General features: G+C 35.2%; 9 protein-coding genes and 1 long non-coding RNA gene across 12 annotated transcripts; 7 read left to right on the top strand and 3 right to left on the bottom strand.

Moving 5' to 3' along the window:
• Positions 1 to 7,333: 7,333 nt before the first annotated feature.
• LOC121254778 lies at positions 7,334 to 14,871 on the top strand. Of its 2 annotated transcripts, XM_041154926.1 has the most exons (10): positions 7,334 to 7,489; positions 7,608 to 7,823; positions 9,803 to 9,883; positions 10,023 to 10,505; positions 10,914 to 11,049; positions 11,293 to 11,455; positions 12,555 to 12,683; positions 13,046 to 13,240; positions 13,776 to 13,898; positions 14,034 to 14,871. In XM_041154926.1, exons 2-10 carry the CDS (start codon positions 7,634 to 7,636, stop codon positions 14,130 to 14,132), a joined length of 1,599 nt encoding a protein of 532 aa, XP_041010860.1. In that variant the 5' UTR covers positions 7,334 to 7,489; positions 7,608 to 7,633; the 3' UTR covers positions 14,133 to 14,871. The 2 variants fall into 2 exon arrangements, with proteins under 2 accessions (XP_041010860.1, XP_041010859.1); XM_041154925.1 differs by having other exon boundaries at positions 7,397 to 7,823.
• Positions 14,872 to 24,379: 9,508 nt separating this feature from the next.
• LOC121254777 (glycerol-3-phosphate acyltransferase RAM2-like) lies at positions 24,380 to 26,751 on the bottom strand. Its single transcript, XM_041154924.1, has 2 exons — positions 26,140 to 26,751; positions 24,380 to 25,279 (listed from the first exon to the last, which is right to left on the bottom strand). Exons 1-2 carry the CDS (start codon positions 26,749 to 26,751, stop codon positions 24,380 to 24,382), a joined length of 1,512 nt encoding a protein of 503 aa, XP_041010858.1.
• A 1,509-nt stretch (positions 26,752 to 28,260) lies between these two features.
• On the top strand, positions 28,261 to 28,662 carry LOC121255050. Its single transcript, XM_041155345.1, has one exon. The coding sequence runs from the start codon at positions 28,261 to 28,263 to the stop codon at positions 28,660 to 28,662; it is 402 nt and encodes a 133-aa protein (XP_041011279.1).
• Positions 28,663 to 51,134: 22,472 nt separating this feature from the next.
• Positions 51,135 to 55,001, top strand: LOC121254776 (hydroxyproline O-galactosyltransferase GALT4-like). Its single transcript, XM_041154922.1, has 7 exons — positions 51,135 to 52,217; positions 52,363 to 52,595; positions 52,679 to 52,969; positions 53,053 to 53,181; positions 53,273 to 53,446; positions 54,265 to 54,372; positions 54,482 to 55,001. The coding sequence occupies exons 1-7, from the start codon at positions 51,386 to 51,388 to the stop codon at positions 54,689 to 54,691; spliced, it is 1,977 nt and encodes a 658-aa protein (XP_041010856.1). The 5' UTR covers positions 51,135 to 51,385; the 3' UTR covers positions 54,692 to 55,001.
• A 345-nt stretch (positions 55,002 to 55,346) lies between these two features.
• Positions 55,347 to 55,791, top strand: LOC121254775. Its single transcript, XR_005938713.1, has 2 exons — positions 55,347 to 55,489; positions 55,607 to 55,791. It is a non-coding gene; the product is annotated as an uncharacterized LOC121254775 (long non-coding RNA).
• A 10,094-nt stretch (positions 55,792 to 65,885) lies between these two features.
• LOC121254774 lies at positions 65,886 to 67,322 on the bottom strand. The gene is made up of 2 exons (XM_041154921.1): positions 66,282 to 67,322; positions 65,886 to 66,163 (listed from the first exon to the last, which is right to left on the bottom strand). Exons 1-2 carry the CDS (start codon positions 67,165 to 67,167, stop codon positions 66,111 to 66,113), a joined length of 939 nt encoding a protein of 312 aa, XP_041010855.1. The 5' UTR covers positions 67,168 to 67,322; the 3' UTR covers positions 65,886 to 66,110.
• A 20,678-nt stretch (positions 67,323 to 88,000) lies between these two features.
• Positions 88,001 to 92,732, top strand: LOC121254770 (pentatricopeptide repeat-containing protein At1g05670, mitochondrial). 2 transcript variants are annotated; one of them, XM_041154918.1, is made up of 2 exons: positions 88,001 to 90,907; positions 92,079 to 92,732. In XM_041154918.1, exon 1 carries the CDS (start codon positions 88,525 to 88,527, stop codon positions 90,778 to 90,780), a length of 2,256 nt encoding a protein of 751 aa, XP_041010852.1. In that variant the 5' UTR covers positions 88,001 to 88,524; the 3' UTR covers positions 90,781 to 90,907; positions 92,079 to 92,732. The 2 variants fall into 2 exon arrangements, with proteins under 2 accessions (XP_041010852.1, XP_041010851.1); XM_041154917.1 differs by having other exon boundaries at positions 92,073 to 92,732.
• Positions 92,733 to 92,977: 245 nt separating this feature from the next.
• Positions 92,978 to 96,497, bottom strand: LOC121254771 (HIPL1 protein-like). The gene is made up of 7 exons (XM_041154919.1): positions 96,324 to 96,497; positions 96,062 to 96,219; positions 94,626 to 95,408; positions 94,300 to 94,516; positions 93,979 to 94,157; positions 93,637 to 93,863; positions 92,978 to 93,471 (listed from the first exon to the last, which is right to left on the bottom strand). The coding sequence occupies exons 1-7, from the start codon at positions 96,418 to 96,420 to the stop codon at positions 93,063 to 93,065; spliced, it is 2,070 nt and encodes a 689-aa protein (XP_041010853.1). The 5' UTR covers positions 96,421 to 96,497; the 3' UTR covers positions 92,978 to 93,062.
• A 23,249-nt stretch (positions 96,498 to 119,746) lies between these two features.
• On the top strand, positions 119,747 to 121,240 carry LOC121254772 (glutathione S-transferase U17-like). Its single transcript, XM_041154920.1, has 2 exons — positions 119,747 to 120,261; positions 120,690 to 121,240. The coding sequence occupies exons 1-2, from the start codon at positions 119,944 to 119,946 to the stop codon at positions 121,050 to 121,052; spliced, it is 681 nt and encodes a 226-aa protein (XP_041010854.1). The 5' UTR covers positions 119,747 to 119,943; the 3' UTR covers positions 121,053 to 121,240.
• Positions 121,241 to 138,248: 17,008 nt separating this feature from the next.
• LOC121254769 (tetratricopeptide repeat protein 38) lies at positions 138,249 to 143,875 on the top strand. The gene is made up of 15 exons (XM_041154916.1): positions 138,249 to 138,490; positions 138,581 to 138,742; positions 138,852 to 139,004; positions 139,086 to 139,184; positions 140,011 to 140,112; positions 140,317 to 140,460; positions 140,830 to 140,924; positions 141,015 to 141,144; positions 141,240 to 141,344; positions 142,269 to 142,375; positions 142,462 to 142,513; positions 143,019 to 143,108; positions 143,195 to 143,279; positions 143,353 to 143,417; positions 143,522 to 143,875. The coding sequence occupies exons 2-15, from the start codon at positions 138,653 to 138,655 to the stop codon at positions 143,609 to 143,611; spliced, it is 1,407 nt and encodes a 468-aa protein (XP_041010850.1). The 5' UTR covers positions 138,249 to 138,490; positions 138,581 to 138,652; the 3' UTR covers positions 143,612 to 143,875.
• The last annotated feature ends 304 nt before the right edge of the window (positions 143,876 to 144,179 follow it).

The raw sequence follows: 144,179 nt of genomic DNA, 5'->3' as shown, positions 1-144,179 counted from the left end.
ATACAAAACTCCTCCTGATTTTTTAGATACAAAATTACTAACCAAGCTGTCCTCGTATTCAAGTTTTTCTAGCATATACCATTTTAAATAGGCAATATGACATTCATTATATACATTCTTGTGACAAGTGATCATAAATATAAGAGTAATGCTACATACAGTTATGAAGTATATAAATACTGCGCATTCATTTTGAATAAGAGTGGAGTCTACTATTAAAAAATTAATTTTTTTTATATGAGTCTGATATTTATTCACTTTTTCAAAAAAGTTGTACGATACTTAGGCTTTCCACAATTACAAATATCATTTTCCTAAATATAATTTATAATTTTAGTTTATAAAAACTTATTTATGTAGAAGCAACCGTGATGGTTAATGCTTATGAGCAAATTCTAAAATAAATAAAAAAAAAAATCTTATTTTTAATATATTTCTTTTTAGGTTTTCATAGCGTGATTCATATTCACTACCATACTTTTTTAACATAAACAAGTATAATAAAAGAAAAGTAGATTGAAATATAAATTTCTGAACAAAAGAATTTGGAAATATGATTAGAAGAAATCAGAAACTTGTAGTAGCAATAAACTAAAATTAGCTTGGTTGATGACAATTATTACACCTAATTCAAAGAAAATAGGAGAGAAGAATATGAAAATAACAGAGGATAATATATTGTGATGGATGTAAGGTGTCAGAAAAAGCAATAAAGTGGGTATATAAAGATTACAAGTCATGCTAATTTAATTCTTTTTTACATTTCTTCTTATAATGTTTTTCTTTTTTTTCATATTTTGGGTAACATTAATTTTTGCCCCCCTTTTTTTTATCTTATTTTATATTTTTTAAAAAAATACTTTACATTTACAATATATTTCATTTTGGTAAATTGTTTGCCCTCTTTTTATCTTAATGTAAAATTCTTTTTACATCAACATGTAAAATTTCTTATATAAAATGTATATATAGACGAGCAATGTTACATATAGTCGTGAGTGCGTAAGTGTCGTGCAGTTGTTTTGAAAAAAAGTGGGATTTACTATTAAAAAATTAATTTTTTTTATATAGATCCCGTATTTATTCATTTTTTTCAATGGATTGTAAAGTGCTTGTACACTAATAACTACAACTATCATTTCTCTATTATTATTATTATTATTATTATTATTTATTTTCTTGATCAGATCTTTCTGGAGATTCAAGTGCCAGATCCCTGCACTACGATATGTTAATTGAGGCCATTTTACTTAGTTTTGGGGCTGTCCAAGCATACTTGGTTTGTAATTTAAGCACTCGTTCTTTGCGGTGACGGGTTCATCCCATTCGTCTTCAGCCCAGACCTGAGTTGGGCTGATGAGCTCAACTTGAAACTTTCTAATTTCATCTCTCACATAATTACATTACATTTTCCTTCAACGACGACTTGTATGCTTTTAGAAGAGATTTTGCTCAGAAAGTCAAACAGATGATGCCAAAATCTGCCTAATACCAGCAAAGAGAATCAAAACTTTTTCAAACTTTGATTACAAATATCTCAGCGTCCCAAGAAAAATGCCCAAATTCTCTTTTGTGGACCTGGTGTTTGGTCCGCTGTAGAAATCGAATCCTTTATTTATTTATTTATTTATTAACCAAATAGTATTATTTTTAATCATATATTATAGATATGATATTTTTTAATTAGTTTCATATGTCGGCATTTTTTAGGGGTTATGTCAATATCTACAAAAGGTGGCATCGTCACAAATTTAAAACCGCATTGGTAATTACAGGCCGGCCAAATTTCTTTAGAATATTATTAGGTATCTGGCAAATGCAAAGATGGGTTTTGGGCATAGAACTAGCATACTTTCGAACAGTTGTTATTATATAAAGATTAAAAATTTTATTCATAAGCCGGTATGTATGGAGTACATATAGTGTATGTTGTTATTGTAACATGATTAATTTATAAGAAAATTTTATAAATTTAAACGATGTAAATTAAATTATGTCGCATCAATGATGTGGACGATGTGTTTTCCACACTGATTTTAAATAGAATGACTATAAAAATCTACACATTCAATTATGTGGGATCAAGATTGGATGCATGCACATTGGCCCTGTATTTAATTGTATCATAAATGGGAAATTTTGTGTGAAAAATTCCAAGATAAGGTTAAAATAAAGAAAGAAAGAGGGGGGAAGAGGGAGAGTAGCCTTTGGCATCATGGGGAGCTGCAGCTGCATTGCATTAATATTGTGTTCAGATTAGAATTTAGAAGATAAATGCGGAAGAGATGACAGATTTTGGTTTTGCACGTTCCGTCTAGGGCCCGGCAGCCGGCTCACGTGTAAACAGAAAAGGCATGTTTTAGTTGGGTAGTTGTGCCGCTTTACCTGGACGCCACGTTTATATTGGACAACTTCCCAACCGACAATTTATTGGTCCACATCTACAATTAACCTGAAGAAAATTGGAAACGTAATTACTTTTTAATATTTTGCTAATAATATGGAAGAAAGTTCTTAAAGAATTAGTTTTTTATTATTAAAAAATTAATTTTCTTTTAACGTAAATCTAAAATTTTTTTTAATAATTACATAATAATTAGACACTCATAACTACAACTATCATTTCATTTCATTTTATTTATTTGTTTGAGTAGTTTCTTCTTCATGGATTAAAAGTAGTCCTAACTGTAACTAGACTATTAAAAATTTGAAAATGCATCTCGACTTTTTACTGTAGCTGAATTTCAGTCCTTCCAGAATCGAAACCTGGGCCTGGGCTCAGTTGCGACGAATACAAGGTACCGCCGTAACAGTATCGACCTATATCTCTCCCCTATCCTTTCAAATTCAGGCTCTTTGACAGATGGCAGAGTTTGTCCAGGGTGGGTACGACAGCGTTGAAGATACGATTCAGCAGAAAGCCATAGACCATTAATGGAGTAATTTAATTGTCTCGTGAAATGTATTTTTCTCCCTATACAATTGGCAATTTGGCAGATTGCAGTTTTTTTTTTCCTTTAAAAATAAAAAAAGTAAAAGAATAATTGATGAGTGCAGGTTTTTTTTTTTTTCTCTCTCTTTTTAAATAAGCACCTTTTCATTAATTAAAAGATATATGAGAACGAGGTGACATACCAAAATCATTTGATTGAGATAAATAAATTAATTTATTTTCAAGTCGTATAAAATATATCATTTATATTATTTAAATAATAAATTTTAATTTATAAAATAATAACTTTTATATTATTACCAACTTATAAATATATAATTTTTAAAATAAACAAGAAGCATGAAAAAATAGTAATTACTTTTTGTCATCATTATTTTTTGGTGGGTTGGCGTCGTGATGTGCGAGGAGTCTCACGAGGTGGGTGCAGAACCGTGCAGGTGCAGTTCACTCTAATGTTTGATATTTATTTTACATTTTCAGCAAATTAATAACCTGGCCTTGAATGTTTGAGCTGGTCGTGGACAAGGACAACTCAACTGACGTATGCCACTAATTGATTGGATTTTTTTATCTTTTTATTTTAACTTCGGATGTTATATGAAATAATATGAATTGAGATAATTTTAAATTAAAATTAAAAATTAAATAAATATTATTAAAATATTAATTTTTAATATTATTATTATTTTAAAATTTAAAAAAATTAAATTATTTATTATATTTTAGATAAAAATTTTAAAAAATTATAATAATAAGATGAAATACTTTCATATCCTGCTCTAACTTCGACCAAGTTCCAACTCCGACCTGTCGTCTATGACCACAATTGAGTCATACCACCTCAATCACTTGGCCTGCAATACTCATTATTTTCTTCTTAACTTTTAAATGAATTAATTTATTGCTTGAAAAACTCCAATATCATTAATTATTAGTGTAATCCCATAGGATTTAGTTTAATTATAGGTTGGGCATTAAAAACAAAATCCAACAAAACATGTATTTGGGTAGTTGATACTGAATAAGATGGTATTAATTAAACAATGATCTTATGATATTTTTAATGTCAGCCAAAATATGAATATCTTTTTCCCCAGAAAGAAAAGATGAGAATTATTATGCTATCATTATAATCTCGAAAATATTACCTAATTGAGAAGTGATGTGAGAACGGCCATGCCCTTATTATAGAGCTTGCTTTAAAATATGCTCATCGGAGGTGGGATATTGGCGCCATTTATTTCAGAGGGATGCACTACATACGTAGGGTGGTCCCCATTTCAGTGGCCTTCCCTAAAATTTTCTTAGCTGTTACATCAATTCACAGACACACTTGTCCACTTTTTTTTTTTTATTTTAATGTACATGTGTTTGGCTCCTCGTTGATGTCATATAGTTTTTTTAAATATTTTATTTTTCAAAAAATTGATTGTTGGTCTTGTGAGAAATACGGAGTTCATCAAAATAAATTTAAAAATTAACTTAATATATTACTTTCCAACATTTATTTTAGAAAAATTTTTTAATTATAAAAAAATTGTATAAAAATAAACTTATAAAATAACATGACTTAATATGATACTTTAGATTGTAAAATTATTTTTATAATAAAATAGATCTAACAAATTATATGAAATTATATAAAATATACTTGACGATTCTCGTGTCAAATTATATCCATTTGTATTTTCGTAAAATTTTCTTTTTAGATTCAGAAATAAAATAAAATGAGTCGAGATCATCTCAACTCACCTCCCAATCCAAACTAGCTTTAGCTCTTCTCACTTATTCATGCCTACTAATTGATTTGAAGGATTAAGTTGTAGATTTGAAATAAGTGTTAGATTCAAATCATCAAAACTAGATTGTGCATAAATTTTATATATTCAAGATTCATTTATTAGAGTTCTAAGAACTAACTATGTCAGGTCTTACAATGTTTTATAAAGAAAAAAGAAATAATATATACAACTGTTTTTTATTTTATGAAATACTGATTTAAAAATGGTAAAATACTTATGCCTATATATTTTTGATAAAAAAGAAAATGACCAATCTAATCGTGAAAGAATAAGAGGATGGAAATGGGTATAATAAAGTGGTGGTAATGTCTATATATGTCTATACATTTAGCAAATATAAATGTGAAATTTATAAAGTCAAGCATTATTCAAAACTTTGCAATATATATATATTATGCCATTTAAAATTTTTTATATCTATGTGATATAATTTAATTTTAAATGAAATTGAATCATTTAAATGAGATTATTAAAATGCCGCTCGTTGTCACCGCATGTTCAGTTTCACAGCTATCATTGTCATCATTTCAGACATGGCCTAATTAAATTTATGCCTAGAAATTATATATACCAACAGTACTCAATATATAATACAAAATCTGGTTGACAAGAGTATAAGGATTCAGCTACAATTAAAAATATTAAATTATAAAAAATGAATTTTGTGAGTTGTATTAATAACTATATATAGAGGTTCATACTTAACTCATCATTTAAAACATGATTATATAAAACATTGTGAAAATAATAGTGTATCATTTTTCAAATTGAAAAGTAACGATTCAAATGTCAAATAAATTTATTATTTTCTGATTTTTTTGTAATTTAATTTCGAATTATCCAATCTTATATAAGTTAGAAATCTAGCCTACGTACAAGATACCTCCTCCTTTCCCTATTTTATTTAACATTTAAACACTTTTCAAACTTTGAAAAGAAACCTTTATAAGATTACGATGATAATGATTGAAAATTATGGTGATAATCGGTGAGAGGGATAAAGATAGAGATGGGACGTGACGGCGGTAGATGATGCACCACTTTAAAATTACTTATTTTGTATGTTAACTTATTATTTTATATTAAATATTTATTTAAATAGTGAAATGAGATGGGATGATTTTAAATAAAAATTAAATAAAATATTATTATTAAAATTAAATTACTTATTATATTTTATATAAAAATTTAAAAATACTGTAATAATAAGATGAGATAAGATGAAATTATTTCTGTATTCATACAGAACTAACAATGACTTCTTTTTCCACTCCAACCCACTTCAGAATCCTGATTTAGATCGATTAGTACTTGCATACTCATTTTTGGCATATTTGAAACACAAGGATTGCATTTATATACTAATCTCGCAATGCTATTTCTCAACACTTGCTTTTCGGCCTTTTTTGTGCATTTTTCCATTCATACGTACGTACGTACAAGTTTTGCTTTCATACGCATGAACAAATACTTGACTAATTTGTTTATTCCACACCATTTTTTTAGTGGGAATTCAATACCTAAGAAAATGTCATATATATATATATATTATGAAAGAATAAACATTAAGAGTTTAACCACTGCTTACATGGCATGAAAAAAATCATTTTTATGATGTATAAGTGATTAACCACAGGAAAATGCTTAAGCCACCGACTAATTGTCCTGAGAGTTTCTACATATTGATTTTTTTGTCACTTATGGTTAAGGAAATATTTTTTAATGAATTTGTGATTTTTTTTAAATGTTTAATGCGATTTAAAAAAATATTTAAAAAAAATACACAAAATAAAAAAAATAAAAAAATGCATTTGTCGGTTAGAATTCTTGAATCCACCACTCGGCAGCCCTAGCAGTCTTTCATTTTTTGACAGAAATAGACATATTATCATATAATATGATAAATATGTGAATTTCAATAGAAATTAGTTGTTTGATCTTATAAGTAATTTTCGTTCAAAATTATTATTAAAAAATACGATCAATACCTATAGTCCGCACTATTTACCCATGAACGATATTATCAAAATTATACATAATAATTATAATCCCCGTTCAATAGATAGCACTTAACATAAAAATAATATATATATATTTAATTTATATTTCTTAGAGTTTGTCAGTTTAGAGTGGAATTAAAGACAATAAAATTTATCTAGCATTAAACAAATTGAACACAAACTCCGAGGCATCTTGAATCCTTGATTCTTATTTTCTATTGGATTACTGATATTTTGCGACCCTCCTCGTAATCACAGATATGGCCGACCATATTGTGGTTGACGAGATTGTTTGTTGCACAGCCTTTTGATCTGACAGACACATTCGGGCTGGTTATAGAATGTAAGTCGAAACAAAGATGGATGATGCAGGGATAACAGTTGTGGGTGAAAGTAAGAAGATAACGACGACGACGACGACAGCAACGTCGTCAGATACGATCGTAGACGGTCAAAGCTTCCCAACAAAGCACATCCACGAACTGGGTGACAGACTCCCACACGTTCGCTGACCTAGAGATTTTAGCCACCCACACGTCGGTCCCACCCACAACCTCCCCCCTCCCACTATTGCCAATATTTGATGCCTTACGCTGCCAACAACAGCGACTACCCTTTCCCTGTTCCTGCCATTTAACCCACTTTAATGAATAAAAAACATTAATAGAAAGCTTTGCTTTTTGTGCGAACCCGAATTTAAAGAGCGAAAAAAAGAAGGATTTATTTTTCGAACGGTAGCTTAAGCTTTAACTCTGTCTCTCTCTCTCTCTCTCACACAAACTAGAATTCACCGTCTATTCCTCTCTCTAAATTTGTTTATTCTGTTAAAGGAGGTAATGGTGGTGGCTGCAGGGGGTGATTGATCAGAGAGGGGAGATATGGGGGCGTGCATGTCCACGCCTGAGGGTTGCGTGGGAGGGAGATTGAGGTCCTCCAAGAACAAGACCCGTAAAAGGAGGAGAGCAGTATTCAAACAAAGAGTTCCTTCTCGGTTGTCTGAGGGATCACAAGACAAGGTTGATAGGCCTCCTACCTCTGATCGATCCTACAACAACCCCACTTTCCAAGGTCCGTCTCTCTCTCTCTCTCTCTCTCTCTCTCTCTCTCATGATCTTTCATGGAAGTTGTAAAATGAAGAGCATTTTTTTGGGGTTTAATTATTACTTTTATTCTTGTTAAGTTTAAATCTGGGTTCGTTATTTTAGTGGATTTGTTTGATGAGTTCCGCTGTGGATTGTTTTTGTTGGATGGATGCGTCTATGATTTGGATTAGAAGGCAGGTTTTGTATTGTATAGCTTTTGGAAATGGTGTTGAGGCAGTTAATCTGTTTAGCATGAAATGTACGATTGTGTAAAAGGGGGAGAGTTTCGTGAAGAAGTGTCATTTCCTTCTAAAAGCGAGGCAATTTTTGCGTTGCGTGATGATAGTGTCCTGGGGTAAAGAATACGTAAATTAGTAGTTATTGCCTTCTGCTTTGAGCTTTGTGCAAAGCAAGATATTCTTTTCGTAGGGGTTGTGAGCTAGATCTTTCCCATAAGATCGGAGTTATCTACAGTGTTCTTTACTTGCAAATTGTCTGTAGTTTGCGGATAAATTCGAGTTCTTTCTGGTCAATTTGATAACTAAAGAGAATATAGTTTACTAGGAGGAGGTTAGACTTTAATTCAACATTGACCCAGTGGCAGTTTTTATGAATTTGACTGTTCTTGAGAGCTGGAGGAGATAGATCACCTTCTTGGCTTACATTCTTCTTAACTGGGAGATTAGAATATCCAAGTGAAAGTCTGATGTTTAGCAATTATAGCTTGATAACTAGTGGGCTTCAGTAGGGGCTTTTGAGAGTCTATCTCCAGGCTAATTGCCTTGTTAAGCACAAAAAATGGTCCACACCACCCCCCCGCGGTGAGGTTATAATGATGAAGTACCAACTCGATATTATTTCCAAGAGAAATTTCTTTGGGTTTATCTTCTGGATTTTTGGTTCTGAAGTTCTCTTGTTGAATTTGGAAGCAACGTGTTTGGGAGCCCATCTCAGCATTGGATGATGTGCCAGGAACCATAAATAGTCTTTTGCAGGGGTTACTTGCAGAAGACACCTTACAGTTTGATATTGAAAGAAACTCGCGTTGGTTCTGAAGTTTAAGTGCTTGGATCTAGAAGAAACATGGTTAGCCTGTCTAAGGGACCTTGGTGTTGAAGTTTTGAAATGCTGCAATAGTTTTGGGCAAGTAGCAGTCATTGTAAGTAAATACCTACAAGATAGTGTTGTTGAACTTTGAATGCGTTATTAATATTGCGTTATTAATATTAACCATATAACTACTGTTGTTGCTGATTATGCAAAGAAAGTTGATAATGTTGGTGGCTTGCTAAGTAAACAGCTGAGAATGTAAATATTTTGCGGTGTGCATGTAACATTAGGTATATAATTTAGAAAGGTGGAACTTCTTTAGGATGTGACATTGCGTTGCTTGCAGTGACAACATTTCCAAAGATAAAGACTAAATGGATCAGGAATGTTAGGGGAATCAGAAAATATTTACAATGACATGAGTTGTTCCAATTGAAGAAGTTCAAAGCTAAGTTGCATTGAGATCAGTTCAGGATCTACACCTCAAATTTACTCTTTATTGGGACACTTGTTTTAGGCAGGTTATAGTCCTTAGAGATCTGTCTCATGATCATTATTTATTCATAGTCCTTTCAATTGTTTAAATGCTGCTGAAATACTAATATGTACTCTATGATGCTTATTGACTGCTCCAACAAAACTACTCATCAGTCACTTGGAAGATATTGGAGCATGATCCTTTACTTCTATTCCCCGGAAAGGAAAAATATTTGGTTTGTTTTATCCAAAGCATCATATAAATTGAATTTTTATTGCAGGTCGTTTGCTTTATTATTCCTCACTATTTTTCTTCTGAACGGGTTTTTCTCAACATAAATTTTAGGTCCATAATTTTTTTGTAAGCATCTCATTGTCAAATTCTGCAATTTTTCTTATATCATTTCCCCGTTTCTGTTCAATTTAATTCATAAGCAGGAAGCACTGAAGAGGCATGGTTTGATTCAGTAGCAATTTTTGAGTCTGATTGTGATGAAGATTACCAAAGTGTTCCAGATGGTATGATCCTTTCCATATTCATAATCGATTTTATGTATGAGATTTCTTTTCCTCGTCCTAATAGATGATATATGTTTATAGTTGACTTTTCTAAGGTTGACTTCTGCACACCACTGATATCTGCAGATGTCTTCTGCAGATCTGAGTAGCTTTGAAGGTGTAGCCAGATCAAGTGTTTCATCTCTGAGAGATGCCAATCATGGAGACTATGGTGTCAATAACCATCAAACTTCTTCCACCAGTCATATGCATAAACCAGGGGTTTTGTCGAGAAATTCGGTGTATAACTCTGTTGGTGAGGTTTCTAAAACATCGAATGTTCAAGTCTTGAATTTGGATGATGTTGATTCACAATCAAAACGTGATGGAAGTTCAAATGAAGCAAACCGACCTGTATTCCTCAATGAAATCTCCTCATCCATGGAGGGAAGTCCTGGCAAGGAGGAAGGAATGTTAGACAATTGTGGGATTCTTCCAAGCAACTGTTTACCTTGTCTTCCATCCACTGTTCCCTCTGTTGAAAAGAGAAGATCATTGAGCTCTAGTCCACCAAGTTTAAGAAAAAAGGGAACCTTGAAACTTTCCTTCAAATGGAAAGAAGGAAATGCGGATGGCACTCTACGTGAGTATCGAAATTCTCAACTTTTTGATAAATTATATCATTTGGATGAAAACGTGGATACAATAGGAAAATACATATTTTTATTGGTAGGATATAGTTTAGATCATATGAAAGTGCAGTTTGTTATACTCTGTCAGAGTGCAGTATATCATAGTTCATTACTAATTTGATTTTATTAATCAGTTTATTCTCCACTCCAAATCCTTCCTTCCCTGCTTAAATCATACTGATATTGATAATGCTTAGTTACACAGACATATGCACATACATATATACATGCACACTCTTATGGGTACTTTTATTTTCATGATTAGCAGTGCTACATTTTAAGCAATTTGCGGCCTTTAGAAAGAAGTATAACGTGTGAATTTAATCACTTTAACTTATTATCTCTTTGTATGATTTCAGTTTCCTCAAAAATGCTTCTACAAAGACCAATAGCAGGTTCCCAAGTACCTTTTTGCCCAATAGAAAAGAAAATGTTTGATTCTTGGTCATCTATTGATCCCAATACTTTCAAAGTTCGGGGTTTGAATTATCTTAGGTAAGACTCTGATTAGTTGCTTTATCTTCACAAGCATGTGCAAAATTACAGGCATGTGCATGCACACACATAACTGCATATACAATGTTTACATATTAACCTAGTTCTTGTATTGAAGCAAGCATGAACTTATATACAAAGTTTGTAAAAGTCCAAGAAAGTGACTTTTCTACTTGGATACCTTATTAGTTGAGTTTTTTGCTGTTAACAATTTCACTTGGAAATTGGTCTTTTATGTGACAGGGACAAGAAGAAGGATTTTGCTCCCAATTATGCTGCATATTATCCCTTTGGTGTTGACGTATTTTTATCTCAGCGAAAAATAGAGCATATTGCTCGTTTTGTTGAACTACCTGTTATTAATTCTTCTGGAAACCTCCCACCTATCCTCGTTGTAAATGTTCAGGTATAACTTCTTTCTTCTTTTGATTGCACTCTATGTTGTGAGCATGCCATTATGTGCATGTTTGTCTCCTTTTATTGATTTTAAGGGCTAGAGGGTGAAGATGGTGTTAAAGCTCCTCATAAGCTTGACCCTTTTGTAGATACGGCCTTTGCAAATCTTTGCACTTTGCAGTCAGTCCAGCTTGTGTCTTCAAAAGTTAGACAAACTATTTTTTTCAATTGCAGTTCAAAAAATATTTTGAAGAACTGATAGTTTTTAGTCTGTGAAAACAACATCGCCATTGGAGAGTAATATTTGTGTCTTTCACTGTTCTGGCCAAGCAGGAACCCATCCCTGTACCCCACTATGGAAAATACATCTTGCTTGTTATCACCCTTCTCTGGGTATCTTAAGTTTTATTTCAGGTTCAAAAGTTGCAAGTGTAGTAAATTTTTTTTTTTGGGTAAAATTGTTCGTTGTTATTGCATTTATAATCGAGATGGGGTGGGTAGTTAATCTAGATACCTTCAGTTCATTGATGAAATTAACAAGGCTTGCATTCTACCAGTTTCTTAATTTAAAAGCTAACTCAATAAAGCCCTAAATAAACTAGAATATAAAACCCATTCTAGTCTCCTAAAGGAGTGGAAGCAACCCCCCAACCCCAAATTTTCTGTTTACTTTCCTTGTTTTTGTGGCATTATTATTCCCTGCTCTAGTTCTTATTGGTAATCATAGTTTTTGTTGCACATGAACAAACCATATTTGACAGCCTCATTTTTCTTTCTGGTGGAGGAAGGAAAGGGATCACACTTTTCACTCTAAAAGTTTCCTGCTTGTTTTCATTTTTTTCAAAACACTGTAGCTCTCTATGTATGTCATGTTCCTTAGCCAAGCATCTCAAACCATGAAAGTACTTTTTCTTTTAGTGACTGGGTCCTGAAATATGTCTATAACATAGAACTAGGGAAAGTTTCCTTGTGCCTCTAACAGGCATGGGCTTTTGAACTGTTTAAACTTTTAATACCAGTCGAAGTTTCTTACTGCATACTTTCATGAGATAAAATTCTTTCAATTATTTCTTCATATATTCTGATACTGGTATTCATGGACTTTACAGATACCCTTGTACCCTCCCGCACTTTTTCAGGGTGAAACTGATGGAGAAGGAATGAATTTCGTTTTATACTTCAAGCTCTCTGATAATTACTCAAAGGAGCTTCCATCCAATTTTCAAGAATATATCAGAGTAAGATGGAGCATGTGTTACCACCAAAATGAAAAGAAAAGAAAAGAAAAGAAAAGAAAAGAAAAAAGATGGAGCATTAATGAACTTTGCATTCTAGTCATGTTGATTCTTATAATAAGAAGATAAGCCTTATAATTTCACACTACTGCATTCTTCTTATAGAGTAGCATTCTTAAATTTGAAAATGCTATCTGTTAACTTGAGGCACATTGCAATTTCCCTGTGGTGCTTTCTGTCTGACAGTATCTTTTCCCCGTTTGTGTTCAATAAGACTTTAAGAACTTATAATAAGAGGGAAGTAATTTTCAAATCTCTCTCATGATGTATGATTCATTGTTTCACATCCTTGTTTTCTAAAACAGAGGTTCATGGACGATGAAGTTGAAAAGGTCAAAGGTTTTCCTATGGATACAAATGTACCCTTTCGGGAAAGGCTGAAGATATTGGGCCGTGTTGTAAATGTGGAAGATCTTCATTTGAGTGCGCCAGAGCGGAAGATTATGCATGCTTACAATGAAAAGCCTGTTCTTTCACGTCCTCAACATGAGTTCTACTCGGTAAGTTTGCATCCATCTGGCTAGTTCATTGTTACTATAATTCCGTATTAAATTCATGGATTTCTTCCCTTTTAGTGAAGCTAAAGATTATCTAAATCAGGTGTGGAAATCAATGAATGTCTTTTGCAGTTTTGACTTGCATTTACTAAGATCTATTTTTAAATATTGAAAGGAAATTAGAGCATTTTTTTAAATGGGGTCCCGAGCCATGTGCATCCCCTGATTTTGTATATTAATTATAAGGTTTGCATCACTAGATATATCAAGCAAGCAAGCACATTCAGTTGTAGATTGTGGAAAGTATATTCCAGGAGTTTTTGGATATAATTCATCGAGTTCTACATAATGACAAAAGTTACTCAAATGTGTGAGCGAGTATGCCAGTCTTTGTACAATTCAGTATGTCAAACTATTTAATCCGGTCTCTGTTCTGAGTGTTTTCTTTAAAAATCTATTTGACAACATCCAAATCATATCAGATAACAAAAGAATAATATTACTGACATATCTCTTCCTTATGCTTCTTTGGTTACAGGGAGAAAATTACTTCGAGATTGATATAGATATGCACAGATTCAGTTATATCTCTAGGAAAGGGTTTGAGGTATTCCTAGACAGACTAAAGCACTGTATCTTGGATGTTGGCCTCACAATTCAGGCAAGTCTTTTTTTTCCTCTGCCATGGATTTTCCACCCAAGAAAAAGACTTCCCTTTTATAATGTTAATTTGGTTTTGATGCTGGCTATCTAAAAGCTCTATTCACCCGTATGTTATCTATGAATTCTAAAACAGGCGAACAAAGCAGAAGAGTTGCCAGAGCAGGTCTTATGTTGTATACGACTAAATGGAATTGACTACACAAATTACCAGCAACTTGGGCTTAGTCAATAGCCCCCTTAAGATTACTACCAAGTCCTTTAACAGTGTAAGACAACGTTAATAATTAACGAAGGCTAATTTCTGAGAATTTCTGTTGCATTTTGTGCTTGCTTGTATACTTTCTGGATTCAGATCCCTTAGGAGAGCCTAACATGGGAGAGAGATAGACATATGTTGTGAGGCTCACTTCATGTGTTTATCTTTCTTCTATTCTAAGCTTTAGAGTTGTTGTAGAAACTCTGAATCCTAAGTGATCTAAATCCATATTTTCCCGTCATCTGCAACATATGAAGGCAGCAACTGTGCATGAATCACAAGCATAAGGACGTACTCCATGCAATTTTCACAAATGGTAAAAGCATTCCCTCTCCGATGATCTCCATATTCACTGGCATGCAAATTAGTGCATGACCGTTGCTCAAAAACATCTCTGGTCCAGAGAGAGCGAAAGAGTAGATGGGTCTATGTAGTGATCATAGCTATACTGCCAGATGTTGTGATAGAAACGGATGAAATCTTATCCAAACAATATAGTGACTAGTCTGAGAAGCACAAAAGACAGGTTTTTCATTTGCCTAATTTGTAACTCTTGTAAAAGTCACAAATTAAGTACGCATATTCGATCCTTCGTTGTGTATTATTTATAACTTAGGCAGTCATGATTCCTAAGTTGAATAAATGTTCTTTCTGGTCTTTGACACATTGAAACGTGGTGGGGAATATAGTATTTGAAGTGAACAAGCATTTATAATTTTCTGGATACAATGCTATATATCAACAGCACTAACGTAATTTTTTTTTTTAAAAAAAATTTTTTAGAAGAGGACAGTATTTCAATTTTATTAATAACTATCGTTTATGGTGGAGGAAAACTGTGGTAATAAACAGGACACTTGAGATTTACAGATATTCAAAAAGACAATCCCATGCATCAAAACTAATATAATCCAAATCCTATACAATAAGCTAAACAAATAAAAAAACCACCTATACATTAAACTAAACAAATCACCGTGCAAAACAGACCAGCACTAACGTAATCTACCTTCCAAAAAGTTGTGATAGTATGAGGAAACTGATAGCCACGTTGTGTTCTTGTACCGATGGACCTGCTCAAATACACCCGAGAAGCTGTTTATCAGAAAGATCAACACACACACACACACACACTGATCCATTAGGAAACCTCTGACCTATAACGAAAACTTGGTTTATGTTGCTCGGTAGCTTTATTTGTGTGGAGATCAATCACACCCAAATCATGCAAGTGTGTAACCGATCGAGCCAGGGATATTTGACACTACTGAGTTCCTAGATAGATTTAATGAGGTTTCCAAGCCAAACTGGAATGTTTCTAGAGAGATGCATGCTCAACTGATGAAGTCCAGTTGTAGTTTGCAAGAAATCTGGGATTTTGCATTGGATTCTCATTCCACAAGGCAATTCTGCCGACTGCCAGCCACTGGAGGATGGGGGAGAGATTTAAAAGGTTGAACTAAAGATATTCAAGTGTTGGAGATTTTGGAGGGATGACATCTCATAAGGCAGTGGCCCTTACTTGAATCAAATTACGCCAAACTTAACTTACTGATTTTGGAATTTGCCAGATATAGCTATTAAGTTCTCCAAAGATAGAGGAAATTGTGTCAAATCACAGTCATACCAAAAAGTTTAAAACCATATCATGTTAAATCATCACAGTCGACCAAGGTGGTTATTTGCCAGAGAAACTCTTCGCAGGGAGACCAGATATGGATATCCAAAGCTGGGGGCCTGGGGGTATCCTTCCTTCTGGTTAAGACTTATTTTGCAACCTTAGAAAGCCAAGACATTGCATTTGACCGGAACATGGGTTTGCTCCCAAGAAAGTTGTTGTCTGAGCACATAACTGAAATGGCTGCTATATTAGTCGATCAATGATAGGGGATTTTCCCCTACTCAAGAATTGCTTTTGAAAGATCAAGCTTTTGCAAACCCGCGACCAACCCAAATCGGTTAGGAGTAATGCTATATAGGACATTACCATTTCACTTTCATATAAGAGATAGCGTTTTCAGATCTTTTAGCTTTCGAGGCGTGGAGGGGGAGGGACTTCAATAATATATTTTCATGCAGGGCAAGTGGAGCAAGCTTTGACAGCTTGCCGATGCTCTTTGGTGTTAACATAGAGCCCATGACTTCAGCACAAGGACATAAATTGATAGGTCCCAAACTCAGAGAGTATAAATGCAAAAATAATTTTTCTTCTCTTCGGGTGAGAAATGTACCACAATTTGAATGCAAATACTTGACTTCCATTAACGAAAGCATTGGCTGCTTAAATAAGCAAACCCACGTACATATTGCCGAAATAAAAGAGTCCTATTAGCTAGTAACAGAAAGCATAAACACACGTACTAAAAACAGAGCATAAAATGCAATGTAAAACTCTCTACGATCCATTCCACTTCTGCATGTTAAGCCACGACCCAGTCCACTCCTGCGTTCATTCTTCGCGTGCTTAATGACCCAGTCCACTAGTCTTTCACATCCACTCTCCCAACGTAGTGGCCTATCAATACTCTCCCCATCAAGTGGATCCTTGTCCTCAAGGTCCACAGTTGGGAATATTTTCAGTAACTTTTTCGTCTAGACATTTTCTAGTGGACCCGAACCTTTGAAGGTCATTTGCTGTTGGTATAGGTGCAGCTTCAAAAGTACCATATTGCTGATTTCAAACGAAACATCCCTCCTCGGTTGGTTTCTCTTCGGTGACATCTTTATAGATAATGTTGTCGCTGCCATCGTATCCTTCCAGCATGAGTAGCTGTGACCCTTGACACCGATGACCTGCAGTAAAATGCTCATTACAATTAAAACATAGACCTTTAGCTTGCCTCTGCTACATTTCATCCTAAGTCAATCACCGAACATGAGCTACAGGTGCAGCTAGTGATGCCCGAGTTGCTGGCGAAAGAGCTAACGGGGCTCTCACTGGTGGTGGAGGATGTCCTAACGTCCTTTGTCTCGATAGTTGGTCATCTTTCATTCGTGCTAAGTCGATGGCTTCCTTTAAGGTCTGAGGCTTAAACATTCGGATACCATCCAAGATGTCCATTTTTAAGCCACCCATAAATGTTCCCTCAAGAGCTCTTTGCGTCCAGCTTCGTATCCAATTACCCAAGCGCTTGAATTCCTGCTGGTAATCATGCAGAGAACCAACCTGCCTTATCCTCAAAGGAGTTTCGTCAAAATCTTCACACTATGAAGGCCCAAAGCGAGCCCAAAGTTCATCTTCAATATTTGCCCATGAGAGAATGCGCCCTTCTTCTCGGAATGTCCTGTGAATCCATTGCCACCACTGATTGGCCTCTCCTTCCAAATGGTAGGCGGCCAGTGAAACCTTTTGAGCTTTAGGAGTACCCTGGAACTCAAAGAATTGGTTTATTCGATTGAACCACTTCGTCAAATCGTCGCCTGTGAACTGAGGAAACTCCAGTTTTGCCGTTTTGGAGGAGACAACTTGTCGTACCCCGTCGTTGCCTTCTCAGTTATGGTTGCCATGGTTGGGGTTCTCCTAGTTTGTGAGCAAAACATCAGAGAGGCGATTGAGGGTTTCTTCCAAATAACAAAGCCTATCGGCCATGTCGAGCTCCATCCTGTGTAACCCATCCTGCATTCCACCAAGCCCAGCCTCTAGATGCTCAATCCGTTCTTTGTTGGTTCTCATAATAACCTGACTCTGCGGCCAATAATAGGTCCCAAACTCAGAGAGTATAAATGCTAAGATAATTTATCTTCTCTTCGGGTGAGAAATGTACCACAATTTGAATGCAAATACTTGACTTTCATTAACGAAAGCATTGACTACTTAAATAAGTAAACCCATGTACATATTGTCGAAATAAAAGAGTCCTATTAGCTAGTAACAGAAAGCATAAACACACGTACTAAAAACAGAGCATAAAATGCAATGTAAAACTCTCAACGATCCATTCCACTTTTGCATGTTAAGCCACGACCCAGTCCACTCCTGCGTTCATTCTTTGCGTGCTTAATGACCCAGTACACTAGTCTTTCACATCCACTCTCCCAACGTAGTGGCCTATCAATACTTTCCCCATCAAGTGGATCCTTGTCCTCAAGGTCCACAGTTGGGAATATTTCCAGTAACTTTTTCATCTAGACATTTTCTAGTGGACCCGAACCTTTGAAGGTCGTTTGCTGTTGGTACAGGTGCAGCTTCAAAAGTACCATATTGTTGATTTCAAACGAAACATCCCTCCTCAGTTAGTTTCTTTTCAGTGACATCTTTATAGATAATGTTGTCGTTGCCATCGTATCCCTCCAGCATGAGTAGCTGTGACCCTTGACACCGATGACCTGCAGTAAAATGCTCATTACAATTAAAACACAGACCTTTAGCTTGCCTCTGCTACATTTCATCCTAAGTCAGTCGTCGAACAGGAGCTACAAGTGCGGCTAGTGATGCTCGAGTTGCTGGCGAAAGAGCTAACGGGGCTCTCACTGGTGGTGGAGGATGTCCTAACGTCCTTTGTCTCGATAGTTGGTTATTTTTCATTCATGCTAAGTCGATGGCTTCCTTTCAGGTCTGAGGCTTAAACATTCGGATACCATCCAAGATGTCCATTTTTAAGCTACCCATAAATGTTCCCTCAAGAGCTCTTTGCGTCCAGCTTCGTATCCGATTACCCAAGCGCTCGAATTCCCACTGGTAATCATGCAGAGAACCATCCTGCCTTATCCTCAAAGGAGTTTCGTCAAAATCTTCACACTATGAAGACCCAAAGCGAGCCCAAAGTTCATCTTCAAAATTTTCCCATGAGAGAATGCGCCCTTCTTCTCGGAATGTCCTGCGAATCCATTGCCACTACTGATTGGCCTCTCCTTCCAAATGGTAGGCGGTCAGTGAAACCTTTTGAGCTTTAGGAGTACCCTGGAACTCAAAGAATTGGTTTATTCGATTGAACCACTCCATCAGATCGTCGCCTGTGAACTGAGGAAACTCCAGTTTTGCCATTTTGGAGGAGACGACTTGTCGTACCCCGTCGTTGCCTTCTCAGTTATGGATGCCATGGTTGGGGTTCTCCTAGTTTGTGAGCAAAATATCAGAGAGGCGATTGAGGGTTTCTTCCAAATGACAAAGCCTATCGACCATGTCGAGCTCCATCTTGTGTAACCCATCTTGCACTCTACCAAGCCCAGACTCTAGATGCTCAATCCGTTCTTTGTTGGTTCCCATAATAACCTGGCTCTAAGGCCAATGATAGGTCCCAAACTCAGAGAGTATAAATGCTAAGATAATTTATCTTCTCTTCAGGTGAGACCACAATTTGAATGCAAATAATTGACTTTCATTAACGAAAGTATTGACTACTTAAATAAGTAAACCCACGTACATATTGTCGAAATAAAAGAGTCCTATCAGCTAGTAATAGAAAGCATAAACACACGTACTAAAAACAAAGCATAAAATGCAACGAAAACTCTCAGCGATCCATTCCACTTCTACACGTTAAGCCACGACCTTGTCCACTCCTGCGTACATTCTTCACGTGCTTAATGACCCAATCCACTGGTCTTTCATGTCCACTCTCCCAACGTCGTGGCCTATCATAAATATCCTAGAACTTCAGCAAGATCCCTAACTATAGCCATATCAAATCATAATCCTATAGATTCCATACAGGCTGTCGATACATGCATAAATGGACAATCGACTTTTTAAAATTAATATTCTCACAAATCATGAGATTCATTTTGCTAGCATACCCTGTATATAATACTCATACATCCTTTAAACAATTAATTGAGAAATACAACATTATTCTCTGCAATCTCTATTTTAAATTTCTTAATGGTCCTCAACTTTTGTATACCAATAAGCAAAAACTCAGTGATTTTAAAAATAATAAATTTTTTCAGTGGTCCTCAAATGACAACTCCTCCCGACAATCCTCTAAAGGAAAACCTACTTTTGCACCCTCCACAAATTGTGCTTCTTGACCTTCCTCCAATTCTCGTAGTTACTCATCTAACACCAATCAAGCACCTTGCCAAATTTGTAGCAAAAATGGACAACAAGCCTTGGATTGCTTTCATAGAATGGACTACTCCTACCAAGGTCGGCATCCCCATCCCAACTTGCTACCATAGATGCTCAGTCCAATTCCAAACAAGGAGATCAAACCTAGTTGGCTGATAATGGAGCCAACACTCACATAACTGCAGACATGGAAAACTTGTTACTTCATGACCTTCGCATATCCATCAACTCGCCTCCTACCATTTGGAATGATAACTCTAGAGCTCTCTCTTGCTTCTTAATCCGTGTTCCATGCTTGTATGAGACACATTGAAGTGAATTACCACTTCATTCGTGAGAAGATGCTCCGTAAAGATGTTATCATCAAGCACATCTCCACTCATGCTCAACTGGCTAACATTTTCACCAAGACTCTCTCCTCAGCTCGATTTCTTCCTTTGCATGACAAGCTCCTGATTCGTGCCCTCCCTATGAGCTTGAAAGGGGGGGGGGTGTTTACATAGATCCCATGACTCCAGCATAAGAACATAAATATCCCAAAACTTCAGCTAGATCCCTAACTTTAGCCATATTAGATAATCCTGCAAATTCCATACAGCCTATTGAGACATGCATAAATGGGAAGTCAACTTTGTAAAATTAATATTGTCAAAAATCATGGGATTCATTTTGCTAGCATACTTTATATATTATACTCACACATCTTGTAAACATTAATTCACTGAGAAATACAACCTTATTCTCTGCAATTTTTATTTTAAATCTTTTAAATCTACTATATCATCGGTCAGCGCATTAGAATTGGTTTAGGCAAAATTTTAGCTAAAATTTGGCTAATATGTCACTTTTTAGCCTTTGATTATCCACTCAAAAGTTGAATTCCACATTGAATTAATTATCTCCCTCTTTATAATAATAAATTATTATTATTATTATTATTATTATTATTATTATTATTTTATCTACTTTCTTAATACATATTTATTTTATATATTTTTATTTTCATTTTTAATGCACAATTTCTTGATCAATTTTTGAAGCCAATTCAGATGGGGAATTAAATTCAACAATATATACACAAATTTACTTATGGGTAGATTTAACAATATATGGGTATGCATGGACGCTGAGACGATGAAAATGGGGTCCCGTGCAACGATTTGAATGAAAAAATCTATTTATCATCTCAACTCTCATCATCCTCTCATCATCCTATTATGTAGTATTAGATGAAATGTTTACAAGTGAAATGTAATAAATAATTTTCAATTACCTAATATCACATCATAAGATGATAAAAGGATTATGGAAGTTAGGATGATGAGTAGTATTACTCGATATGAATTCATATGAAGAGAGAAAATAATAGTTTTAAATTTTGAAAATGATAGACAGTGTCTATTAGACATACAATTTTTTTTTTATTTATAATTTTTCTTATAATTATATTTTAAATAATGGACATTTTTATAAAATAACTTATAAAAATAACATCATTTTACATAAATATCTTTATTTTAAAATATAATTGTATAAAAGATCATAACAAAAATGGTACACGTACTATTATTCTTTTAACTTATTGCTAAAGATATAGGTCCAAAAAACTATGTCAAATCACTATCGCTAAAAGTCATTTCAATTTAATTTTGCCTCTATCAGGCGTGTAATCGGTCTAATCCAGTTCGAGGAGTTACATATTGAAAATTTTGATCCATCATTTTTACTAGACCAGACTGCTATCGGCCCAGTCGGTCCATTCCATCAGATTCTATCCATGAATATTTTTTTTCCTCTTTTTCCTTTTCTTGATAGAAAAATTAATACAAAAACTTAATTAATTAGTAAAATTAAAATTAAGTGATCTCTTTAATATTTTATATATGGTTAATAAATATTAAATAATTTCATTATATATATGTTTAATGGTGATCTCTTAGATGAAAATTAATATAACTACTATATAAAATAATATATTATATATATAAATATTTAAAATATATATATACATTCGATTGGTCTCGATTCAGTCCGGTTCGAAAAAACCACAACCCGAAATCGACCAATAATACTATGGGTCCGGTCGATTTTCCTGATCCAAATCGACCGGACTAATAGTCTTACATCCCTAGCCTCTATGCAGGTAATTAAATTATGATAATATCAGGCCAAAATTGAGTAAAAAGACCAAATGTCTAGGATCCTTGAGGAATGAGTAGAGATGAAAATTTTGTGAATAGTAATAAGATGGTTTGTGAATAGTAGTGAGATAGTTTGAGTTAAGTATTTATTAGATTTTGAAAAATGAGAGAGGAAAAATCAAATAAAAAATATTCTAAAATTAAAATATCGTTATAGTATATTATTTTAATATTATTTTTTATTTTGAAATTTGTAAAAGTTAAATGGTTTTTATTAAGAAATTTGGAAAAGTAATAATGATTAGTTTGAAAATATTTATATTTGAATCTTGTTTGGAAAAAAAATGAGATGAGATGAAACATGTTTCCAAACATCAGCTAAGCCAAGGATGCTCTCACTCAACTAGATTGTTACTGTAGAGTTTTTGGAGTTTTGAGGGCATTGAGTCTAGGGGTGGCAATATGTGATACGACCCCGTGAATCCAACACGAACACGACACGAAATTAACAGGTTTGATGTTAACAAATTTGGGTCAAAACGGATTGACTTGTTAAGACACGATTTATTAACGAGTCAACTCGCTTAACACGAAATCAACTCGTTTTGATCCGTTTAAATTTTACTTCAAAATTTAAATTTTATTATCGTTAGGTTGTAATATTAGTATTTCTCAGCATACTTTTGTTTTTATTGTTTTTATTGTTGGGATTGTAATTTTAGACTTATCCTCATATTTGTTATTGTATGGTTTGTAATATTAGTTTTAATATATGTTAAAATTTGAAAAATATTAATATATGTTTTTTAAAAGATTATTGCTGCTAATAAATATAGGTTTTAACTTTTATATGAAATGATGTTAATCAGGTCCAATAAGTTATGCGTGTTACTTCAACTTATTTACATAAATTGGGTTTAAATGAATGTGTTAATTTATTTCTAATTAATTATTAAACAAGTCAAAATAGGTGACACGACATGACCTATTATCTAAATAGATTGAGTTAGAGTTTAAAAATTTGACACGTTTAACTTAATGGATCGGGTTCGAGTTAATCTATATAATCGAATATTTATAATTTGATACGATACGAACATGACAACCTAAAAACACGATTTGTCACTCCTAATTAATTCATGAGTTCAAAATGAAAAGTCGAAAAACCAGAAATTTTAATGTTTTTTGTTTTACTTTATTAATCTGGCCATTTTTTTTGTTTTACTTTATTAAAATTTGTCCCTCCAAACAATTTAATTCAATTTGACCCCATTATATTCGATCATATCTTTTTTCCCTGTTCTCATCATCTGACGATGCCCAGGCTTGCAGGTGATCCCGGGCCTGTGCTCAGCATTATCCTCGTGATCGAGCTGGTACAAATTGGTCTGTTTAGACAGTGAGATGAGATAAGATAAAATGAAATAAATTAAAATAATTTATAAATAATAATAAAATTATTAATTAAAATTAGAAGATATGAGATGAGACGAGAATCTCACCTCTACATTAATTAAACGCCTGTGCTCAGCATTATCCTCGTGATCGAGCTGGTACAAATTGATTTGTTTAGACAGTGAGATAAGATAAGATAAAATGAAATAAATTAAAATAATTTATAAATAATAATAAAATTATTAATTAAAATTAGAAGATATGAGATGAGACGAGAATCTCACCTCTACATTAATTAAACACTAACATATATAACACCAATTTTTTTTTCTTGAAAATTTCTTTTATTTTCTCGTACTTTTCCAGAAATATATATTGCTATCATGCATGTTATAAAGCTTGATACAAGAAATTATGATAATATTACACACCAGGCAATAATTTGTGAAAATCAACCATTTCTTAATTTCCCCGAACAAAATAGACGCTACATTTTGATGCAGTGTATATTATTTATATATCTTCTGTCCACATGTTCACACCTCGATCGTCCATTTCTATATTCTTAAACTCCTAATTTTGGAAATTAATTAAAATTAACAATGCAACCAAGAGGTTTGGACAGGAGACACAGAAGGTAAAGCTTGTAAAACACTCGGGTTTTCTCCAATCTTATTTTAGCATCCCATTACTTTGTTGGCCTTAAGTGCTGGCTTCTCAACCACAGTCCCGTCGTTACCAGCAAGCGCTCGGTACTTATCTTTCCTGGTGAAGCTGGTACATTCATAGGAAAGAGTTGCGGCGATCACCCTCTGTATGTAATTTGCTACCTCGTGGCTGGACTTCCCAGAACTGCAGGTTAGCTCCAATGGCAGCTTGTTTAAAAACGTTACCTCGTATGCCGGGCTAGGATTCATGAAGAAGTAAAATGGGTCCATCCCTTTCCACCCTCGAGCTGTGGTTCCGTGAAACAAACTCATCCGGTTCACCATCGCTACCGGTACAAGATGGTCCGTCAGTTCGGCAAACAAAGCTGAGAACCTCAGCAGGAATGGTTCCCGGCAAGTTGTTCCCTCGGGGCATATTGCCAGGTCGCCTTCTTCCAAAAGTTTCTTTATCATGGCTGCGTCTGCGACTCGGTCACGACTGAGCCGGACTGTCTTGATGGGTGAGATTATCTCGGAGAGTCGGGAGACGGAGTAGGTGACTGCAGGGATGGGGCGGCCGAGGGCGGTGGAGAGGAAAATGGGGTCGAGGAGGGTTCGGTGGGAACAAATGAAGAGGACGCCGGACTGACCCGTGGATTTCTTGACTGGAGGAGGAGGGGTGCCTTTAATGGTGACGCGGACGCCGAGTGCCCAGAAAGCGTAGTAGACAAGGGGCATGGGCAGGAGGGCTCCGGCGGCGATTCGTAAACAGGCAAGGACGAAGCCTATGGGGATCCAGAGAATGGTGAGCAGTGCAATGAGTGGAGTCGGCTTTTGGACGAGGCGGCCGTCGTGGAAGACTATGGGCTTGGGGAGCTTGTCACTGGTCACAGCCTTTACGTCTGGCTTGGGCGGCACTATGTAAGCCTCCTGCGTACGTATTGAATTCAATAGTAGGTAAAGTATTTATCAATTAGATACACAGCAGTAAGTACCACAATCATTTGTAAAGAGAGTTGAGATTTATAATTAAAAAATTAATTTTTTTTTATGTCTATTTCATATTTATTCATATTTTTTAAAAATAATTGTTGATACATAAGCACTCTACGATTGTAAATATCATTTCTATTATATATATATATAGTAGAATCTCAAAATTAATTAAGAGAACTTACGCAAAATATCAACTAGAGATTAGAAGTAATATGTTTTTCTTACTGTCGCAGCTTAATTAATTCCCACACAAAATCATGCATGTATTTTTGTCAATCAGCATGCATGTCTTATTTCTTATTTTATTATAAAAAAACCAGTCTCTGATCCCATTATATAATTATCCAGGAAAATACATATAATCGAGTAACTATATATCGATTATGACAATTACACGCACACCTGAACTATAAAAAATTTGCATTAATATAGTCATACTAAATAAAAATATCAACCCCACCAAAAAAAAGGTAATTATTTTGAATTTTTTAATTCTTAATGAATGGTATTTTTGTAAACTTTTTAATATAGGGTAGATTTAAATATTTTGATAAGTTCAAGGCCGGTGATCGTCAAAATCGATACTTTGAAGGATCATTAATTGCAAATCAAATTAGATGGCATCAGTTTGAGGGACCATGCATATTATTCTCTTATTTATAAATTAATCTGATTATTACGTACCCACATGCAAGAGGAAAGAAAATAAAATGAAACGTGAAAATTTGATTTTTGAAGTTATAATTAATGCATAAAATAGTGTGTTGTATTAGGAGTCATGTATAGCGGCAAACCTTGCACAACGACATAAAGGGAGCATCGGTATGCCTATCCCCGAGGCCTATATCAGGCTGAGTTTCTCCAAAAGTTTTATTAAGAGCATCTGCCTTGTTCTTCCCTACAAGAATCCCTGGTTCACGAACAAACCCGGTCGCTCTACCCCTGTAAGTTGCTACCTCTGTCCCCAAAACCGAATCAGCTCCCAAGAAATCTTTCAGAAACGCTTCCACCATGATTCTTGGATTCGCAGTGAGGACGTACCGTTGTCCGCATGCAGAAAAGACGCGCCATGTTACTGGGTGGAGATCGCTCGAGTAAAATTTTGGCAGCACAGCACGCGCCACCGACTCGATTTCCGATATTCTCACGCCGGCAAATGTTGCAAAGATGAGAACTTTAATCCCGGCAGACTCTGAGACAAAGTAATAGAGAAGTCCGGCGAGTGGAGAAGCTAAGAGCAAGAACAGGAGCCTCAGAACTCCACCAACCTCGAAGGCCAGAATAGCAAAGTAAGGGAAAGAGCTACGGCCTCTAAGCAAGGTTCCATCCATGTCAGCCAACACCGTGTGCTGTTCTCGGCCGATTGACGCGCATTTTTCCACGGTTGGGAAGGTAGCATCAGCCATGTTGGCTTAAAAGCTGAAGGAGAGAGACCCTAAGTTCTGATGGAGCCCTTGCAGTTGCAGAGGTTGATTTCACGTCTATGCTTTTCAGTACATATATAGAATTAGAATATGTGAGAGAGAGAGAGAGAGAGAGAGAGAGAGAGAGAGAGAGAGAGAGAGAGAGAGAGAGAGAGCAGTGGATACAAAGACAAAACTGTTTATGAAAACAATGGTTCTGGAAACAGTGTATTTTAAAAACAAGCTAGCTAGGCAGCTTCTTGTACATCCAAGTGACGTTGGACATCCTTGTTTTCGAAGGAGAATTAGCAAAATGATGTGGTGTGCGTGATTGACTAATTATGTCATGGTTTAGTCCGCCATTTCTTGTTTTTTACTTTGAGCTTTGCAATGTCTCTCCCATGGGACCCGACACCACCTCGCCCGCGCGTGGAAAATTTTACCACAACGTACATTGACGTTTAAGGTATTTTATTTCTCCACATTAAGTGCTTAATTAATTAGATTACAAAATCTGTTTTCCTTATTGAATAAGTTTTAGCTAACTTGTTATTATCGGCTAATGTTTGTCGTGGGTTTCTTATAATTACATAAGGGTTTGTAATTTTTATCATAATTCGGAAACCCAACTTGAATAATCTGTCATCTGACACGAAATAACAAATTAATTAGCTTAAGGATTTCAAAGTGCTTGTTTTATGGAATAAATTAGAGTTTATTTGTTTACGATTTGAAGTGGTTTTGATACGAGCCAAACATGTCCTTTGATATTTAGAAGTGACAACTTTTGTCATAAACCAGAGACATAATATATACTAACCGTATCCATTAATACATGAAAATAACGTATTAGATCAGTTGAAGCTGGATCTAACTCATTGATGAATTAAATGATTAGTGTTAAGGTTGATTCATATGAATTAAATGAATTAAATGATTGCGTTTGAGTATTTTAAGGTATGTTTAATTAATTTCCCCGCATTTGGATGCTAGAATATTAGAAAACCTTTAATCTTTCGGTCTGGAATAAAATTTACTTCATATACTATATTAATCAATGAATGCTTGCCTGTTTTTAATTAATATATTTGTGTAATTAGATTTGTGTAAGAAACCCATAACAAACATTAATCGATAATGAGGCTCGACGTACAGCAGAAGCTTAAATATTATTTTGCATGAACTAATTAAGCACTTTATTGTAAATGATAAATTTCATTTTTAGTCTAAGTTGTAAATTCCTGTTTAGTCCTCCTATATAGTTTAGTTACTTTCTGTTATAGTTTAGTTACTTTCTGTTTTAGTCTTTTTTACTATGAGTTAGTTAACTCATTGTATATAAATAGATGGTAACCTGGTGTACAGGAACACATTGAATAAAATTAGAAGTATTCTGCTTCTTTCTTCTTCGATCTTTACCCTTTCTTGATTGAAGTTGCATCATGGTACTAGAGCAATAATCTTAGGGTTTTGCTTCGGATTCACTACAAGATCCGTTTTTCAGCTGCAAGAATGGCTAGCTCTTCTAGCTCTTCTAGTTCTTCCTCTGTTTTAGAGGATTCTTCCAGTCCATTTCATCTCCAAAATGGAGATTCTCCTGGCTCGATTTTGGTCTCGAATCTCCTTACGGGAGACAACTACAATAGTTGGTGTAGATCAATGGAAATGGCTTTAAAGGCCAAGAACAAGATAGGCTTCATCAATGGTGCGATTCCCCAACCAGTTGAAGCAGATTCTTCATATCCTAAATGGGATCGGTGTAACAGCATGGTTTTATCATGGATTCTCAATTCAGTGTCAAGAGATATTCGAGAAACCGTTGTCTATGCAAAAACTGCTAAGGATATGTGGGATGAGTTGAAGCATCAGTTCTCTCAAGGCAATGGACCACGGATTTTCCAGTTGCAAAAATAGTTGTCTTCTTTAACTCAAGATCAAATCTCGGTGAGTGCCTATTATCGAAAATTTAAGTGTTTGTGGGATGAGCTTATGAATTATAATCAAATACCTAGCTGTACATGTGGGGCATATAAAAATTGTAGTTGTGGTGCTGCTCGTATATTTCTTGAATATCATCAACGCCAACATGTAATCATGTTTCTGATGGGGTTGAATGAGGAATTTGCTCATGTTAGGGGTCAGATTTTGTTGATAGAACCCTTACCATCAATTACCAAAGTTTTTTCTTTGGTAATCCAAGAAGAGAAACAAAGGGAGGTTGGTTCTATGGGAAGAGTAGGTTTTCAACCTAATGTAGCTTTCATGAACAAAAGAGTTGAAGCTCCAAAGAATAACACTGGAAAACAACAGTACAGAAGAGAAAAAGTATTGTGTACTCACTGTGGAATGACCAATCACACAGTAGACAAGTGTTACAAATTACATGGATACCCTCCAAGTTTCAAACAAAAGGGAAAAGTTTCATCAGCAAACCAAGTTATGACTCAACCCTCGAGTACACCCTTTGATCAGCATTGTATGCCTTTCTCTCAAGAAGAGTATCAGCAACTATTGGCATTAATTCGACCACAATCAACTGAACCATCCAAAACCAGTCATCAGGCAGCTAATGTCCTATCCACATCAAATCATTTGTCTTCCTTTTCAGGTAATACAGTTTCTCATTCAACTTTCTCATCTATAAAAAATGAGAATTTAACATCTGCTTCTAGCACTTGGATCATAGATACAGGTTCTACAGACCACATTATCCATTCTATTAATCTTTTTACCACAATCACACAAGTTCTTAATACTTTTGTTAAATTGCCAAATGGAGAAAATGTTACAGTAACACATCTTGGTACTGTCCATTTATCAGAAGGCTTAGTATTGAAAGATGTTTTATGTGTTCCTAGTTTTGTATATAATCTTCTTTCAGTAACTAAGCTTACATCTGATCAGAATTGTTGCTTTATTTTTATGCCTAAGATTTGCTATATACAGGGCCTTACCCCATGGAAGATGATTGAGAAGGGTAGAAAAGCAACTGGTCTCTACTTCTTACAACAATCATCAGACAATACAACTGTTAATTCCATACTTTCATCTAGTGTAAATTCCATTTCAGATTCTACTTACCATCTGTGGCATAGTAGACTAGGTCATCCATCATCTTCGAGATTGTTAGTTCTTTCAAGGTCAATTCCAAATTTTCCTTCAAATAAACTTGTACATGAGCATCATTGTACAATCTGCTCTTTGGCAAAACAGAAACGATTGTCATTTCCAGTTCATTCTTACAAACCTAGTTCATCCTTTCGTTTAATTCACTGTGATATATGGGGTCCTTTCTCAATACCTACTCATGATGGTTTTAAGTATTTCCTAACAATTGTTGATGATCATTCTAGATCAACTTGGGTGTACTTAATGAAATCTAAATGTGAGGTTAAACACATTCTTCCAATTTTTTACAATCTGGTTTATACACAGTTTCAGCTGAAAATAAAGTGTATAAGAACAGATAATGGCTTAGAATTTTTTATAAGATATTTTTTCAATTCAAAAGGGATTATACATCAAACTTCTTGTGTTGAGACTCCTCAACAAAATTCAATTGTTGAGAGAAAACATCAACATCTTTTGAATGTTGCAAGAGCTTTAAAATTTCAATCAGATGTTCCATTAAATTTTTGGGGAGAATGCGTTTTAACAACAACTCACATCATTAATCACATTCCATCTCATATTCTCAACAACAAATCACCACAACAGATTCTTTATGGTGATATTCCTTCTTATAATCATTTTAAAGTTTTTGGTTGTCTATGTTATGCTTCTACTTTAAGCAATAACAGATCCAAATTTTCTCCTAGAGCTAGAAAATGTATATTTGTTGGCTATCATTTTGGAACAAAAGGATACAAATTATATGATCTAGACTCTCACAGTTTTTTTGTTTCTCGAGATGTTGTTTTCCATGAGCATATATTTCCATTTCAGACCAGAGTTTATTCACAACAGACTTGCTTACCATCTGAGTTAGTATTGCCTCATCCAGTTACAGATCATATATCACATTCTTCCAACATTCCAAATAATAATTGCTTGTCAAATGATTCCAATATTAATTCAGATTCTGTTTCTATATCAGAATCCTTAAGTGATTCAAGTCAAAATCCACACATTCTTTCACTACAAGATATGATCCAATTCCCTCCTCTTAGAAAATCCACCAGACAGCACAAAACTCCTGCTTATTTACAAAATTATCACTGCAATTTAGCATCTTCAGTAGCTTCTACCTCTACCACATCATCTCCTGGCTCAATTGATATAACTTCAGGTAACAAATACAGCATTTCTGAATTTTTATCATATAAGCATTTATCTCCTTCTCATAGAGCTTTTAGCATCTCTATCTCATCTCAAAAAGAACCTGATTTTTATCATCAAGCTGTTAAGCATCCTCATTGGAGAGATGCCATGTCCATTGGGTTAGCTGCCTTAGAATCAAATAATACCTGGACTATCACTGACCTTCCACCAGATAAAAATTCCATTGGTTGTAAGTGGGTCTATAAAACTAAGTTTAATGCTGATGGCTCGATTGAGAGGTATAAGGCAAGATTAGTTGCCAAAGGTTATACTCAAAGGGAATGGCTTGATTACTTAGAAACTTTTTCCCCAGTTGCAAAAATGGTGACAATGAGGTGTTTTCTATCTTTGGCAGCAATTCATAACTGGCATCTAGTGCATTTGGATGTAAACAATGCATTTCTCTATGGTGATTTAGATGAAACAGTCTATATGAAACTACCACCTGGGTATCTTAAAAATGGGGATACTCGAGTTTGCAAGCTGCAGAAATCCTTGTATGGATTGAAACAAGCGTCTAGGCAGTGGAACTCAAAGTTCACTGCAGCCTTGGTTGATTTGGGATTTGTACAATCCAAATCAGATTATTCGTTGTTTACTAAGCAAACAGATGATTGTTTTGTGGCTCTTTTGGTGTATGTAGATGACATACTATTGGCCAGTAGTAACATTTCTGTTGTTCAGACTATCAAAGAGTCATTAAGTGCACATTTTAAACTAAAGGATTTAGGTCCTGTCAAATATTTTCTAGGGATGGAAATAGCTCGATCCCAAAAGGGCATTTCCATTTGTCAAAGAAAATATGCACTGGAATTGATATTTGATGCTGGTTTATTGGCTTCTAAGCCAGTAAATTTTCCTATGGATTCTCACTACAAACTTTCCAAGTCTGATGGAAAATTACTTGAAGACACAACTGCCTACAGAAGACTTATAGGCAGGTTGTTATATCTCACTCACACTAGGCCAGACATCACTTACTCAGTTCATTACTTGAGTCAATTTTTAGAATCTCCTAGAGTTCCTCACATACAAGCTGCTCTCAGAATACTCAGATATATAAAGATGGCACCAGGCCAAGGTATTTTTTTTCCAGCATCATCTAAAGTTCACTTGAAAGCCTTTGCTGATTCGGATTGGGGAAGTTGTCCTGATACAAGAAAGTCTATTTCTGGCTACTGTGTATTTCTTGGTGAATCACTGATTTCTTGGAAATCCAAGAAGCAAAGTACTGTATCAAGATCCTCTGCAGAAGCAAAATATCGATCCATGGCTTATGCAGTTTGTGAATTAACATGGTTAAAGTCTTTGCTTAATGATTTTCACCAGTCTCATTCTCAGCCATCTCTGTTATTTTGTGACAACCAAGCTGCACTCCATATTGCAGCCAATCCCGTTTTTCATGAGAGAACAAAGCATATTGAAATGGATTGTCACCTTATTAGAGAAAAAATTCAAGCTGGACTGCTCAGAACATTGCATGTTTCATCTTATCATCAGCTTGCAGATTTGTTAACTAAACCTCTTGGTTCCAATGTTTTTCATTCTTTGCTGTCCAAGATGAATGTTCATAATATATATCATTCATCTTGAGGGGGACTATTGTAAATGATAAATTTCATTTTTAGTCTAAGTTGTAAATTCCTGTTTAGTCCTCCTATATAGTTTAGTTACTTTCTGTTATAGTTTAGTTACTTTCTGTTTTAGTCTTTTTTACTATGAGTTAGTTAACTCATTGTATATAAATAGATGGTAACCTGATGTACAGGAACACATTGAATAAAATTAGAAGTATTCTGCTTCTTTCTTCTTCGATCTTTACCCTTTCTTGATTGAAGTTGCATCACACTTAATTAATATTCATGTGGAGAAATAACAAAATAAGCCTTAAAAGACATCATTTAAGTATGGCTACGTGAAGACTACGTGGAGAAAGAAAATAAACGAGCTTAAATGGTACTTCTCGTGAAGATCACTATGTTGATCAAATTAGTTCTTTAACGTAGGGAATTAAAGAAAAATACGGCAGTGATCGGGTTGACGGGAAAAGTCAGTAAGAAAAGAGTAATGTTATCGTTGAGTGTGCAAGTATTGCATAATTATTTTTAAAAAAATAAGATTTATTATTAAAAAATTATTATTATTATTTTATATAGATCTCACATTTATTCATTTTTTTAAAGAGATTATGTAGTATTTACGCACTTCATAATTGTAAATATCTTTTCTCATAAAAAAATATGGGATAATAATGATGCATTTTAAGTCAAGTTATTTATCTTGAGAAGACCTACAGCTATATAGAGATGTTATAAAAATACATTTATAAACTAACATATGACTTCATATGATATGCATGTTAAGATCTATTTTACAATAAAATTAAATAGTTTTATAATTTAACATATCATATCAAATTATATCAATTTATATATTTACTTTTATTAAATCTCTTCGTCACAAAAACATTTCACTTCCCTAATTACGTCACTGGTCATTCTGCCTCTTAATTCGGCACTCACATTTTCATGATCATTTGTAGGGAAAAAGAAAAGGATAGGGTGAGTGGAAAAAGTGAGTAATAAATATTGAAATAATGATGCATTTGAGGTTCATTTTATTTATCCATATTTAAATAAGTGCTTCAGTTGTGAAACCTTCAGGCTTAATAAAATTTAATTCATTTATTATTATGTTTCAATAGTGTACATGGCAATTTTCCATAAATTAGACGATAAAATGATATGTATATATAAAACTATTTTCATACTTTTTTGTATAATCTTATTTTAAGCGAGGATTTATAAAATAATTTATAAAAATTACATCATTTTATAAAACTAAACTCAATTTAAAACAAAACTATAAAAAAATTATACACGCATATATATATATATATATATATATAGACAGGCAAACTTTGCGAGCAGATAAACATATTGTACGTTATTATGATTATTATTATGTTTTTTTCTTTTAATGTTGAAATGATTAGGGCTATGGGTGAAAATCGACCATATCAGTGCGATTTTTGACAAAAACCATCACCGACCGATGAAGGTCATTTTCATGGAAGAACCGATCGGACCGGCTGATAGGGAGAAAAAATATCAGTCATACCAATTCCGATAGTTCTCTTGCAATTCTCAATCGATTTTCGGTGGCGTATATGTTCGTCTGAGAGAGAGAGAGAGAGAGAGAGAGAGTTGCAATCTAGGGGAGGAGAGAGAATGAGAGAAATAGAAGAAGAAGAAGGGAGGAGGAAGGCAACAGACTAAAATCAAACGACGCCGTTTGATTTAATACCAAATGACATCGTTTGACTTATATATATATATTTTTTTAATACGTTACATGTAAAACGATAGTCGTTTCACTTATATCTTTTTTGCATCCATTATGTGTAAAATGAATCATTTCACTTAAGTGAAACGCCGTCGTTTTACTTAAAAATAAATATAAAAATATATATCTGGTCAGCAGGTTTGACAGTTTTAAACAGGTTCAAACCCGAACTGAACCGGCTGACATCGATTTTGGGATATTTCATATGATGTCCGACCGATTCCTTGCCAGTTTTGGCTGGTTTCATACTCTAGCGGCTTGCATCACTCGATTACGGTCGGTTTTGCCCCTTTTTGTACACCCCTAATTAGGGCTTTGAATACAGTTTTGTCCATGCATTAGGGCTTGAATAATCATTAGAAACTAGTTTCTAACAATTAAGCCACATTTTCGTCTTATTGTTTTGACCGTTGTAAGAGCATTGGCAATGTCGAAAATTTGGCTTAAAGTTGAGATTTTGGCTAAAGGCAAAGCCATTGAAGATATTAATCTGCATTGGACTATCCATCCCAAAATAAAAAACATAATATAATATTATGTATTTTAATAATAATTTATTTTAATAATTTATTTTTTATATTTTACAAATACACTCTATATATTAATTAATAATTTAATTTTTATTGAAAATTATTGTTTCTCAACTATTTTTTATATCAAACTAATTATCCAATATAATATAGCCTTGTTTACAAAAAAATATTTCCTAAAAAATTTGGACATAATATAGTCTTGTTTACTAATGAAAGTTTTAAGAAGAATTTAATAAACTCTTTTTTATTATTTGTGAATAAAATATGGGTTTGATGGGTAAATAATGACTCTCCAATTTTAGAAATTCCTTTAGAGTTATTGTAGGTCAAAGTCCAAGTTAAAAGTTTTTAACTAGTTCAATGCAGGTCATTTATACAAAATGTAGCTATATTTTGGATTTCACTGACATTTGGTTGGTCCAATGCTAGTGCTCTAATCAGATTATTATAATAGTACTAGTAGTGAACTCAATGAAGTTAATATTTTGCCAAAGTTTAACTAGATTGCATAAAAAGAGGATATAGTGGACTCAAGAAAACTACAAGATTTTTAGCTTTCATCAATTTCTCTGGTCAAATCTATTGAGCTCCAACTGCTGACCAAAATATTATTTTGGCATAAAAAAATTCATCTTTTGCGTGCTTTTGTTTCGTGCATTCCACTTGAAGCATGAATTCACAGGCTTCCAATTTCTCATAGATGATTTTATGCTTGGGCTTGAAGTTGTTCTTTTTCGATGTTGCTGCTGTGTCAGATATTTACCAAGTTGTTGTATATATGATTAAAAATTAATACAACAATAAACATTAATATAACCATAAATATTAATGGGACTATAAAATAATGAATAAATACTCAAATTACAATTAGAATTAAAATAAATAAAAATATCGAAATCAATATGTTAATAGAATATTGATAGATTTGTTGAGTCTGTTATTTGATATTGTTGAAAAGTGATTAGCTAAATTTATAAAAATGAATTCTCTAGTTAAATTTAGCCAAACTTTGTTTATTTCACTACTAGTGCTCTAATATTATAAAATAATAGCATTTTCATTTTTTGTTAATACTAATTTTCAATATTTCAAAATTAAGCTTTTATTCTGAAGTTGTGTAATTGATGATCACGTCCACTTTTGAAAAGAATTACTTGGAAAAATACTAGAAATTATACCTCATGCATTTCACTTAATTTTCGCTAATATAATATTTTCCATCAGTTTTTAAATTATTATTTTTATATAAAAATGATAAATAATATCATATCAATATATTGGGTTAATTACATTTTACCTCATCGAACTTTCACGCTGCTGGTAGACGAAAGGGAGGATTGTGAAATTTTGAGAGTTTGATGGTCAACTTTAATGCAATTAGCATTTTCGGAGGCACATTGTGAATTGAGTGAAAGTTCGAGAGGACAAGGTGTAATTAGCCCCAATATATTTAAATGGAAGGATTATGCTACTATGCCGCCTATATTTGATCATTGGGTCCGCCCTTAGTGCAAATTGTACCTTTTTTAAAATTTCTTTTTCAAACATTTTTAGAAAAAGAATATATACTAATAGTCACTTTTTTAACCATTAAGTAAAATAAAAATAAAAAAAATACATGAACAGTCAAATTGAGGGGACAAACTCAGACCGTATGGTATCATTTTTATAAATAAAAATATAATAAAAGAATAGCTTATAAAATGGTATATATCATATAAAAAAATTTTATGAGAAATGTGTGCTCACAGTTATGGATGGCGATATATGACACGATCTATGAACTTAACATAAACACAACATAACATTAGCAGATTTGAGTTTGATATAAATGGTTTTGGGTTAAAACAGGTTGACTCGTTAGACATTTTGACCTTTGACCTTTTGCACTATACACCAATCACCACAGATGTTGCGCTTTTTTAGGTAAAACACCGGTGAAGCTTGGCATACCAAAACAAAAGGGTCGTCCTTAGAAGCCATCTGAGACATATTCACACTAGTAAAATGTTGTTCCACATGTATCCCTCGTTTGGAATCAGAGATGTCGAACCATTCACATTTGAATAAGTAAACACGACACCAACCCATGTAGCGGACTTCCAAAATGTATGTTAGTCTACCAAAAAACTCGAGCTTTTCAGATCCTGGTTGTTCACTAATGACCATGACACCTAAGTTTTGGGTGCGATGATGTTTTTCACGATTTTTTATGTAAAATCTTATACCGTTGGTTTGAAACCAGAATAGGATGCAACTCAAGGGTCAGGATCACATATTAGGGCAAATAGATCATTCAAAACTTCTCCAGGATTATCAGCATGTAGACTTTGAATTTATTACAGGTTGAAACAAGGAACCAAATAAAGTAAGAACAAACATATTCAAAACTCAATAGGGATGAACTTCTAAATTAATTTCCCTACGTGTGACTTGAACCTGTTTAGGAATTTTACAGCATGCATACTATCAACGTTATTGGGATACTCTTCACTCACTTACATGTAGTGCTCACTAGACAAAAGAACTCGAGCAGTTAATATGTGTAGGGGATGCATTGTAAATCAATATCTTTAGAACGGAAAATTACTAAGTTGGTAAGTAGTTTGGTTACTTACTTAAGGTATTTTTCAATCTTTTGGTCCAATTAAACTCCTCTATAGTATGCCTTTTTTTATTTTATTTTATTTTATTTTATTTTTTTTATGCCTTTGCCAAAATTTGCATCAAGAATATTTTGAAGTTGGATCAGTATATCTTCTCCTAAATACACTGTAGCTGGGTCGCGATGCTTTGTATAGCCACTAAAAATAGTCTTTTTCTTTCTCCAGATGTGGCCTAGAGGCAATGTTGTGTAATATTGTGCAAAACACACACACCAACGATGACAAATAAAGTAAAAGTAATCACAATCAAGCACACGACGTGCAATATACGTGGTTCAGTAAATTGTCTATGTCCACAAAGCTGCAGAAATCTCATTAACAAGAGGAGATTACAATCACTCAATCTCAATTCACAATCTCTAGGGCTTTTTGCTCTCTCACATAATATGCACTCACTTGACAATTGTTTACTCTCAAAATATGCTAAAAATCGTCCAACATAAGTAAAATATGACAAATATATAGCAAACAGAATTAGAAATCCTAATTGGCAAAATCTACATTCTTCGCTCGAGTGGTTTGTCGAGTGTGCGTCAAGCGAACAGCCAAATCAACATTGGCTCATGTGGGGCTCGAGCGAAAATTAGGGTTTATGTTTCGCTCGAGCTCACTATCGAGTGGGCTCGAGCCCATTGTCGAGCGCAGGTCGAGCAAACTCACGAGTTAAGTTTTGCTCAAGCACATGTCGAGTGCACCTCCAGCAAACACTCTGTTTCTCTATTTTTAGCTCCAAAAGCAGTCTTCACATACACCCCAACAATCTTCAACTTGGAGACTGAGTCTCCACATGCTAGCCACTGTTTCTAGCCAAGCCCTATCATCTCTGTAGCTCACAGCTCCCGTTTCAAACTAGAAGACGTACCGAAGTCAAGCCCAACTTCAATCTTCCACGAACATCGCCCTTAGTCAGCATATCCACAGGGCAACTCACAACTCCCACTGCACCAGGAGTATCCGGTCTTGAATCGACATTGGCAACCTTAGCCAACTTTCTCAGGCTTTCATGAGGAATGACAAAGTTGACTCCCTTTGGCTTCCTCACATGTCTCGCACGATCAAACCTGCCTTTTTGCACACTTGTATTTCTCTGCACAAATACAACGAGTTAGATCTTTCACCATGCGCTAGAAGCAGCGCACCCTTGGTAATCTTCCAAGCTCCTCTAGAGAATGCTACTGCAAAACCACTGTCATCAAGCTATCCCACAGAGATCTAGTTTTTCTTTAGATCTGGAACATGTCTGACTTGCTGTAAAGTCCACATGCTCCTGTTTAGAAGTGTGATGTGCACATCACCCATTCCCACTACATCCAGTGCCTCTCCATAAGCAGCATATATCTTCCCAAAATCACCAACAACATAATTATGCATGATTTGTCAATGTGAAGAGCTATGAAACGAAGCCCTTGAATCCAACACCCAATCTTCAATAGGACTGTGCACTGCAAGAAGTAAGGCATCATGAATTTCTTCTGCCACTACGTTCACAGCATCATTCCTCAACACTTTCTTAATTCCTGCAGTTTTTCTTGATGTGGTCCAGCTTGGCACAACTCTAGCACATGATCTGCTACCCAAATCTCATCTTGTTATCCCCCTGCTTTTGGAGCTTGACCTGTCATGTCCTCTGGCATGATTATTAACATTCAGGGCCGATCCTGAACCTGAGAACTCACCAGAGTCTTTCCTACGTACCTCTTCAGTAAGGACCATGTCACATATGTCGTCATAGTTCAGTTTTGTCTTGCCGGCAAACTACTCACATCCATCCTTATAGCCTCACAACTATTTGGTAATGATACCAACAGAATCAACGCTTTGATCTCATCATCAAACTCAATCTCTACAAAATATAGTTGATTTGTGATAGTATTGAATTCATTCAAGTGTTGGGCTACAAACATACCTTCTGACATCTTTAGATTGAACAATTTCTTCCTCAAGTGCACTTTATTGTTCACAAACAACTCTTTATACATACCTGACAAAGTCGCTATGAGATCCACCGTGGTTCTTTACTTACTGACTTTGTGTGCCACTATTCTAAACAAGATCAGTCGAATAAACCCTAGAACCTATCGATCTAATAGGGTCCACTCTACATCATCCATGCTCTTCGACTTCATTCCCAATAGTGGAAGGTGGAACATCTTCCCATAGAGATAATCCTTGATCTACATCTTCCAGTACCCAAAATCATTGCTGTCGACCTTCTCGATCCCAGGTGCGATCACTTTATCTCCAGCCATAATTCTCCTTCAGATATGACCTTGGTTCTTGATACTAGTTGTTGTGAAATTTTATACAAAACACACACCAACGATGACAAATAAAGTAAAAACAATCACAATCAAGCACACAACGCACAATATACATGGTTCAGCAAATTGTCTACATCCACAGAGTTGCAGAAATCTTATTAACCAGTGGAGATTACAATAACTCAATCTCAACTGACAATCTCTAAGGCTTCTTGCTCTCTCACACAATATACACTCACTTGACAATTGTTTTGTCTCAAAATATGCTGAAAGTCGTCCAACACAAGTCAAATATGACAAATATATAGCAAACGGCGTTGGAAACCCTAACTGGCAAAATATGTGTTCTTCACTCGAGTGGTGTGTCGAGCGGGCCTCGAGCGAACAGCCAAATCAACATTGGCTCAAGCGGGGTGTCAAGCAGGGCTCGAACAAACACTAGTGTTTGTGTTTCGACCTTAGTGTTCACTCGAGCTCACTGTCAAACGGGACTCAAACAAACTCACGGGTTGAGATTCACTGGAGCCCACTGTGGAGCGCACGTTAAACGAACTCACGGGTTGAGCTTCACTTGAATGCACATCCAGCAAATACTCTGTTTCTCAATTTTCAACTCCAAAACCAGTCTCCACATACACCCCAACAGGCAAGAATCAACGATGACCCATGTAACAATGCTTTGGACTATATGTCAACCACATGGATTCTGTTTCTTCCTTACAAGATAGACGCGCCATCTTCCCCTTAGTGCTCCGCCTAGAGAGGTTTTCATAAGCAGGGAAGTCGTTGATTGTCCACAGTAATGCTGCATGCATTCGAATAGTCTCTCTGGCCTTTGCATTGTGTGTATCAACACCATTATCTCAGATAAATCAATTCATCTATAAGAGGTTGAAGATAAACATCAATTTCATTTCCTGGTGATCTTGGTCCAGGAATCAAGAGTGAAGTGATAAAAATTAGATCTTTCATGCATAAGAGCACTGGCATCAGTCTCTTCAAAACGAATGGATCTTCAAAATTTGAAGAGGTTTGGGGTTAAAATGCTAGCATTGGATTTGCTAAACCGTAAAGCTTTAACTTTTAGCTACAGTATATTTACTTTCATCTTTATATTTGAAAACCTACTGTTCACCGTCAATCCTATCATTTTATTACAAAATCATTCCTCCAACCACCTTCTCCCTTTTCGCCTGTGATTCCGTTTCTTTTCCTAGACCCTTTCTCTTATTCTCCCTTTCCTCCCACCCAACAGCCCATGAATCCGTTTTAACATTGTTCTTTTCTCTTTTAATCTCACTCCTTTCGTTCCCCATTTCTATCTCCCATCTCTTCTCGACTTGGAGTGTTGAGCAAGTAGGCGAAACCCTATCTCCAGTCCAGTTCAAGGTCCATTTCGTCGAACATGACCCAAGACATAGAGATGAAAGAGTTCCTAGCTCCCTCTAATTCAGCTTCTTCCTCTCCTCCGTCAACTCTCCACCGTAAGATCATCTTTTACATTGCAGTAAAAGTATATTATATGTATTTTAGGTTTAAATCTCTGTTCTTCTTGTTAAATTTTTAAATTGGTTAGTTGGGGTTTGATTGTGTTTTTCATACTCGAAATTTGGTGTTGAAGTTTGAATGTCTGATTTGGATTGGGTGAAATCTGTATTTTATGGGTAATGCTTCAGCTCATCAGGAATTAACCGAACTTGTGAATTAGAGTGCAGACATAGATGAGAAAGTTATTTGGAGGGAAAAACTAGCAGATTTGGTAATGGCTCTAGCTGAAGCGAAGGCATATTTAATTGTTAGCTCTCTCTAGCTGTTGAACCTCTAGGAATTGGAGCTCAATGTTAATTGTATGCATCTGTGTGTAATTACCCAGTGGTTGTATAATTTGAACTCTTTTGCTTGTAATTTCGTTTACATATATTAAAGTTTTTAGCCCCCATAAATTATCATGGGAACGTCATTTGTTCCCCATCTTTCTATGATTTTGGGTACATTATTTGTGTTATATACTTGTATGATGATAACTTTCATTAAACTTTCTTATTCTGGGATAATTTTCATTAAATAATTTCAGATATTAGCCTTATGGTACTTCTTAGGCCTTGGTGGATGTTTCTTTTGTCAAACCCATAGTATATTTTTCTTTATCAATATGGAAATGGTTTTCCTCTTGGTAATCCAGTTCATCCAAATTTCACTCTTCAATATTTTTCTATACCATAGAACAATATATATACTCTTTTCAATCGTTACATGAATTGCAATGCTTGTCAGGGCTGGCTTCTTTGGTTTATTTGCTTGCATTGCTGCAACGTAGAGTGAGTACAATTGTGTCTATCCATAATGTGAGTATTTAATCCTGTCTTCTACTTGCTGAGGATATCTTGGCTGTGTTTGGAAGTTGAAATTTTTTATCCAGGAATACCTTCCAGTCTAGTTTTACATGTTGTGCCTAAAGAAAAAGGTGTTACTTGTAAGCAAAATCTATTTGGTAAGATGTAGGAAAGTAATTTTTTTAGTACTGGTTTCACACCATGATTTCATGATATACATATTATTGTTTTGCATAAGGAACTTTAGCATGCGAGTAAAAGTAGATACATATTTTTAAGTCCAAAATAATCTTGTATTCCCTTGATAAATTTAGTCTCCTAGCACCTTTTATGACGACATGAAACAGTCAGTCACCTTTTATCTCATGCTTTTGCACGATCAGGATGCAATAGATCCCAACGGAAGCATCTAAAGTCAGTCAGGCCACCATTAATCCCAACAGAAGATGAATCAGAGAAGCAAGAAGAAGGCTTCTTTGGATCTATTGGAAAACTTCTTATCAACACAAGGGTGTTAGTAGTGGAGATTCTATCGACATGGCTATCGATGCTAAACATATAAGCAATTCATAGTTCTAATCCCATTTCATCTGAATATCAATTATTTCTTCTGAAAAAAAAAATGGAGTGTCTGTTGGGAGCTTTGCAAATGTAAAAATCTCATACGCTCAACAATATTGTAAGGCCACTATTTGAAGTTTCATCAGCACTGTCGTCTGGCCCTCCTTTTGTTATTCAAGGATGAGTTTTTAGCTAATGCTTGGATTTGCTTCTATAGAAAATTCTTATGTATTTTCTTAATTTCTTCCTTGACATCATATTTGTGAAATGATTGCTCAAGAGAATATGCTTATTATTTATTTTGTGTGTTGGCAGCAACTTGAGTTAGTCAGATTTAAGGAGATATGCAACAACAGACTACTAGTTTGGGTTTTAAAATTAGTTTGCAAAATGTGTTTGTTGAGTAGTTAGGTTGAAGAAAAAAATTAATTGAGAAACAATAATTTAAGTATCAAATTAAATTATTAATGTGCATATGGTTAGTATAATTATAAAATATGAAAAAAAAAATATTATTAAAAAAATAATATTATATTATTATTTTGATGAATCTAATGGCTAATCCAATGTAGGGTTATGAATAGAGAAGTTTTGGATTTATGAAAAACATGTACTTTTCATTAAATTTTGAAGATGGATTTGATGAAGCCAATGCCAATGCTCTAGCATTGGCTTCATGAAAGTTATCTCTAAAATTTGATGAAAAGTATATAATTTTTATAAATCCAAAACTTTCCTAGCCATAATTCCACATTGAATTAGTTATTGAATTCATCAAAATAATAATATAATATTATTTTTTAATAAAAATATATTTATTTATTTTTTCATATTTTACAATTACATTAATCATATGTTAATTAATAATTTAATTTGATTCTTACATTATTATTACAAGCTGGTTGGAGATTAAATGTGAATAAAAAAGACTTTTAGAGATTAAAAGTGAATAAAAAATAGATTTGATGAGTGAATAGTAGCCCTTTAAATTTGAAGAAACCTATCCATTTACTGTAGCTCAAAGTTTCACACTTATATCTTTGACTAATCCAATGCAGCCTTATTTTGATGAAATTCATCAAATTTTGTATTTGGCTAGGCTTTTGATGAAGCCAATGCCAGTGCTCTTAACCATGGGGGCAAGTTGTAAGGGACAAGAATTATTGGCCATACACTGTAAGGCTTAGCCAAATTATTAAATGGGTTGAAACTGTCGCTAGCTAAACCATGCCTAACATTTATTGGATCTTCTGTGAACCAAGCATGCTCTTGATCAAATGTTGTCCAACCTCAGAGTCAGCTAGATGACTTAAAATACCCTGCTGAATGACGCACTGATCCCTGTGCCAACGCATATCAGCTACTGTTTTTTGTGATATAAACAATCTATGCAACCTTGGTTTCAACGGAAAAAATCGTAGAACCTTTTGAGGAATTCATCTTTGCTTACTTTCACTGAATTTTTACCTTGGGAGTTTACATTTTGGACACTCATCTTTATCTACATTTTCCCTCTAATAAAGTATGCAGTCATTTGGATAAATATGTTGCTTGGTGTAAGTAAAGCCCAAGTTACGTGACTCTTGACATGAGTTTGGCAAAAGGGCATTGGCAAAAACTGACTTTAGCAATTGACAAAGCATGTCGAAAGACTTTACACTTCAACCACCAAGTGTTTTGATGTGCATCAACTTGACAGTGAATGATAGTTTAGAATACTTTATACAACCTTCATAAAGAGGACGCTAGGAATTAGCCAACAACAGGTTGAAAGTTGGCAATGATTTAGTATCGACCGATGACGAACCCTCAGCATGGAATGACTCAGTTATGAAAACATCAGGAAATCTCCATGCCTAAATATCTCGTAACATAACATCAACGTCATCAATGTAATCATCATCTTCTTTAGGATCATGTAGATCATCATCATCATTATCACTTATGATTAAATCTTCCTCGCCATGGAAAATCCACGTCGTGTAAATTCTTCTCAATACCTTTAATGAACAAGTGTCTCTCTACCTATCTTATAAGTAGGAAATAATTATTTGAACACAAGACACATGGGCAACAAACTTCCTCACTGGTAGCCTGAGATCGGGCCAAGGTAATGAACTCCTTAACGTCTTTAGCATATTCCCTAGATCCAAATCTATCAGTGATTTGTATCCAACTCTTGTCCATCTAGAAAGAAGTAGAGATAGACAAATTGTTTAGTAAGGGAAAAAATCAGCACAATGCCATGTAGAATTCGGTAAAGTAAGGGAAAAGTTGTTTAGTGAGAGGGTTGTGGCTACCATGTCCGGGTGCAAACAGGTATATGTACTTAAACTTATGAGCATATATATTATTAGGAGTGTGCAATAATAGGCAAAATGTTTGGTACTTTTAGGTATGACGATAAGTGGTAAGAAAGGGTGTCAAGAGGGTACTTTTATTTTGTTAATTAGAACCTGATTAAGGTAATTCCAACTCCAACTCCAACTCTGCTCTTGATGTTAGATCATTCCTCTTCATCCTCCTATTAAGGTAATTCACTTCAATCCTCACTACTTATGATTAAGGTAATTTTCATGGGCAAGTTATACCTATCCTAGATATATCCCTACAATTATGGTAGATGTCATTGCTCAAAGAAGAGGTTAGACTTTGTTTCTTCACCATCTCTGCCATTTAATTATGGTCTTAGACTTAAACAATATCAAATTTTCCTCCTCCCATCTTTTGCGGAATGATTTGACTTTTAGTTAACGGATTTTTCTTATTGTTGCCAAAGTAGCATATATAACAGTGTTTTAAATTTCGTACCGTACCGGTCGATACGGTCGAAATTTTTCGTTTCGGCCGTCTGGCCAGTACAGGTACTATACCTATTCCGTACCGGTCAAAATACCGGTCGTACCGGCCGATACCGGCCTGAATTTCGGCCTGTACCGGGCGATATTTCGGACTGTGTTTTTTTTTTTTTTTTTTTCATTTTTTCAAACCACAAGCTTATTTTTTAACCCCAAATTTAGACTAGACTATTTATAATTTATATATATATATATGTATTTATATATAATTTATTCATATATCGACTATCCCGAAATGCTATCCCGAAACGGTACCGGTACCGAAATATTTCGTTCCAGTGCCTTGACCGGTACGACGTCCGGTACGGTATTCAAAACATTGATATATAATAATTTGGAATCTACTGATCAACAATTACACCATATAGAAACTAAATGGCAAAAATCTACTAAAAAAAAAAAAAGAAAACAAAAGAGCTAGATAATAATATGCTTGAGCAAACAATCTATCATTGACAATATTTTGAGGCTGCCCAAATAATAGACAGAATTAATGGCCCAATATGAATCATACGTTCGGAATATGAATCTCATCACAAATATTTGTGATATTGTTATATATAGATATAGCAACCATCCATGCATGGCGCCCTTTAATTTTTATTTCTGGGTTCTAGGGTATTACCACAAGAAACAACCATGCTTGGAACATTATCATATAGAACATCGAGCGAATCGAGATCCCTGTGAAAGGATAGTGAAACCAAGCAATTGACAAAGATGGCTTACAATTAAGCTTTGTGTTAGTAATTTTGTGATATTTTGATTTCTTCGCTTTCCATGCACACTTGTCTCGTCTTGTTTAAGTAAATTTTAAAAATCAGCAGGACGAATAAGTTGAGATATTTACAGGAGGTTTAGATTTTAACTTTTCATGTGTGTGATCTAGCTATAATGATCTAGGAAAAGTGTTAACCATGTATATGTTTGTGCTATATCCTAAAAAGACTAGACTTCACACTGTAATTTTGTGGGGGCATATGGGCTATTAAGTGCTAAAATAGAAAAAAAAAAATATGGTCTAAACCTTCAGCCTTGTTTTTTTCAATTGACATAATGACCATGAAGGTGATAATTGACATGGTGATAGTTATGTGGATTCCAATTGCTTTTATTACATATACGTGCATAATCTTGCTAATTCTGTGCTGGATTATTGAAAGGAATTGCACTGTCTTTCAGTTTTTTTACATCACTTTGTAAGGACGAAGTAATTTATGGCTTCCTAAACCTATAGGACATTCTTATTGTTGGGTTTTCTAGTCCAAAGACATGAGAAGCAGTCCCAAAATACCAACAAACTATCTAGTCTTAGGTCTCTTCCGAATGTGATTATGATCTCATATAAACAAAATTATATGATCACTACAGACATTATCGAACAAATTATAAAGAAAACTACATATATTAGGTTGAAATTAGGCAAGAAATTAGGGACACATAGGGACTCAATTTTGACATCATTGTATATGGAAAACATTTCTCATAATCTAATTCAACCAAATCATAGTAATAAAGACAATTCATGTAGGTTCTATGAAAACGATTCCCCCTTCTAACCGAGCGGCAGTTAGAGAGAGAGATCGGTAGAGCCTAAAATAGTGAAAGAGAAACTCACCGGCGTTGGCGAGAAAATGGCAAGAGGCAATCAAAAACCGTTGTGCGAAGCCGAGAGAGAGAGAGAGAGAGAAAGAATCACGGGGGGAGAGGGGGGAGTTGAAAGAATAGGGAAATTAGGCGAGGAGTAAATTTAGGTTTTTTTATTTTTTTTTATTTTTACTGTGTATGACTTATTACAGCGAATTAGATGTTGCCGTAATAAGCAAAATACGGAAAGAAATTCATCTTCTGCGAATAACTCAATTGCGGCGACATAAATCCTCTGTAACAAAGATTTGTAGCGGCGACAATTTTATAATGATGAGGACTTAATTGCGTTGTACCTATTATTTGCGACAAAAATATTACCGGCGATATTATACCGTCAAAAATTGTAATTTATTCCGGCGATTTTTCTGATCGACTCAAAGAAATAACTCACAGTAAATTAGCTTTTTAGCAGCAATATCTACGTTGCTACAAATAAAAGTAGCCGCAAATTCTACATTTTCTTGTAGTATAATAAACGGGTCAATAACATGTTAACCTACTTAATCCAAAATCAACCCGCAATAACTTATTTAAATTTTATTATTATTGGATTGTAATATTGATATTTTTCAATATGCTTATACTTTTATTGTTAGGATTATAATTCTTGACCTATACTCATATTTGTTATTGTTGGGTTTGTAATATTGGTTTTATTATAGGTTAAAATCTAAAAAAATGTTTGATATTTTTGTTAATGGGTAGTCTTATTTTTATTTTATTCTTTTACATATTGTGGCAACTAATAAATATAAATTTTAACTTTTATGTAAAATTATGTTAATTAGTTTAAATGAGTTATGCGGGTTAGTTTAACCTATTTACATCAAACGGATTGAAATAAGTTGTATCATATTGACTCATTTCTAATTAATTATTAAACGGGTCAAAACATGTGAGATAACACAACTCACTTTTTAAATGAGTCGTGTTAAGATTTAAAAGTCTGACCCGTTTAGCTTAACGGGCCGTGTTTAGATTGACCCATACAATCAAATGTCTATGACTTAACACAATAGAAACACGTCCCATAAACATGAATTGCCACCCCTACTCATAGTTGTAGGTGTTGTTCACCTTTTCACATTTGCCAAATGCTTGCCAGAGGTTGTGGAGAGATTGCAGACCTGATGTTTATAAAAAGGATAGTGATAGGGTTACTATTCTCTTACTACCCATTTACTACTTATAGTGTATTTGGAGTTTTTTTTTTATTTTTTTATCATTTTATTTTTAAGTATTTTTTAAACATCCTTAACCATTAAGAAAAAATTAAAAAAATATAATTTTACTAATAGTTACATCCTTAACCATTAAGTAAAATAAAAAATAAAAATAAAAAGTAAATACAAAAAGAATAGTAAATGAATAGTAAGAGAGTAGTAACCTTATCATTATTCTTATAAAAAATAGTGATGACTAACTTGTTTATTATCTCAATTGATTTCGTTCGTAATATTCTTAATAGGATATATTCACTACTTTTTTAAAATGTAAGTCGAACTCAAACTTATATTTATCTTTAACATTCCAAGAAAAATCACTAGAGATTTGATTTATTTGTAAATATTATTTTATTAAATAAATATTATATTTTCAGTATAGTATTGAGATGAGTTGTTTTCTATCATCATGCATGTTATTTTCTAAGCCGTCGATATATTTTTGTCAATAATGTTATGTGTTATATTTTAAATAATTTTTATTAAGTCGTTCATTTATGAAACTATTTAAAATATTTCACATTAATATATATGAATGTAATAAATAAGAAAATCTAAAATTAAGATTAGTCTGGCCCTAGCCATTTTTCTTTACTATCGGTCTCCATAACACTATATTACTTTACATGCCTCTTCTTTCTCCTCTTTGAACTAACGCGCTTTCTCATTCTGTTTCATTTTTTTTGTAAATCGACTATAGGTCAAAGCTAAAGAGATGATGTATTTTTCATTTATATCGATCTTATTTGATATTTTTCATTTACATATTAAAAAAGTAGAAACAAAAAAACTATTTTCTCTTGCCTCATTTTTCAATTACAGCCTCTAAAAGTGCAATTAACTCTGTGGGCGTGGGATGCGCCGTTTGCCGGAGGGATGTGGACGTTGTGGAGGCTAGGCCGCTATCGCTGCGATGCCGATGCCGTTGCCTCTGCCTGTGGAGAGTGGAGACTGGAGGAGGGCTGCGGATGCTGGAGAGTAGAGATTGGAGTGGAAGCTGGGCTGCTATCGTTGATGCCACTACCGCTGGAGAGTGGAGATTGAGAGGAGGGTTGCGCTGCTGCGGACGCTGGAGGGGATGGGAGGAGTGCTGAGGGAGTAAGGGGACGCTCGAAATTAGAAGAGACTAAGAGGAGAGTTGTTTAAACCCTAGGCACAAACGGTGCCATTTTGTGCCGTTCTCTCTCTCTCTCTCTCTTTTATTTTTTATTTTATTTTATTTCCTTGTTTTAAACTGTATAACAAAACGACGCCATTTCATCTATTTAAGTGAAACAACGTTGTTTTAGAATGTATTATATATATATATATATAAAAGGTTTAAGACGTTGGCCGGTTCAGCGGTTTTCTTCTGGTTCGAATCGATACCAAACCAGCCGATACCGGTTTTGATAAAATTCCACCACCCGCCGACCGGTTCTCAACCGGTTTCGGCTGGTTCCGAGCTCGTCCGACAGGTCTGAGTCGGTCCCGGTCAATTCTTCAGTTTCTTATATAGCCCTATCCTTCTTTTCTCGTGTTCTATAATGCAGACAGTCTTCACATGACCAATTTGAAGAGCGCCCACTAACAAATGAATAACTAAACATTCAAGATATCGATGTAGTTGGAATCTCAAATAATACATCATCTTAATAATAAAAGGAGAAATAAGTTATCCCAACAAATTTTCATATATTGAATGGAAAATTCTGAACTTAAAAATGTAGAAATAGATGACGATGATGACGACGACGACGACGTGTCTGTCAAATGCTTTTATTATGACTAGGTTTTTTGAGATCACTTGGAAAGTTTTGATGTGCCAACAGAAAACAAGGTTTATACTTTTGACACTTTCTTGTTGTGATCCTAGTTATAATGGTTAGATTACGGCAAGTAATATCAAATATTTAAATTAGGAAAAAAACACCAACCACCCAATCAGTCGAACAATTCGCCAAATTTAAATTTTCTTGAAATTTTTGTTCATTCTTTTTAAGGCTTAAAATATGAAAGATAATATATCAAATAAATTCTATAATATTTATAATTGTTGAAGTGAATTATTTGAAACACATATACACAATTAATGTTATTAAATCAATTTGAGGTATCAATTTATTAAAGATAAGTGTTTTAAGTACAAAAAGATTTTATAAAAATAAATCTACAAACTGATATAATTTTATAGGATACGTTATATTTACTTTATAATAAAAATAATCTTACAATATAATGTATCATATTTAATTTATAAATTTATTTTTAAAAATCTCTTTATTATTAAAATATTTATTCATTTCAAATGAATCCAAATTCATGGTGTATTTGCCACCTCTTTGGAATCAAAATGGGCCATCTTCAAACGGTCTCAACCCTTCCAATTTACTCACGCTCTTTCTACCAAAGTTCCAACCAATTCGTAAGGCAAAGCATTCATTCCTGCAATACCTTTTTTTGTTTATAAAATATTTTATTTTCTCCAATAAAATACTCTAGCCTCCGACCGTTACGACAGGCGTCGTGGGAGGAAATTCAGCAGGACGGTGTCGTTTCTTTACGACGGTCCATGTGCATGTCCGAAATAATCTTTTATTTCCTTTTTTGGAAGAGGATTTTTGAAATTTCCCAAAACACAGGGCCCTTTTTCTAGTTTCCACTCTTAAATATTCTTTCGTAACTTCTTCATTGTGAATCTGAGCTCTCTCAATCAATCTGATCCATCTTTTCTACTTCCTTCAAATCTAGGGTTACCATTAAGAAGAAGAAGAAGAAGAAGAAGAAGAAGAAGAAGCTTTTACCTGAAAACCATCCCAATTGATTCTCCGATTCCTTTGTTTTTTTTTGGGGGCCCAAAGAATTCCTCTTTCTCCTGGAAAAGAACAGGAAACCTTTTTGAGGGACAATGAAGCGGGCAAAGCTTGAAACTTTGACGTCGCCGACTCGGCTCAGATTGCTTGAAGTTTTTATTGGCGTTCTGTTTCTTTACTTGCTCTTCGTCAGCTTCGAAATCCCCCGGGTATTCCGGACCGGGGACCCGTCGGATTTGGACGAAGAGGAATTCGGGCTTCTCGGCGACGCCTTGCCCGGGCAAGTGCCACTCGAGAGTGGAGAAGAATTTTCCGAAGATGACGCCCTGCGGAACCGGACACCGAAACGGCGAATGCGCGTATTCAGTAAAGTCTCTGGCTTGGTTTGGAACGAAAATCGTTTCAATGGTAATACCGGTAAGGACGATATCTTGGAGCTTCACAAGGCGGCAAAGCGCGCCTGGGTAGTTGGAAAGAAGCTCTGGGACGATCTAGAGTCCGGGAAGATCGAGCTTAATGCGAAAACCCAGCTCCAGAACCGGTCCGAGTCGTGCCCGCATTCCATTTCGTTATCCGGGATCGAATTTCGAGACCGGAACCGGGTCCTGGTTCTCCCGTGCGGGCTTACGCTGTGGTCCCACATTACCGTGGTGGGGACGCCGCGATGGGCTCACCCGGAGTACGATCCGAAGATAGCGTTACTGAAGGAAGGGGACGACTCTGTGATGGTGTCGCAGTTTATGATGGAGTTGCAGGGGCTAAAGACGGTGGACGGGGAGGACCCACCTAGAATTCTGCATTTCAACCCTAGGTTGAAGGGGGACTGGAGTGGGAAGCCGGTGATCGAGCAGAACACCTGTTACAGGATGCAGTGGGCCTCGCCGCTGAGGTGCGAGGGGTGGAAGTCTAGGGCGGATGAAGAAACCGGTGGGTGGTTATTTCATTTTCGGTTTGTTTTTGCTGATTTCTTAACTTCAGAGAATGCATAAGCTTTATGTTTGTCAAGAATAATTAAATCTGTCTGAAAAAACTGGCATTGTTTACATTGTTGATCCTTTTAAACTCTATGAAGTTGATGAGCAAGTGAAATGTGAAAAGTGGATTCGCGATGATAACAATCACTCAGAAGAGTCGAAGGTGACATGGTGGTTGAAAAGGCTGATAGGGCGGACGAAGAAGGTGTCTTTAGACTGGCCATACCCTTTTGCAGAGGGCAAGTTGTTCGTTTTAACCCTCAGTGCTGGCTTGGAAGGTTACCATATCAATGTAGATGGGAGGCATGTCACTTCTTTCCCTTATCGCATCGTGAGTACCCTTGTTATATCTCTTCAAATTTTAATGATTGCAGGACATCTTTAAAGAAAAAGAAACTTATATAATGTTCGTAGGGATTTGTGCTTGAAGATGCCACTGGACTCTTTCTCAATGGGGATGTCGACGTGCATTCTGTGTTTGCAGCTTCCTTACCCACATCACATCCGAGTTTCCGACCACAAATGCATCTTGAGATGTTTACTGAATGGAAAGCCCCACCTCTTCCCAATGGGCATGTGGAGCTTTTCATTGGCATCCTTTCTGCTGGAAACCATTTTGCTGAGCGAATGGCTGTGAGAAAGTCATGGATGCAGAATAAATTAATTAAATCTTCACATGTTGTGGCTCGTTTTTTTGTTGCAATGGTAAGGATGGGGCATGTATTCTTTAATGAGGAACAATTAATGCATAAGCTTTATATTGGATTTTTACATCTATATTTTGACAGCATGGGAGAATGGAAGTAAATCTGGAGCTAAGGAAAGAAGCAGAGTATTTTGGGGATATAGTTATAGTTCCTTATATGGATAACTATGATCTTGTGGTGTTGAAGACTATAGCGACCTGCGAATATGGGGTGAGTTTTGGGAAAACCCCTAAAGTTGATTATGCATTTTGTTCTTTGTAGCTATAAATTTTATATTGTTAATGCATGTGGCTCTTCACAGGTTCGCACAGTGGGTGCCAAGTATATTATGAAGTGTGATGATGACACATTTGTTAGGGTGGGTGCTATGATCAAGGAAGCGAGGAAAGTTGGTGAAGATACAAGCCTTTATATTGGAAATATGAACTACCACCACAAGCCCCTTCGTCATGGCAAATGGGCTGTGACATATGAGGTATGAATTCCTTCCTCCCCCCCAGGGGCGGACCTACACTTGGTCTGTAAAAAAAATGAAGTTTTAACGGGTTTTTTATAAGAATAATCCTATAAAAATTCTTTTATTTTACCTGTAAAAAGAACAATCCTATAAAAATCCACTCCCCCCCCCCCCCCCCCAAAAAAAAAAAAAAAAAGATTTTGTAGTTTTGCCCCCTCAAAATGAAATTCTTGGTTTCACCCCCTGCCCCCCCTTGCTTCTCTAATCCTTTGATGGATCATTCACTCTTTTCCTTTGGTTGTTTAACGTACCACTACCACTATAATAGTTTTTGTTTTGACTCAAAATAAGCAATGCTTCTTGGTTTTTACTTCTAATTTTCCTTTTTAAAACATCGTAGTTAGCATTGGTGTTCATGTTTAGGTAATGTGATGAAGGTGGTGTTATGCCGTGCCTAATTATGTCTGATTTGAAATCTCAGTTGCTTTTCAGCATAGTAAGTCGTCAATGTTCTATATTGGGATAATAATGTGCGATTGTCTCACCTAGAGGTGGCGTTTAAACGATTTATGTCACCCAAAGGCATTGCATCTGCTGTGAACAGAGGAAGCCATAGCATTAATAAATCCTTTCTCAAGTTTGATGTTTGGGTCGGAAAATGACCATGACCAACTCCATAGTCATATTCTTTTTTGCTGAACTGAAATTCCAGAAAGTTTGGACTTCTTTACCAACTTAATTCTTAATGCTGTTTTGACTATGTGGATTAACTATTTTGGGGGCCTGATATGATGTTCACTTCTCACAAAATAGTGCCCTTTTCTTGTGTGTTCCAGGAATGGCCAGAGGAGGATTATCCTCCATATGCAAATGGTCCGGGTTACATTTTATCATTCGACATTTCACAGTTCATTATATCAGAGTTTGAAAAGCAAAAATTAAGAGTATGTTGCTTGTTCTTCTGCTCTCTCTCAGTAATGGCTTTTGATGATTAATTAGATGGATGACTCTGATCAAAGAAGATTGATTAGATGGATGTCCACATGTTTGCAGTTGTTCAAGATGGAAGATGTGAGCGTGGGAATGTGGGTGGAGCAGTTCAATAATTCAAGACCAGTGCAGTATGTGCACAGCTTGAAGTTCTGCCAGTTTGGGTGTATTGAAGATTATTACACAGCACATTACCAATCTCCAAGACAAATGACATGCTTGTGGGACAAATTGCAATCTCAACGAAAACCCAAGTGCTGCAATATGAGATAACAATGACGGATAGCCATACAAATTTTGCAGCCATATAGTATATACCTCTGTAAATACGCAAGCCCGGGTTATATATTAAGGGGGAACTCCTTACAAATTCATTTATTATTTCACCTTTTCTCCATCTTTTTCTTCTCCCATTTTCATTTTTCTTAAAGGCTTGACGATGCTAATAGAAATAACGTTGCTACCTGTGAACTATACTGGAAACGTATAAAAGCATTTGGTAGTTTTGTAACTAGAGCGTAAATCATGGAAGGGGAATGAAGCGAAAACTCATGCTTCTTACCCAACTTCATTCATTATCTCACCTTTTTCTGGATCCTTTTGTCTCACCATTTTCATCCTTCTGAAGGCTGGACGGTACTAGAGAAAAAGAAGTTGCTTCCTCTAATATGTATAATGATCAAATTAGTCCCAGATTTTCATCAGTGAACCGTACTTATAAATGTAATATCAACATGTCATTTGACAAGTTATGCTGTGTGTCACGTTAGGCCTGCAATCTAACCAAATCGTGCTTGATTTGGGCCCGATCCGATCTGACCCGATGTCCATGCCAATATAGGAAAAGCTGATCCGACTCTAGTCGGGTCAACCCATCTGATACAACCAATTTCCAAAAATGTCTTTTGAAACCCCTCCGAACCCACAGCCTATACATGGGTTTCTTCTTCAATTGCTATAAATTCTCTCAAAGCCTCTAAATCGTTCTCTGCGCAGCCTACTCCGAACTACTAGGATTTCGAAAGCGAGGGTGAGAATGAACCTAGACATGAAATCACTATGAGGGCCAAGGTCTTATTGCCATACGATATTTGTGGGACCCCACTATTTGCTCGATCTAAAAACTTAAAAATTGACGTTTTTTAATTTTCCTAATCTCGTACTGGGGTTTGCCATTTGGTTTCATAGTGGAAGAAGAAATGCATGAGGAGGTTGAAGAGGAAGCGCCGAAAGATGAGGCAGAGATCCAAGTAGTTCTCTTGCCAATAAATCGACGTTGTTTTGTGTCTAATCGGTTTTTGATTAGAGAGTCATTGTGTTTTCCATTTTTATGTTTGGATTTAATATCTGAAAGGTTGGATTTTTGTGCTGTTGAATGAGTTTTTCCCTTTCACTCTCCATCGGGTCTATCCGAGTCTACAGAGCATCGAAGAAAATAGGGCCCAACGTTGCAACAAAATTATGCCTCCGACCTCGCTAGCTTGACTTACTGTCAACCCTATCGCGTAATCGCAGCGCAGGCAGGGACAAACTTCGCCAACGACAATGACTTAGGTGATAATAGAGAGAAATGGGGAGTGATGGTAGCTATGGTTTGAGATTTGGGGATGAATGGCATAAGGTCTGTGATTGTCAGATCGAAACTGACAGTTAACGGGTTTGACCCACAAGTTCGTTCAACCCTCTTTTATCGGTCGGGTCGGGTTGGGTCTGTTCGTACGGACGGATGGATCGGGTCAGCATCTTTTCTGCACAACCCTATGTCACGCATTGATGTGCAACGGCTCCATTTTTTCACTGACCAATTTATATTTGACTGAAAAATCTTACTTACCATTTTTTTTTGATAAATTTTACTTACCATTCTTATACTATATATTATACGTATTTTTTTTTCTTTATCAAATGTGTTAATGTTGTGTTTTGCATGTCTTTGGGCCGGGTTTCAGAAACTTTGATCCTCAGACTTTCACCTACACACTCAACCAAACATGGAGAATATAAGGAATTCAGAGAGAGCCATTCATACCTGGGGATCGGCTTTTATACTAGAATTTTTATGGGGATCACCCGTCTCTGACTCCAAGGAACTTATGTCCTTTCAACTATTCATTTGTCAAAACCCTTTAATATGGTGTGACTTTTGGGGTGGCGTTATTAAATGCGGTGTAGAGTCCGGGGGATGGCACCATTAATGCGACGTGACTCTTTGATTCAATTCATCCAACAAGTGTTTTCGTTGAGCCCCTCTATGCTTGCTGTCAGGAGATCAAGGGTTCTTTGTATGTCCACCTGCCTGACTACGTAGATTACCGAGGGTAGGGTGTCAATGGAGTGGTGTCAAAACGATGAGTCACATCTCTCCCTGCTGTTTGCTTTCCCATGTATGGGTTGCTTTGGGGTAGGTTTTGCTCGCAAGCTGAGTATTCTGTAGATGTTCATTGACTCTTCTTAGTTGGGAGGGGGAGGGGGGGGGGGGGGGCTGGGCTTGGCCGAGCTCTCTGACTTGCCTCTCCCGTGATCTCTCGTGGGCTCGATGTATGAGCTGATAGGGGAAAAATACCCTTACAAAATGTGTGGTGTATGGATAAATGAGTAGAATAATTCATTTAGTTTAGTAAGAATAAAACAAAATAAAAACAAATAAAAAATCATATATAGGTGTGGTATAGGGATGCAATGTAGGACTCAAATTTATATGAGTAAACAACAATCACTCTTTGACGCTAAAATCTTGGCCGTCAAAGCATGACTCTTAAGCATGGTGGTGGCCCATCGTAGAGATGCCACCCAAGGGACCTCGAGATAGCTGTTCACCTCGTGGTGGCCCAGACCCTCATAGAGAGTCACAAGAGGCAAGAGCCCTTCTTAAGAGTCATGCTTTGACAGCCCAGATTTAGGTGTCAAATTAGGACTGAGGAGTGATTTTTGTTTAGTTATATAAACTTTAGAATATAATTCATTTTTGTTATTTAATTGTTTTGTAGATTTTTAATTTATTTTTACACGCCAGAGTTAGCACGGCTGATGTTGTATTAATGAATTACGACTCGAGTTAAAAATGCAATTGAAAAACAAAGACCTATTTATTTTATATTAATATCACGTCAAATTATTCCTTATTTTAAATAGTTAAATTTATGAAAAGTGATAAATTTATAGATTATTTAAGAAAATTTCTACGTAGAATTCTTACACCACACGCCTCCACATAATCAATTAATATGTGATTTATCATTTTATCTTTCTATCTTAATGCCTAAATATTATATATATATATACACACGTGTGTTTAAATAGAATGACAAAAATAATAAATTATATATTAATTAAATAGAATTGTGTAGTGTAAGACTTATTTTTCATAATCTTAATTACAGTTTTATGCCTTACATTATCTTTTTAGTACAGTTTTATGTTTCGTGTCCAATACATGAGACCTACTACTTTTCTTTATCTCTGCATGACCGCAGCTGATCATGATATATTCTGTATTATAAAACCAGCTCATTCTATAAATCTATCTATTTGGTAATAGATCCAATTTTTGAGGAAAATCTTTTATACATATATATATATATATGTTTATTACAATTAATTTTATATATTTATACATGCATATGGTCGGTTTAACCGCCTGTTTGTTTTGTGCTTGTATAATTTAATTATTGTGCAATTTATTCTTCCATTCCCTTTCTTCTCTTCTTCTTCAGTCAGCTTCGACTTTCCTTCTTTTCGCTGTTTTGGTATCAGAGCCACTTCTAGTATCTAATTGTTGTGAATTATTTCTTCTTTGTTGAACTTATTTTGTTTTCTGACAACCCCCACCCGGAGTTTCTACTTTGGTTGGTTCAGGATCATCTTTCGATAAGTAGGTCAGGAACCCGGAGGTGTAAATTCCGTTTTAAAGCCAGGGAGGCGAGTATAGGGCAGCTACAGGTTCAAACCTGAGAGCCGAGAGTGGTAAGTTCACGACCCTTGAGATGCGACGGTCGGTGTTGTCCTAGGACAAAATGAGTTGGATGAATAGATCCAATTCAACAATTAGTTCCAGGTCGACTATGTCGCCTGACATTGTTAATGAGGAAGACTGTGCTTTTGAAGCACCAGAGTCGTCTGTACTGGGATCATGGAAGATTCCAAAACTTGATGTTAGCACGATCTATCGAACCAATTGGTTTGAGAGATCTATACACACAGTTTTGCGTGCATACTGTTGAACAAACTTATGCTATTTCCAAAACTCAAGAAAAATGTTATCTTTTTCAAGAAAAACAGATAACCAAATTCTTGGAGTAAGGTTTTAGATATATTCATATTGAATCTGTTCAAATTGCTGCTAAACCTTTAACAAGGAGAGGCATCAATGCATCCGTACTATTTTGTTTAAGGGATGCCAGATTCAATAATTTTGAAACAAATATTCTCGGAATAATCCAATCCTCTCTAACGGATGGACCAGTCCATTTTAATTGTTATCCTGATTTAACACTTGCTCTTGATGATAAACATATTTTAAAATGTTTGACCTTAAACATTTTAACTTCTGGTTATGATATGCTTAAGGGTAGCAAACTCCTTACTTTGATTTACAGAATTTATTATCGTCTTTTAAAAATGAGTTTAAATCCAAAAGCCATTGCAAAACCCATCCAGGGAAAAACTCTTTTGATCCAGAGTTCAACCCCAGATGCGAATGTTTCAACTCCAAAAATAATTTTTTGGAAAGATATAATTCTTCCCAAAGAATGGATTTTGGAAGATGAGGCTCCTCCTATTCCTCGAAACCCTGTTGACAGTTACCCAAGTAACATTCAACAGTATTTGGATGGAACCATTAAAATTAGCTTTGATCAAACTAAATCTCCAGGGCTAAGAAGAAATTCTTTTGCTAGATCTAGTTCTTCTTTTGAAAGGTCAGAAATTCCAGTAAGAAGATACCAAAATCTCAAACAATTTCTGAAAAATTCTGTTAAAACTGCCCAACCCGTTAATCCTGTTTTAAAACTGAAAGGACTCTCTACGTCCTCTCAAGTTACTTCTGCTTTTTACTCTGCACAGGATGCTGGATCCTCTAAAGACCAGTCTATTCATAATGAAGCCGATACAGAAGATGACTCATCTTTATCACCTACAGCTTCAGATATAGTAGCTCCTGTTGCACCACAAGTTCATTACAGTTTAACTATGTTGAATAAACCATTTACGTTTGATCTTGTTTATCTTTTTGAAGAATACAAACTTTCAAAAAACAGTGCTAGGCAAAAAGCCTACCATGCAAAGTATTCTGAAAAAGAAAAACAACGTGTTAAACGGAAATGGAAAGAAGAAATGAATAAGCAGCAAAAGCATATTCTTTTCTTTGATTTTGTTGAAAATATTTATACTTCCAACAATACTTTGAATGTTGTTAAAGCTGATTTTGCCAAGGAAGAAGGCAAAATGGTAGTCTAGTCCAGCCATCCGCCTTTGGAGACTGTTCTCATCACCCACAAAGGGGTTGAGATATCTGCTTCGCCTTTCAAAATCTCAGAAACTGTTTCCAGAGATCCTGAGAAGGACAAGATTCTCAAAGAAACAAAAAATGTTATTTCTCAAAATAACTTTGTGAATCTTACTCTTCATACGATCGGACAACAGTTAGATCGGATTGAAGAAAAGGTTGAAAAACCTGATTCTATTCTTTTGGTTTTGACTACAGATCAACCAAAGAAAATAATTGAAAAACCTTTGATTATCTTACCTGAAAGTCGAGCCAAAATTGATTTTAAAAATTCACAGGCAAAGACTTTAGATAAGATTAATCAAATGCTTAATGATCTGAAAAAAGAACAGCCTTCTACTAGTGCTTTGTCTAACAAAGAAATAGAAGAAGAAGTTCTTGTTGAAACTACAAATGAGTCTTCTAACGATCACTCTTCTGAAGAAAATGATCTTGATTTACTTGAAAAGAATTTTTAAGATATTGTTTTAAAACCTGAAATTGCCAGATTCTCTTCAAAAGGACCCAAACCAATGAGTCTGACGAAGAACTGGTATTCCAGGCCTACTCCTCCTGATTTACAATTTGGAGAAAAAGTTTTTCAAAGCCAATCTTCTTACTCTGCTGACAAGGTTTACGAATGGAATATTGATAGTTTCTCTGAACAAGAGATCATGAATACCATGAGTAAAATATCCCTTGTAGCAAATGCTTATGTAACAACAATATCAGACAACCTGATATTGTTAAGATTTTAACACAAGATTTTTCTGGTGTTTTGAGAAACTGGTGGGATAAACACCTAATCAGAGATGCCAAGGAAACCATTCAGAACGCTGTTAAGTGTAATGATGAAGAGTTACCTATTTTTGATGAATCCATTGGATCTGCCCAATCTGATGGAGTTAATACTTTGATTTATACAATTTTAAAGCATTTTATTAGCACACCATCTGATATAACTAGCCGCATCAGCGACCAGTTGAATAATCTTAGATGTCATTAAATGTCTGATTATAGATGGTACCAAGATGTTTTTATTTCCAAAGTGATGCTTAGGGATGATAGTCAGAAGCCTAATTGGAAGGAGAAATTTATTGATGGTTTACCTCGCTTGTTCGCTTACAAAGTGAAGGATGAACTTACTATTCCTGGTCTCTTAATTACGACGCATACACCTATGGTGATATTTGTGTAATAATTAAGAAACTTGGTATTAGTATGTGTAATGATCAAAAGATGCTCCGAGAGCAGATGAGAAATAGCAAGAAAGCCAAATATGAAATGGGAACATTTTGTGAACAATTTGGACTTCTTGCTATAGCTCCCTCTAAAAGGAAGCACAAGTTTTCTAAACCTCATGGTGGTATCAGGAGAAAACCCCGTGATGAATTTTACAAGAAAACTTATAAAAAATCATTTTCTAAGAAAAAGAAATATAAGGATTTTTTTCAAGGAAAATGTTTTATTTGTGGCAATCCAGGATATTTCGCTGATAAATGCCCCAGAAAACCAAAAAAGATAAAAAATTAAAAAAGAAGCTTAATCAGTTGAATATTGATAACAATGATAAAGAAGAACTATTTCGACTTGTAGAAATAGTTTCGTCTTCATCATCTGATATCCTTGAGTTCAGTTCTAGTGATTCAGAATATCACTCAGAAACTGAATCTCTAGATTTTACTGGTCCTAAGCTAGGTTGCTATTGTAATGATACTTGTTGTCAGACAAAGGGTAAGGCAATCCATGTCTTGTCCAAATCTTAAGAACAAGAAAACCTATTGCTAATCTTGATTTCTCAAATAACAAATCCTGAGCTTAAGGAAGAATATCTTCTTAAGTTAAGAAAGACTATGGCTTGTCAAGAACCAGAGTCTTCTAAGCAAATGATTAGTTTTCAAGAAAGCTTGGAAATATTTCAAAAGAAAAAACTCAAGGAAATTTCTACAAATGATTTACAACACGAAATAAATCTTGTTAAAAATGAAATCGTAGAACTCAGATCCGAGGTTAACAACCTTAAGTCTGAAAATGAGATTTTAAAACAAGAATTTTTAGTGTTTAAAATTGATAAACAACTTGATCAGGATATTTCTTCTGACAATGAGCAAACAAACGATTCTGGTTCAAGTCAATATGAGTTAGTTGCTGATAACCAGATTTGTTTGATCCATCATACCATTCTTCCAAAATGGTTTTCAAGGATTACCATTGTGGTCGCCCATGATTTTCACTTTTTTGTTGTTGCTATGATTGATTCCGGATCAGACCTGAATTGCATTCAGGAATGACTTATTCCTAGCAAATATTTTGAAAAATCATCTGAGAGATTATTTTCTGCAAATGGATCTCAGATGAAAATCATTTATGAGCTTAACAACGCTCATGTTTGTCAAAACAATGTTTGCTTTAAAATCCCTTCTATTTTAGTCAAAAATATGTCTGACAAAGTGATTTTAGGCATTCCATTTATTTCTGCTTTATATCATTTTCTGACTGAAAAAGATGGTATTACTACCGACCCTTTTGATCCAAAGGTCATTTAAATTTGCATCTCGTCTAGAGATTAGTCAAGATAAAGGTTTGAAATTTTTACTTTTTGCAAAACAAAAACATCTGAATTTCCTTCAACAGGAAATCAGGTACAAAAATATTTCTGAACAATTATCTTCGCCAATTTTAATTTCAAAAATTGATAATTTTAACAAGCGTCTGGTTTTTTATGTTTGTTCTGATTTACCAAATGCTTTTTGGCATAAGAAGAAACACATCGTTTCTCTTCCCTATATCAAAAATTTTGATAAAAGCACTATCCCCACTAAAGCCAGACCAATTCAGATGAATAGTCAGACTTTAGAATTCTGCAAAAAAGAAATTGCAGATCTTATGAAAAAAAGACATAATTAGGAATAGCAAGTCCCCTTGGTCTTGTCCAGCCTTTTATGTCCGAAAAAATACTGAACGAGAAAGAGGTACCCCTCGTCTAGTCATTAATTACAAACCTTTGAATAAAGTCTTGCAGTGGGTTAAGTACCCTATTCCCAATAAAAATGACTTAATTCATAGGTTGAGTGATGCTGTAGTCTTTTTCAAATTTGACCTCAAATCTGGTTTTTGGCAAATCCAGATAGCAGAGTCAGACCGGTATAAGACAGCTTTTGTAACCCCATTCGGTCATTTCGAATGGAATGTGATGCCATTTGGTCTAAAAAATGCCTCTAGTGAGTTCCAACATATCATGAACGACGTCTTCAACTCGTTCTCTGCTTTTACCATCGTCTATATAGATGATGTCCTTTTTTTTCTAAATCTATTGATGAACACTGGAAGCATTTGAATTCGTTTTTAGACATCATTAGAATCAATGGTCTTGTCGTTTCTGCGAAAAAGATCAAACTGCTCCAAACCAAGATCAGATTCATTGGTTATGATATTTCTGAAGGGAAAATCAGGCCCATCCAAAGAGCCATTGATTTTGCCGACAAATTCCCTGATGTCATTCTTGACAAAAAACAATTACAGAGGTTCTTAGGATCTCTTAATTATGTTGTTGATTTCTACAAGAATATGAGGAAATAATGTCGTCCTTTGTTCAAACGACTTCTTTCTAATCCTCCTCCTTGGACAAAAATCTACATTAAAATAGTGAGGAAAATCAAAGCACACGTCAAGACTTTTCCGTGCCTTGGTATCTCCACTTCTGATTCATTTAAAATTGTTGAAACAGATGCCTCAAACATTGGTTATGGTGGCATTCTGAAACAATCTGTTTCACCTGGTTCTTCTGAACAAATTGTTCTTTTCTATTCTGGAACCTGGAATTCTGCACAAGAAAAATATAGTACTATTAAACAAGAGATTTTATCTATAGTACTATGTATTTCTAAATTTCAATCTGATCTGTTAAACAAGAGGTTTTTACTTTATATTGATTGCATGAGTGATAAATTTGTTTTAGAACAAGATGTTGAAAACATTACATCAAAACATATTTTTGCACGATGGCAAGGTATTTTAAATGTTTTTTATTTTGATATTGAATACATCAAAGGCACTGATAATTCTATCCCTGATTTTCTTACCAGAGAGTTCTTGCAGACACCCAACCACGAGCGTAAGCAAGAAGAAAGGAAAAGAGAAACAGAGAGCGAGCTCCCCATCTCCAATACCCAGTATAAAACTCATCAAGAATGAGTCTGAATCCTCCATTGTGCCCAGTGTCTCCTCAACAGCACTGGATATTGCCAATAGGTTCACACCTCTTGGTAAAATTGTGCAACTAGCGACCTTCGCGTCTACAGTTTCTACACCTTTGATCCATACGCGAAAGTAGTGGCGTCAAAAGGTCATACTTTGATTACTCCCCAGTTTTTCCTCCCAAAAAGGAAAATCTGATTATTTGAAGAAGCCATTTATTACTCATCTGTTTCATATAGAACCTAACCGTTCTAATTTAACAGATCCGTTCAAAATAGCCTCTTCCTATTTTCTCCCTAATTTCCATTGGATACCTGAAGATTCTTCCAAAAATCTCCAGTATTATTCCAGTATCTTGATTCTCACCAACTCTCTTGTCATAAAACCCATTTATGATAAGAATGATTACACCAAATTAATTTACCACAGTGCTTATATCCTCCGAGTCATGACAGAGGCCGAATGGGGAACAAACCCATGGACTCCCAAAAGACTCTCAGGCTCTGCACTGAGTTATAATTATTTTGATTATATAACTGCCTGGAGACGTTTCATGTTCTTTCAGGTACCTGATATGAGCCATTCATGGTTCATCAATTTTGATACAAGATTCAAATGAACTTTTCCTTACTGGTTTCTCTAATAGTGGGACCAATTCGGACTAACTCCATATATACATACATACATATATGTATGTAGATATAAGAATTTCAAGAAACATAATTCGGATATATCTGTAAGGCGGGGCATACCACAAGACCCAAAATACCTCCTCAAAAGTTGACATGATGAATAATTCTACTCATCATTCCAATTTACATCATCTTCTCATCATTTCATGATGTGACATTAGATGATTATAGACTATTTATTATATTTTACTTGTAAACCTATCCTCTAATGTCACATTATGAGATGATAAGAAAATGATAAAAATTGAGATGATTAATAGATTTTTTCTTCTCAGATTTAGTTGATGGTTTTCTCCTTTTTTTTTTTATTTTATTTTATTTTTTTTTTGCCAATTCAACCGGTGTCACTTGTTGTGTTTCATGTACTGGTGATGAGTTCAGCAAAATTACTTTCTCATCAGCTTGCTTCAGTCAGGTGCTGCTTCCAATTATCGAAGGTAGATGTTAAAAATGCAGGGGAAAGTATATATAGATATAGTTTGCACACTCATTTCATTTCATATATATATATATATATATATTATCTTTATGCCTGCATTAGCTAAAGTGGGATGCTAATGATTTCAGAATATGACGGTGGGTACAAAGCTAGCTAACTAGCTCTCTCCCTATCTATCTCTTTCTCTAGCTTAGAAATGCAGCACTAGTGGCCTAGAGAGGACCATTATCATGAAAGCGCGCGATTCTCTCTTTAAGGACATATAGTGCGTAGAAGAAGGAACCTTATTCCATAATCTTGTTTCTTTATCGATCCCTTTGTACTTAAAAAAGTTCCATCTACTTTCAAAGCTGGAGCACATATTTATTTTGAGCAATAATAAGTACAAGCGATAAATTCTTTATAAAATAGTGGATGTTATTAAAAAAGAATAATTTTTTTTTTTTATGCTTTTTCAAGATAAAGTCTTTCTTTTTATAAAAGGTATACGCAAAATTTATCTATTTAGAATTCGTAAGTTGTTTCTCGGTTAATAAGTGTGGTCGATGATGCCAAAATCTAGCATGGCTAACAATCTTGCTCTGTTAATTATTTTTGTAAACAATTAATGTTATTATTGCAGGAAAATATATATGTACGTTACATGCTTCGTCAAGATAAAATGAGAATTTATACATTAAATACAGTAGAACATGTAAAACATCAGGTGGAATTACTGTTTGCTGTAATGTGCACACTTCTCTGCCAGTACCGGGAAATGCCGGATTTAGTTGGCTCTTTTTTTAAGCGACGAAGTAGAAAATAACCCTTTTTGATCTTCCTTTACGTACCTTTGAGAGATCTCAGCATTACAGTTCCTGGATTTGGTCTCCCATGCATAAGCTAAAACAAGAACCAAACCACTGGCCATGCCAAAAGATATTTCAACACAGCCCCTGCAACAAGACCAATTTAACTCGAGATTTAGGCATTAAAATTCGAAGAATGATAAAAAAAAAAAAAAAAAAAAAAAAAAAAAAAAAAAAAAAAAAAAAACTATGGAACAATACGTACACTTCTTCCATGGAAGAAGCTTCAAGCCATTACTGTACGACGCGGTGAAGAAACAATCCGTTGACGTGTTGACCCCATTAGGACAGTTACAGATAAAGGAGTTGTACGATCCCGTGAAGCCACAAACTCCATGGCTGCTCTCGCATCGAGAACACAAGCCTGGATACTCATTATTCACATTGAATTTATATTTGAGGGCAATCCCGTACTTCCAATTTTCGGGTTTAGATTCCTGGCCATTAAAGCTGTAAAACCCAGAATATGAAGTGCACTGCAACTTCTTCAAATCCATTTCAAATGCCGGCCCAAGATCCACCGGAGTGTAAATGCAGCAAGTAGAGATTGGGAGATTAATGGTAATAATAGGCCTGCAAGAGTACAAAACACTGCAAATGGGTGTACCCTCGTTGTCGCAGAGAGGGACTTTGGAGTTGTTTCCGTCAGCGTATAGGCCATCCAACGTATATATCGGGGAGGAAGAGATTGAGCAGTCCAATAAAGCAAAGATGGTGTCGTCGTGAAAAGTGAAGGGCGCATCCCAGTCTAGGCCGAAACCTTTGCTTGGTTGAGTGCAGGAACAGGTGGACATGGAAGGATCCGAGATGTAGATGACTTGTTTGGCGTAGTCTATGGCGGTGACAGGGTAGGAACCAGTATGAGTTGTTAAGACGAGGTTTTGTTGGTTGCAAGTAACATATTGCTGGAAGCGTGGATCGCCGCAACCGGGATCACTCCCAAATGGGAATTTGAGGATTTGTTTGCCACAGGTTCTTTGGCAGGTCTGTGCTGAGATTAAGGAGGGTATATTGATCAGTAAGATCAAGATGAAGAGAGAAATGAAAAAGGAGGTAATTGGAGTTATGGAATAAGAATGGCTCTGCGTCATTATTTCTTACAGCTATGGAAAGAGAGAGAAGCTAGCGGGAATTAGTGAAGAGGCAGTAGATGTTGTAGAAGACCGGAAGCATGCAGTTTGTGATTGAAGAGGCAGGAAGATGGTGGAAGGAGTGCATATGGTCGATCGAGTTAATATATGGGGATTGGGGGATCGATCGCATTCTCACTTTCGGTGTTATGCAGCTGCCTAGCTTTTGCAGCCAATCATTTACTTTTTACCCTTTTACTGGATGACTTCTCTGACAAATAATATTTAGTATTATTTAAAAAATTTAAGTAAATAATAATAAATATGATAAAATGTATTTATCTTTTTTTTCTTCATTTGAAATCTTCAAATTTAAAAAATTAAAATTAAAATAAATAATATTACACGCACAACCATTTATACAATTATGTTTTAAAATGATGATATTTTTATAAATAAATGTTATTTTTATAAGTTATTTATATAAATACTTTTCATTTAAAATATAATTATATAAAAAAGATTATAAAAAAAGTTGTATGTTTATATTTTTTATTAAAAAAATATTTTTCTAGACCGCGAACAAAGAGAGGATCATGACACCCAAAGAAAAATAAGAGAATCTCACACTTATGGCCTACTCTTGCTATTACTTTAAACTGGTTAATTATTTTTATAAACTAATGTTATTCATTATTTTAATTTTTATTATTATCTCATCATTTTATGATGTGACATTAGATTATTAGAGATTATTTATTATATCTCACTTTGAACTTATCATTTAATACTAAATCATAAAATGATGAGATAATGATAAAAATAGATATGATGAATAGATTTACTCATAAACTATATATCTATTTTATTTCTTTTTAATTTTAATTGGATAATGATTTTTAATTCTAATCTATAATTCCCTCACCAGAACCCCTCAAAACAAGGGTAACCGTAGGTTTCTTTTTCTTGGAAGGTACATTGCATCTAAAGTTAAAAGAAGGCCGCAGAAGAAAAGCAGAAACAGAAAATATATATATATATATATATATATAGATATAATAGAAAGAGCTATATATAATGATTATCTACGTCCCCAGATATACTTTTATTCAATAAAAGCAAGATACGTACGTATTTCATAATCCAATTGCAATTTATGGAGGATAAAAGTTTATGCTCAAAGTACTCTATGCAACTCTCAAATGGCTGTCATCCATATAATGTGATATATATGTGTTTTTTTTTTTAAAAAAAAATCAAAGCAGTCTTCATTCATCAGACAAAAAGATCAATCATACAATGCTTTTAATGATGAATACATTTCTTAATTAATTCCGGATCGATCCTCTTCTAACCAAACAGACTCTTCTTCACATGACAAGACTAACTTAGCCATTTGATGAGCAGCATTATTCTCTTCTTTTGATGTCTTCAATGAACTAGTCATACCATGACCAGTTCTTCTCAGATCACCTCTGTATATCCCTTGTCACAGAAAGAGCATCCCCTTTAAATATGACCTGTTTAAACCAATTTCCCTACATAACTTCATAGCTCTCCATAAGGCATTCATTTCTCCTATCTTCAAATTTATTTCATCTAAAGATACATCCCAATTTGCTTTAAAAAAAAAAATTGTTAACTAATTTTTGCCATCTGATAACTTTATTTACTGAACCGGTTGTAGTTGTTTGCTCCCTTAGCATAACTTGTGCCAGCTGATACTCTTCCAAGCCATTCTTTTCACCACTAAAAATAGCGCGGGAACTTTCAAACGTATCTTCAAATACATAGTTTGTTTCTTCTTAACCAAATCCTTCCGAAAACACATGCAGCTTCCTCCGGTTCATTTTTCTGTAATCTTTGTCACCATCTCCTCCCATATACTGAAAGTATAATACTAGTCCCACTGCTCTCAGCTCCCGTTAGGAGGAATGTTTTTATTTTTATTTTTATTTTTTATTTCGTGATTAAGGAAATATTTTTTTAATGATGTTATAATTTTTTTTTTTAAAAAAAATATTTAAAAATGTTACAAAAATACATGTAAAAAAAAATGCTAAAAAAAAATACATTCCAAAATAACTAGCAGGAAATAACGGTGGCTGTAGTGCCGTCCTAAAAATTAAGGAAAATGATACTCTCATCATTGGTTCTAATAGCTCGGTGTTATCGCTAGGATTTTTTATTTTTATTTTTTATTTTTACATAGTGATTAAGAAAATATTTTTTAATAATATTGTGATTTTTTTATTTTTTTTAAAAATATTTAAAAGTGTAAAAAAAAATACATGTAAAAAGGCAAAAAAAAAAAAAAAACTAGTTATATCTAACGGTAGCTCCGTTGGGAGGGATGGATGTATCACCGTCCATGCTGAAAAAGCCGTCTCTGTACATTTATAACTCCGCAATGTGTCACAGATTTGAAGAAAGAGATCTGAATTTCTTCTCATTAATAACGTGAATGTAAAAGCTGTACAATAGTTCCATTTATACACTTGAGATTTACTAATGTGATTGTACAATGCTTAATATCTGGCCAACTAGATTATCTACATGTAACTAACTTAATTGAACTTAATTGTCAACTAACAGTAGATGAAGCCCTTTGTTTGGCTTCTCAGGATTTTAATTCCAATTCCTCTATATGATTTTGTATATTCCAACACCCTCCCTCAAGACGAGAATGGATATTAATCATTCCAATCTTGCAAAAAAGATGATGAAAATAAGTAATCCCAGAGGCTTAGTTAATATATCTGCTAGCTAATATTTGGAAGGAATGTGGATGATTTTGATGAGTCCCTCTTGCAATTTTAGTTGAATGTGTTTTGTCCTTTCATGATGAACAGGGTTTGAGACAATGTTAGATGCAGGTTTCATATCAGTATAAAGTAATGCAGCTTGAGAGTGAGTAATGTTTAAGTCAGCCAAAAGATAAACCAGCCATTGAAGTTCACAAGTTGTAGAGGCTAGTGCTCTATAATCGAATTCTGCAGATGATCTACTAATAGTAGGTTGCTTCTTTGATTTCCATGAGATGAGAGAATCTTCTATAAAGACTGTGAAACCAGTAACACTTCTTCTAGTGTCAAGGCATCCCCTCCCCCCCCCCCCTCCCCCCCAAAAAAAAAATCACTGTCTGAGTAGGCTTTTAGATGTAAAGGTGATGCTGCAGCTAGAAACATTCCTTGACTTGGTGTAGCCTTTATGTATCGAAGGACTCTTTCAGGAACTTGGAGATGTGATGTGCTAAGCTATGAACTGACTCAATGCTTGTACTGAGTAAGCCAGATCAAGTCTGGTGATGGTGAGATATAATAGTCGACCAACTAGCCTTCTATAAAAAGCAGGATTAGATAAAGGAGGGGAAGAATCATATGCACTGAGCTTTAGAGTTGATTCCATAGGAAAAGCTACTGGTTTGCAGCCAGAAAGGCCACTATCTTGCAAAATATATAGAGCATACTTTCTTTAACATAAAGTAATACTCTTGATTGATCTAGCCACTTCAATGCCCAAAAAATATTTCAATTCACCCAAGTCTTGTATTGTAAAAGAATCATGTAGAAACTTCTTTACAATGGTAATATGCTCAATCTTATTAGAAGTAATAATAACATCATCAACATATATCAACAGAGCCATGAAATTGCTGGAAGTTTGTTTGATCAAAAGTGATGAATCTGACTTGCCTTGAGTAAATCCAAACTGAAGTAAAGAAGAAGACAATTTTGAAAACCATTATCTTGAAGCCTGTTTCAGGCCATATAGACTCTTTTTGATTTTGCATACTCGAGGATCATTAGGAGAGGAAAATCCTGGTGGCAATTGCATGTACGCTTCTTCATTTAAATCTCCATGCAAGAAAGCATTGTTTACATCAAGTTGATGCAAATATCAATGCTTTATTGTAGCCACAGCAAGTAAGACACGCACAATTGTCATTTTTGCAACAAGAGAATAGGTGTCAAAGAAATCAAGGCCTTCTTGTTGGGTATAACCCTTTGCTACAAATCTAGCTTTATATCTCTCAACTGTACCATCAACTTTGAATTTTATACAATAAACCTATTTGCAACCTATTGCAGTTTTTTTTTGAGGCAAAATAGTAAGATCCCAAGTTTTATTAGGTTCAACAGCTTTTATTTCATCTGCCATAGCATTTTGCCATTAAGGGTATAAAATGACTTGTTTGAAAGTTTTGGGTTTAGAGATAGGAGAAACAACAGAAACAAAAGCTTTATGTTTAGGAGACAATTTGGAATTAGAAAGAAAAATAATGATAGAATAAGGCTTACCAGAAGAAGGACAACTAGAAGATGCTGGAGATGTTGAAGTTGTATTAGTCAGATTACCACAATAGTAATTCTGCAAATATGTAGGAGAATGCCCGATTCTTTCAGATCTTCTAAGATTTGTAATATCATGATTTGTAAAAATGGAATTTGTAGGAGGTAATGAAGAAGAATTTGAAGGATTTGTAGGATTTGGGACTGCTGAGTCATAGACTTGAGGAAAATTGGGAAAAACAAAAGGTGTATGATTAATATTAGGTATGGATGGAAAATTTGATTTATGAAATACCATATTTATGGATACAAAGGTTTTGAGAGTGAGTAGATCAAGGACTTTGTATCCTTTGATATTGGGTGGATAACCAAGGAATAGACATTTTGATGCTCTTGGGTGAAATTTGCCTCGATTACTTGTAATGGTACTTGCAAAACACAAGCAGCCAAATACTTTGAGATAGTTATAAGTTGGTGGCTTTTGAAATAAAAGAGAATATGGTGTTTGATTGTTGAGGATGGATGAAGGGGCATGATTAATGAGATGTGTAGCAGTTAATACACAATTAGTCTAGTAAGATAAGGGTAATTTTGATTGAAACAGAAGAGATCTAGCTACATTCGATAGGTGTTGATGTTTTCTTTCAACCCTACCATTTTGCTAAGGGGTTTCAACACATGATAGTTGATGTTTATGCCATGCTCTTGATAAAAGACAGGCATATTAAACTCTTGACCATTATCTGTTTGAAGAGTTTGAATATTTATGTTGAATTGAGTATGAACATAGGTAATGAAACTAGTAAGTAGAAATCGAGTGTCTGTTTTTGTTTTCATCAGATAGAGCCAAGTAAAATGTGTGTAATCATCTACAATTGTGAGAAAGTATGTCTAGCCAAAATAAGAAGTTGTAGAAAAAGGGTCCCAAATGTCACAATGAACTAATTGAAAAGCTTTATTTGAGTGACTAGTTGATACAGAAAGGGGTTGCTTCTTTTGTCTAGCTAGAGGAGAAATTTTACATACATGATTGTGAGAAGGTTTTACAAAAGAATCTAAAGTACTAATGATTCGTATTCTTGCAGGTGGAAGGTGTCTTAATTTAAGATGCCATATATCAGAATTGATATTACAAGAGCTAAAGAGGTAGAAGATGAACTAATTGAGTCAAGCATTTCACCTTTTGCTGTAGTAGAAAAGTTTTGTAAGTGGTATAGACCAGATTTCACTTCAAAAAGCCCAATCATCTTCCATTTGCTGAGGTCCTACAAAATACATTTGGATTGGAGGAAGAACAATCCAATTGAATTATCTTTAGTCAATCTTGAAGCATAAATAAGATTGATATTAAAGGCAAGAAAATAAAGAGCATTATGTAAGGTTATATCAGGTGAAATATTAACATGTCCAGTAAAGATAATAGGAACAAATTGGCCATGTGGTAGATGAAATTTAGAAGGTTTACTGGGTACATTTATGGAGGTGAAGAGATGAGGAGAACATATCATATGATCTATTGCTCCAGTTCAAGTATCCAAGTAGACGAATTCTTTGAAGATGAAACAATGTTGCAAGAAGAAAATGTACTTGAAGTAGAAGCAACATTAGCTATTGAATTAGAATTAAGGTTTGAACTCGATAGACTATTAGCAAGTGTGAGTAGATTTTGAATTTGCTCTTGAGAGAAAATCATATTTGGAATGCTTAAAGTCTGCTCCAGAGAAAAAACATTGTTTGCAATGGGCAACCTTCGAGTAGTTGCACCTCCAAATTGTGTAGGTAAAGATATTTTGCCTTGTGGACCTTTCCATCCAGGTGGATAGCCAATGAGTTGAAAACACTTGTTTGCAAGATGATTAGATATCCAAAGTGAGAACATATCACATTTGCTTTGACTTTTGGTTTTAGAAATCGAGCACCATTTTTTTGTCTCATTGGTTTTGCAGCAACCATAGCATGCCAGCAGTATTGGTTAAGGATCTTTGACTTTCTTCTTGCAGTAGCAAAGAAAAAATCTTGCTCATTGAGGGTAATGGAGATTGAAGCAATAATTAACTTTACAAGACGGAGTAAGAATCACGCAAGCCAATCAAGAATTTCATCACATAGTCAGATTGTTGATGCTCAGTGAGATTCTTTAATATGTCACATGAACTTCTATAAAGATTTCCACATTGACAGATTGGAATTGGGCGATAACTAATGTACTCATCCCAAAGAGTTTTAAATTCACTAAAATATTCAGTGATAGATTTTGATTCTTAAGAAATAAAGCTAAGAGATTTCTCCAAAGTGAAAACTTGTGGACCATCATTTCGAAGATATTGAGTTTTAAGCTCCTCCCATATATTAAATGCACTTGTGAAATAGAGAAGAATACCACGAATTTCTTTGGCAATAGAATTCATCAACCAAGATAATACCAGATTATTTGGTCTCAGCCAAGCAACTCGAAACCTAGGATCATTAAGACTAAGTTGAGTTAAACTTCCATCAATAAAGACAATCTTGTTCTTCACAGTGAGGGCAATGGAAATAGATCAACTCCATGCAACATAATTCTTGCCAGTGAAAATTTCAGAAACCAGAAGAGCTCCAAGTTTATTAAATGGATGCAGATTGTAGTGACTCAAGGAATCATCAGAAGGATTCACCATAGAATCAGAAGAATTTTCCATAGAAGCAAGAAAGAAATCAAGAAAGCAACGGAATAATCTTTATACACGATGATACCATGTAAAATTGGTAAAAATTGAAAACAAAGGACTTGAAGAAAGAGATATGAATTTCTTCTCATTAACAATGTGAATGTAAAAGCTACACAATGGTTTTATTTACACTTGAGATTCACTAATGTGACTATACAATGCTTAATATCTGGCCAACTAATTTCTGTGCATGTAACTAACTTAATTGTCAACTAACAGTAGATGAAGCCCTTTGTTTGGCTTCTCAGGATTTTAATTCCAATTCCTCTATATGATTTTGTATATTCCAACAATTGGTCTCGCCGCCAGCCTCTCTATCTCAGAGCATTCCCATCTGATTTCGCATCTGCCTTTATCTCTATATTTTGGGGGAAAGTTTAGGGATTGCACCCAAAACCTCCCTTAATGCGAATCCCTAAATTAGGGATGAGATTTTCGAGTGCTACAGTGGTTCCCCATATTTGGGGAACCATTGTATATCCCCAATCTTGATTTTGGTTCCTGGCTCATCGTTAGTCCCTTGTCTTCTTCTCTCTTGACGATTGGGTGCCCTCATCTGTATCGCCCCTCCCTCGCAACGTAGCCACATCGACAACATCCTCTCTATTGGCAATTTTTTTAAGTCCTCATATCCTTCACTCTCGGTTTCCTCCATGGCCAGATTCCCTGTTCTCTTTCGCACATTCCATTATATTTCGGTTTCTTCCATGGCTACACTTTGGGAGAACCGGAATCCTCCATGGCTGGCCACCCAGCTTCTTTATCGCATTTCATTTTTGGGATCCTCCATTGCTAGACTTTGTCCTTCTCTCTCGCACAAATCCAACACACACTAAAAGCAATCTGTATGCTTTCATTTGAGATATGTTCTTGGTTGTATGTATTTGGATTTTTTTTTTATAAGGGTATGTATTTTGCGATTGATATTGCTGGTTGTATGTATTTGGATTTTTTATATATTGCATTGCATTGAGATCTGTTCTTGTTAACTCAAAACCCTAGCCTTTTTTGGATCTCCAATTTTATCTGCCATCCGAAGCTGCATTTGTGAGTTTCTCTGATCTTTGGAATCTAGGGTTTCTTTGTTATTTGTTATTTGTGAATTAACTCTGATCTTTGTGGGTTTCTTTGTTCTTTATAAATTAACTCTGCCATTTGTAGCCTTTTTTACTCTGAGATATTTGTAAGCTACATTTTTTCTATATCAAACATCTATTACCATTTCCCTTTATTTTCATTGAATGGTGGTAGGCTTCCATCTCATTTAGTTTAAATCCCTAGACGATGGACATGATTGAGATCTATTTTTGCATTGAAATTGCTATTGTGCACTGAGATATGTTTTTGCACTGAGATTCGTTTGTGTACTGAAATTGCTATTGCTATGTTGGTTTCCAAAATGATGAGGCTTGCAACTTGTGCTTTTTTTATAGGATTACACCCTGTTATGATGATAGTTTTTTTACTTGTGCTTTTTTGCTGTTATCTAAGCTTTATTATATGGTTTTGCTTAGCATATGATTTTGTTATATTTTTTTTAGCATATTTTTTATGCTGATTTTCGTGTCCTTTATCACCTTGATCTTTCTTTTCATACTGATTTCCACCTTTATCATTTATAGCATGTTTCATTTATTATCTTTATCTTTCTTTTCATGCTGATTTCCATATCCTTTGTTTTGTTGTTTCAATTCTCTCTACTCCAACACTCTTTTGCTTTGTTGTTTTCTTTTTCAATAATTATTGTTTCTCTTATTCTCTTGTGTTTGGTTCTTCCTCTGTTGGGTCTTTGCAGCATTTGGTATTGATCAATAATTATTTCCCGGGGGTGCATGTCTAGTGTAATAAGGCTGTGATGATGGTTCTAATTTGTATTTGGGAGGGGTTAATTTACAAGTGTTAATGAGGCCTGATTGATATGACAGGGTAATCCTAACCCGGATGGCCACCAAGTATTTTGTGATAGTTTTCACAAAAGACAACCAGGGTTTAAGGATTTACAGCCATTCGAGATTGAGATCCTCTCTTACACATGCTATAAATAAATAAAAAACCATTATGAGCCTCATGGAACACACATTCTTTATCGAACCGGATGTGAATGCTCTTATTTAGTTAGCATCGTGCAAGTTTCTTTACTATCACTATTTGTTTTTTAAATGATTAGGATTTATTCATAGCATGTTCATTTATTTGACACACGGCCATTCTATTTTAATCCATATATTGCTCACTCATTTCTACCAACAATTGTATGTTTATAATTGTTGTTCAGTTTTTTGAAAGTTATATTACTTTGATGAGTTTTCTGCTCAATTAAAGATATATTTCCCTTGGATGCTTTTCTTGTTTGGTATGATTTTGGTTGTCTATTCCCCTAGCTGTGATGATAACAAAGTTGAGTGAAAACACGGGAAAGTTCTAACATACTCCATGGCATGGTAACCCAGACGGCCAATCACAAAGGTAACTGATTGTTGCAGTCATTCGGGCAAGTGGCTTTTTTCTTATGTGTTACCATTCCTTTCTAGAGCCACTTTGTATGAGTTAATGGTTTGGGTTTGTTTGGGGGCTTTACAAGAGCAAGTTGAGTGTCGACAATGCAAATGCTCACTGTTTGTCAACAAACTTGAAGCAAAACAAAAGATAACACTACCCAATGCCTAGGTCAAGTAGTAGCACTAGCAATATCTCACGCTCAACAAACTATCGTCAAAATGAATACCCAGTATGTTATTGTAGTATTAAAGCATGTCGATGAACTGCTCATATTGAGGATAATGAGGGGCACCGATTTTTTGGTTACCAAAACTATGAGGTAATTTTGCATTTGTTATTTGTCTTATTTACTGAATTGTTATGGTCATATTGTGCTTATAGATTTCAATACTTGTCAATTATGCAGGCTGGGCATGCTTACAAGTTTTTATATTGGTATGATCCAGAAATATTAGCATATGATCAAAAGAAAATTAACTGATTAAAAACCAAACTTTATACGATACAAGCCTTAATGGAGATCCAAACCAGTAAACATCGAGTAGAAATTGATTTAGAAAGGTGTAAGAGAAAACTAGATAAAACCAATTTGATTATTATGATTTGGATGTCATGGTTATTTGTTTTGGTAAATTATTTTAAAAAATTCTGAGCAATCTTATAGCAACATGTACTAAACTTTTGGGTCCATTGTATGGGCATTTTTAGTGACTGTAATTATAATATAGTTTTATTGTTCGCACATTAAATTTGTGTTTTGGGACTAATGTGAATGAATAATAGTAGTACTTGTACGTAGAATTAATAAAATATTATAGATGCATTTTACCTCTTTTCAATTTTGTATTTCAGTTATTGAGAATGAATTTGCAGTTTATCAAGTGTGTATTTTTTCTTAACATATTCCTTTCCTTTTGGTGTTCTTAAAACTTAGATCATTTAGATCACCAATAAATCTGGCAGGATATTTATCTGTTACAAATAAAATACTGTTATAAATAAAATATCGTTGCAAATAAAATACTGTTGAAAAAGTGAAATAATTGTTCATGCCATTGAATATGATCACGCCGAATATACTTATAATGTGGGCGATTGCCACCACGCCTCGATGTTGATCCGTCATCGTCATTACAATCAATATCCAACTCATCCTAAGAGGATAAGTTAAGCAACAACTTACGAAAGAATAAACGAGGTATTTGATGAAGGGAGTGGAAGATAAGGCAGAATTTGGATATTTCTCTTTAAGATGAAATCGCACTTAGGTTCATGAGAATGTGAATGGAACCAAAAGCCCTATTTATACAAAAAAAAAAAAGGTAACTGTTTCAATAAGACAAAAAATATGTTATCGTTCGAGAAAAGACAAAAAATGTTACCGTTGAAAAAATGACAAAAAATATTACCGTTAGAGAAAAGACAACAAATCTTATCTTCAGAAAAAAGACAACAAATGTTACCATTAGCGGAAGGACAACAAATATTATCCGTTGGATGAAGGACAAAAAAATGTTATATCACTCGGAGAAGGTGTGTTACTATTAGAGGAAGGGAAAACATATTACCATTAGATAAAAGGACAAAAATTGTTACCATTAGGCAATGCAAATAAAATATTACTGTTATATATGCAGACAAAAATATATTCAAAAATATAATCGCGTTGAAAATCCACATATTCAAAAAAATTATTATTCATAATACTATAATAATTTAAAAAGTATTATTGTATCCGAAAAAAATTCGTATAAAGTATTTGTAAAATTAGTAGAATGTGATATTTGAAAACAAGCTAAAAAGACAAAAGAATTAATAGTTAAAAATGAAAATAGAAGTAAGAGAATAAACTAATAAAGAAAGAATAGAAAAAAGTTATTTTAATAGAGTAGGGAAATGATAGAGAATGAAATATATGAGATTTTTTAAAGATGAGTAAAATTTAAGATAAAATTTTAAGAATTATATATTTTAATTAAAATTTAAAATTTTTTATAAGAAACGGGATGGAAATGCTCTCACTTCTGTAAAGTGCACTTCGTAGTTTGTGTTTGGTCAGCTTGGTCTCTCCATCTAGTTTTTCTCTCACTCTATGCTCCTCATCCACTGTAGCACAATTATCTAATGAAAAATAATAGAATTTTTCATAGATTGTGTTTACTCTTCATGCCTTTTTATCAAATGCAAACGTGGACATTTATTTATTATGTTAAAGATTTTTAATTGGTCTAAGGTCTTGTTTGGATTCGAAGATGAGTTGAAATGAGTTGTTAATAGTACTGAGATAAGTTATGAATAGTAATGAGATTTATGAGTTCAAGTTAATGAATAATAATAAATAGTAGTAAGATATGTTAAAATAAATTGAGATAAGTTATGAATCTAAACGGAACCTAAGAGTTTGGTTCATATGGTGGTTATAAGAGTAAACACTAAAGATACGCATGCAATTATTTTTAAAATATTTTATTTATCCATATTTTAAATTGAGAGTATTTTTATAAAACGATATTTATTTTATAAATTATTTTATAAAAAATACTCCTAATTTAAAATAGAATTATATAAAAAATTGTGAAAATGATTGTATATATATAATTTTATTTTTCTAATAATAGATGCCTTGGTTCTCTCTCTCTCTTTTTAAAGTTTTCCTTTCTGTGAGAATTTCTATTTTCTCTTAGGGTTTACTCTTTTAATTATTTTTTAAATCATAATCCTATTTGGTTAAAAATGCATGATTACGTTGAAATAAAAATATTAAAATATGATGGTTTAATTTCTTAAACTGTCATATTTTATATTGAGAAATGCTTTAGTAACAAATTTTTTTTATAAAAATAAATTCATAAACTAATCTTTTTTCACATGTTATGTCAGATTGTAAAATTATTTTTATTTTAAAGTCAATCTAATTTATCACATGAAACTACGTTAACTTATAAGTTTATATTTGTGAAATTTTTTTATGGTTGTAGTACTTTTCTTCATATTAGACCTAGCTCAATTTTCAATAAAAAAACTTATTTTATTTTTTAAAAAATAAAAGTAATCTAGAAAATTAAAAAAATTGAAATTTCTACATATTTCCAAACGAGATAAATAATAAATATTTTCATATATTTTGAGATAAAACTTTTAAAACATGACTTCAACTTGTTACCTCGAGATTTTAATTACTTATTTTGATTATATCCAATTTCATAAACTAAATTATAGTTAAAGCTTTTAGAAAATTATAAACAATATCGTTATTCGTAATCAACTTAATTTCTTATTTTGAAGCCAGCTTTATGTCTCTGTTAAGGGATTACCGGAAATTAACAAAAATTCCTTAATTAACAAAAGAAAAATTGCTTGCACGGAATTCAAAATTTTGGTTGGATGCGGAAACCCTCATCTCTGTGTCTAGAGAAAAGAAAACCCGTAAAAACTCTACTTATCCGGCTTAAGGACATCCTACACCGGGACAAGATCTTTCGTCGCCAATGTATTCATATTCATAGCATTCTTCCGAACAGCCCACTACAGAAAGTTTCCCTCCGACTTTGAGACCGTTGTTAGAAGCCAAATGCATATCCATTTCCATGTCATCCTGCTGAAGCAAGTATTGGACATCTTAAATCCCTTCCACTCCTTGGTTTCATGGCGATCGTTTGGTTGCGCCTTTCTAGTCAATGGGTTTCCGTTGTCATCTTCATTTGTACATTGAGTGCCACTTTATATTAAATTTTTGGCTTTGTAAATGTCAGTTTCTACGTTAAAAAACAAGTTCATATGGAAATACCATACCGGAGTCTCCTTTTCTGATTGACTGGGAATTGTTTGGGCTGCTTATTTTATTTGGTGGGCATTTGTATCTTGAAGGTTACAGATGGCGGCTTATTGATCTGGTTGTTTGACATTGCGAAGCCCTGTTCGACAAAATGCCTGTAAGCGCTATATTCTCACCCATCTCAGTGAAAAGGTCATATGCGTACGTAAGTTTGATAGTTGTGGATTTAATATATTGTGGAAATCCGATGAAGTCATATTCTTTTTTTTTATTGGAATCTTGCAACCTTATTTGAAAACTACAGGCGAGGTTGCAGCATTAATTGTAGTTGGATGTGGCCTGTAAAATTGGTGTATTTCTTTTGAAGTGCATTTTGACAATCAGTTATCAGGTTGATGGTCTATACTGTTAGTTGCCACATTTGGAACTACAATACTACCTTAGTTTTGTGTGGATTCTTTACATGCTTGTGGTTGGATCAATTCGCTTAATCACCTTTTTTGGCAGAGGTTTCTAATGCCTAGTCAATCAAATTAATATTTGAGATGCTCATTAATTTTTATAGTTGAATAACTACTAGTTAAATATAAGCAAGACCACCAAATTGGTCTTGGCGGTATGCTCCTCCAAGTCCAAGATTTGAATCCTCTTAGATGCAAACAATTTCTAGGGATAATTGGATTGAGAATTTTCTCCTTAAATTATCCGAGGTGCACTTGCAGAAAACTCCTTGTCGAGGAGTCTGTGCACCTCCAAAATTAGTCAGGACGCTATTCTCACAACCAATGCCATTAAAAGAAAAATAAGGAAAAGTCTATCTTTAGCCATTTTAGCTGGACGAACTCACGGATGAACCCTGCTCAAAAATGAAATAGTGCGTGGAAGACACTTGAGTGCTGTGCGTTTTGATCTCCTTTTCCATAACCCTAAGAGGATCAGATCACCTACGCGATTCGTTCTCCTCTCCACCATCTCCTCCCCGATCTAATCCATCTCTAACCCTCCTTCGTGCGCAAACTCGCCTGTCTATATCGGGATTGAAAGTAAAAAAGAAAAAGGTAATTACCAAAAGTTTCAAATTTTGAATCAGACAAATCCTTTCTTAGGGTTCGATTCTTCGATCCATTGTCGCCATCTTCATTATCATCTTCTCTCTCTCTCTCTCTCTCTCTCTCTCTCTCGTTTGTGTGTGTGTGTGGTGTGCTGCATAGATCTTTCAAAGCATCCAAGTAGATCTCCATGATTAAATCAAAGCTAATTCTCCTTTAATGGAAATTTGATTAGAGTAAAGCTAGCATGCCGCTTGCAGCTTATTGCTACAAGTGACCGCTAGTGCAAAGCTAGTGTTTTTTTTTTTATCCAATTTTTTTATTCACATTTTTTTATCATTTTTAAATATTTTTAAAAAATATAAAAAATACATCAATATACTAAAAATCACTTCCTAAACCATTAAGTAAAAAAAAATTATTATTATTATTTTTTCACAGATCGGTCAAATAAAGTGGTAAGTTTTGTGCGGCAAAGTAGCTTTTTCCATTTGATTATTGCAAGCTTCTCAAGGTAAGAGCAATGATTTTGAAATATCTAGACCTACCCTTTAGCTGCCTAAAAAAATGAACGAAATTGCTATGGTTCTGTCGGTTGAGTATTGTAAATAGGAATGAATCTGGGTATGTGTTGTATCTTCGATGTTGGAAAGGATGAATGCATGACAGTTGTTTGTAAAAATGACAATGAGAATTTCTTAGGGTTCTTCAAGGGAATCCCTTAACCTTCTAAGAAGTTCTACTCAAGATGATAATAGTTTGATACTCTCTTATATTTTTCTCTCATCTTCATATCCATGTTGGGATAACAACCAAAGCAATGAAAGAAAGACATGTGTGCTGTAAACAACAAAAAGAAATGCAATAACAATTAATGAATACAAGGTTCTGGAACTTTTATTCACTAAGGATGAAATGGTGCGTTTCCAACTGTCCGCGCCAAGTGAAACAGTGCACTTCAAGCCTCCTGCTATGCCACTTTCCCCAGCCTTCAAACGATGCATTTCGATTCCCTTGAGTGTGCCTTCAAACGGTGCGTTTTGAGTTCCCTTCTAACTCTTTCAAGTCCCTAACATGACAGACCTCATCACTTCATCTCCCTTATGTCTTATACGGCGATACTCATCCCCTCTTTGCCATCACCACCATACCTTCACAAAGAGGCCATAACAATCCCCCCCCCCCCCTCGGCCCTCTTAAAGGACCTTGCCTACAAGGTGTGGGTAAAGCTCATTCAACCTCCATAAAAGTTCCCAGCTATTATTCTCAGAAGAGGCTCCAACCCACTTTATCAAGACCTCTATCACTGCTCGGTTTCCTTGCGGTTTAATGTGGTGATCCACGATGGCCATCAGGCTCGAGCTGTATCTCCCTTTTGGAGTTCAAGGGAGGCAATCTAGGAATGGGGCAGATCTGAGTACCCAATTTCCGTTTCAAGCATGAAATGTGAAACACAGGATGGATTCGAGAAGTGGCTGACAAATCTAGCTTGTAAGCCACCTTACCAAAACGTTGGGTCACTTGGAAGAGTCCATAGAACCTCAGCGAAAGCTTGAGGTTGTGTTGAGCCGAGATGGAGTTTTGTCTATAGGGTTGCAGTCTAAGGTAAACCCAATCTCTCTCTGCAAATTCTCTTTTAGTTCTTTTTCGGTCTCCATAGCTCTTCATTCTTTATTGAGTTGATTCTAGATTCTACTTGAGTAATGCCCTAATTTGATCACTCATAGATAGGAAGTTTATCTACTGCTTCATTAGCTATTGTGTTTGGTAGATAGATGATAAGTCTAAGTGGGGAATACCCATATAGGGCCTCAAAAGGAAAGATCTTGGTTGATGTGTGATATGAGGTATTATACCACCATTCAGCTATGGGCAACCACTGAACCCAACCCTTAGGCTTAGCCCTTGTATAGCAACATAAATAACCCGCCAATGTCTTATTTAATGCCTCAGTCTAGCTATCAATTTTAGGATAGTAGGTTGAGCTGTATTTTAAGGTAGAACCTTGCAACTCAAACAAGACTTTCCAAAAAGAATTTAGAAATATGGGATCACGATCTGAGACAATGGCCTTAGGCAGTCCATGCAGTTTGAACACTTCCTTTAGGAATAGTTGGGCCATGGTTGCAGTTGTGTATGGGTGGGTTAAAGCAACAAAGTGACCATATTTGGTCAGTCTGTCAATCACCACAAGAATCACACTAGCCCCTTGTGACACAGGCAACCCTTCAATAAAGTTTAGAGAAATTTCCTCACATGCTTGTGTTGGTATGGAAAGGGGTTGGAGGAGGCCAGGAGGTAAAGCATTCTCAGTCTTGTTGGTTTGGAAAATATCACATTCATGGACCAATCTCTTGATGTCCTTTTTCATACCCCTCCAAAAGAAATCTCTCTTGGCCCTTTGGTAGGTTTTTAAGTACCCTGAATAACCTGCCTATGGGTTTAAGTTTATAAAGTCGAGGATCTTTGCCTTAAATTGGGACTGGACATCTATAACAATTCTTCATTTCTTTAAGAGTAACCCTTGTTGGAGGGCAAAGCCTTTAGGCGCCTATTGGTTATTCTAAAGCTTCTGCATAATTTGCTTTAGCTCTAGTGAGGCTGTGTAAGTGGCCTTAAGTTCCTCAACCCAAACTGGAGTTGTAAAGGTTATAAGAGCCAAAAAACTTCCTGACTCAGATCTGGTTCATGCCTTCTAAAGAGGTCATCTTGTTCTCCTTTCTCTTTTTATACTCAGTACGAAAGTCATAGCCCATCAACTTAGTGCCCACTTTTTGCTAAAGTAGAAATTTCAGCGCTTGTTGATTTGTTTTTACTATGAATGTCTGGCCTAATAAATTGGGTCGCCACTTTTGGATTGCTGTGACAAGCGCCAATAGCTCCTTCTTATAGGTAGAAAGGGTTGTCCACCTTGCATTAATACAACCCCAACCCCACAACCACTTGCATTGCACTCAATTGTAAAAAGTTTGGGTAAAATCTAGTAGTTTGAGTACGGGTGGACTGGTCACCGCAACCTTGAGTGTTTGAAATGCCTTGGTAGCTTTAGCATCCCCTTTAAAAGAATTTTTCCTCAATAGTTCCGTTAAAGGGGCTGCTATGAGGCCATAGCCCTTGATAAACTTTCTATAGTAACCTGTTAAGCCCAAAAAACCCCTTAAGGATTTACTATTTTTGGGAATAGGCCATTCAAGCATTGCTATCACTTTCTTTGGGGTAGCCCTTACACCTTGTCCCGATACAACATGATCTAAGTAATCCATTTCTTCCACCCCAAAGTGACACTAAGTCAGCTTAGCATAAGTTGTGCACAGATAAGGTACTCAAAACCTCTGTCAAATGCCTAACATGCTGATCCATGTTGCGGCTATACACCAGGATGTCGTCGAAGAAAACTAGCACGAATTTTCATAAAAATGGCCTAAAAATAGTGTTCATTAGCCTCTGAAAAGTTGAATGCGCGTTAGTAAGTCCGAAGAGTATTACCAAAAACTTGTAGTGGCCCTCATGGGTTCGGAAGGTCATCTTTGGAACATCTTCAGGCACCACCTTTATTTGGTGATATCCGGATCTGAGATCCAGCTTAGAAAATTCCACAGCCCTATGTAACTCATCTAGTAGTTCATCAATCATGGGAATAGAAAACTTGTCTTTAACTGTTTCCTGATTTAGTGCCCTATAATTGACACATAAAAGCCAACTTCTATCGAATTTTTTGACCAATAGGACAGGTGAGGAGAAAGGACTTGAGTTGGGTCTACTGACACCTGTTTTGAGGAGGTCCAATATAATATTCTCAATTTTTGTCTTCTGATAATACGGGTATCGGTAAGGCCATGTAGAAATAGGGCTGGTTCCTTCCTTCAACACAATCTTATGGTCATGAGATCTCTTAGGTGGCAACCCAGTTGGTTATTCAAATATGTGTTTAAAATCAGCCAAAACTCTTCCAAGTGCAGGACATTGCACCTCACTATTCTCTAGTACCGAGTGGGAAGTTAACTTTAAGAGTAGACTCTTACCCTTATAAAGTGAGTGCAGAAACAACTTGTGAAAATCACTAAAAGATGTCTCTTTTAATTTTAGACCCTTTAGATCCAGTGTCCCCCCCCCCCCCCCCCCCCCCCCAACTGGATCTGCATGTACAAGTTTGAAAAGTCTCACATAATTGGCCCTAGTGTTTTCAACCATTGGACCCTTAATACAACGTCACATCTTGTTAGTGCTAACACATAAAATGAGGGTCTGAAACAAGCACCCTGAATTCTAGTGACCTCCTCACTACAGGATCCCATTGTCATTACAACATCACCATTAGCTACTTGCACCTTTAATTGTACTGCCCCATTCATTAGCAATTTATTTTTCTTAACAACTGTTGGGTCTAGGAAGTTGTGTGTTTCCTAAATCCACTAAAATCATCACTAACTTAGTACCAATTTTTCCACATAATCTCATGGTTTTAGGGCAAGGGGTACCTGTTAAGGCATTGAGTGAAATAGTAGGGTTGTCGGCTTGTACTGTGCATGGGGCCGTGTCCACCAAGTCTGTAGAGTCATAGAACACTTCTTCCCTTTATTGTTCTGGTCACTGCCATGTAGAAAGTAAATCTTGGTAGACTTGCATACTTGAGCTAGATTCCACTTTTCGTCGTAATGGTAACATAACCCATGCTTCCTCTTCTATCCATCTATCCCGAGTATAATTTTCTAGTGGGGTTTGGAGAATTTAGGGCTTGTGATGAACTGCTATAAAGGGCTGACCATTGTCCCCCAGTAGGAAATGATGAACTATTTTTATCCACCCATGGCTTCACTGATTTTTTTGTACTAACCAAATACTCTTCCTAGATTTTTGTGAGGCCAAATGTTGTTTTGAGGTTCACTGGATTCAACATTCAAAGGGGAAGGCGGATCTCATCCTTGAGTCTGCTAAGGAAACGACTCAACTTGTGTGTCTCAGCAAAGCCTTTGAGTCTGTTTGAGAGGGCTTCAAACTAACCCTTGTATGTAGCAACATTGGAAGTCTGCTTCAGCCTAGTGAGAGCCTCCATGGGATCATCGTACACTAGAGGACCAAAGTGCATCTGGAGAGCTTGTGTAAAAGTCTGCCAACAAGTGAACTAACCCATGTCCATTGCATCCTAGTTCCAAATTAGGGTCTCTCATTCCATGTGGTAAGAGGTCATAAGAAACTTTTAGGCAGGAGGTGCTTGATAAAATGCAAAATAATGGGAGGCTTTAAAAATCTATCCAGCTGGGTCTTCACCATTAAAGTGAGGAAAATCTAGCTTAATTCCTCTAGGGCATTGTCTGCGCTACTCAGCTATTTCTGGGTCACCTTCCAGAGGGGTCTCTTGGTGAGCTACTTGGTTTTGAGTAGCAAGCATAGTGCACATCATGTCTGTCATTTGGTGCATTTGTTCTTTGAGTTCTTGAATACACTGCTCATGGTGAGCAAGCATGTCCTGTTGTTGCTGTTTAGATCTAGTATTCTCAGCCATTATAATTGTTAGGCTCTTGATACCACTTTTTATAGTTCTGTTGGTTGAGTATTGTAAATAGGAATGAATTTGGGTATACGTTACGTTGTATCTTCAATGTTGGAAAGGATGAACGCACGATAGTTGTTTGTAAAAATGATAATGACATTTTTTGGAATAAAAGTAATAATATTAGGGTTCTTCGAGGGAATTTCTTAATCTCCTAAAAAGTTCAACTCAAGATGATAATAATCTGATACTCTCTTAAATTTTTCTCTCCTCTTCATATCCATGCAAGGATAACAACCAAAGCAATAAACGAAAGACACGTGTGCTGAAAATAACAGAAAGAAATACAATAACAACTAAGGAATACAAGGTTTTGAAACTTTTATTCACTAAGGATGAAATGATGTGTTTCCAGCTGTCTGCACCAAGTTAAATGATGCACTTCAAGTAGGGGTGTCAAATCTTGTTAATGGGTCGTGTTCATATCGTATCAAGACATGTATATTATACTAGGTCAACCCTAACCTGACTTATTAAGCTTATCGTGTCAAAATCTCAAACCCTAACACAATCCGTTAACATTAGGGGTCGTGTCGTTTCAACCTGTTTTGATCCGTTCATGTAAATTGGTTGAACAATCCAGAAATTAACACGTTTGACAGAGCTAAGTTTAACATAATTTTATATAAATGTTAAAATCACAATATTTATAAAAAAAATATAAAACTAACTACAAGTCCAAAATTAAAATTCAAACAATAAAAATATTGAAATTAAAATCCTGACAACTTTATTTTTAGGTATAAGAGTATAATTTTAATTTTAATTTTCTTAACTGGTCATAACGGGTCAAAATGGATTGACCCGTTATCAACGCGTTAAGCAATCGTGTTTTAACGGGTCAATCTATTTTGATCCGAACCCGTTAAGGCTAGACCCTAACTCGCTTTTATCATGTCGTATTCGTGTTGGGCTAACAGATCGTGTCACATATTTTCACCCCTAATTTCAAGCCACCTGCTATGCCACTTTCCCCAGCCTTCAAACGATGCGTTTCGATGCCCTTGAGTGTGCCTTCAAACGGCGCATTTTGAGTTCCCTTCTATCTCAACTCTCAAGTCCCTAACACGACAGACCTCACCACTTCATCTCCCTTGTGTCTTCTGCGGCGATGCTCATCCCCTCTCTGCCATCACCATCATACCTTCACAGAGAGGCCATAACAGAAATTGAAGAATGTTTTGAATCTAATGGTTTCTCTGTTGTTTTCGTCTTTGAAAACTAATGTCTAGATAATCTCGACTGGGATTTGGTTTCCTCGGCAAACAAACAGAGAGTCGATTTTCTTTTTTCTAAAGAAGATTTGTTGCATGTTGGTTTGTCTGGGGCGTGCGCAAACTCTCCTGTCTGTAGCGGGAGTGTTCGTATGTATCCAGGTTTGAGTTTCATCGTTGTTACTGATGCAGGTGATGGAGTGATGAGGAGGGCTTCTACATGGAGGAGAGCTGCTGCAGCATCAACAAGAGATTATCAAAACTTGTTTTGATGGGTTTCTCTGACAGACATGAGCAAGTGCTCCATCTCCTTCTCAGACCATCGTTTTCGACTTGTCTCTTATCAGTCCCTCTTGGGTATTGCTTCAAATTATTTTCCTCTCTTATGTTTTAGAAGATGTTTGAGCCAAGGATGCCCCACACTATGCTCAACTGATAACAGACCTTTTCCTGATTATTCCCCCAAAAAACCTACCATCAGAGACTCTGAATTTGTCCATCAGATTTCAACTGCTATAAAATTACGCCGCTCTGAGCCTCTTCGCCACATTCTAAAGCCTTATGAATCAAAGTTGAGGCCTGACCACCTAATTTGGGTTCTCATGAACATTAAGAATGATTATAAATTGGTATTAGATTTTTTTGACTGGGCATGCCTACGGAGAGACCCAACGCTAGAAGCCCGTTGTATTGTTGTTCAAATTGCTGTGGCATCAAAGGATCTAAAAAAGGCCCATGCACTTATTTGTGATTTTTGGGCAAAACCCAATCGAGATATTAGCTCGTCATACTCTCAATTTGTTGAGAGATTGATATACACTTATAAGGACTGGGGTTCAGATCCCTATATATTTGATATATTCTTTCAAGTCCTTGTTGAAGCTGGGATGTTCAATGAAGCAGGAAAATTTTTTGAAAAATTGTTGAATTTTGGGTTAGTTGTCTCCACAAATTCTTGTAATTTATTTCTTACTCGTCTATCAATAAATTCTGATGGGATTGAGATGGCTATAAAGGTTTTTAATGAATATCCTGAAGTGGGTGTTTGCTGGAACGCTGCATCATATAATATCATAATCCATTCTCTCTGTCAATTAGAGAAAATAAAAGAAGCCCACAGGTTACTCCTTCAAATGGAGTTGAGGGGCTGTATGCCTGACGTAGTGAGTTATAGTACTATAATATGTGGTTATTGTCATGTTGGGGAACTTCAAAAGATGCTGAAACTCATAGAAGAAATGAAAATAAAGGGATTGAAGCCAAACCCTTATACCTACAACAGCTTAATACTTCTTCTGTGCAAGACTGGTAAACTAGTTGAAGCAGGGGAGGTATTCAGGGAGATGATAAAGCAGGGAATTGTTCCAGATAATGTGGTCTATACAACTCTTGTCAGTGGATTCTGTAAATTGGGGAATGTTCGGACTGCATATAGACTGTTTGATGAAATGCGGACAAGGAAAATTATTCCTGATAGTATAACGTACACCGCTATTATCCATGGGTTTTGTCTGACCGGAAAAATTATGGAAGCGGTTAAGCTCTTCCGTGAAATGATTAGTAGAGGGTTCGAACCAGATGAAGTTACTTACACAGCACTTATTGATGGTTATTGCAAGGCAGGTGAGATGAAAGAGGCCTTTGATCTTCACAACCAGATGGTTCAGAGAGGGCTTACTCCAAATGTTGTCACTTACACTGCACTCGTTGATGGCCTCTGTAAAAGAGGTGAGTTAGACACTGCAAATGAGCTTCTTCATGAGATGAGTGGAAAGGGCCTCCAACTGAATATATACACTTACAACTCCATTATAAATGGTCTCTGTAAAGCAGGAAACCTAGCACAGGCAGTAAATCTGATGAAAGAAATGGAGGTGGCAGGCTTCCATCCTGATACATTTACTTTTACTACTCTCATGGATACTTACTGTAAGATGGGGGAGATGGCTAAAGCACATGAGCTCCTGTGCGAGATGCTGGATAGGGGTCTTCAACCTACAGTTGTGACATTCAATGTGCTGATGAATGGGTTTTGCATGTCAGGAATGCTGGAAGATGGTGAGAGGCTGCTAAAATGGATGTTGGAGAAGGGTATAATGCCAAATGCCACCACCTTTAATTGTCTTATGAAGCAGTACTGTATTAGAAATAATATGCGTGCCACGACTGAGATTTATAAGAACATGGGTGCTCAAAGAGTGATGCCTGATAACAACACCTATAACATTTTAATAAAAGGGCATTGCAAAGCTAGGAACATGAAAGAGGCGTGGTTTTTGCACAGAGAAATGGTTGAGAAGGGATTTGATGTTGCAGCTAGTTCCTACAATGCCCTTATCAGAGGTTTTCATAAGAGGAAAAAATTTATGGAGGCTAGGGAACTATTTGAAGAGATGAGAAAGCACGGGTTGACTGCAGAGAGAGAAATATATAACATTTTTGTTGATATGAACTTTGAAGAAGGGAACATGGAATTCACTCTTGAGCTCTGTGATGAAGCAATAGAGAAATGTCTAGTGGATACGGCCAAAAATGAAACGACATAACTGGAGCTGGACTTTTTGGGTTATTATTTGGTATGATTTTTTGCAGACATGGACTGTCAATTTATGTTTGCATCAGCTTGCCTGGTGGGATGCTATGACATACTATCCAGATCTACCCAGAATCATGGTAATTTTTATGTTTGGCCTCTTCATTGGGATTCTTTATCTTTTACATGTAGCATATGTACTGCACTAGCCCTTAGTAACTATTAAATTCTGCGACATCATGTATTTATGAACATTATGACGTTGATGTGACTTCTATAATTTCATGAAGCAAGGTTGGCATCAGAACTTGTTATTTCAAGTTGGGCTTGGGTGGAAAGATCCCCATATTGGGTGAACTGACCACATCCTAACTATGTCAAACAGATAAAATGAACAGTCGTGCACATGGGCATAGGCATGTGCACATTTTATTTGACCCACAAACTATCACTTATTTTTCACTTTGCACCCTAAGCTACAAAAAGTTTCAATTTGCCCCTAAACTACCTATATTTTTCAATTTTCACCCTTTGTTAAGATTTGATCGTTAAGATGAGTGAAAAATTATCCAGCTCGCACAATCTTAATGGTCAGATTTGAATGGAGGGTGCAAAATGAAACCTATTTGTAGTGTAGGGTGCAAAGTGAAAACATTTGTAGTTTAGAGTGCAAAAGAAAAAGGGGTGGTAATTTGTGGGTGAGAGGTGTAATTTCTCCTTATAATATTCAATAACTATATGAACTATGAGAATATATGGAAGGATGTTTCTCTTGTAATATTTATTTCTTGGTGGTGGGAGGAGCAGGATCTTGAGTTTAGTTGTTTTATAAATTTTGTTTGATGGAGTCCTCCCAAATGCTAATGCAGAGTTTTGTACTGATCTTGACATTGATGTCAATCTTAATTTGGTCATTTTTGGGCTTTCTAATCCGTCTTGAATGAATTTGCATTGCCAAAGCACTGTTTCAATTGAAGTTTTATGCATTAAGATTACTTTCTATATCAGGTTGTTTACATGGTTACCATCCCAACTTCTAGCCAAGTGACCTACATATTTATGACCTAGCTATAACTATCGATTGGAGGGTTTATTGGCCGCAAAATTGTGGAATCTAGTTGTAATAGACAGGCTATATCAATGTGGTTGTTTCCAATGATAGTTTTCTTTTATGGAAGTGAAGAATAAGAAAGGTAGCCCAAATATAACTCTCACTCCTTATTCTCACCTTTGCATGGGGCTTGCTTCATTTTTGAACTTTTATTTAGTGCCATTAAATCTCTTGATCTTAATTTACTTGAATAGATGCAGGACTCTTGGTTTGATTGGAAGAGTTGGTGTTACCAGATAAAGCTGCTGTGAGGGCATTTAGCCAAGAGAAGCTCGACCAGGTTTTTAGGCATTACTAGTTTAATGACACTACAGTCACTTCAAGGAAAAATTTTTGAGCAAGAACAGATGAGTTTGACTAGTAGTTTCAGAGCGACCACAATCAGTGTCATTTGCTCCCCTTATCTGTCCTTACTTTATGATCTTCTGACTTGAAGGTTTCAGTAATGGAAGATTACCTTGAATTTTTGTGGCAGCTGCAAAAGAGGTTTTATCAACTGAGCTGCGATACTCCTCTTTATTGGTGTTTGAGCATTAACTTGGTCTTACAACAAGCCAGACCGTTGTTTGAATGTCCAATAACTCTACAAAATCTGGCACTGCATTACAAAGCACCTTTTCTTATAGAAGCCTTGTACTCCATTTTGAGTACATCATCCAATTGTCTATAGATGGTCTTTTTTATAATATTGTATGTGATGCAAGTTTCATTTTTTCTTTCATTGATACTTCGTTACTAGATATAATTGTTTTCTTCTTATCAATTTTGGCTATACTTTTGAGATATTAATCCTTGTCCAGATCTCATGCACTGGAGTATCTATAGTTCTTTAGAATATATGATCCTTTCCCGAACTTTTGCGGGGTGTATACTAATTAATGTGGTGTCCTCTGTCACGGGTATATTTTTCTTTTTAGTTTCCTGTGTGGGCTATGTTTCTCCAATCATGTGCAATTATCAAGGTGATGGGCATGGCCTTTACATTTCCTGCTTAAAATAGAACATTACTACAAAGTTTAGATTGGAAAACTTGATCATGGAGAGGTCTACAGTTGGACTGGATTACTATGGGATTAGGGGATTATAGAGGGTCTCTTTCTTGCTTCGAAAATTATAAATGTTATAGATATCTCTAAATTGAGACTAGGTAGGGACATAGTTTTGTAGACTACAGCAATTATCCCTCACAAACGCTCAATTAGAATATAACTTTCAGTTGACAACAAAAAGCCTAGAAAAGAGAGAGACAGAAAGAGCATCCAATGGAAGTTAGTCAACTGGTTTCCACTTGAAGGAGTCTGTAAGATGATGGCAGTGACATTTTCCTTTGAGCAAGTGTAGTTGCAGTGACTTGGACGAACAACTCTGTATACACCACTGCTGGCTAAAATAAAAATATCTTTCCTGTTATCCTCCCCAAATGAGTATATGTAACCCAGAGCAGGTAGAGAGTTTCCTGGTATGGAGCTACAATGGATTGGAGAGTCATGAGCACAACTGAAAGGAATCATGGCAGAAGTAAAGTTTCCACTATTTGCAGGGCTTTCAGCAGCTGCCCAAATGGCACTCCCATACAAATCTGCATACAGGTAACTGAACATACAATGACAGTTAAAAGATTGTTACCAAATGTTCGGAAAACTCTTTACACAAATATTTCGAAGGAGTTTTATTCCACTTCTACTTCTTTAGAAGATCATGTCAGTAAATACTACTTTTAGATAGAAATCTGGAAGAGTTCTTTCTTAAATTACCCACCTTCCAAACATGCATGGATCAGTCAAGGAACGATAAAAATACCCTCCAGATATTGCTGCAGATCCTTCATTATCATTTACATCTGAGTGATTGTAACCCAACACAGGGAAGATTGGATTGGTAGAGTTAGCTGGAGACTGATGAGGGTTATAGGGGAAAGGGCCTTCAAAGACACTCCACCCGTAGTTCCCACCCTTGGTGATTATATCTACCTCTTCATAATGATCCTTTGGCATTTTGACAATAATAAGCATCAAATCTTCTATTTTCAGAACAAAAATAAAAAAAGCAAGCGATAAAATGCCTGTTAAGTGATATTCAAAAGTAATATGGTCTCTAAACCTGCCCAGTATCTGCACAGACGAAGTACAGAGATCTTTCTGAGTCAAAGCTACAACGCCATGGATTTCTTAAACCGAGAGCCCAGATTTCAGGCTGCAAGTCCTTGTCTTCAGAAGAAGGATTATCTTGAGGGACAGAGTAGTTTCCCCAGAGACCTAGGTCACCTATTTCATCTGCGCCTGTAATTAGATAGCAACAAGACCAGAAAGATGGTAAACACAAACATGTACACATTTACGTTATATTGGTTACTGAATAATCTAACAAAAGGGCATAGAACAACCTACACATTCTAATAGTTTATGTGCCATTGTTACTCACTTGGTAGATTATCAATGTCAAGCCTTAAAATCTTTCCAAGCAAGGATTTCTTGTTTTGGGAGAAATAATAAGGATCACCTCCTTTTCCACCGTCTCCCATCATAACATATAAATATCCATCTGCAGGTCCAAATAGAATCTGGCCTGCGTGATTGAATGCAAACGGAAGTCCCAGTGTAAAAACCCTTCTCACCTCTATTGGGCTGGCACTGTATCCCTGGGAATTATATAATTTACAAGTACGTCAATAAGCAAGAGACGCCTAGCAACTGTCATGGCTGAGATGCAATAACCGACAAGGTATAGATATCTACTGAGAAAGGTACCGATGTGCCATTAGCAGTGAACTCTGCAATAACTTTATGATACCGGCATGGCTGAGCTGCATTAGAAGAACCTATCTTTGAAGGATCACAGTCTACATCTGTGTTACAAGCACACCTTCCAGAACACCCTGGTGTTTTGACCTTATCACAATTGAATGAAGCAAAGAAACGACCATTTTGGGCAAAGTTGGGATGAAAAGCCATACCCATCATCCCAAAGCTACTATCAGAGAAGACTCTATCAGACAAATCCATAAAGGGCCTGGACATGTCCAGCCCCAGAGTAGCTCCTGAACTTTGCTCAGGTATGGTAGCCAACCAAATTTTGCCCGATTGGTCAGAGAAGAAGGCACTGTTAGACCCATCTGGATGTGCAACCATATTGAGGTAAGACCCATTTCCAATTTTCTCAAGACACATGCCCATTGGTGGAAGCACAGTTTCAGTTTTTTCAAGTGAGACTTGTTCACCATTGAAACATATTGATTTATTGTCAGAAGAGCCACCAAATGCATCACAGAAAACACTTTTTGACTGCCAGAGTTTGTTTAGTTTGGATGGACTTGAATCCACTGGTGCCTCACCCCTACCTTGTAGTGAAGGGGCGAAAGGGGAATTCAGTATAGACACATTTTGACATGCATCCCAGACAGTCGAGCAAAAGCTACTTGGTGCCTTGTTTGACAGGGATGAGTTTCGCAATAGAGTGGAGCTGCAAAGAACAGGAACCGCTTGAGGTCCCGATTCAACCTTAAATAGCTGAGCTGAGAACTGATCACACCTCTGCAAATAATAAAATTCCATAAGCTTTCAACTATTAGGATGATCTTCTCATTTAGAAATGTATCCAATGCTATACTGAACTTACAATGACAGCTGATAAGGCAGATGACCCACATTACTTAAATACCTATATGCCCACAATCTCTAAGACATACTTTAGGACAAATCCAAAAGCTTCTAGACAAGGACAACTAAAATAATAAGACAAATGTGTTGGTCATTTTTCCCATAAATTGCCAATGAATCACTTTATATTTCTTTGTTTCCACATTCCATTTTCGTCTATTCAGATAGGAAACAAAGCAAGAATGTGGAACAAAGGTATATATGCATTATCAAGTAAGCCTGACCATAATTTACATCCATGGAAATACACGACTTATTTCAGGACATCAAGAAGCAGTCGCCTTGACAAATTTCACTCCCATACCAGTACAGAACAGCCTCTACAACAGGTTAGACATAATGTCGGCATGAAGTTAGTTGATTTCATCATATGTAAAACTAGGACAATTGGTCATAAGATGGTCCGTCAACTTCATATGATAAGCATCCTGACAAAACAAAATCTTCTTTGTGGTTTATAACCAATCCTCAACGAGTTTGAACAATTTAAACGAAGTTATCACTATAACATGATCAACAAGACTTACTGAACAGAGAGTTGATTTCACAAGAGTAGCACAGCCAGGATCAGAGATATTCATTTCATGAAATTGCTTCTGCAACTGTAGGTCTTTGGCTGAGTCACAGCACACACTTCCATTGTAAGGACAAAAGACCAGAGGTCTCTTTGGAATGTGAGGTGCCCCTACGCCAGTTAAATCAAAGAAAAGCTTTTCAGCGACACAAAGATAACCCAAAAACAGATATTAAACTAAAACGTGGGCGCGCATAACGGAAGTGAGAGAATACTTGAATCACTGCATAATGGAAGTGAAGAAGAAGGGTAATTAAGCAGTAGGAAGTGAACAAACAAAATGAGGATTGTGACAGCCACAGAGTCTTCCATCCTCCCAAAACTGACAAAATACAAGGAACAAGAAGAGAAACAGCAATAGCTAGCCCTTCTCTTCAACCCTCTAACGATACATATACAGTAAGATCAGTCACTAATCATTTGACATTGAATCAGAGAGGACAAAATATACTAACTTTAGTAGTTATCATTTCGACAGAATCAATACCAAAGCTAAGTAACAATTCAAAAGTTAAGTTGACTTGATTGTCTAAATGGGTGGCGTGGACAGAAAATATGAAGGTAATCACATTACTCTTAACAGGAAGATTTATAAACTAAGAAAAAAAATGAGGGACAGTATGGAGAATAAGTACCATAACCCACTTTCTTTTTTTTTTTTATTTTCTTTTAAAATTTGATCTGAGAATGGGAAGAAGTTGCACATGTCAAAATCTAAGCGAGGGCGGAACTGTAGAGTGTTAAGCAGAGTGGTTTGGATTGAGAGATGAGATAGATAAGTTGAGATGATTTATAAATAGTAGTAAGATTATGAGTTAAAATTTATGAATAGTAATAAATAATAATGAACTCATCTCCCAATTCAAACTGACTCTTAGAAAAGATATCAGACAATAAGAACAGGGACTAAGAAAATGAAAAGACAAATAATATATATTAAAGAAAAAGGCCACAAAAGGAGTGATGCGTGGTGGTGATTTTCAACAGGATACTGCTGATTTTTCTTTTCGTTTCTTTATCTTGGTCCACTAGAGAGCCGAGCCAGCACACAGAGATACGTTAAAATTTAATGTTATCTGAAAAACGAAAGACCGCACTGATATATAATAACATGCATCATCATAAGACACAAGCATGCGCATACAGTTTATTCGCACATAAAAAAATTTAAAGAGTTAATCAAAATTGTTCATGACCATAAGTTACAAAATCATTTTCTAATCAGCATCTTAATTCATGATTGATTTATAATGTTTGTCCATAGTATAAATTAATTCCAAACATTAAAATTAGTGGTTTGAGCATCATATTCCAATCAACTAGTTTTTATAGTAATGTGAATTATGTGTGGGGACAGTATAATTAAATCAATTTAGAATAAAGGTGTAAATTATAAAAATCAAAATAGGAAAAAGCTATGAATAATGCCTTGCACAGTACCATTAACCCCTATATATTTAAACCTTTTTTTAAGAGAAAATCTATTCTTAAGCCGATTTGATATCCCACGCCACACACCTGTTTGATACGTAGCCAACCAAGTCTACTCAACCGTTTAAAGAGAAAAAGTAAAAAAATGGGCTTGGAGACTCCTCTCCCAATCTGTATGTTCTCTTTCCCACTTCCTTTTTTCAGCTCTGTCCTCTCTCCCATCCCCTTTGGTTCTTTTGTCCTTTTTTCAATGGTGTTCTCTTCCACCTCCATTCCAACTGTGTTCTTCTTGTTCTTTCGTCTGTTTGCAAGCTTTAGCCTCTAGTCCTAGTTTAAAGCTCTCTACCCCTACACGTTTCAAGCTCCATTTTTGCAACGTTGTTCTTCTCTCACTTCAATCCAAATCTCATCTGAGTAGCAAGATTATTTCACTTTTCGATCAAGTAATAACTCAAGATTTGAGAGAAACTCGTGAGACTGATGTTCTTTCGACAAGTTCTCCAGACAAAACATCTTGAATGAATTCCATGTTGAAATCAAGAAGAAAGCTTTGCTGAGTTGTGAAGGAGTTAGTTGCAAGTTAGGTCGTATATGGCAATGGATGCCCACAGTGAAGTTGAGTGAGATCGTTGTTGCTGACAATGAAATTAAGTGAGATAGGAGAAAATAGAAATAGAGTTGAAGAAATAGTTAGAAGAATAAAGATCGTATTTGGGAGAGATTAAGATTTAGAGATGATGGCTTTGAATTTTGGAAAGGTCACAATTTAAGGTAGAGAGTGAGACATAATTTTGATTATTATATATTTTATATATTTTTAATAAAAAAAATAATCTGACACCTTATCAGATGGAGTGTGTTATGCAGTTAGAGGTTGTAGTATAAAAGAACTCATTTAAACTATTTTTTAATGAGATTTTCTTTTACCTGTGTAAATAGTTGTCTGACGCGGACACTTATTCCAAGTCAACCTTATAATCTCCTGCCCTGTTGTCTAGAATTCATTCCTTTGCCGTACGTGTATTTTATTTTATTATTATATTTTTTTTAAATTCATACCTAAAATATAATAAATAATTTAATATTTTAAAATTTTAAAATAAAAATAATATTAAAAAGTAATATTTTATTTAATTTTTAACAAAATATATCGTCTTTCTCCGCTCGAAACTATATAACCAAGGAGGGAGCTACTTCATCCGCCTGGCCTGGGGCTGACCACTATAAATTAAGGTGCATGCATGGGTTGGTCAGAAAAGGATGCACATCATGCGGATTGCGAAGGGGTCACGGACGGAATGGCATGGAAAGAGGTGAGATTTAAATTTTAGTAGTAAGATATGTGAAGAATAATGATAGAGTGATTTTTTTATTACTATTTTTTTATTATTTTTTTTTGTATTTGATATTTTTTTTAATTTTTTCTTAATAATTAAGAATGTTAAAAAAATACTTAAAAGAAAATGATAAAAAAATAAAAAGTTTTGGAATACACTTGGATAGTAAATTGGTAGTAATAGGGTAGTAAGCCTATTACTACTTTTTTGTGAATAACAGTGAGATAGTTTGAGTTAATTATTTATTAAATTTTGAGAAAAAAGAGAGAAAAAGTTAAATAAAAAATATTATAAAATTAAAAATTTGTTAGAATATAATTTTTTAATATAATTTTTGTTTTGAAATTTAAAAAAATTGATTTTTTTTTTTTAACTTTGAAAAAATTATACTGATTAATTTGAAAGTATTTATATTTAAATGATGTTTGAGAATGAAATGAAATGAGATGAGATGAGATGAAAATTATTTTCAAACATTCCCGTTTTAAATTAATATGTTTCAAGGTACACAGTACAATTCGTTATCACTCGTCTAAAAGGACTGCAAATTAATTATATTACCTAATTAAGTAAAAACAATTGGACAGTGCTATTTGGCCACCGCTAGGCATATCGTTAGTGTAACTTTTTTTAAAATATTTTAAAAAAATACACAAATTTATTAATAATTATTTTCTTAATCATTAAATAAAACGAATTAAAATAAAATAAAATATATAAACGGTCAAAATAAATGGACAAAACCATAGAGCATTTTCTAAAAAAATTTTCTCATGAAAAAATAAATAATTAAAGAAACTTTTAGAGGACCTTGATCAGTGAAATTAGTTAATTATCCTAAGATCTAACAATTAACTTTACGTACGTACCTGCCTTAATTATAGGAATCGTCAGCTTAAAAGCTAAGTTGTAATAGAACCAATTAATTAATCGAGATGGACAAAAAAAAAAAAAAAAAAAAAAAAAAAAAAAAAAAGATACAAATATATATACCTGAGTGAGCAATTTATTGTTTCTAAAGTATATATCTGCAAGTAGGAGTGACAATATGTGACACGATCCGTGAATCCAATACGAATACAACACAAACTTAGCCGTTAGGATTTGATGTTAACAGGTTTAAGTTAAAATAAGTTGACCCATTAAAACACGATTTATAAACGGGTCAATAATGGGTCCTCCTGCTTAACACGAAATCGACCCATTTTGACCGGTTTTCAATTTATTTCAAAATTAAAATTTTATTATTATTAAGTTATAATATTGGTATTTCTTAGTATGCTTATATTTTTATTGTTTTTATTTTTGGTATTGTAATATTAGATCTATGCTCATATTAGTTATTGTATATTTTGTAATATTGGTTTTATTATATATTAAAATTTAAAAAATATTGATATATGATATTGTGATTATTAATAAATATAGATTTTAAATTTTATGTAAAATTATATTAATCAGGTCCAATGAGTTATGCGTTTTAATTCAACCTATTTATATAAAACAAATGGATTTAAATGAGTCGTATAGTGTTAATTATTTTTAATTAATTATTAAACGAATCAAAACAGGTAACATGAAATGACCTGTTATCTAAATGGGTTGGGTTAGGGTAGGGGTGTAACCGGTCTGGTTTGGTCCTGTTTTAATATACTATATTATATAATATATATTATAGTATATTATAATATATAGTGATATAGTATTAGTATAACTATTAATATATTAGACTATAATGATATAAGATTTAATATTATATTAATTAGTAATTTATCATATAATACAAAACTATTTTATATATAATTATATATTATATACAAAAATTATATACAATATAAAAAATTATAATATATATATAAATCGGTCCAATCCGGTCTTAGAAAAAGAAAAATTGGAACCGGACCGATTTTGACCGATTTTAAGAAAAAAAAAAAAAAAAACCAGTATCTAACCTAACCAAACTTGATACTGGACCAAACCCACCCGTTCGGTCCGGTTTAGTCTGGTTTACTAATTCACTGATTTGTTTTTACATCTCTAGGATAGGGTTTGAAAATTTGACATATTTAGCTTAACGGGTTAGATTCGGATTGATTTATATAATCGAATATTTATGACTTGACACGATACGAACACAATTCAAAACCACGATTTGCCACCCCTATCTGCAAACAACATGATCATGATTTAGTACAAGATGTTTATGTAAAAGTATTTTATTCTTAAGTATGTATGTAGATCAGCACATCATCTACATTAATGATATGATAAGATTTAATTGATAAGATTTAAATTTTAAAACTTATATTTCAAATCAAACTAAGTTATATACGGAGTGTGTAGTGCTGAGGCCTTGTAATAGCATTATTTAAAAAGAAAAAAGGTTTTCTTTTTATCAAGTTTCTATGTTTTGCTTACTCAACTTTTGTCTATTTCGCTGGTCTACCGTTTAAGAGCATTGGAAGTCAAAATTTGGCTAGATAGCTCAAAAGTGAGTTGCATTAGACTATGCAAACATTCGAAACTCCATTTTTGAGCTATAGCAAATCTATATCTTTTTCTAAATTTAATCAGTTACTATTTATCTTTAAACTATTATTTTACTCTACAATTATTCCCAACAAACTCGTAAGCACCATAATCCTCCATGGTTAGAAAATAATAATTTTAAGTAAAAATTAAATTATTAATTAATATATGAAATGTATTTACAAAATATAAAAAATAAAAAATTGTAAATAAAAAATTATTAAAATATAATATTATATTATTATTTTGACTTTAAAATGGCTAATCCAATGTCAATTACCCTCTCCAAAGATTTTAGCTTTAGCCAAAACATCAAGTTTTAGTTAAAATTTGAACTTAACAATTGCTAGGTCATTGCCAATGCTCTAAGAGTAATGTCATATTGTCTACAGTATTTTATTTGGCCCTTTATTATTATCATCAAATTATAATTTTATGATAAAAAACTCTATGTACAGTTATTTTTGCATATTTTTTGTTTAATCTACTAATGTGATTGCCTGCATCATTTTTTTTTAATATAAAATAACTGTTTTGACCAATCACATTAATAAAATGCACAAAAAATACTTAAAAATGTCTGTATGTAGCAGAACTGTTTTATAATTTACATTTCTTATTATTTCATTTCAAGAAAATTAGAATATAATCATGATATTCACATTATATTATTTCTCTTCCAAAATTTATAATTAACTGGGTGAAGCATATTTAATGAAGAAACCCACCTTCATTGGATAGTGATATGTTACATTTTTAAGAAAAATATAAAACTTAATTTATTGTTGACATGCAATCATCTCTATTTAAGAATTTCTATATAGTTCGATTCCATTGTTCAGTTTCTTTTAATTGTAACATATAAAAACATTAGATGTAAAATTATCAATTTTCTTGGAAGAATGCAAATTCAAACTTTTTTTTTTTCTTTCTTATATTCCACTCTTTCTTTCTTTCTTTCTTTCTTTTTTTTTTTATCAATTTATCAATTGTGTTTATAAAAAATCTCAACTCAACTATTTATGCTAATCTAAAGTATTCGGCCCCTCCAAACTTATAATCCTGATTTCGTTTCTAGCTTCAAGAGAAATATATAGAACACTACAATAGATCCACTACAAGGAAACCAGCTTTTTCCAATGCCCGATTTCGTCGCATGAAGTGTCAAAAATCTCCGCATATATTCTTTCCCGTCGATTTATATAAGGCTGCACGTTGGATGCCATAGTCCATTCACTTTTGTTTTACAGCAACGAAAGCCTTAAATCGCCACAAAAACATGATTTTTCTTGGCCTTTTTTTTTTTTTGCTGCAAATATCAACAAAAATTGCCGCAAATGGGCATTCGGTTTCCCCATTAAGTTATTGGGAAAACTTTATTTCAGCGAGACAAACTCGTTGCAATGCATAATAAATCGCTCCAAATAATAATTCCCTTTTCCATCGGTCATTACATATCGATCGTCGCAATTAGCTTTATTTGGGACGTACAAAAATCTCTGTAAAAACTAATATTATCGCTGCAATTAATTAATACCGACGATTTTGCACGACGTCGCTAAAATTATCTTTAACTCATTTGTACTTATTGCAACTGAAATGAATCGCCGCAAAAATTACTTGTGAATTGGGATTCTGTTGCATCGACCGAATTTCGCCGCAATAAATCTTTTAATAAACTGTTTACTCTTTACCAACGACCTTGTACTTTGCCACAAATTCTCCTCAAAACAATTTTTTTTCCGAGTGACCGTGAGATTTTTATTTTTAGTAGGTAATCTAATTACTCATCAAGTACCCCATTTCAAGTCATGCACTAAAATCCTGTAACACTTTAATGTAAAATGTCTTATATGCAATAAGCTATCAGCACCTGAACACACCAAGTACAATCCCATTAACAGTGATAAGAACAGAGAACTGAAACATAAAGGAAAAAGATGGAACTTCCTGTGATCTACAAAGATGGAACATGTAGGCTTCCCATCAACCAACTCACGCAAATATTGAACAAGTACTGCTTCTCTACTTAAGTATGATCATGCTAGGCAGCTATAACAATATGAAACTGGGCAGGGGTGGGTGGAACATCTTCAACATCACTGCAACCATGCCCTTATACAAGTGGGATATTTTCAATATGCACACACTAACATCAATCTGGCAGTTATAGATAAAAAATAGAATCCTATTTCTGGTCATCGAATATGCATGCATTCTATCCAAAAAGTACAGAGAACAAACCTGAAAAACGCATTTTCTTGAACAACAGCAACGAGGGAAGCATGTTGTTGCAACCCTGAATTATGAAAGAACCACTCAATCAATACCATCCAACACCCAGATTTTTCATCATGTTAATAATAATACCCACAACCAAAAGCCTAATAAAAGTGTGTGTGTGAGAGAGAGAGAGAGTTATGCATACAGAGGATGAATTAAGAGCCAAGATATCAGATTGTACTTGCAGTATCGGAAGTTGAAGCAAACCATTCTATACGTATTTAGTTAGATATATACATTACTTGTTATGCGGGGAAGATAGCCTCCTCAAATTACACCACCATTGTTATAAGAGAAAATATATTTGCAACCATGAATTGTATAATCGTCGCGTAATCGTTTTAAAAAAAAATGAATAAAACATGAAATTTACATGAAAAAAATTAATTTTTTAATAGTAGACACTACTCTCTTTCAAAGTGATTATGTGGCGTTTACACACTTTACGGTTGTATGTAGAATTACTCTTGTTACAAATTGTAAACTACAATGGGTACATATATACACAATAATTAATTAATGCACAAGTCTCTAAATGCCAACTCCATGCTTTATTTAGAGTTGGATTTTTATAAGAAAAAATGTCATTACTAATAGTCAATTTTTTGTAGCAATTAACCAATTGCAACGATTTTCCATCGTTAAACAAGCGTAAAAAATACCGCATGGACAAAGTTTAATTGCAAGGAAATATATTCACATCGATAATAACTTACTTTTTACAAGGATTTATAAACGTCGTCGGTAACGTGTTTATGACAATATATGGGGTCTGGCACATGCATTTTGGACAAATGATATTGTTTTAGAACTTTTTCCCTTTTAATTCTCTTTGTTGTGATTACCCTTTCTTTTTATTTTTTGAGACTTCGGTTGTTAGGATTTTTATTTCTTCGTTAATGTTTTTTTTTCTTTAGTAACGAGTCATATATACAAGGAGCAAGTGCCGTCTTTTGCCCAATAGGAAATTGAATAATTCTACTTAATATCTCACACATTACACATCACAACTCTTTTAATTTTATTTTATTTTATAATAAATATATAATATATAAATGATGAGTAGAACAACTCATTTAATTTAATTGATAAATATATATATATATATATATATATATAATATGCGATGTAAAATGCTAAGTAGCATAACTCAAGAAATTAGGTCCATTAGTATTGAGCTTGCTTGATGTTGGGGACCGGGGGAATTGGAAATTGGGTACTTGTTTTTTCTTGGAAGGGAACGGCCCATATAACTGGCCCAATTGAACTGGGTGATTTTATACCCTATTTAAAGGGATTTTCTTGGAAATTGGGTGATTTCTTTTACCTTATTTGTGAAATACAAGCATTTGTTTTTGTTTTTTCTTTCGAATCACGTGCATTTATTTTTTGATGCGGCTACTATATCGTTTGATCTTAATTATTGGTGATATGCTCAGTATAAAAAAAGTTTTTTTATCCTTTTTTTTTCATATATTTTTAATATATTTAAAAAATAAAAAAATAAATATTAATATATTTAAAATTAACTTTTTAATTATTAAATAAAAATAATAATAATAATTTTAAACAGCGATAAAATAGAAGTGTAAAAAAAAAATTGAGTAAGATAATGTTTTCCTTTAATTTTTTAAAAACCCTAAACTGAGTAGGTGGTTGTAACTGTCACACCATTGTAGGGCCAACATGTTCTTGATAATTTCCAGAAAGTGGGCTCCATTCATTTTGATTAGGTTTTGTCGAACATTATGATACGTTCCATCCACGAAGTACAGGTGAGGATTTGATCCGATTCTTTCAGTTTTAGTGGCCAGAGTGCAATATTTTTTGTTTCTTTCCCGAGAAGCAAAGATGATACATGACGAGGGATAGAATTCTTCAATAAATATTTCAATGTAACTGCAGTGTAAAAATAGTGTTAAAAAGGAAAAATAAAATGAATTTTAAGATCAATTTCTTAATTCCTATCTATATCTTACAAAGAAGGCTTCGTCTCAAAAGATGATTTGTAGTGAATTTTAAGATCAATTTCTTGATCTTTACTCATGTCCTACAAAAAAGACTTCGTCTCAAAAGACGATTTGTAAGTAAGCCATCGCTTCTAACAGTGTAAGTGGGTGCATTGCAGTCAATTATCTTGAGATATAGAGAGCTCCATAGTCACTTTTTCAATATCATCAATTAGGGAAAGCGAGAAGAACATATTAGCAATCCCGGCATTGGAAGGATAGATTTGCAGTGGAGCAACAATCTTTCTGAACACCAATAGTGGTGAGTGCGGACCATGTGCTAGTGGTTTGGAAGTGAGTTGGGATCAATATGAAAGATTGGAAGGTGGGGAACCTGCTAGTACATCGTGTGTAGCCGACAGAGTTGTTAGGGCTCGACGGTGCATGAAGCACGCGCAGAAACAAGCTGCACGTGAGGGCCACGCGCCGACATTTTTAACGTGGTTTCGTGTCGTTCTAGTAGATCGACGACTGTAGAGTGGCGTGGTGGGGCGCGTGTCGATTGATGGTGGCTAAAATACAATAGATCTGAGAAAAACCGAACCAATGGAAGGAGTGACAATAAGTGACACGACCCGTTAACCCAACACGAATACGACACGATAAAAGAGTGTTAGGATTTAGCCTTAACAGATTCGAGTCGAAATGGGTTGACCTGTTAAGACATGATTGCTTAACGAGTTGATAACGTGTTAACCTGTTTTGACCCGTTATAATCCGTTAAGAAAGTTAAAATTATAATTATTCTCCTATATCTAAAAATAAAATTGTTCAAATTTTAATTTCGATACTTTTATTGTTTGGATTGTAATTTTAGACTTGTAGTTAGTTTTATATCTTTTATAAATATTGTGATTTTAACATTTATATAAAATTCTACTAAATTTAACTAGGTCAAACAGGTTAATTTCGGATTTGTTCAACCTATTTATATAAACGGGTCAAAACGGGTTGACACAACACGACTCGTTATGTTAATGGGTCGTGTTAGAGTTTGAGATTTTGATATGATAAGCTTAACAGGTTGGGTTAAAATTGACCCATATATTATAATATGCATGTCTTGACACGACACGAACACGACTTGTTAACACATTTTGACACCCTTACCATGAAAGCATATTCACACATAGAGAGCGGAAAGGAAGAGGAAAATGAGAAGGAAATTGGGAGGAGGGTGGAGCTGCGGCCAATGTTTTCAATATCGTTTCCTATCGACTGGTACAACTAAAATATGCTATACTGCTCGGGTCGGTACAGACAAGTGTATTGTTTGGTGCCAATCAAAATTTCGGCTGTATCGGCCGATATCGACCAATATATCGGATTTCAGCCTATATATATTTTGGCCTTTACTCTTTCTTTTTTCATTTATTCAAACTTCAGACTCATTTTTTGACTCCTAATTCAGACCAAATTATTTATAATTTATATATAATTTATTTATATATAAACTATTCTGAAATAGTACCAGTATCGAAATATCTCATTTCAATATCTTGATCGAAATGGTCACCGAAACGATATTCAAAACATTAGTTGTACTCTCACCCTCCCCTTCAGCGAGAGCTATCAAAAGGATTTGACTTTTCTAGAGAGAAGTCATAACTTCTCTTTCTAAAAGAGCTGATTGTCATGCATAAGTGCAATATAAATGATAACATTATTTTTATAAAAAAAATTTTGCTCTTATTGTCTAACTTTATTGCGATCACTAATTAAAAACATCTATATTACTTCTTACTTTTTATCTCATAAGATGATATTGTTCATTAATTTTTATATTTTTTTTATAAAAATAAAAGATCTTTTAAAGAAAATAATAAAAATATCACATTATACCTAATGAGACGTGAGTGTAATTTATAGCACTGTTTCATACCAATTACACGACTCGATTACCATCTATTATCATAAACAGAGAATTATTGTTTTAGCAGTAGTCCATGAATCAACAGCCGAAATATGACTATTTTTACTTAAATTACCAAATAAAAAATACATTCATCATATATTTTGTGTTTCAAGTAAAATTGTCTGTTTTTCTGCATGTAGTTTTTCAAACATGTAGGGGAGAGCTCAAAATTTTAGCTGAAAGTGAGAGGGAAAGGGGGTTCAGGAGAGGGGCATGTGAGAGATAGAGTCACGTCCTTGCTTTGATTTACCATGGTTTAGTTATGGCCAAAGAGCAATATGTGGGAGTGCTTTTTCTTTTCTTTTATTTTACTTAAGGACGATGGATTTTTAAAGAGCAACAACCAAGGTAAAAAAAAAAAAAATGGCCCAACAAACATGAAACACCCTCATATATTCAATGCAGTTTAAGTCCATTACAAGAAAAAAGGAAAACTGAAGTTTAAAAAAAAAAGAGAGATGGAAATTTGGGCGAGATGTAACAAGCCGATTGAATGTTATTAGAAATTGAATAAGGATAATTCTATTGGGCTTAAATTAGATTTAATGGATTGTTTTGGATAAGTTCACGAGCTATAATTTATTGAGGTTGTCTAGAAATTTTAATTAAGCTCATAGGTCCCAATAGTTTATTTAAGGTCTCTTAAGGTTTAGTAGATGGGCTTTGCTACATATCATCATAAATTACACACCACACATGTTTTATTTTTTTATTTTTTTTATTTTAATCCTACTAAACTAATTGAGTTCTTCTACTCATCTTTCATATACCACACATTGGAAAGAAAAAAAAAAAAAATCATGTGTGGTGTGTGGCATTAGAAGGATGAGTAAAATTTTTCTTGGTAGATTTTGTATAGTATTAATAAGCTAATATTTATAGCAAACCCAATTGAGGGTTATAATTGTCGCGGATCCAAAATGGATTATGGAATTTTATCAGGCCTAGTGATTGCGTTTAAAGCCTTTTTAATATTTATGAAGTAAGTGAACCCATATTTATTGAGTACTAGATGAAAAATTTATTTAAAAGTTCAAAAAATATTTATTGGACAAGTTAGGCTCGTTTTAAAATTTAAGAATGTCCCATTATGATTGTTAAATCACTAAGCTCACAAGATAAGACCCCAAGACCCATGGGTTAAGCCCATAAAATGGACACAAACCCATGAGGCCCAAGACCCATTTTTTTAAAACTCCACGCCGATGCATGCCTTCTTCTTCATGCGTACTAGGGTTTCAAGCAAAAGTACACACACATATACACACACACGATATGTATACACATTCATACATAGCTTTGCCACCTACAGAGCACACGGACCACACAACATAACCACCATCTTTAGCCTAAGATTGTTGCCGCCAACCACTACCCAAGCCCCTCCTCACAATTCGTTCACTCAAGCTCATGGCAATTTCTCCTTCCCGAGCGTTGGAACTAGGGGTGTAAAAAAATCGAAAAATCGGTTGAAATGGACCGGACCGGACCGGACCGTAACCGGTCTGATGCAATACTGGTTCTTAAGAATTAAAACCGGTCCTAAACTGGTGCGGTACCAGTTTTTCATATTTTTAAAACCTATTTAAACTGAACCGGACTGGTATACATATATATATATATATATTTTTTTTTTCAATTTTAATATTATATTATATGCTCGATTGCTAATTAGTATAACATGAAATTCTAATCTTATAATTCAAATCTGTTAATCTTATAACATAAAATTGATGTAACATTTGATGTAAGTTAGATATTACTTATATAACTAGACACTAATTATACTATTTAAATTTTATTATTCAGATTTATTAATCTCACTAATAAGTTAGACACTACTTATACTATACTAGTATAATTGAACATTAATGAATTAGTAATTATTAATAATAAATATTAAATTCTAATAATTCAGTTTAGCATTGAAAAAATAATAATACTAAATTTATATAGTGTCATACGTAGAAATGGTAAATCGAAAAATTGAACCGAACTGAACTGAATCGAAACTGAAATCGAAAAAATCGAAAGTTTCAGTTTTGGTGATGAATCGGTATGTATTGGTTCTTAAATTTTTAAAACCGGTGCATACTTGTTTGATTCCAAAACTTGTCCAAAATTGGACTGAATCGGACCAATTACACCCTTAATTGAAACACATAGGCCATAGAAGCACTGTAGCCCCCTGGAAGCTATCGACAAGCTAGCAAACTGTACCACAGCCCCATTCAGCCCCAAACCCCGTTGAAACCGTGGTGCACTTCCTCCATGCCACCATCCTCTTATTGCAACCTCCAATGCGAAGCAATCGTGAAGACCAAGAGACAACTAGCCCTTACACCACATGATGATATCTATCTCACACCCAGACCACCACGGGCCACCCATTGCTGGAAGTAGCCACCCTACCCCCCCCCCCCAAAAAAAAAAAAAAAAAAAAACAAACAACCATCGAAGCCACCACATTCATAGCCCTTATTTTGCACTCAGAAAAATTGGTGCTGCACCATTCCCCACCTCCAATCCCACGATGCCTCTCAAATTCTCCTGCCACCAACACCACGTACTCATCCAAGCCTAAGCCACCCCTACATAAAAACACAACCTTTGTCTCATGCAACAAGTGATTCTTTTACATATGTTGCTCATATGACTAATCCAAGAGGGGGTGTATTGGGTTGTTCAAAAAAATAATAAAAATTATAAATTAAATGCACAATATAAAATGTGAATAAAATACTAAATAATAGTAAATATAAAGAGTAAAGGTGAGAGAGATACAAACTCAATATGTTAACAAGGTTCAGCCCCACTACCAACATCCTTACCTCAAACTACTCATGAGAATTCCCAAATTCATTATTTAACCTCCTTTAGGTGGAGATAGAAATCCATTAAACCAATGAGCAACACTACTTCAAAGAATTCGTGTATAACATATTCTACACTCACAATCACATTCTAAGTAGTGATTCAGCTATTTCCCGTGTAGAACTCTTACTATACTCACAAGAATTACACATACTCTTTTTCTGTTTATACAAAAGCTAATAGTTGGTAGATTTTTAGAGTACACTCTTCAATGAATGAAATAAAAACAGTATAACGTAACCTATATTTCTCTCAAAATGAACAAGTGTTATGGCTCCAAACTTAGAAAAGAGAGATTGAAAGTTTTTTATGAATGATTGTTGTAAACCTTGTAGTTGATATGTGATTTTAAAGATTTCAAATGAGTTATTTATAGACATACGAGACTTCATTTAAAAATTTCAAACTTTCAAAAATATTATGCACGTGTGAAAAATGATAATCAACCATATTTCAAATTTTCAAATTTCAAACATATTATGTACATGTGAAAAATGACAATTTATCATCTTTCAAATTTTAAACAAATCATGCACATGTGAAAACTCTCAATCAATCATTTTTCAAATTTCAAATTTCAAACTTTTAATCATATCATGCACATGTTGAAAAATGACAATCCATCATCTTTTAAATCTCAAACTTTTAATTATTTTACTTGAAAAATGACAATCAATCATACTTCAAATTTTAAACTTTTAATCATTTCATGCACATGTGAAAAATGCAAAATAATTTTTCATGAATATATTAAAAATATTTTTTAGCCTTAACCCTTCTTTTTAATTTTAAAAGAGATGTACAAAAATACTCTTAGAGTTTCATTTGTAAACTTGTTCCATTTTTTGCTCATGTTTGATTTGTTGATGTTGAAAAATAACAATCAGTCATCTTTCAAATCTCAAACTTTTAATCATATTATGTACATGTTGAGAAATGACAATCAATCATACTTTAAATTTTAAACTTTTAATCATGTCATGCACATCGAACAATGCAAAATAATTTTTCTTGAATATATTAAAAATATTTTTGAAGCTTAACCCTTTTTCGAATTTTGAAAGAGATGTACAAAAATACTCTTAGAGCTTCATTTGTAAGTTTGTTCCCTTCTTGCTCATGCTTGATTTGTTATGTCCATGATCTTCAAGACTTCATTATGTGAACAACTTGAGACTCCTTTATGCTTGAACTCCTTTGTTGTCATCAAAATCCATAAGTGATAGAGTTATATGATGCTTGATAAAGATATTTGTAAAACAAGGTAAATGGCTGAAATCCTCCTTACCGTATAAGGGGATAACTCTTCATTATATATACACGATATGTACAGTTGTAAACTCCTATATAATAGGAAAAAATCAAATACAAATAATGAGCATATCCATACAACTATACAAGTGGATATTATGCTAATGGAAAAGGAAGGCAGCACGTAATGGATATTATGCTAACAGAAAAGTAAGGCAGCAGCACGTATCATGGAGAATTTGATTCTCCTTTATCACCCCCTGCAAGGTGAGCGTGGCAGAAGGGATAACGCTGAGCTTGCTTCCAAAGAGAACAAATTGCGGCTTGGTAACTCCTTTGGTCAGAGAATCAGTGAGCTGCAGATGTAAAGGAACAAAATCAATTTTCAAAGTGTCATTATCAATAAGTTCATGAACAAAATGGTAGTCGATCGCAATATGTTTAGACCGAGGACGAGTAATTGGATTGACTGCCATAAAAATTGAACTTTGATTGTTGCAAAGAATTTTAGGTGGCGCTGAGAGTGTAACACGAAGGTCCTGAAGCAATTGAATAATCCATGCAATATCAACAGTAGCAACAGTTAAGGAGCGATATTCTGCTTCTGCACTTGAACGAGCAATAGTGCTTTGTTTCTTAGAAGACCAAGAGATTAAATTAGCACAAAAAAAAAATAGCATAGCCAGTAGTAGAACGACGTGTATCAGGACATCCAGCCCAGTCCGCATCAGAATAGCCAAGAAGATCACGAGTGGACTGTTTATGAAGTTGAAGACCATGATGAGCAGTGCCTTTAACATAGCACAAAATACGCTTGAGAGCACGAAAATGATCCTCGGTGGGAGCATGCATGAACTGGCAAATGGAATTGACACTGAAGGACAAATCAGGCCGGGTGATAGTTAGGTATTGAAGAGCACTGGCAAGAGAACGAAACAGAGTAGGGTTGGAGAATAGCGTCCCTTCAGCTGATAGATGCTGACCAACAACAAAAGGTGTAAAAATAGGCTTGGCATCAATCATTGAAGCACGTTGCAAGAGATCAAGAGCATACTTCGTTTAACTGAGAAATAGACCCTTCTCATTAGCTTGGACTTCAACTCCAAGAAAATAATGAAGATCGCCCAAATCCTTCATGGAGAATTCGTTGGAAAGCCGAGTAATTAAGGTGTGAACCAGAGAAGTAGTACTTCCAGTGATGATCATGTCATCAACATAAAGCAGTAAGTAAACAGTGCAAAGTGAGGAGTGATAGACAAACAACGAAGAATCAGCCTGACTAGAGTGAAAGCCAAGTTTGAGCAAAAATGAGCTAAATTGATCAAACCAAGTTCGAGGAGCTTGTTTCAAGCCATAAAGAGCATGTTTTAGGTGACAAACATGCTGAGGAAATTGTGGATCAATGTAGCTAGGCGGTTGTTCCATGTACACCTCTTCGTTGAGAAAGCCATGAAGAAAGGGGTTTTTAACATCTAGTTGATGTAAACGCCATCCAAAAGTAACAACCAAGGATAAAATGATTCTAACTGTAGCAGGATGCACCATAGGGCTAAAGGTGTCACCAAAGTCAAGACCATGAACCTGAGAAAATCCTTGAGCCACAAGACGTGTCTTATGATGCTCAATAGACCCATCAGAGTGAAGCTTTGTTTTGAAAATCCAGCAAAAGCCAACCACATTATGATGCTAAGGACGAGGTACAAGAACCCACGTATCATTTTTCTTCAGTTCGTGAATTTCATCATCCATAGCCGAGAGCCATTCAGGATGTTTTGCAGCAGACTTGAAGCCCCGTGGCTCTTTGAGAGCAAGAAGAGCCTAAAACAACTGAGAAGAAGATGAGATATTCATAGCATGATACAACCGTGGTTTGAATATACCAGCTTTCCTTCTGGTAATCATCGGATGGCTGGAAGTGGTCACTCGAGGAGAGGACGAAACGGGGGAAGGAATGGTAGAATCTGGAACGACAGAATCCAAGAGAGGTTCCTCATCAAGAGGAACCTACAGACCAGGAGAAGAAGTCGATGACAGGTGTGGAATATCACTGCAAAGCAGACATGGTGAATTCGAAAAAGATGGTGAAGGCAAAGAATCTGAAGAACTAACGTTAGAAGAACTAGAAACACATTCCTAACACTCAGAAAAATGAATATAGTCACTGTTAGATGGCAGATTTTGCACAAAATCACCATTATAAGGAAAGATATGTTCATGAAACTGCACATGTCGAGAAACCGAAATCCTTTATGAAGGGGATTGTATCCTAAAAAGACACAAGGAGCAGATTTTGGAGACAATTTATTAGATGAGTAATCTCTCAAATAAGGAAAGCAAAGACACCCAAAAGTACGAAGCATAGAGTAATCGGGTTGCTTACCAAACAGGAGCTCATAGGTGTTTTGCCAGCAAGAGACGGTGATGGGAGTCGGTTAATGAGAAAGATGGCAGTGGAGAAGGCCTCAACCCATAAGGAGAGCGGCACATGAGCATGAAACATAAGAGTAAGACTCGTTTCTGTGACATGAAGATGCTTACGTTCGGCAATTCCATTCTGACTAGGAGTGTAAGGACATGCCAGACAAAGATCAATGCCACAAGAATGCATATGAGAGCGAAACTTATTATTAGTAAACTCAGTTCCACCATCACACTGAAATGATTTGATTTTTGTGAAAAATTGTGTCTTAATAAAACGTTGTAAAAGAATGAAAGTATCAAAGAAATCAGATTTGTGTTTTAAAGGGAATATCCAACTAAATCTGGTACAATCATCAATGAAAACAACATAGTATCTATATCCAGCAAAAGAAGAAACTGGTGACGGACCCCATAGGTCACATTGTAAACGATGAAAATGCATGGCACAACGTTCATCATTTAGAGAAAAAGGTAAACAGTGGCTTTTGCCGAGCCTACAACCAACACAAATTTCACCAATTTTTTACTACAAGAAATAAATCCTAATTTAGAAAAAGAAGCAACCGTACGATAATGTGGATGACCAAGACGAGCATGCCATAAACGAAAAGATGCTTGTGGTGAAGAAGTAATGGACATGAAGGCATGATGACGACGATCCAACACGTAGAGACCATTTTCACATCTTCCAACTCCCAGTACCACTCATGTGACCCTATCCTGTATGGTAAAACCAGAGGAAGAGAAGGTAACACAACAATTATTGTCTTTAGTAAGTTGACTAATAGAAATAAGATTTTTCTTAATTCCAGGAACAACTAAGACATTAGATAAAAGAAGAGGACTAGACAGAACAAGAGAAGAAATGAAACCAGTGTGAGAGATTGTTAAAGACTGGCCATTGCCAACCATGACACGTTCATTACCAAAATAGACAGCCGATTGATCCACACCCTCGTGTCACTAGTCATGTGGGACGTTGCACCAGAATCAGGGAACCATTCAGCATCATTAAAATCCTAAATTGAGCAGGCAGAAAATGCCTCAGCAAGGTTAGCCGATTCATCATTAAAATCCTAACTGAGAGGCTGAAGACCGATGCTTCACTTTCTTATGACCAGCCACTTTGGAAGTCTGCTGCATAAAATAAGCAGAGTTGGAAGATGAATGGGAAACTGATCGTTCAAAGATTTCAAGGCTCCAAGCTTTCGGAACAATCTCTGCAAAGGATGGTAAAGGAAGCTGTGACATCATGGTGGTAGAAAAGATCTTGTAGTCGGGTCCTAATGCGTGTAGGTACCAGTGGACTTTATCTGTGTCGTCAATGGGACAACCAATAGCAGCCAGTTGATCGCAAAGACCTTTGAAGGTGCGAGAAAACTCAGCAATGGATTGAGAGCCACAGTGCATCAGCTGGAGTTCATCCTTGAGTTGCAGCTCTCGAGTCTTCGATCGGTGCGAAAATGAGACTTCAAGCGCATGCCAGGCCTCATGGGAGTGACGGAAACCCAGTACCTCACTCATAAATTCCTCTGTAAGAGAAGAATAGAGTAAACTGAGTAATGTCTGATCGGTATGCAGCCACAAGGTATATGCAGGATTGGACTTTGGGGTGCCATCAGAAGTAGTAATCATGGGAGAAGGAGTCGTGATGCTACCGTCCAAAAAACCAAAAAGTTATTGACTAGATAATAGAGGAATGAATTGATTTCTCCACAATAGATAATTGGAGGAGGTCAGTTTAATGGTGAGCATATGCACCATTGTGTTGAGTAGAAGAGTAGGAGGTGAAGAAGACGAATCAGCCATGGTCAGACTCGAAAAAAAAAAAAAAACCTGAAACTGATACCATAAAGATGTTTGTAAAATACGGTAAATGGCTGAAATCCTCCTTACCGTTTAAGGAGATAACTCTTCATTATATATACACGATATGTACAGTTGTAAACTCCTATATAATAGGAAAGAATCAAAAACAAATAATGAGCATATCCCTACAGCTATACAAGCAAATATTATGCTAACAGAAAAGGAAGGCAGCACGTAACAGATATTATGCTAACAAAAAAGTAAGGCAGCAGCATGTATCATGGAGAATTTAATTCTCCTTTATCACTTGAAGTCTTGGGTTCAACAATCTCCTCAATTTCTCCTATGACAAACACTTACAGTAGAATTCTAATATTTGTAGTAATGCTTTAACTTCCTCTAAGAATGTGCGTTAGTTTTCAAGCAATAGATACAGATAAACTTAACTCCCAACATATATATCTATATGTATATATATATATATATATAATGCTAATGTTCAAGGAAAGTTAAAACAAATAAAGTATTAGCAGATATTCATATATCAAAAACATAAATAAGGTAATGTTCTATTTTAAACTTCTTCCTCTTTGGCATCATTAAAAAGGATCACAATAACCAGTATACCGAGGAAATGGTCCTTAGTAGAAATTGTAGAGCTGAATAATTGGAGCTGCTCAGATCTAGACAAGTGATCTGCAATTTTTGCCAAATGAGATTTTGTAAAACTTTGAAAGCTCTGGATTTTTTTTTTTTTTAAAAAATGATGTCCTTCCCCATCAGATTCACACAAGAAAATGGATTTCTCACATTAAGTAACCACTTGTTGAAATGGGAAAAGTTCCCAAGGGTCAGAATAGCTAGGTTTGAGGGATATCATGCATCGGGTTGGTAAGCCTGATTGAATCGGTTCCAACATTTAAGAGCAACTTGGCCCTTCTTGCCACATATTTGGCAGGTGTTATTGCGGGGGACTCACGAGATTTATTATTTTGGTTGGACCAGTCAAAGGAAGATGTAGGTTCAGTACTCATGTTGGAAGAGGCATGGTAATTGCCAATACAAGAGATACTTAATCGATTAATCTTGGTTACTAATGCAGGTAGTCGTTGCATGATAGGAGGTTCTCATATATGTTGATGAGCAATCTGCAAGATATCCTTCTAGTGATTGTATAGTAGTCGTTGTCTGTGTGGTGATTTCCACAGAGAGTGGATCTTCATTTGGTAAGTAGTCCGAAAATATATTTGTGGTCGTTGATGTTTAATTGGGTCTAATACTTGTTGACACATCTTTTCTATTACCCTTTATGAATGAAGGAATATTAGGAGCTGCAGCTCTTTCTCTTCTCCCTCCACAAGGCAACCATATCATTTTTTTTCTTCTTATTTCTTTCCCTCCTTTCCCTCCACTTATCACCACTAATACTAGTCAATCTACCATCTATACACTTTAGGGACTCTACAATCTACTTTATATCAATAAGTGAACCCTACACGCAGCCATTTGCTACAGTTCAAGCTCCGTCTACTACATATCTTACTTGCTTTTGGTTTTCCTAAAAACTCATACGCTCCCATGTCCAAAGCTGAGGTGATGGAGTTGATCCCCAAAATCGTCTCACAACAGCATGAAACAATGGATCCGGCCTCTTTATTGTCAAAATTCAACCCAACATTCAAAATCCTCTCCTCCTAAAGAAGTCCTCGTTCCCCTTCTCATTTATCCTCTTCCTATCCCCTTCTTGTTCGAACTACCTACCATTCAAACACCACCCCACTACACTCTTTGGCTACCAACGTTTCAAACAAATCCGAAACTGACACCATTAGACTAGTACTTGTGTGTCAATTGCTGCTCAATTTATCCTCGAGTCTCAGTTGTCGCAGCGAAATCACGATTCCAACGACGTCCATACATATGACACCAATGGCTTCCTCGATCGAATGCCAACTCTTCAAGATTCTCCCTCCCCACATGCCATTAATGCAGCAGCATCATATGTTCTTTGGTTGCTGCCAAAGATATTGATTGCGGAACCTAGCTATCATTCTATTGCCGAACCTAGCTATCATTCTATCTTATTAATTGCTTTCCTAGCTTGAGTGTAGAGCAAGACATAATGGATGTCGAGATTTCTAAAGAACGCATTAAAAAAAAAAACCAATTGAAATGCTCCTACCAATTGTGTGGCCTCAAACCATAATCAATATTAGTCCATTGGATGGATTAAAAAAGTAGCAAACTATTTCTTTTGGTTATCATGTCTTTCTTATGCCTTATTTGGATTCGAAAATGAGTTGAGATGAGCTGTAAATAGTAATAAAATTTATGAGTTAAAATTAATGAATAATAGTGAATAGTAGTGAAATGAGTTGAGATGAATTGTAAATTTAAACGAGGCCTTAGTTTGGCAAGGAACACAAGCTGTCTGAATATTTGGTTCATTGCCTACTTTAAAAATATATATATATATATATATATATATATTATTCAATGCTTCCATGATTTTATATATATATAAACGCATTATTTGCTAGAACGTACGTACAAGCCACGGAGGTGATGCTCTTATATTTTATCATATAATAATAATAAAATAATGATAGCAACGGGAGGTAGGTACAACTTGTACAAGAAAAAGAAAAGGGAAGGGTAGGTAAGCAAAGAAAGAAGAGGGTCTCGGAGTGATTGGAGAAAGGAAGAGATGGTACAATAGTGATCTCCTAGTCCTCTAAAACCAGAGAAATTAAGGGGAACTGTATATATAACGAATGCAGCGGATACCGTGCATGTTTGTCGGAGTAAAATAAAACAAAAAAGTTCCATGTGATCAGAGTATCTTTGAACAGGCAATTCCACCGCCCAATACGCACCCACGTATTTCTTTATATTTTTTATATATATATATATATATACACATATATATACATATATTAGACAACCACGTACGTGGTTTCTTGCATGTACCCCGCGTTAATGTATGTATGCATATCAACGATCGATATATGTGTCGATTTACTGTATATTAAAAAAAGTGGTACTGTATATATATATATATTAAACTAAATGGTTTTTTTTTTAATTATTATGAAAACGGCCACAAGCTATTCTTCCTAGCTTCGACCTAGCTAGACTTAATTAATACTATAAGTTGCTAAAAGGTTAATATTACTGGAAGACAGCATGCAGCATTAATCTTACAAAATATGTATTTGTCACCAAACGATGCCAGAATTATTAATGATTGATATTCGTATGTTATATAGCATTTCCAAGAAGAAAGTGGGCAGTGCATGTATACGTAAGCAATCATTTATATTAATGCTAGCTAGCTATCATTCAACCTATTAAATCATGTAAGTCTTGCATTATAGTAGGTACCTGAATATTTCTCCCTGTCCCGGCCCACGTAGTTAGGTAATTAATTAGACTGATAATATTAATACTCCTTCAGCTCTTATATATGTGATATGCGTAATAGCTCTCTGCCTTTCTAAGTAGTTTAAATGCCCTTAAATTAATGATCTCTATTTTAATTAAGACCTGGAATTGCCTTTTTAAACCAGGTGAAGGCAGCTATTATGCGATATAATTCATGAAGAATGCAGCAATATTCTGCTATATAGATAGACGCCGCATAGAAATATGTGCCCGAAATTGGGAAGTTACAGATATTCTTACTCGGAAAACTGGGCTATGACAGGATGAATAAAATAAAGCACGGCCAGTACACTCTGGTTCCTATATATCCATCTACCCCTCAACGTTCATACCATGCACCTAATCTCTTCACGTGCCTCGGTGCCTAGCTACCAAACTCGCAACCAACTTTTGAGCCCTGATTTCATGCACTATTTAAACCTCAGTCACTCAGTCACTCAACTCCCACAATCCCACAGAACCAAGGCATCCTTGCAATATCTGTGATTTGGTAATATTATTTCCGAGAGTGAACTTGAAGTACTAGCTAGTTATGGGGAAGAGTGATATCAAGCTTATTGGTTCATGGGCAAGCGCATTTACCACGAGAGTTAGGATTGCCTTTAACATAAAAAATGTTGAGTATGAGCATCTTGAAGAGGTTCTCGGGAAAAAGAGTGACCTTCTTCTCCAATCCAACCCTGTCCACAAGAAATTCCCCGTTCTTCTCCACGACGGCAAGCCCCTCCCCGAGTCTCTCATCATTGTCCAATACATTGACGAGGTCTGGAGCTCTGGTCCTTCCATCCTCCCTGCCGATCCCCTGGATCGTGCTCTTGAACGATTTTGGGCTGCCTACGTTGATGAAAAGGTGAGATATTTTTTGTTATTACGTCCCGTTAATTCCTACATTCTTTGGTTATTTTAATTTAGTTTAGTTGTTCGTGCTTATGTGTTGGGTGTTTCATATACCTCTCTATGTAATTGGATGGTTACAGCACGGGCAAGTGGCTGGTGAAAGATTGTTGTCTGATAATGCATTAGTTTGAACTTTTGTAATGATGATGATGCTAGTTATTATTGATAGAGACATACAATATATGTGATGTGTGTGTGTGTGTGTGTTTATGTGGGTTACCAAATTACAAAAAAGAAACATCACACGCGTACAAGTTCCCAATAAGCTGTTTGACAGACAGTTTTATCCTAGTCTTGGTAAAGCATTTCGTGTTTGTTTGTTTTTCTTTTCTTCAATTGGTATAACAATTTATAATTAATTTCAAATGGGTGTGCATGCAGTTTTTCCCGTCCTTGAAACTCGTTAGGGTTACACAAGGAGAGCAGTTGGCGGCGGCGGTGGAAGCAGTGGGTAAAAGTTTTGAGGTGATGGATGGAGCCTTTCACCAGTGTAGCAAAGGGAACGCTTTCTTTGGGGGAGAGCGAGTCGGGTACCTTGATATTGCCTTTGGGTGCACCTTGGCCTGGCTGAGAGCTTTGGAGAAGATCGTTGGGGTGAAGCTTTTCGACGAAGTAAAGCATCCTGCACTCGCAAAATGGATGGATAGCTTTTGCTCTGATCCCGCTGTTGAAGGTCTTATTCCCGAGACTGATAGGTTTATAGAGTTCCTCAAGCTTCTTCCTGGGGCTCCTCCTAGGCATTAAGTAGTAATTCCAATGAGCAACTTAGTTTTTGGTTGAATCTTCGATCTCCAGTTTTGTGTTGCTCAGAAAAAAATAAAACTTACTTTCAAGTTTCATGTTGAACATGGAAAGTAGGGTTTGTATTCCGTTTGCTTTATGCTTTATTTGGTGCCTGAAATATATGGTGAAGAATAAAATTGACTTCGTTATGAGTGCAGTATAAACTGAGCATGAGTTATTTAACTTTTATTATTATATTTGTTAATTTGGTTTTTGAATCACATCATGACAAGCCCAGATCAAAGTAGCTAATGATCCGACTTGAGATAGATGGTCTGGGCTGGAAACCATTTCACACGCAACAGTAAATATATAGCATTTCTCGTGTGTGCAGTGTGTATATATATAGCATTATAAGCCACAAATCATAAAATATGAAAATCCCAAAAAATTGAAAGAGTCGGGCTACTCTATCTCTCATAATAGTCTGTTTATTTTGTCCGTTAGTTATTTTTATAATTTTTTTTATTCATATTTTTTTAATATATTTAGATATTTTAAAAAAATAAAAAAAAATAAATCAATATTCTTAAAATCACTTCTTTAATCACTAAAAAAAATTCCTCAAATAAAACGGTAAAAATTGGTGGATGTTTTCGAAATTGAAAATGGGCTAAATTTTGGTCATGATGAGCTGGTGTCATGATCGATCTTCGACCCCCACCTAAATATATAAACTAATAATTACCTCGTACGTCATTAACTTGCATTTATTAGTGAGTTTAATTAATTTATCGAGAAACCAATTAATTACCAGCCTTTATGCATGACTTTTATAATAATTATAATATTAATTAAAAGACGTACATCTAACGAAACCCGTTGGTAATCGATAATTAGGTTAGTTAATTATATATATGGGAAAATGGTTTTTTATTTTTCTTCTATTTTAAGCAGTTAGAACTTAATTATAAGGACATCAAAATTTCAAGTACTTGCATGCATGCATGCATGTAGTCATCAATATTCCCATGCATCCGTAGTAGCCCATCCATTGACCACCAACTAGCTACTACGTACGAGCGAAGACGTTAGTTTCTACCAAATTATATTATAATAATTAGCAGTGCCGCGCGCATAAAGATTAATCTCCATTTTTTTTCTTTTTTATTCATTTCTTCCTTTCTTTTATATATATCTACCAGTAATTACCATATGCTACCGGCAGCCCGATCTCTCGTACGTAAGTACGTGTGAAGCCCCACCTACCTACCTAGCTACCACTCAGCCAACGTATATATTGATAGGAAAAAGCTTGGGACAGGTAGTTGGACTTGATCCTATTAATTGCATCATTTGGTCAAGCTCAGGTCAATATTGCGGAGGATGATCAGTTTGATTCTCTCGTCTGGTTAGATAACTAGAATAAACTAGTCTCCCGCTTCCATTTAACCGCTCCAACTGACCCTTGACGTGGCTGTTGAGATGTGGATCTTGATGTGGCATGGTGAAAAGAAAAGAGAAAAAGAAATCAACATCTTCTCGCACGTGGACTCTTCTCCCTCGCAGAATCCTTTTTTATGTAACTGAACCCTTCTCCCTCACAGAACTCTCCATCACGGCGTCGAAATCAAATCTCTCTCTCCCCCAAAATCAGCTCTCTCTCACGCGGAACTTCTCTCTGTGTAAGGAGTCGAACCCTTCTCCCCCGCATCCACCTGCCCCTACCTCACGACACTGACCACCATTCTCGGCCCCATCTCCGGCGAGTTTTTTTATCTACACAGAAACTCCACACCCCCCTCCCGATTTGATGTGACAAACTCGACGCACCCCAATTATGTGCAAGCGGTTCGATGCTTTGTATGTTCGGATTTGCCCCCCGATTCGATTCCACATGACTATAGTTCATCCTCACCACCATTCAACTCCTCCACGAGTCACTCCACACAGGAAACCCAAGATAGAAATTATAGGTATTGTTGAAAAAAAATATAGTCATACAAGAGATAAAGACAAAACAATAATGTGAGAAATTTGGACTTATGTTTGCAGTAATTTAATGTCTTATCCATTTGTTGTTACTAAGTTGATGTGTATGGATATGTATTGGGTGGATAATGGTTTGTTTTTTTTGGAATTTTGGGTGGATAGTGATCTGTGATGAGTATGCTCTGTTTTTCTGTGATTTTGGATAGAGTTGCGATCTTATGCCCTATTTTTCTGGGTAAATAATGTGTGATATCATGGAAGAAATAATGCTATGAAGAATCATAATTTGTTCTTTTAAATGAATGAGCCTTAGCTTGGACATTTTCGGTTCTTTCATATATTTTTAAATGGGAAAAAAAGAACACATTTTAGTATTTTATATTTTATAGCAGGAGCCATTGTAACAAATACATAGTGAAACTTAAGAGCTATAACCTTTCAATGTGTAAATCACCGCTTATTTTTAACTTCAATCATGAACTATAATTAAGTATTTAGACCTTTAACAAAATGAAAATGTTCACTTCTAATTGTATGCTAATTGTATACTAATTGTTGAGTGTGATGATGAAAATTTTTATAAGCGAATCATGTCAATAATATAAAGAATATAAAATGATATGCTAATTCAATTATCTGATACTAATTGCAGGTTCTCCAAGGCTGAGTTGATATGGCTTCCTTTGTAGAGTTATCGGATAATGAGTATGATGAAGTTGTGGCTGATGATGGGCCTGATAATGATGATGGTGTTGAAGTCTGGTCTTACTATATGAAATATGCTAAGCATAAAGGGTTCAAGGTGCGCAGAAGTAATTCTAGATAAAACGACGATGGGAAGGTTAGATGGTTTACATTGGTATGTGTGCGACAAGGCACAACAAAGAGTCAGGCTTCCAATGTCCTCAAGCCAAGACAAATAGAGAAGGTAGGGTGTAAAGCAAGAGTTAATGCGGTTTTGAATGAGGACGGCGGATACACTTTGTCTAGTGTAATCTTAGATCACACACATATATAGTCCAGGGAAAGTAAGACACTTTAGATATTTCAAGAAACTAGATGCTTGTGCGACTAAGAGGCTTGAAATAAATGATGAGGCCGGAATACGTACGTCAAAGACTTTCATGAGTGTAGTTGTTGAAGCGAGGGGTATGAGAATGTGCCATTTAGGGCAAATGAATGTCAAAACTATATTAACAAGGCACGAAAACTTCGCCTCCAAGTTGGAGGTGTTGAAGCTCTAATGAACTACTTCCGGGATATGCAGAAAAAAATTCAGACTTTTTTATGCGATTGATGTGGACCTTAACATGAGGTTAAAGAATGTGTTTTAGGCAGACCTCCGAAGTAGAGCTACGTATCAATCATTCGAAGATGTGATCACATTTGATACAACATACCTGAACAATGCTTATAAAATGCGATTTGCGCCATTTGTGGGTGTAAACCATCATAGTCAGTCAATTATATTCGGGTGTAGATTGATATCCAATGAGGATGCACATACATTTGAGTCGTAATTATTTAAGTCATGGTTGAAGTGTATGAATGACCGACCACCAAATGCAATCATTACAAACCAAGATAAGGCAATGCAACTTGCAATTGCGAGGGTGTTTCCATCGTCTAGGCATTAATTTTGTCTATGGCATATGATGAAGAAGCTTTCTGAGAAGTTTGGGTCATATTTTTGATATGACAAGATCAAGAGTACTCTACACAAATGTGTGTATGACTCATTAAGTGAAAATGAGTTTGAAGAACGATGATGCGAATTGCTTGACACATATGATCTTCATGATAATGCTTGGTTGGGATCTCTTTATGTTGATAGGCGGTTTTGGGTGCCGGCATATGTTAAAAACACCTTTTGGGCTGGAATGTCAACTACACAACGAAGTTAAAGCGTGAATGCATTTTTTGATGACTGCGTTCACTTTAGGACCACATTGAAACAATTTGTTGATCAATATGATTCAGCCCCATGGAGGAAGGCAGAGAATGAAGCAATTGCTGACTTCAATTCATTTAACATTGAGATTCATTGCATCTCCTGCTATCCTATCGAGAAGCAATTTCAAAAAACATACACAATTTTCAAGTTTAAGGAAATCCAAGAAGAATTTCGAGGGTTTTTATATTTGACTACCTCGTATTTAGAGGACAATGGTGCAAAATATACATACATAGTCGGGGATGAGATTGAAGTGACTGATGGATTCCTTAAACGTGTAAACTACATCGTGAGCGTACATGAAGAAGATCCCCTAGATATAACATGCAATTTCAAGTTGTTTGAGTTTAGGGAAATATTATGTAGATATGCTCTTCGTATTCTAGCGCAGTTAGGCAAGAGTGAAGTTCCACCAAAATATATTTTAGATCGATGGAAGAATGATATAAAGAGAAAATATATCCAAATAAAAAGTAGTTATGAGGCGACGAGCAACCCCGAGAGACAAATGTATGATTGGATCTAAACTTGCTTCTATCAACTATATTCAAATGCCACAAAGACCGAGCAAAACTGTGTGAAATTGACCGGTCAGCTAAAGTACCCAAATGACGATTCAAGAGATGGTACTTCCACAACTGCTCTAGCTACTCCCATAGATGGTTCAACAAGCAAAGAAGCAAAGTTCTTAGTCTATTGATAGTTCGGAGTAAAGAGAGACCACAACTAAGAGAAGAGTGCACCCCATTGAGAAGGCTCTCAAGAAACCGAGTATGAGAAGGAGATTGCCCACAACTGAGGTTGTATATTGCACCATTATTTTTTAACATATGTACTCTACTTTTCTTAAATACTATTAGTTTGTTAGAAGTTCCGAATCAGAAAAGATGTGTACAAGTCATATACTTCCACACTGCCTTATTGTTTGATTGGACTTGCTTCAATTTTTTTTTTCCATATGTTAATTTGTGTGTCTTATGATATTATTCTTGATTTTTGTTGATATGTATAGACGAGTACTCATTTATAAAGAAAAGATACAACAAATTACAATGTAAGTGGCACACAACATGTAGCTCCACAAACCCAAGTATAGTTAAAAAGTCAAGTGTCCATAAGTTTATTCATATTCTTTTCTTTTGTTTATGTATCAAGTACAAAAAAATTATATTTGATCATTTTTCTAGGCATCCTGGCTACATGATCAAGAAAGTCAAGTTTGGACACATGCGCCAGATTATTTTTGTACTCTCTCGACAAGCGCAACATGTGCGATTGAATCTCTTATATCAGGATGATCTACATCAGCCTAGATGGTGGCAACCATAATGGTGTTGTATTTTTTATGGTGTTGTTCAGTATAGGTGCTTTTTTATATAGAAATTATTTTGAGTACTTGTTATTGGGCGTTTGTTGTAGACAGTGATCCTTTTTGTATTTATGATGGTGTTGTCCAGCAAAGGTGATTCTTGTGTAGAACGTATCTTGAACACAGAGTGTGTTCAGCATAATGCTGTAAATGGAGTGCTTTTTTAGAAGGAATTGTTGCTGTTGTAGACAATGATCCTTTTAGTATTTATGATGGTGTTGTCCAGCAAATGTGATTTTTGTGTAGAAGGTATCTTGAACACAAAGAGTGTTTAGCATAATGTTGTAAATGAAGTACTTTTTGAGGAGGTGTTGTTGCTGTTGTGTAGGAGAATTTATGAAACTATTATGCAGAATTTAAGAAGTGTAGCAAAATTTTGAACACTGTTTATGTATAGCAGAATGTATTTATTTTGATATCTAACATTGTGTAGTAGAATTTTTTGTAAGAAGTGCTTTTTGAGGAGGTACTGGAAATTTATATAACCTTGCTGGTGTTGTAAAAGTTTGGTCTAAATAATATATTCCTATGCACGAGTAAAATACCAATAAAACAACATTTCACTTGAAATTCAGATCTAGCATTTCAGGATTACATAGTATAATGGCATAGTCCAATAAAATCAATAAAATAGTATGACCTCCTTTAATTTAAGAACTAATATGTAACACCCCTTTCCCGTAGGCTAGGATTGTTACGTATTTCTCATTAAAATAAACCCGGCAAGATATCTCAAATTTTATAAATAAAATTAGAAATTTATTTTGTAGAAAAAGGTCTAATAAAATGTCGTCCAAAAATATTAAATGAATAAACTGAATAAATTAATGTCATAAAAGCATGTTTTATTTTAGAAAGTCTAAACTAAAATTTACTACTCCTTCTATTCCTAGCTTGCCTGCTCGTATTCATCATCCTCACTTGAGTGGTTAAAAACATGAAAACAAACTAAAATGAGTTGAAGACTCAGCAAGAAATCTATCACAACATAAACATAATAAACGTAAGGTTTTCATAAAAACTTTCATGCTGAGAGTTTAAATTCATGACTATTCATACTGATACTTATGCTATGCATGACTGTTTTAACTGAATTAACTGACTGATCTGACTGATTTATCTGATTTAACTGATTTATTTGACTTATCTGATTGGCTAACACACTTAACCCTGTGTGCGAGGTTGTGCACCGGCCCCATGTCCTGCTGCAGCAAGGGGAGCCGCTGATAGTATTCTAGCATACTATGGTGGACCACGTCTGAGTTCGTGGTTTGCACATCCACCCTGAAACTAAACTGCATTGGTACCATGCATCTGAATGACCATCTAATTAACTGATATAATCTTACCTTGCACTTTGAACTTAAGATAGCTTACTTGTCTTATACACATGAGATGCATGACATAATACATACATAATTATAATTTATGAATCTGAACATGATACGAAATAACATGATCGTATGCTATGCTGGATGACATGTTTGCATATGACATGAGTGGTTCATAAATAATGGTTGTCAATGAACTGGCTTGAATAATACTTATATATAAACTGAATTGTGATGATTCTAATTTGTAATCAAATTACTTACCTCGCTGCGCTTCTTCTTGAATATCACTTCGTAACTCGACCCCTATACACAGTAATATCTATCACTAAATCTGTCTGGGAATAATAAGTACTAATATCCTACTTAATTAAATTCACATCGTATAACATAATCAAATAAATATTCTGTTTATCACCAAATTTTTGAAAACTGATATCTTAAATTATTTACAATACTAATAGCATATTCTTACTTTCAAAATATAACTTAGTATAATACTTTGAGATATGATCAATTCTATTAAAGTAAATAATAAAAACCTCAATTCTTAAAATAGGTTTCCTTTCTTAACAAAATTATTAAATCTTATAAGAAACCTAATAAATAGTAATATTGTTTAAATATTCTTAACATAATAATTTGTTAAAATTCTACTAAATAGACAAATGAATATTAACAAAATATTAGGCTCAATAATATACTTTAAAACATATTTCAAATTCTTTCAACACTTTCTTAATAAAATGAGCATTTGACTAATATATTTATTTAATAAAAATTAAACTCAACTTGAAATATTAAGCTCAACTTCAATTAAAATGACATAATAATATTCATAATTAACATATACTTAAACGTAAGGTTATAAATATAATTATACTTAAAACACTACTTCAAGATACTAAATTATACTTATAATTTTATCAATTAATACTTGAAAACCTAAAAATACAACATGTATCATTGGAAGAGAGAACATAGGCTTGAGAGAGGGGTGTGTGACAGAGGGGCTCACTGAGAGAGAGGCTGACTTGCGGCGGTTCTGGGTGGCTGGCGGGGGGGGGTCACGGCGGCGCGACTGGGTCTCTGGCAGGGTAGTGTGACGCCATGATAGAGAGACAGAGAAAGAGAGAGAGAGAACTGCCTAGCCGAGAACCGTGAGGCAGTCGAGGATGAGGTGGCGCGCGGCGTACCTGGGGTGACAGGAAGTCTTCACCGGCGGTTTCTGTGATTCTCGATAGGTGCTCCGATGTCCTTAAGGTGGCTGGCGAAACCACTTCGACTGGCTGCGTCGAGGTGCTCTTCTACAGGTGCAAGAGGCCGCAGCGTGGTTGAGCTGGTTCCTTGGGCAGTGGCGGTCCATGAGCTGGCACCGGCGTGATCTAAAAGTGGTGGTGGTGTCGGCATGTTCTGGGCGGTGGTGGAGTCATCGTGGAGGAACATGGTGATGGTGGTTTCAGACGTTCGAGATGCTCTATTTTTTATATAGAAAAACAGAGTATTCCAAGAGGTTGGGGTGATTGGCGGTGCGGCGGGGCTGCTTTATGGTGGTTCTCAGTTTGGTTGCTGGTGATGCAACCGGTACTTGGCAGCTTATCGAGGTGCAGGGGTCGTGGCTACATTGGGTTATTGGTTGGACGTGCGGCTTTTGCAATGCACTTCCATGCAGTATCGAGGAGTACACAATTGCCTCATGGTGCAGCGGCGTGGGCTTGCTTTTCTGTTATGAAAACCCTAGGATATATGAAAGGCAGTGTGTGCAAGGCTGTGCATGAAGTGTATAAATAGACATAATGACGTGCATGCGGGGGAAACAGATGAAGCCGTGCATGCATAGGTTTGATGCGTGAGAGGAAGACTCACGGTGGAGGACTTGCGGCTTGCAGTTTTGGTAAGTGTAATATATATATATATATATATATATATATATATATATATATATATAGTTGAAAACCTAAAAGAAAACCCTAGATAAAAAGAGATGTGAATGTGCATGTGAGTGGATTGTTGAAATTCATAGAAGAAAAATCTAGTGTGGAGCAGTTTTATTATGAAAATGACTCATGAGCTTGGAGAGAAAATAATAATAATAATAAATTTACAGCTATAAGAAAAAATTTACATAAAACTTATATTATAGCCTAAACTTAGGATCAGGTTGTTACACAATAAAACAACATTAATGACAGAATCCACTTGCATTCAGGTCCAGCATTTTTACATACCCTTGTGACATTTAAGTTCTTAACAAATACAAAGAACTTCCACAAAATACAAAGAGCTTCCACACACATATACACAATTGCCAAGTTGCCAACTTTTATTACAACATTAATATTTTCCTTTGAACCAACCAGAATTGGATATAAGTAACCCAAAAAAAGAAAAACCACGACAATAAAATTGTTAGAATATAGGTAGCCTTCTCCAGTTGCCTCTTACGTGTCTCAGCCTCTATTTCTAGTCGATAATTCAAGGCTTGGATATCCATTGATGCTTGGATATTTTCAACTTCAACTTTTAATTTATCAACAAACTGATGTAATCGTTTGATAGTCTTTTGGCAATATGATGGTATTTCAGGATCATACCAGCAGAAGTATCCACAAGACTTCCCAAACTGCAAAAATCAATTCTCACTTAAATTTTGGCAAATAACACTATCAACAAGAAAGTGATATGGGGGCAAGAAGAGAAAATTTCATCATATAGTTTTGGCATCCAAAAAACCGCCGCCCCTCATTTTCCTCCATATGTGCAGTTCTTTGAAAAGCTTTAATTCCACAATAACAAATGAGGTACTCAACTATTGACTTTCTTGAACTTGAGCTATTTCCACTATGTGACTCAAACATTGATGTTCATATATAAAGAGAACATGTACATTTTAATTGCATTTACATTTAGATTCAAATTCGCATTTTAAATGTATAGCAGTATAACGATCATTATTACATACTGTTGTTGTTCATAAAAGAATAAGAAAAATTACTGTTCGGCAAAGAGGTTTTTACTTCAAGTTGGGGTGGATAATGGATAGAATTAGAAGGAACAAATCCATATCGTGTTTCTGCTAGTAATCTAGTAGTTAAAAGATTAAAAGAGGTTTCTACTTAAAGTTCGGGTGAATACTGGATCACATAGAGGTTTTTTGTCTTTGAATCTTAAAAAGAATAAGTTTTGAAATTTAGCCTCATCTATCTGATCAGTAAAGCAAAAATCAATGCGATTGAAAAATTACAAGTCATTTTTATATGGTTCAGTCTAAGCCGCATTAATCTTTGAAGCAATTGACTTTTAACCACTCAAAAACTAGAGAACAATAAATTATCGACATATCTTTTCAGAGAGAGAGAGAAAGACAAATGGCTTTGGGTTTAGGCCAACATTGATCATATGTCAACGTTGTGTCTAAAAAGACAATAAGGCAATGATTGATCATCACTTTTTTTATGATCTTTGACATGTCGGCATTAAGATTAGATTTATTAGATATATTTTCTTTAATTTACATGGATTGATGGCATGCAACCAAAGAAGATCGCCAACTTTTCTATATTTTCATTTTAGTCATAGATTTATTACATGAATCACTTGCATTTGTCATATTTTTCTTTGTATTTCAACACCAATAGAAATAGAGGTCGTAGCTGCAAACTCAATAGAAAAAAATCCATGGAACCCAATTCAATCCAATCGCTTTATTCATCAAAACAAATCCATGGAACAACAATAGAAAAAATTCACTAACCTCCACCAAATCTCAAAAATTATTCAAAGCTAATTCTAGACTTAAAAAAAAAAAAAAAAAAAAAAAAAAAAAAAAAAAAAAGAAAAACCGAACCCCTAAGAAGCAAGTCAAAAGTTTTGAGGAAAAAAAAATTAAAAAAACAAACCCTTACTTGTGAATAGAAGAAATAACGCATCGAAGTGGGAGGTTACTAGAAATAAACAAGCAATGAAGATGGAGTCGAGCTTTTGGCGATGGAAGGCAACAGAATGCACTTGTGGAGGAAGGTAGAAGCTCTACGATGAAAGGCACTGTGCGACGAAAGCCACTCTTCGACGAAAGCCACTCAGAGATGGAAGCCACATGGCGACGGAAGCCACTCATGACGGTGTTCAGCGACGAGATGGCCACGGGGATGGCGAGGACGATGGGAGGGTGAAGAACAATTTTCTGAAATGTGGTCACATCTCATTTTCGATCGGTTTTGTTTGGGGGTATTTTTTAAAAAAATAATTATTATATGCCACGTCAGGCGGTCATCCGGAGCGATACTGTGGAAGCGGCATAGTAGCGCGACCCTTGACAACTAATAGAAAAATGCTATTTTATCCACTCATTTTGTCCACTTATTTTGACATCTGAGGTATTTTAATATTTTAAAATTTTTTTACTTAATAGTTAATAAAGTAACTATTAGTGTATTTATTTATTTTATATTTTTTAAAAATATTTTAAAATGATAAAAAATGTAAATTAAAAAATTAAAAATAATAAAATAATAAATTTGACCAAGCGATCAAATTTTGAGGGCTACTCTGGGCTGCAGAATAGCCCGACTCTAATTAATAATGAAATTTTTTTAAATTACTTAATTTGATGCGTGAGGGACTACTGACGGTATATATATATATATATATATATATATATATATATATATAATTAATGAGCTAATAATTCCTGGTTGAGGTTTTGGTAATATTTGCATTATTGACACGATTCTTTGGATGGAGAAATCCTAATTATTAATTTTTTTTAAATAAAGAACCACCAATAAATTTTATTGCAATACCAAAAATTCATGAGTTATTATAATATTTATTTATCCTGAAGGACGATATTCATAATTTGTATAGGTCTTTGTTCGGGTGAATGTAGAGACTGATTTTGGAGCTAAAAATCGAGAAACAGAGTGTTTACTTGATGTGCACTCGACGTGCGCTCGAGCGAAGCTCAATCCGTGAGTTCGCTCGACATGCGCTCGATAGTAGGCTCAAGCGAAACTCAACCCGTGAGTTCGCTAGAGTCCCGCACAACAGTGAGTTTGAGTAAGACACAAACCCTAATGTTCGCTCAAGTCCCGCTCGATACTCTGTTTGAGCCAATGTTGATTTAATCATTCGCTCGAAGTGCGCTCGACATGCCACTTGAGTGAAGAATGCAGATTTTTCCAGATTAGGGTTTTTAGCACCGTTTGCTATATATATGTCATATTTGACTTGTTTTGTACAACTTTCAACATATTTTGAGAGAGAACAATTGTATAGTGAGTGCATATTGTGTGAGAGAACAAAAAGCCCTAGAAAGTATGAGTTGAGATTGAGTGATTATAATCTTCTCCGGTTAATAAGATTTCTGCAGCTCTGTGAACGTAGACAATTTGTCGAACTATGTATATTGTGTGTTGTGTACTTGATTGTGATTGCTTTTTATTTTATTTTTCATCGTTGGTGTATGTGTTTTGCACAACATGACACAACAACTGGTATCAAGAGCCAAGATTGGATCTGAAGGAGAGCGATGGCTAGAGATAAAGTAAAAGCACCCGGAATCGAGAAGTTCAACGTCACTGATTTTGGGCATTGGAAAATGCAAATCAAAGATTATCTCTATGGGAAGAGGCTCCATGTTACACTGTTGGGAAAGAAGTCGGAGAGTATGGATGATTCTGAATGGACCCTGTTAGATTGATAGGTTCTAGGGATTGTTAGCCAACCTTGTCCAGAATAGTGGCACACAATGTCAGTAAGGACAAAACCACGATGGATCTCATGACGACTTTGTCAAGTATGTATGAAAAGTCATCGACGAACAACAAAAGCACTGGATGAAGAAATTGTTCAATATGAATATGTCGTAAGGTATGTATGTAGCCTAACACTTGAATGAATTCAATACGATCACAAATCAACTTTCTTCTGTAGAGATTGAGTTTGACGATGAGATCATAATGCTGATTTTGTTGGCATCGTTGCCAAATAGTTGGGAGGCCATGAGGATGGCTGTGAGTAGTTTAGCTGGCAAGATGGAACTAAACTACGACGACATACGTGACATGGTCCTTGCTGAAGAGGTACGTAGGAGAGATTCGGGTGAGTTCTCAGGTTCAGAATCTACCTTGAATGTTGACAATTAGGGCAGGGGACATGATAGGTCAAACTCTAAGAGCATATGGAAGAGCAAGACGAGATATGGGTAGCAGATCACGTGCTAGAGTTGTGACAAGCCGGGCCACATTAAGAAAAACTGCATAAATCAAGAAAGTGATGAGGATGACTCAGTGAATGTAGTGGCAGACAAAATTCATGATGCCTTACTTCTTGCAGTACACAGTCCGATTGATGATTGGGTGTTGTATTTAGGAGTTTTGTTTCATAGTACCTCACATCGAAAAATTATGCAGAATTATGTTACTGGTGATTTTAGGAAGATATATGCGGCTGATGAAGAGGCACTAGATGTATTGGGAGTGAGTGATGTGCACATCACACTTCCAAACAGGAGCATGTGAACCTTACAGTAAGTCAGACATGTTCCAGATTTGAAGAAAAACCTGATCTCTATAGGACAGCTTGATAACAACGGTTCTGCAGTAGCGTTCTCTGGAAGTACTTGGAAGATCACCAATGGTGCACTGGTTCTAGCACATAGTAAGAGATCTAACTCGCTGTATTTAATATTAGGGTCTAGGGATGTGCAAGGAAATTCAAGAGTGCAAAAAAGCAAGCTTGATCGTGCAAAACATGTGAGGAAGCCAAAAGGAGTCAGCTTTGTTGTTCCTCATGAAAGCCTGTGAGAGTTGGCCAAGGTTGCCAAGATTGGTTTGAAACCGGATACTCCTAGTGCAGTGGGAGTTATGAGTTGCCTAGTGGATGTGCTGACTAAGGGCGATGTACGTGGAAGACTGAAGTTAGGCTTGACTTTAGTGCGTCTTCTAGCTTGAAGATGGGGAGCTGTGAGCTGTAGAGATGATAGGGCTTGGCTGGAAATAGTGGCTAGCATGCGGAGACCCAGTCTCCTAGTGGGAGATTGTTGGGGTGTAGCGAAGACTGGTTTTGGAGCTGAAAATCGAGAAATAGAGCGTTTGCTTGATGTGCGCTCAGCGAAGCTCAACCTGTGAGTTCACTCGACGTGCGCTCAACAGTAGGCTCGAGCGAAGCTCAACCCGTGAGTTCGCTCGAGTCCTGCACGACAGTGAGCTCGAGCGAGACACAAACCCTAGTGTTCGCTCGAGTCCCACTTGAGCTAATGTTAATTTGGTCATTCGCTTGATGCGCGATCGACATGCCGCTTGAGTGAAGAACGTAGATTTTGCCAGATTAGGGTTTCCAGCGCTGTTTGCTATGTATATGTCATATTTGACTTGTTTTGTACGACTTTAGCATATTTTGAGATAGAACAATTGTTTAGTGAGTGCATATTATGTGAGAGAGCAGAAAACACTAGAGAGTGTGAGTTAAGATTGAGTGATTGTAATTTCCTCTGATTAATAAGATTTCTACAACTTTGTGGACGTAGGCAATTTGCTAAACCACGTATATTGTATGTCATGCATTTGATTGTGATTGCTTTTATTTTATTTGTTATCTTTGATGTGTGTATTTTGCACAACATTACACAAGAGTCCTTGATCTTCTAGTCATATGATCCTTTTCTCAGTTTGCATTAATGGCATTTTTGCAAGTAGATGAGCCGCTAGCTGCATTGGCTTCTCTGAAATTGAAAGTCACTAATTTCCAGCCAAGCCTTCCATTCAACGTCATACGTACATATCTAACATCATACATGACCAGAGTGCCATATTGATCTGTAGTACTAATTTCTTCTATGTATAACTAAAAGCAGTTAATAATTATATATATATATAGCTATTAATGTGACTGCTTTTATTAAAATATGTATTTTAATTTTAAATTTTGACATATATAGCCAACATTAATGTGATGATGAGAGTCGTGACACGTATCTGGCTAGATCTGCATGCATGGGAAGTAATATTCCAATTCAAACATATATTCCCCAATGCATGCATGCAGTTGTCGACAAATAATTAAATACATCAATCCTACCTGCACCTAATCTCTCCCATCTACCTGCATCTTCTCTACCGAAAAATCCTACCTACCACTCTTCATCTTCCGCGATAGGATATTGCGGATCAGGCCGTGGAATTGGCCGGACGAATTCAAACGTACTTCATTTGAAATTAAAATGGTCTTCATCTAATTAATGGAGTGTAAGGTGATCAACGAACCCCACCAACACAACCACCTCCAAAAAAACAACACACACACAAAAGGGTCAGGAGCGGAGTCAAACCCGGCCCGAGATGAAAAGTCACAAATTTGACCCACTAGAAGAATCTCCTATACGTGACCTGTTGGAGGGATGGTGCAACAAGGATGGGACTCGTCAATCTGAGGTCCCTCGTATAGTGTCCAATCATCGAGTGTCCGCCCACACAACAGGCATGACATACGGAAGATCGTTGATCTAGTGACAAAGAAAGCATAAACGGACTAGAAAAAATACAGAATAAAATGAGAAGGTTGGAGAATCACGTTTCATTTAATGGCTTCGCCACCCAAACGGCGCCACATTAATTACGTCGTCGCAGAGCCACGCTACATTAATGGGGTTGTAGACATCACATTTAAAGGTTCTGACAAAATGAACAGTACGAAGAATTCGGACGTCATAGTAACAGGCATGATCTGCTCTTCAAACTGGTAGTATAAATAGCTGATTCCAAGTACGAAAAAACTCTCTCTGATCCCTAGACTTTTTACTTATTTACTATACTCTAAGAAAACTTACTGACTTTAGCATTAGAGGCTCCCCAATCCCTAGGCCACCCTCTCAAAGCCTCATACATTCTTTTCTCTGCAGGACTTGTTGTAAAGACTTGAGTTGTTAGAGTCTGATTCAAGAGTGTGCCAAACACGATTTCGATATGGAGCTGGATACATGCAAACTTACGTACATTCGGAAAACTACAACAGGCAATGGTACTACTGCATATATGCTAGCTAGGAAACAATTTTACGAGTAAGATATTAGACGATCGAGGAAGTAAATATATTGCGAGGATTTGCATGATCTGCTGCATGCATGCCTAAGGAGGAGCTGCCTAGCTAGCAGGAGATCATAGTGATCTGACAGCTTCGATCTCATCCTCGAGAGAAAATACTTGAGAGGACCATGTTTCGGTACATTTGGGTGTTCTTAATTTTAGTTCGAGATTAATGAGACTAAAACGTACTAAGTATTATATATATATATATATATATATATATTTCGTGGAGGACATAATTTGGTCATAAGGAATATATAAATAAAATCTTTACATATATTTATTTTATAATGAAAATAATTCAACAATTAGTTATATATTTATGAGATCTTTTTAATATAATTTGCAGACGAAGCATTTTTTTCGTTATAAATATGAAATGTACAAGCAACGCATTTTTTTTTTTCTTTTTTTTAGATATTTGTATATGGAATTGAAAAGGCTTTACATTTAATGACGATATAGAAGCCCAATAACGCCCCCAACGTACGTAGCCCATAATTATTTGATGTTTGCTCCTCCTTTCATTACGGAATGCGGAATACCTTTTCAAATGGACGGCTTGCTTTCTTCACCAGTTGGATCTAGCCCTTGAGTAGGATCCGTCTACTTCACCCTGGTTTGGATAGTACAAACATTTTTTAATTTCATCTCAATATCTCAACAATATAAATATAAATATAAATATTTCTTAATTTTAAATTTTCATTTAATTATTACGACTTTCAAAACTTCTAAATAAATATAAAAAATAATTGAACTTTTTCAAATTTCAAAAGAAAAATTATATTATAACAATATTATAACTTCAATTTTTTTTCTATTATTTTTCAAAACTCTATAAAATATCTTTACTCAAATTATTTTACTATTATTTACAGATCTTCTCATTTCATTTAAGAATCTAAGAGATGCCACACTTTATTAAAAGCCTGGCAATTGATCTCCATTGGCCCAAAAGCCTTGGAACTATTTGACACTAATTTTAACTCTAATACAATTATTTTTAAGATAACATTTTAATTACTTAAAATTTGGAAATTATTAATCTTATCAGATCTTAACCAAATGGACAAGAAGTCTAAAAAAACATTAACAATTTACCAATGTAAATATAATTTATACTTAAATTCTATTTACAGTTGGCATGAAAAAAAATATATTCTCTATATCGCAAGTCAGCTCCTATCGTTATCAGCTATCGCATCAACAATTTAGGAAGAATACACACCTTTGGCCCCTTTTAGTTGTTACCGTAAAAGGTCATCTTTCAGCCCCAATGTAACATCATGAAGCATTTTCGGATTTTATACGCAATATTTTTTTATAATAATTTACATTTAAAATGATGAATATTTTTATAAAATATCTTATAAAAATAATATTATTTTATAAATTTTTTTTTTTATTTTATAATATTATTATGTAATGTATCGTATAATGTATTATGTGTATGTCATTGTCTTTTCCGACGTGTGCCATGATTATTTAATCTACAAATTGATTTCGGCTGGTCAAAATCATATGAGACTGTTTAGATTGTGAGTGTATTAATGGATGCAGGAAGTCGTTGCTGCCAAGCCAATTGAAAGAAAGGGGAGTATCGCTGCCCCTATCTTGACACTTTACGCCAAGACAGAATCTGACATTTTGATAGCAAGCCGCAGGCGGGGTGCGGTGTGTTGGCCCGGGGTGCTTTCTACGACTCAAATCCAAGCAGACGGCGACAAGTAACACCTCGCCATCTACCTGACTTTGGTTTCCCTTTGGTGTCCACGAGACACTGTTCGCTAGAAATACGTTCTGTTTTTCTATTTCAGGGGCGCTTCTCCTCGTCTTTCTTCTATCTTTTACACAACCTCGGCCACTAATTCAGACAGAGAGAGAGAGAGATGGATGGAGTGAAACTGGATAGGTGGGGGTACGAGGTCAGGACCTCTTCGGATTCTTGTATCTCTGCCATCAACGCCTTCTATCAACAGGTCTGTCTCTCACTCTCTCTTTTGCTTCGGACTCAGTTATATATGTTGTAAATCTGAAATTCTGAAATGGGTTTTGGGTTTCTGGACGTTTATATGAAATGATACGAAGGTGCTTATTTATGGGAGAGGAAGGTCAGTGATTCTGGAAGCGCCGTTCCATGACAAGGACTGCGTATTGGCCAACATTTTGGCCGCTCACTTCCTCTGCTCCTCCGATCCTTCCCGAGCTCCTTCCCATCTCCAAGCCGCTAAGTCCTGTCTCGTAAGTCTCTTCGTTTTGTTCAGAAATGTACCTTTGTTCTTTGTTTTTTGCTTCTAACCGAAATTTTATTGTTATGCACAGGCGCAAGCCACCTCGTACGAGAAGGCAGTTTTCGATACCGTCAGTTATTTGATGTCTAAAGATAGAGATGACGATGTCGCTATCGAGTTACACTCTAAGGTATGTGAGCCTCTTTAGTAATTATTGAGACAAAAAAGTTAAATGTATTTATTCACCTTCGTTGATTCTTTTTTTCTTTTTCAGTAATGAATTGCTTCTTGTATCGAAATCTGTTCTTCTCCTTTGGTCCTCATCTTTTAGAATCCAATTTCTTTTCTAAGTAAATGATCTAATGGTTTCTTGATGATAAAATGGACAGATTTAAAGTGCATTAACAGAAATACTTGTTGGTCTTAATATCCATATTGTGACAAGAGAAGCAATCAAATTCCTGATAGCATTTTAAAGACCTCCAAGTGTATTCAATGGTCGCGCTTTGGTCATTTATTAGAATCGCTAGTTCTTGGTAACGAAATCTGAAGTTCATGTAGGGAACGCTTGATTATGCCAAAAGAGTGTGGCCAAACATTCTACTACATACTTATCATTGCCAAAATGATAAGTAACTCTAGAGGGATCAAGTGCAACTGTCACAACATTAATAAACTGAGTTACGCATGTGAAACAATCTATAACCAAATCTAGGCCCCGTATAGTGAGGTTATATATGAAACTTATGAATGATGGGTTCATAAACTTAATCTTTCCAAGAATTGCTTTAACGATTTGACGTTCAGTCTTTGTTCATGATTATGCTTTTCAGACATTGCATGGTTTATGCACAAGTTTTTTATATTTAAGAAATTTGCACTGCCGTTGACTTGTTGGGATTATACTCTGTAGTAAACTAATTGAAAGGAGCCCCAATCTCCAATGGTGGTTTGCTTTAGGTTCACTATTTAGTGTATAGCTTTATCATAGGGTAATTTCTCTCACTTTTTTGCAGATAGTAAAAGATTTTCCAAGAGATCTCATTTCGCTGAAGAGGGGCCAAGTGCTATCCTTTTACATGGGTCGACCTGATTTGTCCTTGAATCTTGTTCAACAGGTGGCTTTTTTTGTTATTTCCTGAAAATTTTTGGAAGTCTTTTACATTTTTTTTTTTTTTTTTTTGCACATATACGTAGAGCAAGGTTGACAAAGTATTTATGGGACTTGACATTTGATGTGGCTGCAACACATGTTAACTTGAGGTTGTGAACATTAGTTATCTCATGTCAATTTGGTCCTATACAATTTATAAATTGAACAGGTTCTACCCAAAAATCAAGAAGAAAATTATATATATGGCATGCTTGCTTTTCCTTTGCTGGAGCTTAACCAAATGGCAGAAGCTGAGAAAGCTGCAAAAAAGGGATTTGAGATCAACAGGGAAGACTACTGGGCACAACATGCCGTGAGTTAAATTACTTAAGTGCATTTAAAGGATTTTTATCCTCCTGCTCTTGAGCTTTTTACTTAAATTTTAAAATTGGAGTTTTTAATATATAATATTAGAATATTGAGCATCTTGGATTTTAGAAGGATTGTGGTTCAATACTCACTTCAATGCTCTCTATATTGGGCAATAAAACCTATGATGAGTTAGGAGGAAATTGATAATGTATGCAAGCGTAGTTCCAAGATTTGATTGTGAACCTTACGAAAGTATGATTCAGAATAATTAGATTGGTAGTTTGTATTACTGCCAATAAGTTCTTGCAGTAAGAAGGATTTACTATTTACCAGCACCTGGATTATTGATATTGATATGAATTTTATGCAGCTGTGCCATTGTCTACAGTATGAGTGCCGGTTTGAAGAAGCAGTAGAGTTCATGGAAGGATGCTCATCTTCTTGGAGTTCTTGTTCATCATTTATGTATGCATATTAATTCGTCTGAATAATACTTCACATGAATTTAATCTCTTTCTCACTTTCTTGGAGGTCCTAATAATCTTTCATCTCCAGGCTGACACATAATTGGTGGCATGTAGCTCTTTGTTACTTGGAAGGGGGTTCTCCAATTCAAAGAGTCTTAGAAATATATGATAATTGTATTTGGAAGGAATTGGAAAAAAGTGATGCTGTGGGTCCAGAGGTGTGCTATTTTGTGTAATTTTAACAAAATCCACTCTCTTTTTGTTGTTTTTTCTTAATGTTATGGTTCTAAGTCCTAACTTCTTCAGCATCTAGGTGTACCTAAATGCAGCCGGTTTATTGTTGCGAGTGTATGTACGGGGTGAAATTGATGCCTTTGAGGACCGTCTCAAGATCTTAGCAAGTTGCCTTACAGCTCAAGTGAGTCACAATGAATCACCCTTGCAATAGCAATTCTACAGTAGTTAATAAGGGAGTCATTTCATTAATGTTGAAGTTCTTGGTGTTATATAGCATTAGAGGACAGGTTGGGCAATTGATTCGTTCATGCATTTTTGCTTTTATTCATGTGTATTTATTATATGCTGTTAGAAAAGATGCAATCAGGCTTTTTAATGCATTGCGTGCTTTTTTGTTTATGGAACATGGTGTTAACTATTTAGAATGTGGCGCTTTGTCCAGAAAACCCCATAACAGAAACTAAAACATAGATAATTATTCTGGATTTAATAGGCAGGCCAAATTAATTGGTTCCAAAACAGCCCCTGAACATAAACTGAACAAATCAAGCAAGCATTAATGTCATGTCTGGTAATTTTCAAAGTACACATCCTTCTTCTCAGTCCAATGACATTTGTGGAGGAATGGTATGTAATGTGCAAACAACATGCAACTACGTCAAAATGCTTTGGAACTCTAAACCACAAAAACCATGGTAGACTTTAAAAGTAGGAGTAATTTCTCAACATCTATGTGACTTTTGTTGATTATGTTGCTTACATTCTGCATTCTAAGTTTGGCTGTTCATCTTGTTATAAAGTTGCCCTTGCCATGGACCAAAAATATGAAAGTTGAAGTACCATCTGTTGACATAGATAAGAAAGAGATTCGTGAATTGTGAAAGACAAATAGATTACTTCAAAGGTTAAAAGAGATATAATTTATGATAGGTTCATATGACCGTGGAAAGGAGCAAATTCTTATCACATGTAATTGGTAGGATGGCGTGTTTTATGTATGGCGTGTTTTATGTACTCTTGATTGTATAATCACAATTAGCACTTGCGTGTCAAAGCATAATTTAAGTGTTCTGCAATTTCTGGATGTGGGTACCAAAAAGCTCAGGCAAACTGGTATATAGAGTGGCACCTTGATTCCTTGATCTTATGGGCCCTAGCTAATGCTGGAGAACTGTCTAAAGCTGAGGATTTACTGAAGGGCTTGAAATCCAGGTTAGAAGGATCTTGCATCCTTTTTTATCCCCACCTTCTCAAATATAATTCAGTGATTTGTTTATCAAAATTCCATTATCTTGTAGATTCTCTAGAATGAGCAAGAAGCAGCAGCAATTAATGCAGAGAGTAATGCTGGTTTGTTCTGATTTCTGCTATCTTTGCCATATCATGATGAGTTTATCTTGTTTCTATTATTTTTGCACTTTTCTAGTGGTCACATCACATGGCTCTACCAAACTCTATCCATGGTGGATCAGAGCAACTTTTCTTGGAGCTGATTGAATTTGCCTTGAAATGTATATGGTGAACACCCCGTGTACTTGGGCTATGCCTATTATTATTTTCAATAAAATATTGTTTGCTGATCAAAAAACGTATATGGTGAACACACTTGCCAAATAAAAGGGGGGAAAAAATATTTTCTGGGAACTGCACCTGTACTTCTATCTTCAAAGAAAGAGATCAGGACATCATGATTATTATTTACGAATGTGTATATTTCGTCATTGTATATAGCTTAAACCTTATTATATTATCAACTTTGGATTTGTTTTTCATTTTCCCTGAGACAAGTTAAAACAAAGTGATGAGGGGTTTTCTTTTGAGATTTTCGTGCCTTTTTCATATCTGTTGTTCTCAGCTTGCAGAATCCATGTATGAGTACGGGAGTGGAAATGACAAAAAGGCATTGGAATTGCTTGGTCCAGATTTTGATGCCAATAACTGCAAGGTATGATCATATAGGACAGATCTTGAGCTCCAAACTCCTGATTTCCTTTACGTAGTGGATAAATGTGAATTTTACTTTTATGGTAGATGCTTGGAGCATCTGAGGAACAACTTGATGTATTCAATGAAGTCTGGTGCAGTATGTTGCTGAATACTGGACAAGCTGTGAAGGGTAAGACATCAATTGTTTGTGACCATCAGACGTTCACCGTGGTTTTATTTTGACTGTTACCTTTTAATTCTAGCAATTGACGTAATTGAAAAGCGGATCAAGAAGCGAGAAGGAGTCCCTTTTATGTGGCGCCTCCTGGTATAACTCTTGCCTTGTGTATGAGCTTCTTGCTTGGTAGTTGTATGCAATAGCTTTAAGAAGTTCTTTGACGAGTACAGTATAAATTGTTCCTTTTGCTTCAGGAGAGAGGCTATAACCTTACAGGAAGAAAGGAAGCTGCACTTGCAGCAGGGGAGAAGGCTCAGGCTTTGGAGACTGCATATTTCAAATAAGCCGGTATGCTTCACAATCTTTGCTGGTCTTAGCACCTGCAAAACTATTTTAAAGTTGTACCCACACCGAGTTTCTTCACCCCATGTATGATGAATTAGTTGTATGTAAAAATGCCACGAATAGAAAAAAGGTACTGAACTTTTGATGCAACACTTGCTCCATGTTTTTATGGCTCCATGTTTTTATGGAAGATGTATAAAATATGCAATTCGGATATGAACAAGGAACTGTTTAAGGTATCATCCTTGTAAACAGATTTTAAACATGGTGTTCATTTCCCTCCTTCCCTTTTTCTAGCTGCGGGTCTACATGTAATGGAAAGTCAAGATTCCCTCCCCTCCTAGGGAGATTGCATTTTCATCTTTTGACTTTAAAGCTATTCCAGGTTAAAAAGCCCAACCAATTGTTATTGCTTTGGTTGTTCTTCTTTTGACCTTAAGCCATTGAAGTTGACCAGTAGAAGGTATTGGTTTTGTTTTTTTCCCATCTTTCTCAAAAGCATTGGGTATAATAGGGCACTGGTGGGGAGGGATTTTCTTTTTCCATTGCATCCTAGTTTTCTAAAGC

The sequence above is a fragment of the Juglans microcarpa x Juglans regia genome, chromosome 3D (assembly GCF_004785595.1).
Source record: "Juglans microcarpa x Juglans regia isolate MS1-56 chromosome 3D, Jm3101_v1.0, whole genome shotgun sequence".
In the NCBI taxonomy this organism is placed as follows: Eukaryota; Viridiplantae; Streptophyta; class Magnoliopsida; order Fagales; family Juglandaceae; genus Juglans; species Juglans microcarpa x Juglans regia.
Note: the sequence above shows the minus strand (reverse complement) of the source record. Positions and strands in the feature narration are given on the sequence as shown.

What these genes read in the sequence shown, in the direction of transcription:
- LOC121254778 (XM_041154926.1), top strand. Translation starts at nt 7,634, where the DNA reads ATGGGGGCGTGCATGTCCACGCCTGAGGGTTGCGTGGGAGGGAGATTG. An exon ending in TTACCAAAGTGTTCCAGATG is followed by an intron (nt 9,884 to 10,022) that starts GTATGATCCTTT and finishes TGTCTTCTGCAG; the next exon opens with ATCTGAGTAGCTTTGAAGGT. An exon ending in ATGTTGGCCTCACAATTCAG is followed by an intron (nt 13,899 to 14,033) that starts GCAAGTCTTTTT and finishes ATTCTAAAACAG; the next exon opens with GCGAACAAAGCAGAAGAGTT.
- LOC121254777 (XM_041154924.1), bottom strand. Translation starts at nt 26,751, where the DNA reads ATGGCTGATGCTACCTTCCCAACCGTGGAAAAATGCGCGTCAATCGGC. An exon ending in CCTTTATGTCGTTGTGCAAG is followed by an intron (nt 25,280 to 26,139) that starts GTTTGCCGCTAT and finishes ATACGTACGCAG; the next exon opens with GAGGCTTACATAGTGCCGCC.
- LOC121255050 (XM_041155345.1), top strand. Translation starts at nt 28,261, where the DNA reads ATGGCTAGCTCTTCTAGCTCTTCTAGTTCTTCCTCTGTTTTAGAGGAT.
- LOC121254776 (XM_041154922.1), top strand. Translation starts at nt 51,386, where the DNA reads ATGAAGCGGGCAAAGCTTGAAACTTTGACGTCGCCGACTCGGCTCAGA. An exon ending in TAGGGCGGATGAAGAAACCG is followed by an intron (nt 52,218 to 52,362) that starts GTGGGTGGTTAT and finishes AACTCTATGAAG; the next exon opens with TTGATGAGCAAGTGAAATGT. An exon ending in AATGGGCTGTGACATATGAG is followed by an intron (nt 53,447 to 54,264) that starts GTATGAATTCCT and finishes TGTGTGTTCCAG; the next exon opens with GAATGGCCAGAGGAGGATTA.
- LOC121254774 (XM_041154921.1), bottom strand. Translation starts at nt 67,167, where the DNA reads ATGACGCAGAGCCATTCTTATTCCATAACTCCAATTACCTCCTTTTTC. An exon ending in GCTTCTTCCATGGAAGAAGT is followed by an intron (nt 66,164 to 66,281) that starts GTACGTATTGTT and finishes GTCTTGTTGCAG; the next exon opens with GGGCTGTGTTGAAATATCTT.
- LOC121254770 (XM_041154918.1), top strand. Translation starts at nt 88,525, where the DNA reads ATGAGCAAGTGCTCCATCTCCTTCTCAGACCATCGTTTTCGACTTGTC.
- LOC121254771 (XM_041154919.1), bottom strand. Translation starts at nt 96,420, where the DNA reads ATGGAAGACTCTGTGGCTGTCACAATCCTCATTTTGTTTGTTCACTTC. An exon ending in TGAAATCAACTCTCTGTTCA is followed by an intron (nt 95,409 to 96,061) that starts GTAAGTCTTGTT and finishes TATTATTTGCAG; the next exon opens with AGGTGTGATCAGTTCTCAGC. An exon ending in TCACTGCTAATGGCACATCG is followed by an intron (nt 94,517 to 94,625) that starts GTACCTTTCTCA and finishes TATAATTCCCAG; the next exon opens with GGATACAGTGCCAGCCCAAT.
- LOC121254772 (XM_041154920.1), top strand. Translation starts at nt 119,944, where the DNA reads ATGGGGAAGAGTGATATCAAGCTTATTGGTTCATGGGCAAGCGCATTT. An exon ending in CTGCCTACGTTGATGAAAAG is followed by an intron (nt 120,262 to 120,689) that starts GTGAGATATTTT and finishes GTGTGCATGCAG; the next exon opens with TTTTTCCCGTCCTTGAAACT.
- LOC121254769 (XM_041154916.1), top strand. Translation starts at nt 138,653, where the DNA reads ATGGATGGAGTGAAACTGGATAGGTGGGGGTACGAGGTCAGGACCTCT. An exon ending in CCTTGAATCTTGTTCAACAG is followed by an intron (nt 140,113 to 140,316) that starts GTGGCTTTTTTT and finishes TAAATTGAACAG; the next exon opens with GTTCTACCCAAAAATCAAGA. An exon ending in AGTTCTTGTTCATCATTTAT is followed by an intron (nt 140,925 to 141,014) that starts GTATGCATATTA and finishes TTTCATCTCCAG; the next exon opens with GCTGACACATAATTGGTGGC.